Source organism: Gossypium hirsutum, chromosome A08 (assembly GCF_007990345.1).
Source record: "Gossypium hirsutum isolate 1008001.06 chromosome A08, Gossypium_hirsutum_v2.1, whole genome shotgun sequence".
Lineage (NCBI taxonomy): Eukaryota > Viridiplantae > Streptophyta > Magnoliopsida > Malvales > Malvaceae > Gossypium > Gossypium hirsutum.
In genome coordinates this window covers 97,605,611-97,749,789 of record NC_053431.1, presented here as the reverse complement: position 1 = coordinate 97,749,789, position 144,179 = coordinate 97,605,611, and the positions used below count along the sequence as shown (strand labels likewise).

The window sequence follows — 144,179 nt, the reverse complement described above, 5'->3', positions numbered from 1 at the left end:
CAGAGATCCACATCAGAAACAGGCTTGGTCATTCAATCTACAATTTCTCAGATGTCTGTTACCATAGTGTTTACATTCAGGTTTCTCAGATCGGACATTCCCAACACTTGCAACAGAAGTAGGAGCTCTGAAATTCGAATGTGGTCTAGCTCGATCTCAAATTGAATGTGCTACATTAGCCATTGAACGGCTATGATCATCTCGAAATTTCTTTAACACAGACTGAAATGATCTACTCAAAGATCCCTTTCTAACATTTCTAGCTTCAGAATTAGCTTTTCTTTTCTCTTTACTTAATTCTTCAGCTTTACAAGCTCGCTCAACGAGCAGTACCATTTCTTTAATTTCAAAAATCCTAACTAACAGATGGGTATCTTTGTTTAGTCCATCTTCAAACCTTTTGCACATCATTGCTTCATTTGATACACATTCCCGAGCATACTGGCTCAATCTTACAAATTCACGTTCATATTTAGTAATAGACATACTGCCTTGTTTAAGCTCGAGAAACTCTTTACGTTTCTAATCGATGAATCTCTAACTAATATATTTCTTCCGAAATTTAGATTGGAAGAAATCCCAAGTAACCCATTCACTCAGAACCACAGATATTAAATTTTTTCCACCAATGGTACGTCGTATCTCTCAGAAGTGAAATGGCACATTTTACACATTCCTCAAGATTCAGAGACATTTCATCAAACACTCGTATTGTATTCTCTAACTAGAATTTAGCTCTTTCAGCATCATCATTCTTTGTAGCTCGGAACTCTTTAGCCTCATACTTTCTAATCTTATCAATTGGTGGTCTACTTATCTGTACCGGATTCACTGGTGGCATAACAAGAATTTGAGGAGACTTAACCGGGGGTGGAGGTTATTGTACAGCAGGATTTGTTCTAATATATTGAGTGAACCAATCATTCATCATATGATAGAATGCTTGTTTAGCCTCATCATCACTACTACTCGTAGCTAGTCAAGAATCAGCTTGCACCGTCCCTTGCGCAGGAGCAGGTGCATTACTTTCAACATAGTCAGCTACAGCTCTATTGGGATCCATTTTCTATATAAAAGCACATTTCAATGTCAGGATTCATCACACTATCGCAGTTTCAGATATATGGCATATATAGCTAGACTCACATACACTATGGAAATCCTAGAACCGACTAAACCATAGCACTAATACCAATAAAATGTAACACCCCTATCTCGTAACCATCACCAGAATAGGTAAGGGGCATTACCAGACAGACAGAACATTACAGATCAATACATAATCACAGATATCACATGATATTAATGCATAAGCAAAACAACAATTTATCTCTTATAAAGGTCTCCAAGACCTAAGACATACTTTTAAAAGAGGTTGGAACTAAACTGAACACATTCAAAAATTTTCAGAACGTAGAAAAAGTTTTCCAATTCTGTTGAGGTCACACGCCCATGTGACCAGACCGTGCCAAAACAGAGTATATATACTAACTTTTACGCACGGTCAACAACCACGGCCATGGCATATGGCCATGTGATGCTTAGCTAGCTACTAACTTAAGCCCACGGCTATATGACACGCCCATGTGTCTTACCCTGTGATCTTAAGAGGTTACTGCTTTGCATACACTGCCACAAGGCACGCCCGTGTTCCCTAACCGTGTGGCACCATGCAGGCTTTGTTTAGCCAACTTCCCACCCCTTTTTGGGTCATTTCTACAAGCAATAATAAACAACATTTACACTAAAATTTTTAGCCAATTTTATGCTCAAAACATGCTTCATTGTAACTAATCATCATCATTCAATAACCTATTCAAATCCATACCAAAACACATTAAAAATCTTATTCCAACAACATGCCAAAATGCTCATTTCATAACTCACTTATGACACCTTCTAACTCATGCTTAAACTTATCATTTCCTCAATTTGGCATATTTCAAAATGACCACCACATACAAGGCCATATAACCATTACAAGCATACACAACTTGGCATCACAAACCATTTACTAAAACTAAGCACAAACATACCATTTGCTAGCCAACTCTCATGGCATAACATATATACATATCAAAGCTTAAATACATAGACATTCTAGCCTATACATGCCATACTTAAAAATATTTACACTTTGAAAAGTACCAAAATAAGTTCGATAGTATGGTGACAATCCTCGACTATCCCCGAGCCTTCAGTAGCTACGATAACTGTAAAATAGATAGAAATCACGCAGAGTATGCTACAAAGAGTTTAGTAAGCCAAATACAATTGGTTTAACTATTAACGCATATAAAGTACAAATCAACAACAAGAATTCATAGCCATTTCACAGAACAATTCATGAGCATAACCATGCTCATTTGCTTGTATACATGCCATGTTTCATTTCCATGATTTCATACATACTTCGCAATCATTATTTCACAGAAACAGAATCTTTCATATTCAGAAATTTAGTACAATACAAACGTACCTGTATAAATTATACATTTCATATATTCATTCCCACATCTCGTACTCTATTATCAGACGGTTCAGAAACGATACAGATACTCATAAATGAGTACAATGCCGATGTCCCAGACGTGGTCTTACATGTAATTCAGTATCGATGCCTCTATCCCAGACAGGCTCTTAAATGAAATCAGATACGATGCCTATGTCCCAGACATGTTCTTACACGTAAATCTCAAATCGAGGCCTATGTCCCAGACATGGTCTTACACGATATCTCAGATCAATGTCAACGTTCCTTTAGAACATACAGAACTTTTCAGATACTAGCATATTATTGGAATTTACTCAAAATTTATTCATCAAGCTCTCAAGGCCGTCCAATACAGATTATAGTTTGTATGCATAGAATTTAGTCAATTTAACACGTAATTGTAATTTGACTTACCTCGTACAAATTTTGGACGGAAACGAGTTGACTATTCGACTATTTTAGACTTCCCTCGATCTAAGTCTGATTTTCTTTATTCTTGATCTAATACAATTCAAATAATCCATGAACACATATTTAGGGCACTTTGTATTTTTAGCCCTTACATTATCACACTTTGAAAATTTAGTCCATTTTTCACAAAATCACAAATATGCAAAATTCACCAAGACTATAGCTTGGCCGAATATACATAGCTTCCATACAAGCCCAAATAACATATTTAATTTACAATTTAGTCCTTCAAAACCTCATTTTCACAAATTAGCCCAAATAGCTCTATTCCATCAAAAATTCAAGAACAAAGCATGTTACTCTCACATATATCTTTCATAATCCATATAAAAACATTACAAAGCTCATATAATCATCAATGGCCCATTTCATAATCTTCAACAAAAACAGAAATTCAGAAATGGGTTTTGAAGAACACAAAGCAATGATCACAGAAACGTAGAAATTATAAAAAAAAATGAGCAAAACACATACCCGAATCAAGCTTCCAAAGTGCTGAAATTTTAAAAACTCAAAACCCCTATTTCTTTTTTAAGTTTCAGCTGAACAAGAAGATAATAAGGCCACCTTTTGTTTTGTTTTTATTTATTTAAGCTTTAATTTACAAATTATAAAAATAACCTTTATTATAAAATATTAAATTCACCTAACACATGTCCAATATTGTCCACTTACTTTATCAATGGTATAATTACCATGCAAGGAACCTTATTTTAAAAGCCAAGGCCAAATAACCACATTAACAATTAGCATGCAACTTTTGCATTTTAGCAATTAAGTCTTTTTTGTAAAATCGAGCACAAAAACAGACAAATTAAATCACAAAAACTTCGCAGATAAAAGTTCTCATATCACAGACACAGAAAATAATATTAAAATATTTTTTTGACTCGGATATGTGGTCCCAAAACCATTATTTCGACTAGGGTCAAAACTGGACTGTTACACATATCATGGAATACCAACTTCCCAGACGTGGTCTTACATGTAATCACATATCAATGCCATTATCCCAAACAGGGTCTTACTCGCACACATATATCAAAATCACATATCGATGCCAGCGTATTAAATGTGATCTTACTCGCACACATATATCGGAATCACATATTGATGCTAATGTATTAAACGTGGTATTACTCCCATACATATATCAATGCCATGGCCTTACTTGCACATCACATATTGGAATCCTATGTCATGACATATATATCCTATCTATTCCTAAGGCTCATACGGGGCTTTTGGATGTCGTAACTCGTAACCAGTACTCCCGAACATTTATCAATTCGGCACATTCCCAAAAAAATTATAACAATTCAATTCAACATTTATAATATACAAATATTGAAATTTACAACATCTACTTTCCTATAAACTTGCCTCGAACAACAGTAATCGGAACGGAACGACCATTTGACAACTTTATTTTTCCTTCGATCCAAATCTGATTTCTTTAGTTCTTGATATAAACATATTCAAATTCAAATCATTCAAACATAATTCTATTAAATTTAGTCCAAAAACACATAAATGGGAAAATTACTATTTTACCCCTAACATTTTACACTTTTTTACAATTTAGTCCAAATTGCACAAACACAAAACATGCAAAATTTGAGTACACCATGCTTAGGCCAAATCTTCCTTATGTTCATACAAATCCATACATTTCATTTGTTTCACATTTTAGTCCCTCAAATTATCATTTTTCAATTTAGTCCTAATTACTCAAACTCATCAAAAATTCCAACACAAAACATTAGTCCAAAACATATCTTCCATAATTCATCAACTAACATCACAAATTGAAATAACTCAAAATATTCATCAAAATCAAAAATTCAAGCATGGGCTTTGTACATTACACTGCAACGATCTCAAAAACGTAAAAATTATCAAAAACTGAGCTAGTTACATACCTTGATTAAGCTATCAAATTGCCGAACCCTTAAACTCTTTATTTCTTTTCTTTCTTGCAACATTCGGCCAAAAGAATGAACAAATGCATGGATGTTTTAATTATGTTTTATTATATCATATATATTGTTTAATACATTACATAACTAACCTTCGTTATAAAATATGAAATCATTATATATTATGTCTAAAACCGTCCATCAATTGATATGGTCTAATTGCAACATATATACCTCATGCAATAAAGACATCATCAATTCGACCCCTTTTACAATTAGCCATCAAATTTTCATTTTACGCGGCTAAGCCATTTTTATTAAATCGACACTCAAACGGCAAAATTAAAACATGAAAATTTCACAGATATAAATTCACACATAATAAACACAAAAAATAATTTTAAAATATTTTTTTGACTTGAATTCATGGTCTCGAAACCACCATTTCAATTAGGGTCTAAATCGGGCTATTACAAACAACTAATATACATTCATGGTAAAACCATAGACTTTTAATTTTTTTGTAAATTAATCCCTGGGCTAGCTAGATTAAGCTACAACGACTCCAAAAACCTAGAAATCATAAAAAATCGAGCAAAAATACACTTACATGCACTAGGGAGTGTTGGTCGAATGCTTGGATGCTTAAAATTGGTGATTTCCTTAGGTTAAAATTCGGCTAAAGGAAGAAACAAGGATGATAACCTTATTTTTTTATCATTTATACTAAATTTATTAAATTACTAATATAACATTTACTAAATACACTAATAGTGTCCATAATTGTCCACTACTTAAATTAATGGTTTAATTACCATTTAAGGCCACTAATGTTTTAATTTCATAGCAGATTGACACCATCTTCTAATAGAACACAAGTTTTGCACTTTATGCGATTTAGTCTTTTTTTATCAAATTAAGCATGCAAACGATAAAATTTCTTCACGAAACTTTTATACGACACTACTCACATGTTGTAAAAATTAGAATAATATTAAAATAAATTCTTCAACATCGGATTTGTGGTCCCGAAACCACTATTTTGATTTCACTAAAAAATGGCTGTTACAATTACCTTTATACAAATTTATCAATCAATGGCACTTCACCGTTTCCGTACACATAATAGGATATCAATATATATTAATGCTATCAATGTGCCATCACAAGTATTGTCACCTACAATTAATCACTTTCATATCAATTTAATTTCAATATTTAAAATACAATAATAACATATAAAATTTCACATGTATTTGTACCATTTACTAGCAACAATAGCTTATTTTCAAGAAACGTACAATTTACAATTTACACATTTTTAACAATTAATTTAACCATAATATAAGTAAATATTTACTTTCATCCAAAATGGGAAATAATAATTTCTATCCATATACGAACTTACCTCTACAAATACAGTTGTAATAAAGAAGTCGAGGACTAATCCAACCACAACTTTTCCTTGATTTTGATCTATTTGGCTTGTTTTGTAATCTAAATAATTATTTTTCACTCAATTAAACCATTCAATAATTTAAAATAATCAATTTAACTTATAACACTTATTATTGGGAAATTTACAAAATTACCCCTAATATTTTAACTTTTATGCAATTTAGTCCCTAAATCCAATACTCCATATTTAACAAAATTTTATAACTTATCAAGCCAACCAAATTTTTACCCTTTCACATACAACCCATGTTTATTCTAAATTCTCAAGTATTCCCTATCAATTCTAATATTTAATCGATTTAATCCTTTAACTAAAAACTAAAAAAATCACTTAATAAGTTAATTCTAATAAAAAACTAAAACTTCCATTTCATCATTTAACTTCCAAAATAACAAGGATTCATCAATAGAAACATCTAAAACCTTTGGAAAATTCAAAAATGAAGCTACGGGTTAGTTGGACCTAGTTGCAATGATCTCAAAAACATAAAAATTACAAAAAATAAGCTCAAATTGAACTTACATGCAAAGGGAACTTTGATCGAACCCTACAAGCTTCTTCCATGGTGATTTCCTTTTTCAATTTTCAGTGGTGACCCCATTTGGAGGATTATACTATGTTTTATTTATTATCTTTAGCTTATCTTTATTAATTTACAACTTTAACCTTATTAAAATTTTATAATTTAACAAATTAAAAGACCGTTAATTGTCCATTTACAATTAATATGGTGCAATTAGCATATAAGTCCTCCTTCATTTAATGATTAAACCATTTAATCATTGTAATTCAATAGTGACTAAATTTAAGACATTATACAATTTGGTCCTTTTTAATTAATTAACTATTTAAACATTAAAATTTCTTAACGAAACTTTAATACAACCTTAGTAACACTCTATAAATTTTTAATAAAATATTTACGGTTCGGTTTACAAAAAGAAGTTCCCGATACCTTATTTTGTAAAATCATTTGACTTTAGGGCTATACCACTTAAACCTAATTATTCGTTCAATTAGCATAAATTGTCATTTTAAAATTTATTTTAATACTATATTTGACTCGTAAATATTAAATAACAATATTTACAAACTTAATCATTGGATTTGTGGCACCGAAACTACTTTTTTTGACACCACTGAAAAACGAGCTGTTATAACTCTCCCCCTCTTACGAAAATTTCGTCCTCAAAATTTCTCACTTGATAAAAGCTATTCAATTCAAGTTTTCCTTTCTTATTTTCAAGGGTTGTCCATAAACGAAATCCATCATTATCTGTTTCAAATAAAAACTCATACCAGATCATAATATTGCATCGATACTTGATTCTCTATCTTGATGTATAGACATAACAGATATCTTAGAATAACTTCGAAATTTCATGTTCAAATCATGAGTAGAAGTAACTTTGTCTCAAGCTATTATACATTTTCATTGTTGTGACAGCCCTAAAGTGACCCTAGTCGGAAAGCGGTCTCGGGACCGCTAGACCGAGTCACCAAATTATTTGAATGTGATAATTATTGCCTAAAATATGTGAATATAAATGTGTGAAAGTTTTAAGCTTCGATTTAGTTAATTGCATGTGAATTTAGTTGATAGGATTTATGTGAGAAAATTTAGAAATGTGCTAGGCAAATGCAAGTGGCCTAATAGTGCATGTAATCAAAGGGGTGGACTTGCATGTCAATTTCCCCCCATTTAAGTACTAGTGGCCGGCCATGACAAGGGATGATGGGCAAAACATGTCATGAAACATGTTGTGTTAATGGAAAAATAAAATAAGAAGCATGGGCAATAAACTAATAAGAAATTGAAGGAAGAAAACAAAGAAAAAAAATGTGTTCATCATTCTCATGCATGACCGAAAAAAAAAAGAAGGGAAAGGCTTCATACTTTAGTTCTTCTTAGCCGTGTAGAAGGGGGAAAAGGGAAAAGAAAAAAAAGAACAAAAAGTTTTTCTCATTTTGTTCTTCTTGGCAGATTGTGAAGAGGAAGTAGGGAGGGAGGCATTCGGTCATCCTAGGCTAATAGCAAGGTAAGAAGTTTATATTAGTTCATGAAATTTTGGTTAATCTTGAGTAGGATATCAAACTACTTTTGTAACCCATGTAGAAATTTTGATTTGTGTTATGGACTAGGGCTTTCGGCTATGGTATTTGACAATGGTGAATTTTGTTGTTCCATGTTAAATTTAGATGAGCAAAGATAGATGAGTGTTTGAACTATACAAATAATCATATGTGAGCAATGGGTGCTAAAGGGAAAGAAATCGGCTACCTTATTATGTACCAAGGCCGAATGTGTACTTGGTAAAGAAGGGGTTGTTATTGAACATTAGGTGATGTCCCTAGTGAATGGATGAATTGATAACCATTGTGTATGAAGATTTGCTTTACTATGTTTTTGTTAGCAAGATGAGAAACGAGTTAAGAAGGTCTTGGTGTAATTGCCGAATGCATGTTTAAGGAATTGGTTAAGTACATTGTTATTAAATGCTTGTTGTTAAGGAGTTTTAAGTTGGTTATAAATTGGGTTTAGCGTTCGAGGAACATTGGTTTGGACACCTAGTGCCCAATGTGTTCAAACGCAACTTACCAAGTGCATAAATATGATAATGCTATGATGGTAGACTTAATTGGAATTCGGCATTGTAAGTGATGCTTTGGGCTCTTATGTTGGTTAGGGACAAAATGTATGTTATGAGGAACTAAATGATGTATATGAATTCAAAAATGCAAGGTATTAAGCTAGTCCTATTATTCAGTGGTGCATGACTAGAGCACATGTATAATGCTTGAATAACTAGTCAATAAAATTATTCGCACCTAATTGTATAATATAAATGTATTTAATCGAATAGTTAAATTGATAAATTATTAAATAAGCTTTATCTGTTTGAATTAAGCTCAAGAGCTTAGAGGACCAAAGTTGGATAAGGGGAAGGAAAAAGTGATCGAATAGCCGTCGAAACCGTTCGACAACATCCGAGGTAAGTCTTCGAGTAATGACCCTACTTGAATTATATTGAAATGATTAGTCATACTATGACGGATAGCCGAATGTGCATAGAGACTATGTTATAAAGCCAATTGAAATCATGCTCTTTGTGTGTGACTATTGAGCCGAAATTGGAAAGGTTTAATAAGTGTTATTTGTTTGAGCCTTAGTAACAAAAATGAAATATGGATGTGTCATGATTATTGGTATATGTGTGCATGAGCATTTGAATGATATCCGGGCTAAGTCCCGAAGGCATTTATGCTAGTGATTTTATCCGGGCTAAGTCCCGAAGGCATTTGTGCGAGTTGATATATCCGGGCTAAGACCCGAAGGCATTTGTACGAGTTGCTATACCCGGGTTAAGACCCAAAGGCAATTGTGCTTGTGGTTATATCCGGCTAAATTCTGAAGAAACTTGGGTTTGAAGGTGAGCGTTTTGTGCTGTAATAAATTCAATTAATACGCTCGAAAAACCCAAACGATAAGGTATGTTTGCATGTGCATCGGAAAAGTCGATTCGTTTTAAATAGTATTCATTCAATCGACTAACGAACTTTCGGCTTTTAGATAGGTTGATACCTTGTGTGTGTATATGTTGATGAAGTGTGAAGTAAGTATGATTACGAGAATGTGTATTAATAAAGTAATTCATTTAGCTATGTGAATGTAATACTTTAGTCAAAGCCGATTTCATTACTTGAAACTTACTAAGCTTTAAAATGCTTACCCCGTTGCTTTGGCTCTCTGTTTTATAGATTTTGTTCGTTAGCTATCGGATTCGGGATCATCGAAGTCGAAGTCATCCACACTATCAAAGCCCTTTTGGTACTCTTTTAGTTGAACTCTGGATATGGCATGTATAGGACTACCCTTTGTTGTTTTTTTCAAGTACTTTTTGTGATGTATGTGTGTACAGCCATGCGAAAATGGCTCGTAGAAGTGGAGTATGGCATTAGACCATTTGTGTTTATGTATATATATATGGTTTCATGATGTGACTATGGACTGGAATGGAAGTGTTGGGCAAATGATCAGCCATTGGATGGCTAAATATGATCATATGTGGACCTATGTATGACAAAACTCTAGTTGGTCCATGGTAACCACGAAATAGGTAAAGTTTACCTTGAAAACAGATGCTGACAGCAGCAGTGGTGTGGATTTGAAAAATCACTCAAATTTGTAAGAATGGAATTAAATAGTGAATAAATTATGTAATCTAACCTTGATGAATCTATTTTCATATGAAAGTAACGAAACGATCATATGAAGAGTATATTAAGAGATATTAAAGTTCTCGAGAAACAGGGCCAGAACGGTTTCTGGATCTCCTGTTTCAACTTTGAAAATTTACATTAAATTATCCAGAGACAATTAGAAGTCATTCCTTATATGTATAGATTCCCCTTTGAGTCTAGTTTCATTAGAAACAAACGGCATGAGTATTGAAGCTCTGTACAGGGAGATATCCAAGTCGTAATACGTGAAGGTCAGAGTAGTCGAACCCAGAATCAGGGGAGACTTTAACTAATAAACTGTACCAATTGGCCCAACCAAAAATTCTAGAAATAAATCCACAGATGGATATATGAGTGTAATTTCAGGAAAAATTTACGGAATCAGTTTTTGAGTTTTGGAACTCGAGATATGATTTTTAAGGAAACAGTGACGCGGTTAGCCAGCCTGTCTGGAATTTTTTTTTAAATGGACTGTGAAAACAAAGTAATTAAGTCTGTTAGCACCTCGCGTTCGACTCCGGCAACGGTCTCGGGTACGGGGTGTTACAATTGCTGTCTAATGTAATTCAAATAGACAATACAAAGAACCTCATATAAGATATCCTATGGAATCACAGAATTGTTCAATGCATTAATTCAAATATTTTTTTCCACATTTCAATAATTCTTTAAGGAAATAACGTTTTAACCCTCGACTTCATAATACTCAAACCATCATAATTCAAAATCGTCTGAAGGAAATGTTACCATGAACAATAAATTCTTCTCTAGTTGAAGCTGAAGTAGATATCTAACTTGACTGAACAAATTTAATTCTTTCCTGATGTAGCTTCACCATTAGTAGTACAACTACCAAGAAATTTCTAATAAATCACCTGTTGAAACATAACCAAAAATTCCCAGATCGTCAAGTTCCAGATACATTAGATAATTCATAGTGTTTAGCTAAAACTCATAATTTTCACAACATACTCTAACTGATGTTTCCGACACATCTACATCTGTAACTTTCAATTGATAAATATTCCAGTTGCTCTAACCCAACTAATTTGTTATCGCTCTATCTGGCTAGCATACCAGGGTTCTACATATTATTCATGAAAAGCTTCAAAAAATAACATTTAAATACAAGTATGATAGTTGCTATTATCAAAATGAATTTAACTCATAATAACATTTTCCTAACTATCTCTGATCTGGTTGATATATCCCCGTATCATATCTTCTAGAATCTAAATTTCTCGTTCTAACTATCCATCTATTTGCCCATGACTTCGTGGAACTCATTCTCAAATATGGAGATAAACTTAAATACATACAACTCAACTAATATTTCAAGTGAATAATTCGTTCTGACTAAAACAAATGAGTCGATTTTATCAACCTGATAGTAACAATTCAAATTAATTCTTTCTTCTTGTCGTCAAGACAATCTAAACGTATAGTCTATCATAATTCCCTCAGAATGCCAATCAAATATCATAACAAACTGAATTAACTCGTACAAATTATGACATCTAGTTTTAACTTGTTGACACAATTCAAGATCATCGAAATAATGAGAATTAATGTTCAATGCTAAACTTGACCTTCCACCATCTACACATTTACCACTATTTATCCCTTCTTGAGAGCTAAAAGTTGAATATATAATAAGACTTTCTCATCATTAACATCAAAGCATTGAACCATACTAGAGCCACAACCATCAGATGAATTAGAAGTATTATTTTGCTCCTTCCATGAATACCTTCTCTTAGATGAACAACATTGCTCTAATAAGATAGACGCTACAACCATATAGTTGAAATTGTAACACCCCTTACCCATATCCGATGCCGGGACAGGGTTCGAGGCATTACCGGAATTAAACATGAACATTTATACAAACCGAGCCATAAAATTTGGACCAAATCAAATTCATCCAATCACATGCATACCATCCCTTATACGAGCCCAAAACATACGTTGAGAATGGTTCGGGACTAAACCGAAAACATTTGGAACTTTTACTACAATTAGAAAATTTTCATACTTTGGAGAGTCACACGCCCATGTGGATAGGCCGTGTGGTCATACACATGCCCGTATGGCTTGGGACACGCCTGTGTCCTCAGCCCATGTAACTCTCTATTTATGACGTTATGCACAATTTGGGGTCACACGGCCGAGTCACACGCTCGTGTCTCGGGGCCGTGTCCTTCACACGGCTGTGTCTCTGCCCGTGTGGCCAAGAAAATGTCAATTTACCAAGCCATTTGCCACCCTCATTTGCACACTCACATACACATTTTCAATGGCACTTAACATGGCAAAATTAAGCTACCAACACAACGATAATGAAGGCTTAAACATATCAAAACAATTATTTATTGTTCATAACAAAACTATCCACTTGAATCAGAGTCACTAAATTATTTATATCTTGAGCTACAGAACTATAAATTAAGATCCGTTTTATTTTTTCAAAACTAGACTCAAATATATTTCTACCATAATTTTTTTAGAATTTATGGTTTAGCTAATAAGTACAGTTAATTCTTCAAAATCGTAAGTGTTCTGCTATTTGACAGTGTTGACCTTTCTTCACTAAAATTAATTATCTCTTAGTACGGGATTTGGATGATGTTATCGTTTGTTTCTCTTGAAATTAGACTCATTGAGAACTCAAACATGTAAATTTAAACCCCCAAGTATTTTTATACAATTTTTAATTATTTTCCAAATTCAGAATAGGGGAACCCGAAATCGTTCTGACCTTGTCTCACAAAAATTCAAATATCTCATAAAATAAAATTGTTTTGCTTACACCATTTCTTCTATGTAAAACTAGACTCAATAAGATTTAATTTAATATTTTGTTCAAACTCTAATTCAATTTCCACAATTTTTGGTGATTTTTCAAAGTTAAACTACTACTGCTGTCCAAAACTATTTTAATGTTAATTTTACTCTTTCATGATTCCTTTGTACTAACTTTCATTAACATACCAATGTAAACCACATCACACAATGACATTGGCATAGGCATATGAGTAATTAATATGTTTGCAACCTATTAGCCAATATAAGCAAATTTATATGACTACATACCAAATTAAATCCTTATTCATTACAAGCCAATAAATTTGGCCATATTATAATGACACATACACAAAATGACTAAGTCCCTATACATGCCATAGACTCAAAGGTTTGCGTTCATTTACCCAACATGATAGCTTGATAGTGTGATAGAATCTCTGATGATCTCTAACCCAAGCTAGCTGAATAAACCTATGAGAGGTGGGAAAAAAAAGGGGGTAAGCTATATAGCTTAGTAAGTCCATATGAAAATAATAAGCGAATCATTTACATGAATTTACCAATTTCATCAATATGTTCTCGTGGTTACACATTAATCAATTGTAATACTCATCTTTTAATCTATAAACATAAATTTATCCTGTCTTGACATTAGTCAAGCAAACATAAACTCTCATAATATAAAATTTCAACATTTGACAAATCATTCCAGCATTCATAATAAAAGTGCATATTAATTATGTATATTCATATTTCCCAATTCATATAGTTTAACATCTTTCAATGGTCCAAAACTCTTAGCTATCCATTCTTTCATATCCATTTTTATTAGGCTTTTATGTTAGTCTTTCTCTCTTTTCATTATTCATTGAATCACAACATTAAAAGAACAAGCATATCGTGTCTCAATTCAATTTGGCCTAAAAGCCTTACACGTGATTCTCAATCGAATTCACCATATATTCTTATGTCATAAATATAAACATATAATCACAAGGTCATCATAGAAAATCATTCTCATAGACATAACTCATTCATTTGCATTCTTACCACATACCAAGCTTAATGCTCATGAGTTTTGAGTACGTACCTATACTATCTCATAACATAACCATATACTTATTCTTCTCTTTGACTTACCCCTTGGGTTTTCCGTCAAGTTACTCGATAATTTACCCATTGAACACTTCGAATACCATCGGATACATCGGAACCTCGCACCTAAGTGCCCTATATGTATTCAACGCTACCTCATATCACATATCACATGTTTCTCGCTTTCGAGCTACTCACAGGTCTGCTCACACAAGCTGTCGGTCAGGATGTAGCTACACGGGCTGCTCACACAAGCTGTCAGGCATCTGCAACACATGCCGGACTACCCAGCCATTAGTAGAACATACAAGACCAGCACCCGAACCGCCATAACATGTGCCACATATATCATAAACTCAGACCACAACTCATGAGCTCAGATCACATAGTTCCTAATGACATGTCACTTGTATCCTAAACTATTCCTAAGGTTCAAACAAGATTTCCTTAATTACACGTCTTCGTTGAACTTGTCCAGAGGACCAATCATATAACTCATGATAATGATTAATCACATAATTCTTCATAATGATAATAATAAAGATAATCACATTTAAACATGAAATTACAACTCATCACAATGTCATCAAGTATCATAGACATTTTTAATCATGTCATTGCATAGTGTATCATAAAATCTCATGGTCATTTTCATAATACCGTACTCTATAGCATTCGCATTTCATTTTAATAATAAGGCATTTATCACAATTATATCAATTAAACATTTGTACATGTACAATTAAATGCTTATTAAACATACGAACTTACCTTGATACCAAGAATGGTGAAAAAGACCTAATCTCAAATATGCATTTTCCCTTGTTCTAGGTCCAAACCTCATTTTCCTTGATCTAAAATATCACATTTAGCTTATTTATTAGTCACATTATTCATTGTGACCCAAAAATAATATTATGGCAAAATTACAATTTTGCCCTTAAACTTTATCATATTTACACTTTTTCCTCTAGGCTCGTAAAATGAAATTTATTCTATTTCTTTGTACTTTAAGCCTAGCCGAGCCATTTTCATAACTATAGTAGTCCACAATTTCCATTAGAACACACTTTTACTACATATTTTATAACTTTTACAATTTAGTCCTTTTAACTAAATTGAGTGCCCAAACGTCGAAATTTTTGAAAGAAATTTTCATGAAATCATTCCGTGAAATTGTAGACCATAAAAATATAATAAAAAAAATTTTTCCTCGTTGGATTTGTGGTCCCAAAACCACTGTTCTGACTGGGCCCAAAATCGGACTATTACAGAAACAATGCCTCAGATACCAATAATGCATTTCAAAGCAAATTAGAAAAAGAAACCCAATATAGTTCCAGCAACAAAAAGTGCAGCAAATCGACCTCTAAAAGGTTGAGATCTGTATCAACATGCTTCCATGATCCAAATAAGAACTATAACTATATCAATTGTAATAACTCCAAGCCAATGTCTATCCCTTTGCAGATGGATTATATATGATAAAGTAGATAATAAGAATGATAAGAAAGCCAAGATAAAGAAGTCTAAGATATAAAGCAATATTAAACTTTTGAGAATATAACTCATTTCTATTCTATCAAAATATGCAAATTTTGAGCCTTCCGGACACACTCGTCTACCTCCAAGCCATTTCTATTGTAGGCCATGTGGCATAGTAAGAATGTATTGATTGCTTAAAGAAATTGATGTTACCCCAAAGGAAAAATCTAGAGAGAGAATATCACTTAGATGCACTAGAACCAACTGTGACAAAAACAACATAAATTCCATATGCATACAGCAGAACAACAACTAGTAGAAGCAGAAAAATAACAACACATGAGTTTTTCCATTGAGTCCTCTACCAAAATATAATTGAGTAAAATGCCAATAATAATGTAATGCCGACCATTATTCAGCTAGATTAACAATACCTCTGTCTAACATTATGATTAGTCAACATCCTAACTGTAACCACCCTTACCCGTATTCAACTCCAGAATAGGGTTACAGAGCATTACCAAACTTTTCACACATTTAAACATACATTTCACATACAATTAATCAAATCATATATGTTTCATTCACAACCAATCATTTTGTCCCTAATACAAGCCTACGAGGCCCTAAACATGCATTGGAAGTTGTTCGGGACAAAACTACTAACTTGGGAAACTTTTTGAACACTTAGAAAATTTTCTCAAAAATAGGGGACATAAGACCGTATGGCCCGGCCGTGTCTCTCACACGGCCGAAGACACGCCTGTGTCACAAGTCGTGTGGACATTTGAAATGAAAATACATGATCGTGTCCCAGCCCGTGCCTGACCCCATGTAACTCTTTGAATTGGGCCACACGGCCAACACACACACCCGTGTGGCTAGCCCGTGTGCCCTAAAATTAGCCATACTCGCCCGTATGTAAGGCCTTGCCAAACTTGTAGGGTATACTGACTTATGCCACACGACCAAGTCACACACTTGTATGTGAGGCCGTGTGAAGCATACTGACTTGGTTTCTAAATCAACACCAGAGGACACATGGCCAAGTACATGACCGTGTATCACACACGGCTGAGACACACGCCCGTGTCTATACCTGTGTGAACAAAAATAGGCTTTTTACTAAGCCAATTTGCCACCCAAAATTCCATGTACCTAAAGTACATCATTTTACACCAACACATAGCACAAATAGACATTTAAACCAGCCAATTCAATCATAATTCGTGTATAATATATACCACCTTTCTCAGTGCACACAAATCATAAAATAAACCATACAATTTATACCCAAAATCACATATACAATTCAAATAATTATATATTTCCAAACATGCATCATTATGCTCAACTTCACAAGCATATATTTTCTCTAATTTCTACCATTTGACAACCACAATATCTATTATCAATAAGCATCACAAAACCAACCTCAAATTCATAACATAAGCCATACACTTACATTTATATACATAATCAAACCAACAAAATTAAACCAATTCTCATGACTATATATACAAACCACAACATAAGCATTTACAAGCCAACTTAAATGGCAGAACACATTACAAAATATACCAAAATGATCGAAGTCCCTATACATGTCATATTATAACAGCCTATTTTTGAGTTAAATCAAAATAGTGGTTTCAAGGCCACAAATATAAAGTTAAAATATTTATTTTATTATTTTATTTAATTTTACAGCATGATAGAATTATTGTGTGAAAGTTTCATAAAGAAATTTTACCATTTAAATGCTCAATTTGAGAAAAAAGACTAAATCGCGTAAAATGAAAAAGTTTCATTCTACTTGTTAAGAGTGTTTAATTGCTATGATTTAATAAATTAAAATTCCTTATGATGTTAGACCATTGGTAGTGTTAATGGACATTAATACACATGCATTATAAATTTCTATGTTGATTCATTAAGGGTAAATAAGTAAATTGATAAATAAAGTTAATTAAAATATAACAAAACATGAAATTGTTGTCCATCTTTCTCTTGGATCCAAAAATACAAAGAATAAGAAGTCTTAGATGTGGTTTTAGGGTTCGACACTTGCAAGGTTAAATTGGTAAGTGTTTTGAGCCCGATTTTTTATGATTTCTATGTTTTTAAGATCGTTGCTTCGTATTCTAGCTAGCCCGTACCCTAGATTTTGAAATTGTTAAAGATTTAACATGTTTCCATTATTGAATGTTTGAGTAATTTGATGATTGATGATAGATATGGAAGGTTTAATGTTAGATTTATAGTTTTTGTAAAGTGATTTTTGACAAAAATGTCAAAAAGGGGTTAAATTGAGAAAGTGTGAAATGTTGTGGTTAAAAGTGTGAATAAATGAAAATTATGGGCTGCTAGGGGAATTATAGTAATTCGGCTAGCATGGGTTAGTTTTGAATTTCATTAATTTGTGATTTTGTAAAATAAGGACTAAATTGTGAAAAATGTGAAATTTGTGGGGAAAAAGTGTAAATGTGTTTTAAAGTGTATTTTGGACTAAATTGAATGAATAAATGATTGAATAAGTTGATTTTGAATATAACTAGATCAAGAAAAGTGAAATATAAACTTGGATAGGGGGAAAGATAAAGTTATTGACTAATTGATTCGATTCACTGTTTTAGCATCTGTTGTAAGTTCGTATGTATTAAGCATTGTAACAATTATGCTTTTAATGCTTTAATATTGTATAATTTGTATATACGAGACTACAGTTATGTTCGATGACAAATCGACTATATATGGCACTTAGTGTGCAATTCGACATAGCTTCAGCTATATATGGGATTAGTGTGCGATTTGAGATGGCTTCAGCTATGTACGACACCTAGTGTGCAAGATATCGAGTCTGGAACTTATTGTGCGAGATATCGAGTATGGCACTTAGTGTGCGAGGTATTGAGTAATCAACGACATTTCGTGTATGTATGAAATTGTTATGGATTGGTACAGGTATGTACATGTATATTATGAGCTTAAAATCACAGAAGTTACAAAGTTTGTATATAAGCTTATGAATAAGCAGTTGAAAGGTTTGTTAGTAATCTTAAAGTACATGATAATATGTTTAGATTGATGAATATTGTATTTGTGATTAGTTAAGTTTATATCATACAAGCTTACTAAGCTATGAAGCTTACTTTGTGTTATTTTTCTATGTTTTATAGTGAATCAAGGCTAGCTCGAATCCAGGAGTCGTCGAGAACATCATCGCACTATTAAACATCTAAGTTGGTACTTTTAGATTACACATTTTTGGCATATGGCATGTATAGGCTAGATGTGGTATTTTGGTTGTGATTATAGCCATGAGATTTGGCTTGTAAATTGTATATGTTTTGGTTTGAATATATAACCATGAGTGATGGTTTATTTTGGTATGTTTGGTATGAATGTGGTTATGGTTTTATAGTTGCTCAAATAGTTAATTGATTTGTGGAGTATGAATGCTTGAGAAATGTCTTGATGAGGTATGATTTTAGGTGTTGTGTTGGTTATTTATAAGGAAGTTATGTGTGTGTGAATTATGGTAAATGAACTATATAGATTGATGTTGTTTTGGCATGTATTTGGTTAAGTAAATTGTAGTGATTTGAGATTTGGAATAGATGAAATTATTATGGCATGAATTGTACATTGGTTGATGATTTTGACCACCTAATTGTATGATGGAATGGTACCATTTTGGTTGTTTAGGTGAGCATGAATAAGACTGACAAATTGGCCTTGCAAATGGCCTATTTTTGTCCACATGGGCATGTGTGTCAACCATGTGTAACGCACGGTCATATTACATGGTCGTGTGTCCCCTAGTGATGAAATTGAATTGAAGTCAGTATGCTCTACATGGTCTCACACACGGGCGTGTGACTGGTCGTGTGGTACAAGTTAGTATACTCCCTAATTAGCATATGGGCATGTGACTTGGCTGTGTTGCATAAGTCAGTATACCCTACAGTTTTAGCACGGCCTGACACACGGGTGTGTGTGGCCACTTCAAAGGGCACACGGGCTAGACCCACGGGCGTGTGGTTGGCCATGTGACCCAAGTCAGTATGAATGCCCTGTTTCGACACAGCCTGAGATACGGGCGTGTCTGAAGCCGTGTGAGGCACACAGCCGATTCACACGAGCATGTGACCCCTGTATGATTGAAATTTTTCTAGGTTTCTAAAATTTTAATATGTTATTGGTTTAGTCCCAAACCACTTCTAAAACATGTTTAAGGCCTCGTAGGCCCTTATAAGGGACAATGTGATTGTGTTGAATGATTTATGAGAATGAATGATTTATGCTCGATAATGTATGTTATATATAGTAAATTGATCGATAATTCCTCATAACCCTACTCTAGTGACGGATACGGGTTAGGGGTGTTCCATTTTATTGGTATCAGAGCTACGGTTCAGTCGATTCTAGGACTAACGTAGCGTATGTGAGTCTACATATACATGCCATATATATATAATGAGATAGTATGATGACTTCTGACGTTTTAAACTATGTTTTCGTATAGTAATGGATCCCAATCGAGCTATAGCCGATGAGGTTGAGAGTAATGAGCCTGCTCCCGTATAAGGACAGTGCCATCAGATTCTAGACCCGTGACGGATAGCCAGAGAGGACAGGTTAGAGAAGCCTTATTCCAAATGATGACGAATGGTTCACTCAATACATTCGTACAAACCCGGCTGCTCAACAACCTCCACCCCCACCTATTCCTCAACAAATCCTTGTTATTCCTCAAGTAATAAATTTGATACAGATGAATAAGCCTCCAGTTGACAAGATCCGTAAACACAGGACTGAAGAGTTCAAAGCTAATGCAGATGATGACGCTGAAAGAGTTGGGTTCTAGCTCAAAAATATGATTCGAGTATTCGAAAAATTGTCTTGTACTGCTAATGAATGTATTAAATGTGCTGTATCTTTCCTGAGAGACACCGCATACTAATGGTGGAACACGTTGATATCCATGGCTTTGAAAGAATGCGTTACTTGGGAGTTCATTTAATCTGAATTTCGAAAGAAAAACATCAGTCAAAGATTTCTCGATCAAAAGCATAAAGTGTTCCTATAATTAAAACAAGGCCGAATGACTATAACTGAGTACGAGAGAGAATTTGTACGGTTGAGCAAGTATGCTCGGGAGTATGTTTCTACCAAAGAAATTATGTGTGAGCAGTTTGTCGATGGGTTGAACGAAGATATTAAACCTCTTGCTGGGATATTAGATTTGAAAGACTTTATTGTGTTGTTGATCAGGCTTGTAAAGCCGAAGACTTTAGCAAAGAAAAGAAGAAAACTGATTCAAAGGCTAAAGATTCGAGAAGCCGTATCAATCTTCATCAAAGAAACCCAGAGATTATTTTAACTGACAAATCACTTCAATGGGATATTCCAATAGTGATCGTGGAAAGTAATACACCAGCCCTAAAGCTCAAGCTACATCGGTATCAAGTGTTGCTAATGTGAATGATGTTAAACCCGAGTGTCAATAGTGTGGAAGACGACATTTTGGAGATTGTTGGATGAAGAATAATAATAGAGCTTGTTACAGTTGTGGTTCGTGAGATCATTTTATCTGAGATTGTCCTGAGTTAAATGAAAAAGATAAGTCTCAGCATGCATGATCGAACAGTACGACAGCAAGAGGCAGATCGCCAAGAAATACAGGAAATGTATCTAGTGGTAGAGGTGAGATGAGACATTCTACTATGAAATCTGAAACACGAGTACCTGCCCGAGCTTATGCTATTCGTGCACAGGAGGAGGCATCATCTCTAGATGTTATCACTAGTACTTTCACTCTCTATGATACTAATGTGATTGCATTAATAGATCCGGGATCAACTCATTCTTATATATGTATGAATTAAGTATCTAGTAAGACATTTCCTGTAAAGTCTTCTAAATTGGTGATTAGACTATCGAACCCCTTAGGCAAGTGTGTTTTGGTTGACAAAGTCTGCAAGAATTATCCATTAATGAATCGGGATTTTTGTTTTCTACCTAATCTGATGTTGTTGCCATTTGATTAATTTGAAGTTATTTGGGTATAGCTTGGCTAACGATACATGAAGCAGTTGTGAATTATAGATGAAAGTTTATCGAATTGAAATGTCAAAACGGTGAAATTCTTTGGATTAAGTCTGATAATTCAAGTGAGTTACCTACTGTGATGCATATCTTGCATACGTACTGGATACAAAAGTGTCTGAAACACAGATTGAATTAGTACCAATTGTGTGCAAATATCCATATGCATTTCCCAAAGAATTATCAGGTTTTCCACCTATAAGAGAGGTTGACTTTGGTATTGAATTAGTACTGGGAACAACGCCAATATCAATAGCTCCAGACAGAATGGCTCCGACAGAGTTAAAATAATTGAAAGCTCAGTTGCAAGCGTTGACAGATAGAGGTTTTGTTAGACCGAGTTTCTCTCCCTAGGGTGTACCAGTGTAATTATCGGAATGAGATATTGATGAAAGAATTATTAAATTGAGAAAGTGAATGAAATACCCTATTAACTAGTCGGGCTGAGTCGGATATAATTGGCATGCCATAGGATCTGGAAGTGTACGGGATTTGCCGGCTTTATCGATCAGGCACTTTATGTGTCGTATTTTAGGCACCTCGTGTGTCGTATCAGGCACCTCATGTGTCGTTTTAGGCACTTTATGTGTCGTATACTGATCAGGTACTATGTACCATTTCAGGCACAATGTGCCGTACTGGTGTGTTTGGGTTGGAATCCATGTATCCATCAAAGTCCGGGTTTGTTAATAGGGGTAAATAAGTGAAAAGATAAATCGAGTGAATTTGATTGATTGAACTATTGGATTGAAATGAGAAATTGAATTGAGAATTGAAATTGAGATATGAGATTGAAAACATGAACCAAAAGGTTCATGAAATGAGTGAAGTTCAAATGGATGATAATTGACTGTTATTGAAATGAATTAGAATGGGATATGATTGATAAGTATATAGTTGAATATAGTTTAATGATATTGAATTGTGAGTAAATTAAGGAAAGCTATACCGAATAGTAAGTTAAAGAACGGAGTAAATAGTAATGGATTTATTTAAGAATTGAACAATTATGTTATTGTGTTTATTATATGAACTGTATAAAATTTATATTGTAAGTAGTTGAAATTTATCTATGAATAAATAATTGAATAATTGTAATTATTATTATGATATTAAGTATTTGTTATATTATTAATTGTTCGGATTATAGAAATACCACTGAGTATACCATACTCAGCGTACGGTTTGTTTCCTTGCGCAGGTTAAGTAAAGATAGTACGTTGAATCAGCATCCCAAGACGATCCCGAATTCATTAAGGTAAAGTATGTTGAGTATTGATAATGGCATGTACCTAGGACGTTTTATGAAAGTCATTTAGGTTATAGAAGTATTGATGAAATGAGTAAATTATGGCTGGCAACGGTATGTAGTATGAATTTTGAAATTTACTAAGAATTCTAGTGATTCTAAATTAGTCCCGAATTGAATTTACTGTTTATATTGGACCGTGAGGGCCCATTAAAGGGACGATATCTTAAAACTAGGATGTGTGTGAATATTTATTTTAATTAATGACCGGAATTGGACTGTATTGACTGGTAATGTCTCGTAACCCTGTTCTGGTGACGGTGTAGGGTTAGGGGACGTTACAGGGGCTGTGTCATTGCTACGAGACGAGGCATACCGGTGGTGGATCACCGTGAGGGAGAGTACCCCAATTGAACGAGTAACCTGGGAATTGTTCAAGACTGCTTTTAAGGGGAGGTATGTTGGAGCTAGTTTTGTGGATGCCCGTCGAAAGGAATTTTTGAATCTGACTCAGGGTAATAAGACTACTGCAGAGTATGAGGCGGAATTCCTGAAGCTGAGTTGATACGCCAGTGGGATAGTTGCGACTGAATATGAGCGCAGTGTTTGATTTGAGGATGGCCTCCGCGATGAGCTTAGGATACTGATAGCTCCACCGAGGGAGCGTGATTTCACTGCGTTGTTGGAAGAGGCTAAGATAGCCGAGGAAGTAAAGAGAACTGAACGGCAGAATCGTGAGAAGGATCGACCCAGACTTAGGAGGGATTCTGGACCCTCGAGTGCTGCAAGTAGGTATGTTAAAAGAGTTAGAATGGAGGGACCGGTTGGAGCAGTTCCAGTGAATACTTTTAGACCGCAAGCTTGCAAGGACTGTGCTAGGGTGCATATGGGGGAGTGTTGGAAGCGTACTGGAGCATCTTTTCGATGTGGGTCAAAGGAGCATAAGTTCAGAGAATGTCCTCGGAGAGCAGCTCAGGAACTAGCTGTGAAACAAAGGGATGTTCAACCACAGCGAGGAGGACCACCACCACAGAGAGGTCATGCGCAAGGTAGAGGTGGCAATGGAAATGGACGAGGACGTGGGGCACCTGGCAGGGGTGATGGGCATGCTGAAGCTTGACAGCTGGCGTTCGTTTATGCTGCACGGCGCCATGAGGAGGGTGACGCTCCTGATGTTATAATCGGTACGTTCTTCATTCATAGCACGCCTTACACTGCTTTGATTTATGTGGGTTCCACTCACTCGTATATTGCTTGTGATGTATCTAGGGCTTTGGGAGTGCTTCCCGAGGAGACGGTAAGTGGGGTATCGGTGATAAGCCTTTTAGGACACTCGGTTAAGGTAGATAAACTCTTTAGGGCGGTGCCTTTAGAGACACAAGATAAGATATTTGTAGGAGATTTGATGGAGCTGCCATTTGGGGATTTTGATCTTATCTTGGGAATGGACTGGCTAGCTAAGCATAGGGCGACGTTGGATTGTGCTGCTAAGAGAATGGTACTAAGAACTGCCAAAGATGATGAGATAATGGTCATAGGGGAACGAAGGAATTATTTGTCCAATGTTGTTTCGGCTTTAAGAGTCGAGAAGTTGATTCGGAAAGGTTGTGAGGCGTACTTGGCATTTGTAAGTCAAGTTGAACCCTAGGGGATAACTGTGGAGTCGGTTAGGACCATTAAAGAGTTTCAAGATGTATTTTTGGAGGAACTCTCTGGATTACCTCCGAACAGAGAAGTCGAGTTTGGAATCGACTTGTTACCTGGAACGGCTCCTGTGTCCATTGCGCCTTATAGGATAGCACCAAAGAAGTTGGTAGAATTGAAAGCTCAGATTCAGGAACTGTTGGATTGAGGGTTTATAAGACCAAGTGTTTCCCAGTGGGTTGCACCAGTGTTGTTCGTAAAGAAGAAAGATGGGACCATGCAAATGTGTATTGACTATCGACAGTTGAATAAACTGACATTCAAGAAAAAGTATCCTCTGCCAAGAATCGACGATTTGTTTGACCAATTAAGAGGAGCCTCGGTATTTTCTAAAATCGACCTTCGATCAGGATATCATCAGTTGAGAGTCAAAGAAGTGGATATTCATAAGACGGCATTTAGGACTTGATATGGTCATTACGAGTTTCTGGTTATGCCCTTTGGTTTGACTAATGCACCGGCAGCATTCATGGATTTAATGAATCGGGTGTTTCAGCTGTACTTGGATCGGTTTGTGGTCATATTTATTGATGATATCTTAGTGTATTCGGAAACGGAAGAGAAGCATGATGAGCATCTTCATGTTGTGCTTCAAGTGCTAAGGGAAAAGTAACTTTATGCAAAGTTTAGTAAGTGCGAGTTTTGGCTGAAGGAAGTCACTTTCTTGGGGCATGTTGTGTCTGCTGAGGGAATCAAGGTGGACTCTCGAAAGATTGAGGCAATTTTGGAATGGAAGCCACCGAGGTCGGTAACAGAAATACGAAGTTTTCTGGGGTTGGTAGGTTATTATCAGAGATTTGTGGAAGGATTTTCTGTGTTGGCAGCACCATTAACGAAACTTGTAAGGAAGGGATCACCTTTTTTTTGGTCGATTAAGCACCAAGAAGCTTTTGAGAAACTGAAGAAGGTTTTAACAGAAGCGCCAGTGTTGATTCAGCCAGAGTCTGGTAAGGATTTCACTGTGTACGGTGATGCGTCACATGTAGGTTTGGGCTGCGTGTTGATGCAAGAGGGTAAAGTGGTCGCTTATGCTTCCCGACAGCTTAAGCCTCACGAGGTAAACTACCCTACGCATGACTTAGAGTTGGCAGCAGTGATTTTTGCATTTAAAATATGGAGGCACTACTTGTATGGGGAGAAATGCATTATTTATACGAATCACAAGAGTATTAAGTACTTGTTAACTCAAAATGAGCTGAATCTTAGACAGCGAAGGTGGATAGATTTGTTAAAGGACTATGATTGTTCGATTAAGTACCATCCAGGTAAGGCAAATGTCGTGGCTGATGCGTTAAGTCGAAGGACTGTGGCGGAATTGAAGGCAATGTTTGCTCGTTTAAGTTTGTATGACGATGGAAGCTTACTAGCAGAGTACCAAGTGAGACCGACTTGGGTGGAGCAGATTAAGAAGCAACAGTTGAAGGATGAGTCATTGGTTTCTCGGTTTCAGCAAGTTGAGAAGGAGGAGAATCTAGATTTTGGGTTGAATAGTGATGGGGTTCTTTGTTTTCGAGGAAGAATTTGTGTGCTGAAGGACTCTGATTTGAGGTTGATGATTTTAAGGGAGGCACATAGTGGACCATGTCCTATGCATCCAGAAGGGAGTAAGTTGTATCGAGACTTGCGGGAGCTATATTGGTGGCCTGGACTTAAGCGAGAAGTGACCGAATTTGTGGGGAAATGTTTGACATGTCAACAAGTAAAGGCCGAGCATCAACTGCCTTCAGGATTGTTACAGTAAGTAAAGATACCACTTTGGAAGTGGGAAAGGGTAACTATGGATTTTGTAAGTGGGTTTCCATTTACACCTTCCAAGAAGGATTCAGTTTGGGTAATTGTGGATAGGCTCATGAAATCTTCCCATTTCATACCTGTCTGAACCGACTACTCACTTCAGAAGCTGGCCAAGTTGTATGTGGCTGAGATAGTGCGGTTGCATGGGGTGCCAGTATTGATAATTTCTGACCGAGACCCAAGGTTTACATCTCAGTTTTGGCAAAAATTGCATGAGGCATTGGGAACGCGATTGGATTTCAGTACGGCCTTTCACCCTCAGAAGGATGGGCAGACAGAGAGAGTCATTCAGATTTTAGAAGACATGTTGAGAGGTTGTGTTATTGAATTTAGGGGCAGTTGGGAGGACTATTTGCCATTGGCGGAGTTCGCGTATAACAACAGTTACCAAGCAAGTATTCAGATGGCTCCTTATGAGGCACTATATGGGCGACGATGTCGTTCTCCTACGTGTTAGGCAGAGTTGGGGGAAAGGCAAGTACTTGGTCCAGAGTTGGTCGCAGATACTGAAGACAAAATTAAGGTGATCAGGAATCGGTTGAAGGAGGCAGCGGATCGACAAAAGTCTTATGCCAATCTGAAGCGTAAGGATATTGAATATGTTGTGGGGGATATGGTCTTTTTGAAGGTATCGCCTTGGAAGAAGATATTGAGATTTGGTAAGAAGGGCAAGTTGAGTCCACGGTTTATTGGGCCTTATCGAATTATTAAGCGGATAGGGCCGGTGGCTTATCAGCTAGAGTTACCTCCAAAGCTGGATCGTATTCACGATGTTTTTCATGTGTCCATGCTAAGGCGATATCGTTCTGACCCAACTCATATCGTGCCAGTTGCAGAAATCCAAGTACAGTCAGATTTGACCTTCTAAGAAGAACCTGTGCAAATACTTGATCACGATGTCAAGGTGCTAAGAAGGAAGTCAGTTCCATTAGTGAAGGTACTTTGGAAAAACCATGGCAAAGAAGAAGCTACTTGGGAAACCGAGGAAGCAATGCGTCAGCAATACCCTCAACTGTTTGGATCAGGTAAAATTTCGAGGCCGAAATTTCTTTAAGGAGTGTAGAGTTGTAACATCCTGATTTTCGAGTTTTTCGTGATTTTCGAGATTTCGGTAAAGTTTTTAAAATTTGGCATTTGGTTGTGAAATTCATAATTAGAGGGTGTAAAGGGCTTATGGAAGGCCCATGTGTTGGCCAAAACCCCGTAGAATTTTTTGAATTTTGGACTTAATAAGTTAGGGGCGTTGGATAGGTGGTCTTATTAAAAATTGTGGGTAAAATGTTTCTGTAACACCCCGTACCCGAGACCGTTGCCGGAGTCGAACACGAGGTGCTAACAGACTTAATTCATTTATTTGCACAGTCCATTTTAAAATTTCCAGACAAGCTGGCTAACTGCGTCACTGTCACCTTAAAAATCATATCTCGAGTTCCAAAACTTGAAAACTGGTTCCGTAAATTTTTCCTGAAACTAGACTCATATTTCCATCTAAATATTTTTTTCTAGAATTTTTTCTCAAGCCAATTAGTACATTTTATTAGTTAAAGTCTCCCCTGTTTTAGGGTTCGACTACTCTGACCTTCATGTATTACGACTTAGATATCTCCCTGTACAGGGCTTCAATACTTATGCCGTTTATTTCTAAAGAAACTAGACTCGAAAAAATATCTGTACATATAGGGAATGACTTCTAATTATCTCTGTTTGATTGATAGTTAATTTTCAAAGTTGGAACAGGGGATCCAGAAATTGCTCTGGCCCTATTTCACGAAAACTTAAACATCTCATAAAATACGGCTCATATGATTGTTTCGTTACTTTCATATGAAAATAGATTCATCAAGGTTCGATTACATAATTTATTCACTATTTAATTTCATTCCTACTATTTATAGTGATTTTTCAAATCCACACCACTGCTGCTGTCAGCATCTATTTTTAAGGTAAACTTTACCTATTTCATGGTTTTCCATGAATCAACTAGAATTTGTCATACATAGCACCAAAATGATCATGATTAACCATTCCAATGGCTAATCGTTACCAAACATTTCCATACCTCTCAATGAACAACATACAAAACGATTATAATGCTATGCTCAAAGTATATATAAGCCATTTTCGCATGGCTATCCAAATATATACATTACCAAAAAGTACATGACTAACAACAAAGGGCAGTCCTATACATGCCATTTTCAAAGTTCAACTAAAAGAGTACAAAAAGGGCTTTGATAGTGTGGATGACTTCGACTGTGACACTCCCGAGTCCGATAGCTGACGAACAAAATCTATAAAACAGAAAAATCAAAGCAACGGAATAAGCATTTAATGCTTAGTAAGTTTGAGTAATGAAATTATGCACATCTGAAGTATAGCATTCATATGACTAAACGAATAATTTCATATACACATATTCTCAAAATCATACTTACTTCACATTTCCAACCCTTATATTCATATATATGGGATCAACTTAACTAAAGGCCAGAAGCTTGTTAATCGATTGAGCGAATACTATTTAAAGGGAATCATCTATTCCAATGCATATACGAACCATACCTCATCGTTTGGATTTTACGAGCGTATTATTTGAAATTATTACAGCGAGATCGCTCATTCTCAAACCAAGTACCTTCGGGATTTAGTCAGATATCGCAACTCGCACAAATGCCTTCGGGACTTAACCCGGATATAGTAACTCGTACACATGCCTTCGGGTCTTAGCCCGGAAATAGTCACTAGCGCAAATGCCTTCAGGACTTAGCCCGGGTATAGCAACTACTCGCACAAATGCCTTCGGGACTTAGCCCGGATATAGTAACTTGCACAAATGCCTTTGGGACTTAGCCCGGATATCATCCGAATAATCATGTACATATGTCCACAAATCATAACACATTTTTATTTCGTTTTCATTACTAGACTCAGACACAAGGTTAACATCCCTAAAAAAAAACTTACAAAATGACACCAATTTAGCACTTGCCGAATGGATATTTATCTATTGACTCATGAAATTAAACCATGGGTTAAATAAGCTATGTACTTATCAATTTAATCTCACAGTCAATTAAAAAGAAAAATCACAATGCATACCTTAAACTAGGATAGCCATGGCCGAATACCTTGGTTTTTCCTCTTCAAAATTCCCTTTCCCCATTTCGACAATCAAGAAGAAAGATGAGCATGTATACTTTTTTTATTGTTTTACTAATCACTTTATTTTAAAATAAAAATAAAGCCATCCCTTATTATAATTCTAAAACAAAACATATATCTTACATCAAACATCATTTATGACCGGCCACTAAGGAAAATTTGGTGCATTTGACATGCAAATCCCTCATGTCATCACTTCATGCATTATTTAGTACTTTAAAATTTACCTATCACACTTTCAATTTTTTATCACATGAGTCCTATCTTAAAAATTTCACATACAAATAACCAAATCAAAGCATGAAACTTTCACACATGATTTACACATATAATAAACACAGAATTTAATAGTTAATTATTTTTATGACTCGGTTTTGTGGTCCCGAAACCACTTTCCGACTAGGGTCAATTTAGGGCTGTCACAGTTTCACAAAAGAGCCTCTGGTAAAGTGGCTAAGTAACGCCACTAGGGAGCTCAAAAGGTGGCATTTAAGAGGTTGGGGGAAGACCTGGGTTCGATTCCCTGTGATGGCAAAGGTGATGTTAATTTTTATGCTTTGAGCAAGCAGGAGTTGTAGCCGAATGGAACTCTGTGGGAGAGAGTTTGAATCAGTCAAACGCATGGATTAAAGAGGGATAAGGGGAGGGATTTTAGGGATTTGAGAGGGAGATAGAGTTAGCCGATTTGAGGGGATTAGAGAGGGGATTTTGGCAGAGGGGTATTAGATTAGAATTTTCGGCATTAGGGACTAGGTTGTGCCGTTTTCTTCTTTTGGTTTAGTCTTTTTCTCTTTTTTTCTTTTCCAGCCGAATCTATCACCTTTCCCTTCATATTTTCTCCCTTTTCTTTCTCAAAAACTAGCCCACTACTCCTCTCCATTCATCTATTGTTTCTTTCCCTTACCTCCACTTTTGCCGAAAAACTGCAAAAGCCGAAACCTGTGAAGCTAGGTGGTGTCGAAATCTTGTTGACCAGCAACTCTCTATTTTCCTTCACTTTTTGGTGGCCAATCCCTTTATTTTCTAAGCTTTACACGGATTCAAGAAGAGAGACTGTGGTAAGTGTTCGTACTCTAAAGTGATTTTAATAGTAACCGTTGACAAAAGTCGAAACCCCTATAGTTTAGGGAGGTGGCCGAATGTGGGTATAGGCCTTATTGGGTTTCTTCTTTTAATCTTTTGTGGTTTGTATAGTGGAGGAGCAGCAAGGCGTAGGGTCGACTTGGATTAGCTTGGATCATCGGAGTGACTAAATCTAGTCATCAATTTCGGCAAAGGTATGGGTTCCATGGCCATTATGGATGGTGGTCGACTGTGTAAAGTAATGATAATAGGTAGTCTTCGATTTGGTCTAATTATTAACGTGTTCTAATCTATAAGCGGTTGATTATAGGAGAAATCGCGTAGGAGATCTCGTCAAGGAATATCACAAATCAGGTGTGTAACGAACCCTCTTTCGTAGCTTAAATCGATAAATGCCGAAAAGCCGAGCCGTAATTCTGGAATTTCGAGGACTTGTGAGCAAGCGAACGCTCATTGGTTAGTTAGATTCGCTAAGTTGATGATCGGGAATGTTGGAAAAGGTAAGAGCATGTTTTTGGCATCACGGTAAGTTGGGCCTCGAGGGGCTGAAATCGAGCCCAATGGGCTACTGGGTCCGTTTGGGTAGATTTGGTAGAAAATGGAATTTTTTCAGATCGTGCGTCAGTACAGCTAAGTCCGTTATAGAAATGGGCTAAATGGGCCTAGATGACTAAATCGGCTACGTGGGGCCCATTAGGGGTTTTTGGCCCAATAACTCAGTTTCGCTAAGAATGGGCCAGAATCGCTGTTTAAGCGCATGAATTGCTAGTAATTGATAATGAACATGGAAAACCCTAATATTTGGTAAAATGATGATATTACCCTTATAATATGGAAATGATTGTTTTGCTCCTAGGTAAAATGACCATTATACCCCTAGGGTTTAATTATGAATTTGATACATGGGATTCTGATATACATGATATGTATGATATGCACATGATGTATTCATAATGCATTGGGATGGGTTTATATGGATGGAGGAAGTGCAAAAAGGGCTTTTGCCCCAATTCACCGAAAAGGGCTTTTGCCCCAGTTTATCAAAAGGGCTTTGCCCCAGTTATTAAAACAGGCTAGGCCTCCAGTTATATGATAAAGTAGCTATGCTGCCAATGGAGAGTTTGGTTGGGTGGGTTGAGTTATTCCCCACATGGAGAGCTTGGTTGGTACGGGTGGAGAGTAGCGGATGGTGGGTTGAGTAGTCTCCGCAAATGGGCTTGCATTCTTTCATTGACATTGCATGTGATATTGAAAGCGGCCTATGGGCCATACCATTTACAGTGAAGGCTTCGGCCCAGTAATATGAAATATGAAAAGGCTTCGACCCAGTATATGCTGAGATTGAATTTGGGCTTAGGCCCAGCAGGCTGAAATTGTTTTGGGCTCTGAAAGAGGCTTGTTGCACACTGAGTTTCCAAACTCACCCCCTTTCCTTAACCTTGCAGGTGGGCCTTGATATGGGGACTTGGAGCCGGAGGGGATTTAGAGTGGCCACGGTGATCGCTTTTGGGCTTTTAAAATAAATGACTGGTTTCTTTAGGTTACTTTATTTATTATTTATTTTTGGATTGTAATAAGGCCATTTTAACTTTATTTTTCTAGGTTTATTTTATTTATTTTTCTTTTTATAACTTTAAACTGGTTGATAATAATTCAAATGGGCTAGACTTAGGACGTTTTTTTAAAACAATACTTGTTTTCAAAATAACACGACGTCACGATTAATCGATTTATGAAAGAAATTTCAACTCGTTGTAACCAAGTGTGGCAATGGTTGTGGGCATGTCTAGGATTGGATCCAATCGAAGAGCTTGGTACTTAAGCAGCCTTCATGGCTCACCTCCTCTATTACAGATCCCAGCTTCCATTCACTTTGTTAGCTCAACAAAAGTCGATTTATAAAACACTAAAATGAAACATGGATTTTTAACTTCAATATGGCACGTCAGATTCGGCCATAACGTCTGGGGCGGGTTTGGGGTGTTACAAAATTTGAGTGGTCAGAAAAGTGTTAGCAGAGCTTTGAGCAGTTGAAAGCATTATTGACAAAGGCACCAGTGTTAGTTCAGCCTGAGTCAGGTAAAAAATTTGTAGTTTTTAGCGTTGCATCATTAAATGGCTTGGGTTCTATACATGCCATATATATAAAATGAGATAATGTGATGACTCCTGATGTTTTAAACTATGTTTTCGTATAGTAATGGATCCCAATCGAGCTATAGCTGATGAGGCTGAGAGTAATGAGCCTGCTCCTGCATAAGGGACAGCGCCATCAGATTCTAGACCCGTGATGGATAACCAGAGAGGACAAGTTAGAGAAGCCTTCTTCCAAATGATGAACGAATGGTTCACTCAATACATTCGTACAAACCCGACTACTCAACAACCTCCACCCCACCTATTCCTCAATAAATCCCTGTTATTCCTCAAGTTATAAATTTGATGCAGATGAATAAGCCTCCACTTGACAAGATCCGCAAACACAGGACTGAAGAGTTCAATGCTAATGCAGATGATGATGCCGAGAGAGTTGGGTTCTGGCTTGAAAATATGATTCGAGTATTCAATAAATTCTCTTGTACTACTAATGGATGTATTAAATGTGTTGTATCTTTGTTGAGAGACACCACGTACCAATGGTGGAACACGTTGATATCCATGGTTCCGAAAGAATGGGTTACTTGGGAGTTCTTTCAATCCGAATTTCGAAAGAAAAACATCAGTCAAAGATTTCTCGATCAAAAGCATAAAGTGTTCCTAGAATTAAAACAAGGCCGAATGACTATAACTGAGTACGAGAGAGAATTTGTACGGTTGAGCAAGTATGCTCGTGAGTATGTTTCTACCAAATAAATTATGTGAAGCGGTTTGTCGATGGGTTGAACGAAGATATTAAACTTCTGGCCGGGATATTAGATTTAAAAGAATTTATTGTGTTAGTTGATCAGGCTTGTAAAGCCGAAGACTTTAGCCATATTCTTACAGTCTAAATACAGTCTAAAAATTCGATTCATAAAATCCATAAAGACTGTAGGAGCATTAGTCAATCCGAAAGGCATAACAAGAAATTCATAATGTTCGTACCTCGTTCTGAACGTAGTTTTCAGCACATCTGAATCTTTCACTTGCAATTGGTAATAGCCAGACCTCAAATCGATTTTCGAAAGCATTAGTTTCCCTTTTAACTGATCAAACAAGTCATCTAGTCTCAGCAAAGGATACTTGTTGTTTATTGTAACTTTGTTGAGTTGTTGATAATCAATACATATTCTCATTGATCCGTCTTTCTTCTTTACAAATAACACTGACGCACCCTAGAGCAAAAAATCTAGGTCGTGCAAAACCTCTATCTGTTAACTCTTGCAACTAAGATTTCAACTCTTTCAATTCTGTCAAAGCCATTCTGTACAGAGCTATAGATATTGGTGAAGTTCTCGGTACTATCTCTATAGCAAATTCAACCTCTCTAATCAATGGTAATCTCAGTAACTCTTCTAGAAACACATCTAGAAACTCACAGACTATCAATACTGATTCAATTTTCAATTCAGACACTTTTGTATCTAGCACATACACAAGGTAAGCTTTGCAACCTTTCCTCACACATTTCTAAGCTGACATCAATGAAATCACAATTGGAAACCCACTCGACTCATTAGATTCAATTCAAAGGATCACTATTCTAATTTTTGAATTCAATAGTTTTCTATCTAAAATTCACAACGACGTCATGTAGTGTCAACCAATCCATACCCAGAATTACATCAAATTCATCAAATGGTGGTAGCATCAAATCAGCCAGAAAATAGCAACCCCGGGCCATTAAAGGACAGTTCTTGCAAACTTTATCAATGAGTACATACTTGCCTAAGGGGTTCGATCCTTTAGTCAGAAGCTCAGTAGACTCAATAGGAAAATTCTTACTAAACACTAAATTGATACAGATATACGAATGGGTCGATCCAGGATCAATTAATGCAATCACACTAGTGTCGTAAAGAGAAAATGTACCAGTGATAACATCGGGTGACGACGCCTTTTCGCGAGCGCGAATGGCATAAGCTTTAGCAGGTGCTTTCGCTTCAGATCTCGTAGTCGAACCCTTTGTCGAGCCTCTACTACTAGTCACATTTCCAGCATTTCTTGGTGGCCTCCCCTAGTCGTTGCGTTACTCGGTCTTACATTCTGGAACTCATCTTTCTCAGCTAATTCGAGGCAATCCAGTATAAAATCATCTTGTGAACCACATTTGAAACAAGCATGGTTATTCATTCTACATTCACCAGGATGTCTTCTTCCACATCGTTGACATTCAGGTCTATAGTTTCTCACACTGCCAATAGCCGATACCGATGTAGCTTAAGCTTTAGGACTTGAGTGTTGTTTTCCACGATTTTTGTTTGAATACCCGATTGAAGCATTTGGATGAGTGAACGAATCTCTGGATTTCTTTGACAAAGATTTACATGGCTTATTCATCAGTCTTTTTCTTGAGTCTCTAGCCTCTGAATCTACTTTTCTCTTTTCTTTTCTAAGCTCCTCGGCTTTGCAAGCTCTATCAACCAAGACAAGAAATTCTTTCAATTCTAGAATTCCAACCAGAAGTTTAATATCCTCATTCAACTCATCAACGAACCGTTTGCACATGATTTCTTCAGTAGAAACATACTCCCAAGCATACTTACTCAATCTTACGAATTCTCTTTCATACTCAGTCACAGTTATTCGGCCCTGTTTCAATTTTAAAAACTCTTTATGCTTTTGATCAAGAAACCGCTAACTTATATATTTCTTCCAGAACTAAGTCTGAAAGAATTCCCAGGTCACTCTTTCTCTCGGTACCACTGATACCAAAGTATTCCACCATTGATACGCTGTGTCCCTCAATAACGATATGGCACATTTTAAACACTAGGCTAGTGTACATGACAGTTCATCAAATACCTGAATAGTATTTTTAAGCCAAAATTCAGCTCACTCGGGATCATCATCAATGGTATCTCTTAATTCTTTAGCCCCATCTTTTCGGATTATATCTACTGGCAGCTTATTTAATCTTAGAAGTTCCACAATTTGAGGAGCTATAGGAACTAGTTGGGGATTAGGTGGGGGTGGAGGTTGTTGAGTAGCTGAATTTGTTCTAAAAAAATCTGTGAACCACCCATTCATCATTTGGATAATGGATTCTTTAGACTCTCCTCCACGACTATTTGATACATTTCTAAATTTAGACAACACTGTCCCTTGAGTGGGAGCTGGTGCATTACTCTCGACATCGTCAGCTACAGCTCGATCGAGATCCATATACTATATGAAAACACATTTTAAATTGTCAGGAGTAATCACACTATCACAGGTTATATATGGCATGTATAGCTAGACTCTCACACACACTACGTTAGTCCTAATATTGACTAAACCGTAGGTCCGATACCAATAAATGTAACACCCCTCACCCGTATTCAATTCCAGAAGAGGATTACGGAGCATTACCAAACTTATCACACATTTAAACATACATTTCACATACAATTAATCAAATCATATACGTTTCATTCACAACCAATCATTTTGTCCCTAATATGAGCCTACGAGGCCTTAGACATGCATTGGAAGTGGTTCAGGACTAAACCAGTAACTTGGGAAACTTTTTGAACATTAGAAAGTTTTCTTAAAAATAGGCGACACACGCACGTATGCCCTGTCCGTGTCTCTCACAAGGCTAAAGACACACCCGTGTCGCAGGCCGTGTGGACATTCGAAATGGAAGCACATGGCCATGCCCCAGCCCGTGTCTGACCCCGTGTAACTCTTTGACTTGGGTCACACGGCCAACACACACACCCGTGTGGCTAGCCCGTGTGCCCTAAAATTGGCCATACACGTCCATGTACCAAGACTTGCCAAACCTGTACGGTATAATGACTTATGCCACACGACCAAGTTACATGCCCATGTGTGAGGCCGTGTGAAGCATACTGACTTGGTTTCTAAATCAACACTAGAGGACACACAGTCGTGTACATAATCGTGTATCACACACGGCTGAGACACACGCCGTGTCTCTTACTGTGTGAACAAAAATAGGCTACTTACCAAGCCAATATGCCACCCAAAATTCCATGTACCTACACCACATCATTTGACACCAACACATAGCACAAATAGACATTTAAACCAACCAATTCAATCATAATTCATGTATAATATGTACCACATTTCTCAATACACACAAATCATAAAATAAACCATACCATTTATACCCAAAATCACATATATAATCCAACTAATTATACATTTCCAAACATGCATCATTATGCTCAACTTCACAAGCATATATTTTCTCTAATTTCTACCATTTGACAACCACAATATCTACAATCAATAAGCATCACAAAACCTACCTCAAATTCATAACATAAGTCATATACTTATATTTATATACATAATCAAACCAACCAAATTAACCAATTTTCATGGCTATATATGTAAACCACAACATAAGCACTTACAAACCAACTTAAATGGCACAACACATTACAAAATATACCAAGATGACCAAAGTCCCTATACATGCCATATACTCAAAACATAAGCTCAAAAATTACCAAAGTGATAGTAGGATAGTGTGACGTAATCTCTGACGATCCCCGAATCTGAGCTAGCTTTGAAGTCACTATAAAACATGGAGAAATAAACAAAGTAAGCTTCATAGCTTAGTAAGCTCCTATGCAATAACTCAATCTTAACATGAATATACAAATCATCAATTTGAACATATCAACATGTAATTCATTTAACTAACAAACCTTTCACATTTTCAATCATAATCTTATATATGAACTTCACTACTTCTTCGATTTAAGCTTATACGGTTCATGTGCATACCTGTACCATCTTGTATCAATCTCATGCACATCCACGTCTTTCATTTACCTGTTGAACCATTTGGAATACTATTAGATACATGGTAAACTCACACCTGAAGTGACACATATATAGTTGAAGCTATCTCAATCTCATATCACATATACTGCTCACACTAGAGCTATCAACGGGCCTGTTCACACAAGTTGTCAGTCGAGATGTAGCTACACGATGCTGCTCACACAAGCTATCAAGTAACCGCAACACATGCCGGTATACTCAACCACCAGTAGGACGTACAGGACCAGCATCTGGATCACATAATCACAATAATCCCGTAATGACATGTCACTAGTATCCAGGTCTATTCCTAAGGTTCAACTAGGATTTTTAACATCGAATCGTCGTTGAATCATTGTCAAACATGTCCTTAGTCTCATAGTAATAGTTTATTCAATATCAAAGCATTTAAAATATATTTACACTGAAACTTATTACATACAAACTTACCTCGGATGTAAAAACGGCTAAATTGGTCAATTAATCGAGAACTTTGCTTTTCCCCCGTTCTAGATCCGAGTTTCTTTTTTCTTGAGCTATATAATATCAAATTTAGCTTATTTAGTCATCACTCTATTCAATGTAATCCAAAATTCACATTAAGGCACTTTTACATAGTTGCCCCTAATGTTTCACATTTTTACAATTTAGTCCTTATTCCATTAAAACACAAATTCATGCAATTTAACCACAACCCATGCTAGATGAATCACTATTATGTCTCTAGCAGCCCGTATTTTTCATTTATTTCACATTTTAATGACAAAATTTTTATATTTCTCAATTAAATCCCTAATTTGCATTTTCACTAAAAATCACTTAACAAAACTTATATAACTATCATCAAACATTCATAATCTATCATTAAACATCAAAATACTCATGTATTCATCAATGAAACCATCTAAAATATTTAACAGTTTTGCAAAATAGTACCTGGGCTAGCTAGACCTAACTGCAACGATCTCAAAAATGTAGAAATCATTAAAAACGGGATGAAAAATATTTACATGCAAGCTAGATAAGATGACCGAATGTATAAGCTTCTTCCATGGCTTTATGTTATGAAATTTTCAGTGGCAAATGATGTTACAAAGATGATAAGAAATTTTGTTTTATTTAATTATTCTTTATTAACTAATTTACTATTTTAAACTTGATTATTAACCATTTAAAACACATAATAATAAGTCCAAATATGTCCATTCACCAATATAATGGTCTCATTACTACATAAGGACCGTTATTTTAGAGTTCTATAGCTATTAGACACCTTTAGCTAATAGAACATCACTTTTGCACTTTACGCGATTTAGTCCTTTTTCTCAATTTAACTAATCAAAGGATAAAATTTCTTAACGAAAATATCACACAAACATATTAACATACAGTACACATTAAAATAATAATAAAATAATTATTTTGACCTTAGATTTATGGTTCTGAAACCATTATTTTGAGTTGACTAAAAACGAGCTATTACACCCACACAATAAGAACCACATCTGGAGATAATACAACCACATATGTCATTAAAGATAAAAGAGCACATAGAATACTTAGAGGAGATCATTGTAAGATACTCAGCCATCATGTAACACCCCTTACCCGTATTCAACGACAGAATAGGGTTACGGAGCATTAATGGACTTATAAAACAATTAAACCACTACTTAGCATACATTTTCACAATTCATGCATTCATCATTCAATCTCAATCAATTTATTCCTAATACGAGCCTACGAAGCCCTAAAGATACATTGAAAGTGGTTCGAAACCAAACCGATAACTTTGAAACATTTGGAACACTTATAAAAAACTTTTCATGCCAGGGGATACACGCCCATGTGGCCAGGCCGTGTGTCTCACACGACCACAGACACACCCGTATTACAGGCAGTGTGGACAATCAAAATGGGAGCACATGGCCTTGTTCCAGCCAGTGTCCAACCCCATGTAACTCTCTTGGGTCACACATCCAACACACACGCCTGTGTGGCTAGCCTATGTGCCATAAAATTGGCCATACATGCCCGTGTGCCAGGTCGTGCGCTAGGCCATGCCACACCTGTAGGGTATATTGACTTATGCCACACGACCAAGTCACACACTTATGTGTGATGCCGTGTGGAGCATACTGACTTGGTTTCAATTTAACACCAGTGGGACACGCGGCCCTGTACTTGACCGTGTGTCACACATGGCTGAGACACATCTTCGTGTCTCTGGCTGTTTGGACAAAAATAGGCTATTTATCAAGCCATTTTGCCACCCAAATTTAGGCACAACGTTACAACTTGTAACGCCCCAATTTTTGGGCCTAAAAGTATTGGGCCTTGAATTTGGGTTAGGGTTGAAGACAGCCCGAATAATTTGGATGTTATCATTATTATTTTTATTATAATTATTTCGTATGTTTAGTGTAGTAATTAAATAAATTACGAAGGGTTTATGGTGTGGGAAAAAGGTCCAGGGTTCGGCCCATAGCTTTAGCAAAATTCTTAAATTTTGCCTCTTAAGGGAATCTAGGCAGTAGGTCTTAATAATAATTTGGGTTTGAGTATGTTGGTGGGGCTTTAAAAGGCCCAAGAGTAAATTTAATTCGAGGTAATTCCTGAATTTTAATTTTGGAGATAGAGGGTTCTGGCGATATGGGCTTTTAAAATTGAGGTGGTAAAATAGGACACAAAAAGATTTGTGGTAAAGTGGCATATGGAGCCACCTAGGTGTTTTGGGAGTGACGTGTGGATGACTAGGGGGAGCCAGAGTTCAAGTAACAAGGTAAGCGTGTTGTTACTTTTATTTTTGTGTGCATATGTCGAGCATGTGATAGAGCTTAAGTGGAAATTCGGCTAGGGCTTTAGGAAGGTTGGGCCGTGGGTCTAAATGGCCATTAGGGCAAGCTTTATTTTCTTTTTGTTTGGCCAAATTAGGGTTAGCCACCTAGAGCCTTCACTTTAATTCTATTCTCTTCTCAGTGTCACAAAAAGCCGAAATACGCAAAGTTAGATCTCTTGAGTGCCGAATTCTTCCTTCTCTTCTCCTCTCTTCTTCTATTTTCTTTTTCTCCTTCTTTTCTTCTCTGGCCGAAACATTCCTACCATTCTACTCATCTCCTCTTTCATTCCCATTCTTTTCAAAACCTCTATAGCTGATTGCCATAAAAGTCAAAATCCTGAAAGTTGTTTCTTGTGCCGATTTCTTCTAGTCAAAATCCTCCTATTTTCTTCATCTCTTTTGGCCAATTTTCACATCCTCTAAACCTCAACCCCTGTCAGCAATACCACTGCAAAAACCACCATACCAAATCATCTTCCTCTTCACAGTTCCAAAAGCCGAAAACGCCATAGTTTTTAGGGACATATAGCTGAATCTATAGATCTCTAAGATTCAATTTCTGCTAGTGTTTAAGGACTAGATTTGCATCAGATCTGAGTAGAAACTAAAGTGGAATCGTTTTGGTTGAAAGAACTTGAGGTTGGTACTCAAATCTATTCTTTATTTTGGGTTTTAGAAAAGCTGAAATCCCTAAAAGCATAGGGAGGCTGTCGATTGGAGCTTAAGGCTCTAAAGGTTGTAACAATTGATTTGTTTTGGTGTTAGTGTGATCCAGAGGCTGCTGATTGAAGGCTTGGACAAGTGGAACAACTAGATCTAGATCTAGTCTCTAGTTTTGGCAAAGGTAGGACCTCAAGGGCCATAGGTATTGATGGCCGATTATGGTAAGTAAGTTTATGATGGTTGCCATTGTATTTTGGATCTGATATGTCTAGTAACGATTATACGATATCGTGGGAGATTTCGATAGTAGTTTTCACAAATCAGGTGTGTAAACGACACCCACTCATAGACTAGATCGGCAAAAGTCAAAATGCCGAAATGCCCAAAAACTGACATTTTGTGAACTTGCGAGCGTGCGAGCGCTCGTGAGATGGTTTGGTTGTTAATTTTGGTAATCACAAGTGGTATGATTGTAGAGTGCACAATTTCGTGAACTTCGGTATATTTGGGCTTAATGGGCCGAAATTGGGTTAATGGGCCAATGAGCCCAATTCGGTAAAAACGCTCGATAAGTGTTTCTGTTAATGTGTTAATGGCTATAATATGAGTGTAAACCCTAAAATAGTTAAATTTACTAAAATACCCCTAAGTATGAAAATTACCATTATACCCCTAAGGTTAATTTTGACTAAAATGCATGATATTCTGATTCTGTTTGTTGTATGCCATGACATGTATATCTGTTGCATGGGATATAGGTTATATTGATGGAGGAGCATTCAGTGGCTCTGCCACAAATATCTGATCTGGTGGCTCTACCACAAATATCTATATCTGGTGGCTCTGCAACAATATCTGTATCAGTGACTCTGTCACAATATCTGTTTTGGCAGCCATGCTGCAAATTTTGTGACGTGTAGCAGATGGGTGGGTCGAGTAGTCTCCTCACATGGTGTAAGGTTGGCACGGGGATGTATACGGATGGATATGGGTTGGGTTTTCTGCATACAAGATATATCTGTTTTGTTTCTATTAAGGCCCTATGGGGTTCATTCTAAATTTTATATAGGGCTAAGGCCCAACTTAATCTGTTTCTGTGGTTTGAACTAATCTGGACTATGGTTGGGTTATTTTACACACTGAATTTTCCAAACTCACCCTTAATTTTATCTGTGCAGGTAACTCCCAACCATAGTGGACTTGGAGCTGAGAGGGAGTCGAAGTTGCCACATGTTTTGCAAGCTCAATTTTTTTCTTATGACTGGATTAGTTTCATTTACTTTAATTGCTTTGGGTTTTAAGTTGTAATAAGGTCCCTTTAATTATTTTTACTTGCTTTAGTATGATTATTAGCGTAGGCATGATATGGAATTAAATGTTTGAAATTGAATAGCTCTAGGGCGCGTTTTTAAAAGAGATTACCTGATTTCAAAATATCGTGAAACAAGACAAAGCTTCCGAAATGAAAACGTTTTCAAAAATTAATAAGTGTTTTCAATGGCTTAAAATGAAATAGTTTTTCCTGAACAATCAGTCAGTTAAAGTGTGTCAATGGTTGTGTGCATGTCTAGGAGTGGATCCATTGAGAGCTTGGTATTTAAGCAGTTAATAGACTCACCTTCTCTTTTTTTCGGCATCCTACCTGGTGTACAACTTTCATTCACTTTAATCCATAATGAAAATACACTTTAAATCACTAAGAAAGATTTTAGATAAGACATGACCTATACAATAACGCTTCAATGTGACACACTGAATTCGGCCGTAACGTCTGGGCTGGGTTTGGGGGTGTTACATTAAGTGGTATCAGAGCCAAGTTGCAACAACTCGGCTGTGGAATGGGTTTTAAAAAAAAGTTTTAGATTTTCTTCCTACAAATAAATGATTTCAAGGGTAGCATATCCGGTTTCTAAAATTTGACTCTGAGTAGGTGGCGCACCGAATCTCCGGCCCAAGTCTGTAAGTATTTCTGTTACTCATACTACTCTGTATTAAGATATTACTGTAGATAGAACTGAGACCATATCATTATAGCTAGGGCAATACTAAAAACTCTAGAATATAGAAACTATAGCTAGACTATGATTCTGTGAAAAATAGAAACTTTAAAACACTACCTCTACATAAAACATATGAATAAGTACTAAAATTTGTGAATCGAGATCTTGGTAGTTATTGTTATACATGCTGATAATGTAGAGTGTTGATATGGATTCTGAGGGTAAGCGGAGTCTGCCAACTTCGGGTAGCGGTAACTTGGAACTTGGGACTGAGGCACTGGCCGAGTTAGTAAGGAAAGTGGTAGAAGAAGTATTGGAGACCAAGGTTAAGGAAATTAGGGAAATGCTTCAAGCAGGGTGCTTAGAGTGTAAGGAGGAAGGATTCTAGTTCTCAGAAGACCGAGCCTCGTTCTGTGAAACATGTTAAGACACAACCAAACTTTCCAACCTGCAAGAACTGCAACGGGTGTCATCCGGGTGAATGCCATAGGAAAAAAGGAGCATGCTTTAGATGTGGGTCCAAGGAGCATCGAGCTCAGGATTGCCAAGCTAATTTTATTTAAGTGTGTGTTACGAGCTGTATGCGTACTTGATAGATGTTTCTTTACTTCGGTAATTAGACGTTCTGGGTCGTACTAAGAATTTTTTTTAATTAGAGTGCGCAGTAGAAGCATAGTGGTTTGACCTAAGTAATACGGTTAGTTAATAGTTTGAAATTTTGAGGCCAAATTTTTTTTAAGGGGAGTAGAGTTGTAACGCCCTGACTTTTGGGCCTAAAAATATTGGGCCTTGAGTCTGGGTTCGGGTTGAAGACGGCCCGAATAATTTGGATGTTATCATTATTATTATTATTATTATTTGTTTGTTTAGTGTAGTAATTAAATAAATTACAAAGGGTTTATGGTGTGGGAAAAAGGTCCAGGGCTCGGCCCATAGCTTTAGAAAAATTCTTAAATTTTGCCTCTTAAGGGAATCTGGGCAGTAGGCCTTATTAATAATTTGGGTTTGAGTATGTTGGTGGGCCTTTAAAAGGCCCAAGAGTAAATTTAATTCGAGGCAATTCCTGAATTTTAATTTTGGAGATAGAGGGTTCTGGCGATATGGGCTTTTAAAATTGAGGTGGTAAAATAGGACAAAAAAAGATCTGTGGTAAAGTGGCATGTGGCGCCACCTAGGTGTTTGGGGAGTGACGTCTGGATGATTAAGGGGAGCCAGAGTTCAAGTCACAAGGTAAGCATGTTGTTACTTTTATTTTTGTGTGCATATGCCGGGCATGTGATAGAGCTTAAGTGGAAATTCGGCTAGGGCTTTAGGAAGGTTGGGCCGTGGGTCTGAATGGCCATTAAGGCAAGCTTTATTTTCTTTTTGTTTTTCCAAATTAGGGTTAGCCACCTAGAGCCTTCACTTTCATTCTATTCTCTTCTCAGTGTCGCAAAAAGCCGAAAAACGCAAAGTTAGATCTCCTGAGTGCTGAATTCTTCCTTCTCTTCTCCTCTCTTCTTCTATTTTCTTTTTCTCCTTCTTTTCTTCTCTGGCCAAAACATTCCTACCACTCTACCCATCTCCTCTTTCATTCCCATTCTTTTCTAAACCACTGTAGCCGATTGCCATAAAAGCTGAAATCCTGAGAGTTGTTTCTTGTGCCGATTTCTTCTATTCAAAATCATCCTATTTTCTTCATCTCTTTTGGCCGATTTTCACATCCTCTAAACCTCAACCCCTGTTGGCAATACCACTACAAAAACCACCATACCAAATTATCTTCCTCTTCACAATTCCAAAAGCCGATTATCTTTAGATCTCTAAGATTTGATTTCTTCTAGTGTTTAAGGGCTAGATCTGCATCAGATCTGAGTAGAAACTGAAGTGGAATAATTTTGGTTGAAAGAACCTAAGGTAGGTACTCAAATCTATACTTTATTTCGGGTTTTAGAAAATCCGAAATCCCTAAAGGCATAGGAAGGCTATCGATTGGAGCTTAAGGCTCTAAGGGTTGTAACAATTGATTTGTTTTGGTGTTAGTGTGATCCAGAGGCTGCTAATCGAAGCCTTGGACAAGTAGAAGGGCTAGATCTAGATCTAGTCTCTAGTTTTGGCAAAGGTAGGATCTTAAGGGCCATAGGTATTGATGGCCGATTATGGTAAGTAAGTTTATGATGATTGCCATTGTATTTTGGATCTGATATGTCTAGTGACAATTGTAGGATATCGTGGGAGATTTCGGTAGCAGTTTTCACAAATCAAGTGTGTAAACGACACCCACTCATAGACTAGATCGGCAAAAGCCGAAAAGCTGAAAAGCCAAAAAGCCGGCATTTTGTGAACTTGCGAGCGTGCGAACGCTCGTGAGATGGTTTGGTTGTTAATTTTGGTAATCACAAGTGGTATGATTGCAGAGTACGCAATTTTGTGCACTTCGGTATATTTGGGCTTAATGGGTCGAAATCAAGTTAATGGGCTAACGGGCCCAATTCGGTAAAAATGCTCGGTAAGTGTTTCTGTTAATGTGTTAATGGCTGTAATATGAGTGTAAACCCTAAAATAGTTAAATTTACTAAAATACCCCTAAGTATAAAAATTACCATTATACCCCTAGGTGCAAAATTACCATTATACCTCTAAGGTTAATTTTGACTGAAATGCATGATATTCTGATTCTGTTTGTTGTATGCCATGACATGTATATCTGTTGCATGGGATATGGGTTATATTGATGGAGGAAGCGTTCTGGTGGCTCTGCCACAAATATCTGATCTGGTGGCTCTACCACAAATATCTATATCTGGTGGCTGTGTCACAATATCTGTATCTGGTGACTCTGTCACAATATCTATTCTGGCAGCCATACTGCAAATTTTGTGACGTGTAGCGGATGGGTGGGTCGAGTAGTCTCTCCACATGGTGTAAGGTTGGCACGGGGATGTATACGGATGGATATGGGTTGGGTTTTCTATATACAAGATATATCTGTTCTGTTTCTATTATGGGCCTATGGGCTTCGTTCTGAATTCTACATAGGGCTAAGGCCCAACTTAATCTGTTTCAGTGGTTTGAACTAATCTGGACTATGGTTGGGTTATTTTACACACTAAGTTTTCCAAAATCACCCCTTAATTTTATCCGTGCAGGTAACCCCCAACCATAGTGGACTTGGAGCTGAGAGGGATTCGGAGTGGCCACATGTTTTGCAAGCTCAATTTTCTTCTTATGACTGGATTAGTTTCATTTACTTTAATTGCTTTGGGTTTTAAGTTGTAATAAGGCCGCTTAATTATTTTTACTTGCTTTAGTATGATTATTAGCTTAGGCATGATATGGAATTAAATTTTTGAAATTGAATAGCTCTAGGGCGTGTTTTTAAAATAGATTACCTGATTTCAAAATATCGTGAAACAAGACAAAGCTTCCGAAATGAAAACGTTTTCAAAAATTAATAAGTGTTTTCAATGGCTTAAAATGAAATGGTTTTTCCTGAACAATCAGTCAGTTAAAGTGTGGCAATGGTTGTGTACATGTTTAGGAGTGGATCTATGGATCTATGGAGAGCATGGTTTTTCCTGAACAACCTGGTGCACAGCTTCCATTCACTTTAATCCATAACCAAAATTGTAACACTCAGAATTTGGGCCTAGAAGTTTTGGGCCTTGAGCATGGGAGCGGTTGAACGTAGCTTATAATATTTTTTTATGTGTGTAAATTTTGTTAATGAAGGCTTGTTTTAGTGGTTAAGTGTACTGAGAAGTGCTGGAGAAGTCCTGGGTTCAAATCTGGACTCTAGCAAAAATTTTGGTTTAAGGTGCATCAAACCCTAGGTGTAGTAGGTAGGCCTTAAGAATATTGGTGGGGAAATTGTGCCACAAAAAGCCTTGTGGTCTAGTGGCAAAGTAGCGCCACATAAGAGGCAGGAAGGTGGCGTTATAGAGTTGGCAAGGAGGTCCAGGGTTCGAAACTCATGGCAATCAAAGAGCATTTATTTTGCTATGTTGGGACGGCAAGAGTTGGTGTTGGTTTTAAACTCTGGTGATGGAGGGATCCCACATCGAGAAGCTAACATGAGAGTGGATACGAAGCTGACTTTAAATAGAGAAAACCATGAGCAGAGTAGGTATACCCTTCTTGGCTGATCCCTTTCGCTTTGTGACGTGTTCGTTTGGGTTGGGCGTCAACTAAGAGTGTTTAGAGCGCAAATTAACTCCAGTCTCCTATCAGGTGTGTATTTCTCACTACTCTAGCTGTAGGATGGCTACTTCGGGCCACGATGGGCCGAAAGGGGCCATGTGGGCCCAATGGGCCTACGAGCCCAATTGGATAAGTTGTTTGATTGCGTAGTAAATATTGGACTAGGCTAGGTGAATCTCATATCTGTGGCTAGATTTGGGCTAAAAGGGTCACACGAGCGTGTGGGCCCATTTAGGCCGAGAAGGGCTTTAGGCCCATTCGTATTGTTATCCCTGTTTAGAATACTTTGGTTTACAAAAATATCAAAATACCCCTAGTTTGTAAAATTACCAAAATACCCTTGGTTTACAAAATTACCAAAATACCCCTAATTTGTAAAATTACCAAAATACCTTTGGTTTGTAAAATTACCAAAATACTCCTGATTTGTTAAATTACCGAAATACCCTCAGTTTGAAAAATTATTGAAATACCCTCGATTTGTAAAATTACTGAAATACCCTCGACTTGTGAAAATTGCCAAAGTACCCCCGATTTATAGAATTACCATTTTACCATCGATTTACAAAATTATTGAAATGCCCCTGTAGGGTAGAATTATCGAAATACCCCTATAGGGTAGAATTACCGAAATACCCCTGTAGTGTAGAATTACTGAAATACCCTTATAGGGTAGAATTACTGAAATACCCCTGTAAGGTAGAATTATTGAAATACCCCTGTAGGGTAGAATTACCGAAATACCCTTGTAGGGTAGAAATACTAAAATACCCCTATAGGGTAGAAATACTGAGATACCCTTGTGGGGTAAAATTACCATTTTGCCCCTAAGGTATTAAATGACTATTTTGCCCCTCGTGCGTAAATGACTAACTTGAGTGATGATTGGGTTAGTTGACGTGGATTTATGTTAGTTATCGTTAGTTTGTAAGTCTAATGTGTTAGTGATCGATTGTAGGATTATCGCGTGGGAGATATCGTCATCAATCGTCAGCAACCAGGTGTGTAAACGACACCCTCCCTTAGACTGAATCGGTAAAATTCGAAATACCGAAACGTTGGTATTTTGTGAACTCACGAGCGTGCGAGCGCTCGTGAGACAGTTGTTAATGAATATGGTGCATTTGGATGATTAGAGTGCAGAGTGTGCATTTTCGTGCACAACAGTATTTTTGGGCTCAATGGGCCGAAAACGGGCCAATGGGCCAACGGACCCACTTTGGTAAAAAGAGGAGGTAAGTACTTCTGATTACTTGGTAAACGTTAGAATGAGCATGAAACCTTAGCAATAGGTAATAATTACTGAAATACCCTTATGCATGCAAAATTACGATTTTACCCCTAGGGTTGTTTTTTTTTCTGAAAAGCATGATGTTCTGTTTCTGTATACGTATGCCATGACATATTATTTCTGTTGCATGGGACATGGGTTTATATTGATGGAGGAAGCGTTCTGGCAGCCTCGCTGCAATCTGGTGGCTTCGCCACACACACACACACACACACACACATATATATATATATTTGTTCTGGTGGCCTAGCCACAATATCTGTATCTGGTGACTTCGTCACAATATCTGGTAGCCTCACTGCAATTTCTGTGGTGTGTAGCGGTTGGGTGGGTCGAGTAGTCTCCCCACATGGTGTAAGGATGGTACGGGGATGTTATGGATGGATCTGGGTTGGGATTTCTGCATTCATGATATATTTTTTCTGTATCTGCTATGGACCTATGGGTTTCATTCTAATTTATGTACTAGGCCAAGGCCCAGATAAGTCTGACTCTGAGGTTTGATCTGTTTTGGGCTATGGTTGGGTTATGTTACACACTGAGTTTACCGAACTCACCCTTTATTTTCATCTCTGTAGGAAATCCCAAACCATAGTGGGCTTGGAGCTGTGATGGATTCGGAGTGGCCGCATCATCTGCAAAGTTGGTTTTTCTAAGTTAGTTTATTTTTATTATTTTATATTCTGATTTAATTTTGGGTTTTAAGTTGTAATAAGGCCGCTATTTAAATTTCTTTTTCCGCTATGGTTTTATTTTTTGATTATATTTATACTATGTCAAAACTGCTAGTGTTAGGCTGCGCGGTTTTTCAAAATTAATGAACGTTTTCCAAGACTCAACAAGCATAACAAATGGATAACCTAAAGATTGATAAACCAGCTTTTCATTCAACCACTATTTTTGCAAAGACCACCCCAATCACTTAAACCAACGAATGCATACTAAGTCGTAAGTCCATGTGACACGTCAGATCTGGCAATAACGTCTAGGCCAGGTTTGGGGTGTTACAAAAATACACTTTAAATCACTAAGAAAGATTTTAGATAAGACATGACCTATACAATAACGCTTCAATGTGACACACCGGATTCGACCGTAACTCTGGGTCGGGTTTGGAAGGTGTTACACAACTCATATGGCACAAAACATAGCATCAAAAAGCATATAATTTGATTTCAAATCAAACATGATTTATACCATTTCCAACACAAATCAATACAAAACATAAATACCACATTATGCCATTTAAATTCATACCAATTCTTATCTTCTCAAATCATCAAAATGACCATTAACAAATATGCATTATTTGGCCTAATTTCACAAGCATACCAGTAACTATCAATCATCCATTTGACACTCATAACACATATTACCATCAATCATCACATAACAATTAACCAACTCAATTCACAAGACATCATCATATATATATATACTTGATTCAAACATACCAAATATACCAAAATAAGCCATCACTCATAGCTATATATACATACCGAAATATAAACATTTACAATGCCAATTTATATGGCCAAAATCATTATCAAGTCATAACCAAAATGACCAAAGTCCCTATACATGCCATATACTAAAAAATACCAAAGTTCTTAGGTACCAAGAGATAGGTAGATAATGTGAAGCGATCTCTAAAAATCCCCGAATCCGAGCTAGCTTTGATAACATTATAAAACATAGGAAAAATAAACAAAGTAAGCTATAAAGATTAGTAAGCTCGTATGAAATAAACTCAATGCAGTCACATAAATATAATTCAATAATTTGAATATACCAACATGTAGCTTACATTAATTAACAAACCTTTCAAATACTCAATTATGAGAGTATACACTTCATTCACAAGCTCCCTCGATTTGAAACTTATATAATTCATGTACGTACCTGTATCATCTAACATCAATCTCAAACTCATCCACATCTATCATTTACCAGTTGAACCATTCGGAATAGAAGTCAGATATTTGTATACTAAGCACCTATACCATGGCCCGAAGCCAAATCAAGGTAGCTTATATCCGAAATACTGATATCATGGCTCGAAGCCAAATCAAGGTAGCTTATATCCGAAGTAATGATATCATGGCCCGAAGCCAAATTAGCAACTCGAAGCCAAATCGGTATAACTCACACCCGAAATGCTAATATCATGGCCCGAAGCCAACACATGTATCCCCTAATGACATGTCACTAGTATCCTAAACTATTCCTATGGTTCAACCGGGATTTCGAATGCTGAATTTCTATCGAGTTAATGCTGAACCTATCTGAAGTCTTGTATTCACAACTTATATAGTATCAAAACATTTAAAATACATTTATAATGAAATTTATCACATACGAACTTACCTCGGGTTTGAAAACGATGAAATTGATCGGTTAATCAATTACTTTGTCTTTTCCCTGATCTAATTCCAAATTCTACTTTTCTTGATCTATATAATATCAAATTTAGCTCATTTAATTATCCCTCTATTCAATTTACTCCAAAACACACTTCAAGGTACATTTACACATACGCCTCTAATATTTTACGTTTTTCACAATTTAGTTCTTATTTCATAAAATCACAAATTAATGAAATTCAAAATAAACCCATTCTAGCCAATTACTATTATGCCCCTAGTAGCCCATATTTTTTAACTTTTCACACATTTAACCACACATTTTCACAAACAAATCCTTATTTTGCATTTTTACTCAAAATCACTTTACAAAATATGTAAATATAGCAACAAGATTTCATATTTTATCATAAAACATCAAAGAACACATATTTTCATCAATGGAAACTTTCAAAATCTTTAAAAATTTTGCAAAATAGTCCCTAGGCTAGCTAGAACTAGTTGCAACGATCACGAAAACATAAAATCATTAAAAACGGGGCAAAAACGAACTTACTATTGCACAAATGAGCTTGACTGAATGAATGGAATAAAAATGGCTTCCTCTAGCCCTAATTTTTGGTGGTGATCACTTAATGAAGATGATGATATTATGTTATTATATTTTTAACTTATTAATTAACCAAATTACTAAATTATCCTTAGTTATAATTCACGAAAACCATATAATGCATGCCCATCTTTTTCCACTCACAACTAAAATGGACTAATTACAATATAAGGACATTAACTTTAAGGTTCTATAGCTATTAGACACCTTTAGCTATTAGAACGCAAGTTTTACGCTTTACGCGATTTGATCCTTTTTATCAAATTGACCATTCAAATAATAAATTTTCTGAACGAAATTTTCACACAATCACTCAATCATGCTGTAAACATTAAAATAATAATAAAATAAATATTCCAACCTTAGATTTGTGGTTCTAAAACCACTATTTTGATTTGACTAAAAAAATAGGTTGTTACAACTCTCCCCCTTTAGGGATTTTCGTCCCTGAAAATCTTACCAGTAAATAGGTTAGGGTACTGTTTTCTTATAGCTTCCTCAGGTTCCTACGTAGCCTCTTTGACCTCGTGACGTTGCCACAAGACTTTCACCAAAACTATGCATTTATTTCTCAACTCTTTAATCTCTCGAGCTAGAATTCTAACAGTTCTTCATTATACATCATATCAAGTTGAATTTCAATATCTGACAGAGAAATCACATGTGATGGATCGAATCTATACCGACGTAACATCAACACATGAAACATGTCGTGAATCTTTTCTAGTCCTGACAGTAAAGCTAGCTGATATGCTCCTAGTCCCATTCTTTCAATGATATCATACGGCCCGATGAATTGTGGACTCAATTTTCCTTTACGACCGAAACGAAGTATTTTCTACCACAGAGATACTTTCAAGAACACTTTTTCACTGATCTGAAATTTAATATCTTTTCGTTTCAAATCCGCAGATGATCTCTGATGATCTGAAGCTGCTTTTAGACAATCGCGAATTACTTTCACTTTCTCTTCGATTTCTCTAACCAAATCAACCCCGTGAATCTATTTCTCACTAAGCTTGATCCAATACAATTGAGTTCAAAATTTACGGCCATACAAAGGTTCATACAATGCCATCTTTATACTCGAAAAAAACTATTGTTATATGCAAATTTAACCAACGGAAAATATTTCTCCCAATTGCCTGCAAACTCTAAAACACAACATCGAAGCATATCTTTGAGAATCTGAATTACTCTCTCAGACTGACCGTCAGTTTGCGAATGAAATGTTGTATTAAAATTAAACCTCGTACCTAGAGCTTCTTGTAATTTCTTCCAAAACCACGACGTAGACCTTGGATCTCTATCCAAAATAATCGAAATTGGCACCTCGTGCAATCTAACAATCTCAAAAATGTACAACTTAGCCAATTTATCAAGCAAATAGTCAGAACGTATCGGGATGAAATGTGTTGATTTTGTTAATCAATCAACGACAACCCAAATAGCATCTTTGTTTTTTGGAGACAAAGGCAATCTCAATACAAAATCCATCTTAACTCTGTTCCATTTCCACACTGGTATCGTCACAGGCTGCAGCAAACCCGAAGGTACTTGGTGCTCGGCTTTCACTTGCTGACAATTCAAACACCTCGATACAAATTCAGATATGTCTCACTTATTACCTGACCACCAATATTACCGTTTCAAATCATTATACATCTTAGTACTTCCAGGATGAACTGATAAACAGCCACTATGTGCCTTGTGCAAAATTTTTTGAATGTACTCAGAATTCTTTGGTACATAGATTCTGTTTCGGAACATTAAACAATCATCGGCTCCGATCTAAAAGTCTAAATCACTATTCAATTCACATTACACTCTTTTAGTTTGTAACTCAGTATTACACTTTTGAGCTTCACAAATTTGCTGAAGAAAACCCAATTTAGCTTTCAACTTTGCTATTATCAAACCATCATCAGACAAGCTTAGCTGAGTATTCATCGCTCTCAAAGTAAACAGAGATTTTCTACTTAAAGCATCTACAACTACATTTTTTTTCCCTGGATGATAATCAATTACTAACTCGTAATCTTTCAATAGCTCAAGCCATCTCCGTTGTCACAAATTTAAATTTTTCTGAGTCATTAAATATTTTAAACTTTTGTGATCAGTGAAGATATAACACTTCTCACCATATAAATTATGTAGCCAAATTTTCAAAGCGAAAACAATAGCTTCCAACTCTAAATCATGCATCGGATAAATCTTTTCATGCAGTTTCAATTGTCGGGAGTTATAAGCTATCATTTTTTCCTCTTGCATCAACACGTAACCTAAACCATTCAATGACGCGTCACTATAAATTACAAATTCTTTACCCGACTCAGGTTAAACCAAAACTGGTGTTTCGGTTAGCAAGGCTTTCAATTGATCAAAACTCTATTGATACTTTTTGGACCACTCAAACTTCATATCTTTCTGTAACAATCTTGTCATCAGTGTAGCAATCATCGAGAACCCTTTTACAAAATGCTGATAGTAGCCAGCTGATCCCATGATTTCGTGATAGGTTTTAAATATTTATAATTACTTATTCTTGAACTAACTATTATCACGATGTAGGCAAGTGTACCTATCGAACAATAGTATAGTTTTAGCAAGACTGGATTGTCGAACCCAAAGGAACTAAAAGTGTGACAGCCCAAAACTGACCCTAGTCGGGAAGTGGTTTCGGGACTGCTAAACCGAGTCTTATAAATAATTAAAAGTTATATTCTGTGTTTATGATGTGAGTAAATGCATGTGTGAAAGTTTCATGCATTAATTTGATCATCTTTATGTGAATTTATTAATATGGACTTATATGAAACTTTGTTGGAAAGTGAGAGGTTAATTTTACAATGGTCTAATAGTACATGCATTGAAAGGAGTGGTTTTGCATGTCAATTTACCCATGATAAACATGGTGGCCGGCCAAGGAAAGAATATGCTCCACTAATTCAAAAATTAAAATAATTTTGTATTAACAAATGATTTAATAATTGAATTAAAGGAAATAATATAATGAGAAGTGGAGGAGAAACCAAAGTGTTTCATCTTTACTTCTCCATTGCCGAAACTAGAAGAAAGAAAGAAGAAAAAACTCTTGTTGAATTTCGGCTAAGGTGTTTTGATACAAAAAGGTATGTTTTATGCCACTCTTGAAAATGTATGCATAATTTGGAGGATTGGTTTAAATTTTACGAATCTTGGATTGAAATTAGGTTATTTATGAGGGTTGAATTTCGGCCTAGGAGCTTAAAATTTTTAGTAGAAGTTTTGATGACATTAGATGGATAGTTAGGTTGAACGTGATATTCGGATGTGTTTCAAGGAATGACATTAGGGTAGCTAGAGTCTAAGAACTTTCGGTCAAGGACTATTGTGTGAGCAAATTCGGTATAAAGGCTTAAATGTTAATTGCATTGTATTTAATGTTTAAAGAATAGGTAGTAGCTAATTAAAGTTAAGAAGGCTAGAATTTCTTTTAAGGGAGTGTGACCTTAATTTGAACAAAATAGAATCGGCCTAAGCTTGACTAAATGGTTCGGTTATGGTTAGCTTAGAAGAAACCTATATGAAATTGTTGTATTAGGTCATAATCTACTTGGGACAGCAGTAGTAAGGTGGTTTTCGAAAATCGCCATAATTTGTAGGAGTTGAATTAGAAGCTGAGTGAATTATGTCATTAAAGCTTCAAGGGTCTATTTTCTTACAAAAGAAACTATAGAAACAAAAGAGTTACCGATCTAGAGATATTTGAAGTATTGTGGGGCTGAGTCAAAATGACTGCTGGATTCCCTGTTCTGTTTTTAGAAAATCATTATAAATTGTACAAAAATGATTATAAGATAAAATTTATATGCTTAGACTCCTTAATGAGTCTAGTTTCAAATGAGATTAAATTCAACACATTTGGAATTCTGTAAAGTGAGAAATTGGATTCGTAGTGAAGAGTGGTCAGAATAGTCAAACAGTGAAATAGGGGAAACTTTAAGAAAGATCTGGTATTGATTGGCCAAGCCTAAAATTCTGAAAATTTTATGGATGGAAGATATACGAGTCTATATTCAGGGAAAATTAACGGCAAGTGATTTGGAGTTTAGTAGCTCCAGTTATAAGTAATTTAGTAACTACTGCTCAGGAAAACAGCTCGTAGTGAATATGTGATTTTGTTGTAAGCATTAATGAAAGTTTGCCGATGAATTATTTATTGATTATTATAAAGCTACTATAATCTATGTGTGTGAAAGTCGGATCAATATATATATTATTCTGAAAATAATACTTGAATAGTCGATTAATGACTATTTTAAATTTTGTTGAACTTAAGCTCAAGAGCAAAGGGGAACTAGATCCGATAAAGGGAAGGAAAAAGTAATTGAATAGCCGTTGAAGTCGTTCGACGACATTTGAGGTAAGTCTTCGAGTAATGACCCTACTTGAATTATATTGACATGAATAGTCATACTATGACGGATAGTCGAATGTGCTTAGAGACTATCTTATAAAGCCAATTGAAATCATGCTCTTTGTGTGTGGCTACTGAGCCGAAAATTGAAAGGTTTAATAAATGTTTTGTGTTTGAGCCTTAGTAACGAAGAAATGATATGGATGTGTTATGATTATTGATATATGTGTGCATGAGCATTGGATTATATCCGGGCTAAGACCCGAAGGCAATTATGCGAGTTGATATATCCGGGCTATGACCCGAAGGCAATTATGCGAGATGATATATCCGGGCTAAGACCCGAAGGCAATTATGCGAGTTGATATATCCGGGCTATGACCCGAAGGCAATTATGCGAGATGATATATCCGGGCTAAGACCCGAAGGCAATTATGCGAGTTGATATGTCCGGGTTAAGACCCGAAGGCAAATGTGTTTGCGGCTGTATTCGGTTAAATACCGAAGAAACTTGGGTTTGAATGTGAGCGTTTTGTGCTGTAACTAATTTAATAAATATGCTTGACCAACCCGAATGATAAGGTATGTTTGCATGTGCATTGGAAAAGTCGATTCGTTTTAAATAGTATTCGTGCGATCGGCTAACGAATTTTCGGCTTTTAGAAAGGTTGATACCTTGTGTATATATGTTGATGAAGTGTGAAGTAAGTATGATTATGAGAATGTGTGTTAATAAAGTGATTTAGTTAGCTATGTGAATGTAATACAGTAGTCAAAGCCGATTTCATTACTTGAGACTTACTAAGCTTAAAATGCTTACCCGGTTGCTTTGGCTCTCTGTTTTATAGATTTTGTTCGTTAGCTATCGGAATCGGGATCAGCGAAGTCGAAGTCATCTACACTATCAAGCTCTTTTGGTACTCTTTAGTTGAACTCTGGATATGGCATGTATAGGACTACCCCTGTTGTTTAAGTTCTTTTGTGATGTATGTGTGTAAAGCCATGCGAAAATGGCTTGTAGAAGTGGAGTATGGCATTAGACCATTTGTGTTTATGTATGTATATATATATGGTTTCACGATGTGACTATGGTTTGAAATGGAAGTGTTGGGCTAATGATCAGCCATTGGAATGGCTAAATATGATCACATGTGGACCTATGTATGGCAAAACCCTAGTTGGTCCATGGTAACCACAAAATAGGTAAAGTTTACCTTGAAAACAGATTTTGACAGCAACAGTGGTGTAGTATTGAAAAATCACATAAATTCGTAGGAGTGGAATTAAATAGTGAATAAATTATGTAATCGAACCTTGATGAACCTACTTTCATATGGAAGTAACGAAACAATCATATGAACAGTACAGTAAGAGATATTCGGGTTCTTGTGGAACGGGGCCAGAACAGTTTCTGGATTCCCTGTTCCGCCTTTGGAAATTCACTATAAATTGACCAGAGATAATTAGGGGTCATACCATATATGCATGGATTCCTCTCTGAGTCTAGTTTCCATAGAAACAAACAGAATCAGTATTGGAGCCCTGTACAAGGAGATATCCAAGTCGTAATGCGCAAAGGTCAGGGTAGTCGATCCCTGTAACATGGGAGACTTTGACTAATAAACTGTACTAATTGGCCCGACCAAAAATTCTAGAAAAAAATACATAGGTGGGGAAATGAGTCTAGTTTCAGGGAAAAATCACAAAACTGATTTTCGAGTTGTAAAACTCAAGATGTGATTTTTGAAGCGACTAGTACTCAGACTGGGCAGTGTCTGGAAAATTTTTAAAAGTCTGTCAACGCCTCGTATTCGACTCCGGTAACGGTCTCGGGTTCGGGGCGTTACAATTTTATTGGTATCAGAGCTACGGTTTAGTCGATTCTAGGACTACCGTAATGTTTTGGGTCTAGCTATACATGCCATTTTATGTGATTACTTGATAGTGTGGTGATTTCTGACAATCGTAAATGTGTTTATTTATAGTAATGGATCCCGATCGTGACCGAGAGGTAGCTGATGATCTTGAGAGTGTAGCGCCTGCTCCCGCACAAGGGACAGTGCCGGCGGACTCTCAACCTAATGCTAGTAATCCGAATGATGAAGCTAGACAAGCATTCTATAGCGTGATGAATGATTGGTTTAACCAATACATTCGAACTAATATGGCTGTTCCACAACCTCCATTCCCGACAAATACTACCCCCGCACCTACAATACCACCGGTAACAGACCAAATAAGGTCAAATAAGCCCCCAGTTGACAGAATCCGAAAACATGGGGCTACTGAATTTAAGGCTATGGATAGCGATGATGCCGAGCAAGCTGAATTTTGGCTGGACAACACTATCCGGGTACTCGATGAGCTATCTTGTACACCCGATGAATGCCTAAAGTGTGCTATCTCCTTGCTACGTGATTCTGCCTACTATTGGTGGAGTACTCTGACTTCTATTGTGCCCCGAGAGCAAGTAACTTGGGAGTTTTTCCAAACTGAGTTTCGGAAAAAGTATATCAGTCAGAGATTTGTTGATCAAAAACGGAAGGAATTTCTTGAGCTTAAGCAAGGCTCCATGTCGGTTACTGATTACGAGCGAAAATTTGTTAGACTTAGCAAATACGCTCGGGAATGTGTTTCGTCCGAAGCTATTATGTGTAAACGCTTCGAAGATGGGCTGAATGAAGATATAAAAATGTTCGTTGGCATTCTTGAAATACGAGAGTTCGTAGTACTTGTCGAGCGAGCTTGTAAAGCCGAAGAGCTTAGAAAGGAAAAACAAAAAGTTGATGTGGGAACCGGGGAGTTTCGTAAAAGATCCTCGGGAAAGTTTCTTCAACAGGCATCGAAGAAATTTCGAGATGATGTGGGCCGGTCTAAAAGCACTTCGGGCCTTTTTAGACGAGATCGTGATCGACCCCCTGTGGGTACACGAGGCACTTCAGTCGCCAGTGTTGGGAATGAACGTCGAGGCCGAACGGAATGTCGACATTGCGGTAAATGGCATTTGGGGAGTTGTAGATTCCATGACCGCTCCTGTTACAAGTGCGGATCAGTGGACCACTTCATTAAAGATTGCCCGAGGCTGTCCGAACAGAATGTAAATCAGAGTGGGAAACCGGGTGCTACCACTGCTCGAGGTAGACCATCTAGAAATATGGGCAATGCTAGTGGTGGTCAGAGAGGATCTAGAGATGCTACGACCAGATCCGAGGCTCGTGCACCTGCTAGAGCATATGCTATACGTGCCCGCGAGGATGCTTCTTCGCCTGATGTTATTACCAGTACATTCACTCTCTTTGATACTAATGTAATTGCTTTGATTGACCCCGGTTCTACTCATTCTTACATATGTGAAACCTTAGCATCCAGTAAGACTTTACCTATTGAGTCTACTGAGTTCGTAATTCGGGTGTCAAATCCCTTGGGTCGTTATGTGCTTGTCGACAAAGTGTGTAAGAAATGTCCCCTAGAAATTCGAGGTTCTTGTTTTCCGGCGGACTTGATGCTTTTGCCGTTTGATGAATTTGATGTTATCCTTGGGTTGGATTGGTTGACCGCGCATGATGCGATTGTGAATTGCAAGAGCAAGACTATTGATTTGAGGTGCGCAAATAACGAAGTAGTCCGAATTGAGTCCGCGGACTTGGAGGGGATGCCAGCTGTAATATCAGCAATGTTGGCACAGAAATATGTAAGAAAAGGGTGCGAAGCATACCTTGCGTATGTACTTGGTGACAAAGAATTAGAAAAGAAACCCGAATCTGTGCCGGTGGTTTGTGAATACCCGGATGTTTTTCCGGAAGAATTACCGGGTTTACCACCTGTTCGGGAGGTAGAGTTTGGTATTGAGCTTGTACCTGGGACTACGCCGATCTCGATAGCTCCGTATCGTATGGCACCAACCGAGTTAAAAGAGTTGAAAGCTCAGCTGCAAGAATTGACGGATAGAGGTTTCGCTCGGCCAAGTTTCTCACCTTGGGGTGCACCAGTATTGTTCGTGAAAAAGAAGGACGGAACCATGAGGTTGTGCATTGACTATCGTCAACTGAATAAAGTGACGATAAAGAATAAATATCCATTACCGCGTATAGATGATTTGTTTGATCAACTAAAGGGGGCCTCAGTGTTCTCAAAAATAGATTTGAGATCGGGTTATTATCAGTTGCGGATTCGAGATTCAGACGTACCCAAAACTGCTTTCAGAACGAGGTACGGTCACTACGAATTCTTAGTGATGCCGTTTGGGCTCACTAATGCCCCGGCAGTATTTATGGATTTGATGAATCGGATCTTCAGACCATATTTGGATCGGTTCGTAGTTGTGTTCATTGATGACATCTTGGTCTATTCAAGAGATGAGACCGAACATGCTGAGCACCTGAGACTAGTGTTGCAAATTTTACGGGATAAGCAGTTATATGCTAAGTTCAGTAAGTGTGAGTTCTGGTTAAGAGAGGTTAGCTTCTTGGGTCATGTGGTATCCGCATCGGGTATTCGAGTTGACCCGAACAAAATTTCAGCCATACTTGATTGGAAACCTCTGAGAAATGTTACTGAAGTTCGGAGCTTTTTGGGGCTCGCCGGTTATTACCGACGATTTGTGAAGGGTTTCTCGATGATAGCCACACCAATGACGAAGCTACTTCAAAAGGATGTTAGGTTCGAGTGGACGGAGAAATGTCAGAAAAGTTTCGACCAACTGAAAACTCATTTGACTGAAGCTCCAATTTTGGTGCAACCCGAATCGGGTAAAGAGTTTGTCATTTATAGTGACGCATCCCTACTTGGGTTGGGTTGCGTATTGATGCAAGAAGGTCGAGTCGTGGCCTATGCGTCGAGACAATTGAAGCCACACGAGAGGAATTATCCGACCCATGATCTCGAACTAGCTGCCATCGTGTTTGCTTTAAAAATATGGCGACATTATCTGTTTGGTGAGAAGTGCCATGTATTTTCGGATCACAAAAGTCTCAAATATTTGATGACTCAACGAGACTTGAATCTGCGACAAAGACGTTGGCTTGAGTTGTTGAAAGATTACGAGCTTGTCATTGATTACCACCCGGGAAAGGCTAACGTGGTTGCGGACGCCTTAAGCCGGAAGTCATTGTTTGCTTTACGAGCGATGAACGTGCATTTGTCTGTTCTACCAGACAGTGTGTTAGTAGCTGAATTAAAAGCTAAACCATTATTGACTCACCAAATTCGTGAAGCTCAGAAAGTCGATGATGAATTGGTTACAAAACGGACTAAGTGTTTTCCGAACGAGGAATCGGAGTTTCAAATTGATAATGATGATTGTTTGAGGTTCAGAAATCGTTTGTGTGTTCCAAGGAATTCGGAACTCATATCGATGATTCTGAACGAAGCCCATTGTAGCCGAATGTCAATTCACCCGGGGAGTACGAAAATGTACAACGATTTGAAACGTCAATTTTGGTGGCATGGTATGAAACGGGACATCTCCGACTTTGTTTCGAGATGTTTAATATGTCAACAAGTGAAAGCGGAACATCAAGTGCCTTCAGGATTACTCCAGCCGATCATGATACCCGAGTGGAAATGGGATCGAGTCACAATGGACTTTGTGTCCGGACTGCCCTTGTCAGCAAGTAAGAAGGATGCGATATGGGTTATTGTTGATAGACTGACTAAGTCGGCTCATTTCATCCCCGTACGTACGGATTTTTTTCATTGGAGAAACTAGCTGAATTGTACGTTTATCAAATTGTGAGATTACACGGGGTACCTGTTTCTATCGTGTCGGATAGAGATCCGAGATTCACCTCACGATTTTGGAAGAAATTGCAAGAAGCTCTGGGTACCAAGCTGCATTTTAGCACTGCTTTTCACCCCCAAACCGATGGTCAATCCGAGCGGATAATTCAGATACTTGAGGATATGTTGAGATGTTGCATCCTCGAGTTCAGTAGTTCATGGGAACGGTATTTACCTTTGATTGAATTCGCTTACAACAATAGTTTTCAATCAAGTATTAAGATGGCACCTTACGAGGCTTTGTACAGTCGTAAATGCCGTACACCATTGTTTTGGACCGAGCTCGGTGAAAGTAAAATTTTCGGAGTTGATTTGATTAAAGATGCTGAACAGAAAGTAAAGGTAATCCGTGAAAGTCTGAAAGTAGCCACGGATCGTCAGAAGTCGTACGCAGATTTGAAACGAAAAGACATCGAGTATCAGGTGGGAGACAAAGTGTTCCTTAAGGTTTCACCTTGGAAAAAGGTACTCAGGTTCGGCCGTAAGGGCAAGTTGAGCCCAAGATTCATTGGGCCGTATGAAATATCCGAAAGAATTGGTTCAGTGGCATATAGATTGATTTTACCCCCTGAACTTGAAAGGATTCACAATGTTTTTCATGTTTCGATGCTTCGACGTTATAGATCCGATCCGTCACATGTGATTAATCCCTCGGAAGTTGAAATTCAATCTGACTTGAGTTATGAAGAAGAACCGATTCGTATCCTAGCTCGTGAAGTGAAAGAGTTGCGAAACAGAAGGGTTCCGTTAGTTAAGGTGTTATGGCTCAAACACGGGATCGAGGAAGCTACTTGGGAAACTGAGAGCTCGATGAAAGAACGATACCCAAACCTATTCACCGGTAAGATTTTCGGGGACGAAAATTTCTTAAGTGGGGGAGAGTTGTGACAGCCCAAAACTGACCCTAGTCGGGAAGTGGTTTCGGGACTGCTAAACCGAGTCTTATAAATAATTAAAAGTTATATTCTGTGTTTATGATGTGAGTAAATGCATGTGTGAAAGTTTCATGCATTAATTTGATCATCTTTATGTGAATTTATTAATATGGACTTATATGAAACTTTGTTGGAAAGTGAGAGGTTAATTTTACAATGGTCTAATAGTACATGCATTGAAAGGAGTGGTTTTGCATGTCAATTTACCCATGATAAACATGGTGGCCGGCCAAGGAAAGAATATGCTCCACTAATTCAAAAATTAAAATAATTTTGTATTAACAAATGATTTAATAATTGAATTAAAGGAAATAATATAATGAGAAGTGGGAGGAGAAACCAAAGTGTTTCATCTTTACTTCTCCATTGCCGAAACTAGAAGAAAGAAAGAAGAAAAAACTCTTGTTGAATTTCGGCTAAGGTGTTTTGATACAAAAAGGTATGTTTTATGCCACTCTTGAAAATGTATGCATAATTTGGAGGATTGGTTTAAATTTTACTTGAATCTTGGATTGAAATTAGGTTATTTATGAGGGTTGAATTTCGGCCTAGGAGCTTAAAATTTTTAGTAGAAGTTTTGATGACATTAGATGGATAGTTAGGTTGAACGTGATATTCGGATGTGTTTCAAGGAATGACATTAGGGTAGCTAGAGTCTAAGAACTTTCGGTCAAGGACTATTGTGTGAGCAAATTCGGTATAAAGGCTTAAATGTTAATTGCATTGTATTTAATGTTTAAAGAATAGGTAGTAGCTAATTAAAGTTAAGAAGGCTAGAATTTCTTTTAAGGGAGTGTGACCTTAATTTGAACAAAATAGAATCGGCCTAAGCTTGACTAAATGGTTCGGTTATGGTTAGCTTAGAAGAAACCTATATGAAATTGTTGTATTAGGTCATAATCTACTTGGGACAGCAGTAGTAAGGTGGTTTTCGAAAATCGCCATAATTTGTAGGAGTTGAATTAGAAGCTGAGTGAATTATGTCATTAAAGCTTCAAGGGTCTATTTTCTTACAAAAGAAACTATAGAAACAAAAGAGTTACCGATCTAGAGATATTTGAAGTATTGTGGGGCTGAGTCAAAATGACTGCTGGATTCCCTGTTCTGTTTTTAGAAAATCATTATAAATTGTACAAAAATGATTATAAGATAAAATTTATATGCTTAGACTCCTTAATGAGTCTAGTTTCAAATGAGATTAAATACAACACATTTGGAATTCTGTAAAGTGAGAAATTGGATTCGTAGTGAAGAGTGGTCAGAATAGTCAAACAGTGAAATAGGGGAAACTTTAAGAAAAATCTGGTATTGATTGGCCAAGCCTAAAATTCTGAAAATTTTATGGATGGAAGATATACGAGTCTATATTCAGGGAAAATTAACGGCAAGTGATTTGGAGTTTAGTAGCTCCAGTTATAAGTAATTTAGTAACTACTGCTCAGGAAAACAGCTCGTAGTGAATATGTGATTTTGTTGTAAGCATTAATGAAAGTTTGCCGATGAATTATTTATTGATTATTATAAAGCTACTATAATCTATGTGTGTGAAAGTCGGATCAATATATATATTATTCTGAAAATAATACTTGAATAGTCGATTAATGACTATTTTAAATTTTGTTGAACTTAAGCTCAAGAGCAAAGGGGAACTAGATCCGATAAAGGGAAGGAAAAAGTAATTGAATAGCCGTTGAAGTCGTTCGACGACATTTGAGGTAAGTCTTCGAGTAATGACCCTACTTGAATTATATTGACATGAATAGTCATACTATGACGGATAGTCGAATGTGCTTAGAGACTATCTTATAAAGCCAATTGAAATCATGCTCTTTGTGTGTGGCTACTGAGCCGAAAATTGAAAGGTTTAATAAATGTTTTGTGTTTGAGCCTTAGTAACGAAGAAATGATATGGATGTGTTATGATTATTGATATATGTGTGCATGAGCATTGGATTATATCCGGGCTAAGACCCGAAGGCAATTATGCGAGTTGATATATCCGGGCTATGACCCGAAGGCAATTATGCGAGATGATATATCCGGGCTAAGACCCGAAGGCAATTATGCGAGTTGATATATCCGGGCTATGACCCGAAGGCAATTATGCGAGATGATATATCCGGGCTAAGACCCGAAGGCAATTATGCGAGTTGATATGTCCGGGTTAAGACCCGAAGGCAAATGTGTTTGCGGCTGTATTCGGTTAAATACCGAAGAAACTTGGGTTTGAATGTGAGCGTTTTGTGCTGTAACTAATTTAATAAATATGCTTGACCAACCCGAATGATAAGGTATGTTTGCATGTGCATTGGAAAAGTCGATTCGTTTTAAATAGTATTCGTGCGATCGGCTAACGAATTTTCGGCTTTTAGAAAGGTTGATACCTTGTGTATATATGTTGATGAAGTGTGAAGTAAGTATGATTATGAGAATGTGTGTTAATAAAGTGATTTAGTTAGCTATGTGAATGTAATACAGTAGTCAAAGCCGATTTCATTACTTGAGACTTACTAAGCTTAAAATGCTTACCCGGTTGCTTTGGCTCTCTGTTTTATAGATTTTGTTCGTTAGCTATCGGAATCGGGATCAGCGAAGTCGAAGTCATCTACACTATCAAGCTCTTTTGGTACTCTTTAGTTGAACTCTGGATATGGCATGTATAGGACTACCCCCTGTTGTTTAAGTTCTTTTGTGATGTATGTGTGTAAAGCCATGCGAAAATGGCTTGTAGAAGTGGAGTATGGCATTAGACCATTTGTGTTTATGTATGTATATATATATGGTTTCACGATGTGACTATGGTTTGAAATGGAAGTGTTGGGCTAATGATCAGCCATTGGAATGGCTAAATATGATCACATGTGGACCTATGTATGGCAAAACCCTAGTTGGTCCATGGTAACCACAAAATAGGTAAGTTTACCTTGAAAACAGATTTTGACAGCAACAGTGGTGTAGTATTGAAAAATCACATAAATTCGTAGGAGTGGAATTAAATAGTGAATAAATTATGTAATCGAACCTTGATGAACCTACTTTCATATGGAAGTAACGAAAAAATCATATGAACAGTACAGTAAGAGATATTCGGGTTCTTGTGGAACGGGGCCAGAACAGTTTCTGGATTCCCTGTTCCGCCTTTGGAAATTCACTATAAATTGACCAGAGATAATTAGGGGTCATACCATATATGCATGGATTCCTCTCTGAGTCTAGTTTCCATAGAAACAAACGGCATCAGTATTGGAGCCCTGTACAAGGAGATATCCAAGTCGTAATGCGCAAAGGTCAGGGTAGTCGATCCCTGTAACATGGGAGACTTTGACTAATAAACTGTACTAATTGGCCCGACCAAAAATTCTAGAAAACAATACATAGGTGGGGAAATGAGTCTAGTTTCAGGGAAAAATCACAAAACTGATTTTCGAGTTGTAAAACTCAAGATGTGATTTTTGAAGCGACTAGTACTCAGACTGGGCAGTGTCTGGAAAATTTTTAAAAGTCTGTCAACGCCTCGTATTCGACTCCGGTAACGGTCTCGGGTTCGGGGCGTTACAAAAAGTACTAGTAATGACTGCCTTTTTATTATCTAGCCTAAGAATAATGGGGTGTTATTTTAATTAACTAATTATCTAAACTAAGAATGCACAAAAAAAAAGAATTAGGGAATTGCTTTTGGGAAAATCGATTGAATGAAGACAATACCTAAGGAAAAATCCACCTAGAGTTTACTTGTTATTCTGGCTCCGAATTGGACAATTTATTCATTCAACTTGTTCCGTAGAGATCCCTAAGTTATGTTATTATCCCTATTCAAGACTAAAAAAGTCTAATCCCTAGATTGAATAACCGAGACTTTTCTCTAATTAACACTCTAGGGTTGCATTAACTCGATCTATGGATCCCCTTATTAGGTTTCCACCTAATCCAGCAAAATCTTGTCACCTTATTTCTAGGCACGCAATCAACTCCACTTAATTATGAAAAATGTACTCTTAGACAGGGCCTATTCCTCCTCTGAATAAGAGCATGTCTTGAATCAGTATCCTGGGATATCAAAACAAGAATTAAAAACACATAATTAAGAACAAGTTAAATATTTATCATACGATTTAGAAAATAATAACAAGATTCGTCTTAGGTTTCATTCTCCTTGGGTATTTAGGGGTTTTAGTTCATAACTAAATAAGAAAACATCTCAGAAGAATAAAGAATACAAAACATAAAGAAAACCCAAAACTCCTGAAGGGAAATTGAGGAGAGATCTTCAGTCTTGATGATGAATCCGACTTCTGAGATGGATAATCGACTTCCTTGGAGTAATTCCTTACCCCCTATTCTCCGCCACCCTTTTCTTCTCTTCTAAGGTGTTTGCCTATGAGCCCTCAAAAGTGGCCTTTCTGAATTGGACTCAACTTGTGCTCAGTAGGGACACGCCCGTGTGACACGCTCGTGTGTGATTACTTCAGGCCGTGTTCGAGCCTGTAAAATTGACATGACCATGTGGTTTGCCCATGTGAATCATGCTTCGATTCTACCAATTTCACATGACCGTATGGGCTGCCCGTGTGAGGAAGTCCAGGCCATGTTGAGTTTGTACTTTGGCCCATTTTCTCTATTTTTGGTTCGTTTCTCGTTCCTTTCGCTCTCCTATATTCTCCTAAGTACAAACATGAAATTAAAGCATTAGGAGCATCAAATTCACAAATTCTAATGAGAAAGCATCCATAAAATGCATTAAACATGGGGTAAAAATATGTATAATTTACGGTTTATCAAATACCCCCACACTTAAGCATTTGCTTGTCCTCAAACAAAATTCTCAACTCATAATCAAAATAAATTCTCCTCAACTTATAATTTCTATTGATAATATCTCAAACTAATCCATAGGTAATCATACATTGAGAATTCAACTAAAAGAACATAAAAGTTTCAAACATTCCAAGTTGAGTATTTAGTCATGCAAACTTAGGTGCTTCCCTACGTCTAAGTAATTACCTTTGATTCAAAATATCACAGAGTTTCACATCCTCACTAAAGGTTCACTCAAATCACTCGAGGTGTTTAAAGACAATAAATGAAGCACTCAATAGTCAATAATGAAAATTCATTACCATAGGCTTGCATGAAAATCAAATCTCCACAACTATAATTTAAGATGATACATCAATCAAAAGGTATTTAGAGGGTTGTAGTGAGGCTTGGTTAGGGGGTGTGGTCACAAGCTGAAAGAAAGGGTTAGAATAGAGATTTAATTGAAAAATTACCTAACTAGAAAAAGAGTTAATCTTCACTTGCGTACAATAGAGCTTCTTCTCAAAATATGAAATTACAGATATGTAGACATAGTTTTTTTTAAGAACAAGTTACATAACATAGATTGACTATTAAGAACAAGACATAGCTAAACAATTTATTCAATTCAAATCTCGACAAAAATAGGGATTAGTTTAGGGGATTTCAACAATAATGGGTTAAGGGTTAATATTAAGGTTAATACAAGAAATGGTTTGTTAGGCTCAAGGGGGTTAACTAGGGGTTAATCATGGAGGCAGGCTTTTCATGGCATGAGTGGGTTAATCCTAAGTGCCTTAATCATTTTGATATATCAAATCAAATGGTGTGGTCTCGACATGCATAATCAAGCAAGTTCTAGAATAACAGTTCAATACTGACACACTCAAAGAAATAATAAAAGTGAGCATGAAAGAATTAAAAAATGCTCAAAAGGCTCAAAAATCTCACAAAAATTATGGCTTTTTGATGTTAAAAACTTGTGAATTCCAATTCAAAGTAATACCTAAAGTTTGGGGAAACAGCCTAAGATTTTAAATTCTTAAAAATCAACTTATCATGCTTGATTCTCCAATGTCTCAAAGTTTAAACAATCAATGCATAAATCCCTATGTTTTAATTCAAGATATATCAATCAAAATCATAAAACAATTAAAATTTATCCTAAATATGATACGAGAGCTTTTAAAGAGAACGAGGCAGTCATTCAGGGATTTTTTCTGATACTGAAATGAATGCCTCCCCCCACACTTAAGATGTACATTGCCCTCAATGTACAAAGATAGGTATTATAAAATAAAAATAAGATAATGAGAGAAGTGAAACTTCCTATATGATGAATTCCTCGAACTAGAGTTTTGGAGAATAATTGGTTCGAGAGTGAAGGAGGATACTCCGGTGGTCGTAGAGGTTCATTAGTCCATAAGTCCTGCGCCAAAAGAATATTATATCTAGTGGTAGCTATGGTTATGGTCGAGCAGGACATGGCAGTCGTGGAGAACCTTTCCTGGTGGAGTTTTAATTCCTATGTGCTGATGAGCTTAAGAGCTTTTATATAACTGTGATAAAATCAAGAACTTTTTAGGGGATATTAGGAAGAATAAGTACTCGAAAAGAAATAACCAAAATTAATAATTAAAAATAAAATTCTAAAATCTAACAAAAAATAAAAAGTAGTTTCAATAAAAATTAAAAACATAAAATAATAAATAAATATTTCTAAACATCTTCATCGCTGGATGGTTCGCGAGGTAGGACTGGGGATGAGATGTGGAGGTGCTGACAAATCGTTGAAAACACTGCTGCTCAAATCGGGTGAGGCATTCAGAGATGTTAGCATATGAAGCTGCCGCATGAACTGGACGAGAGGGTGGTGGTGGCTAAGTTGATGGGTCCTCGTGCTGTGGGGGGACATCATCAGGAATGTCCTCGTAAGCCTCCTCCTCGGTAGATTGGGCGAGACAATACTGAGGAGGATAGGTTCCTCGGCGCCTCTTGATCATCCTCTTGCTAAGCATGCTCGAGATGCCTTGTTGAGACATCTGACCGATGAGGGTGAGGGATGATTCTTGGGCCACGGTGTTGAGGAGCACGAAGTGTCGCACCAGCCTAGACACGTAGGGGCCAATGGAGATGACCCAATTTCGATGCCGCTTCATCTGGTGCTGAATCATAAGGGCCATGAAATAGGCAAGGTCGATGATGTGCCCTTGCGACATGCACCATAAGAAGTAGACGTCGTGGGTGTTGACGACTCCAGTGCTCTCTCGCCTCCCTATAATCGTGTGAGCTAAAATAGCGTGTAAGTACCTCAGGGATGGTGGGAGAACTGATGCCTTGGAGCGGCTAAGATTGTACGAGGCTATGCTAGGGGCCAAAGTGTGCCAGCACTTCGAGGGAGAGAAATGTATGTGGGGACTGGGAGCATGTAGTTTATTCTCCTCCCTGAACTCCTCCGTATATAGGCCTAGTGCAGCACCAAACTCTGGGACACTTAGCTGGCAGATTAATCGGCCTAGGCAAAACTGGACCGTGCCGGGATCATCGTACCTTGTCATTACGGTATGGAGATGGAACATTGAGTAGAGTTCCATCGTGAGCTCGAGGTATGTTGGCTCGATAATCCTGAAGAACAACTCCTACGGGTCGGTGGTTAAGAAAGCCTGAATCGCATCAGCCATCTGGACTTGTTCTACGGTAGCCCAGTCGATGTAGTGGCTCACTGCTAAAGGTCAGGCCCGAAGTATTTGGAAGAGCTCTTCTTGAGGCCCAAGTGGAAACTGTAGGAAAGGGTGACAAATTTCTACGGTTGGACCCGCGGAAGATGACGTTCCCTTCCTCTTCTTCGAGGCTGGTACGACGGTTTTCTTTCCTCTTGAAGATGACATTGAAGGCCTATAATATAAAGAATAATAATAATAGGTAAACATATTCGAAGGGGAAGTAAACTATTTCAGCCAAGACTACTAATATGAAGCAAACTCAACCACAATAATAATGAGAATGAGAATAGAAATGTAATGGGTATAAGGTTTTCCTAGTCTCAATTTAACATAAATTGTATGGTAACTAACCTAGGAATGCAATTTAAATGATAGACAATGGCATGATAATAGCATGAAAATAAGTATAGTAATGTCATGGATATGAGGTGTGTCTAACAATTTGATTTAATTCGAAATGTATAATAAAGAACCAAAAAATGCAAACTAAATGATAAAGTAATGAACAAAAATGAAAACTAGTTCAAAAGTAATGGAGATTATTGTAATAATAAGCATTAATAATGGGTAAAATAGAAGTGAAAGTAGTAAACAAACGCTAAAGGAAAGAGATTGAGCTTTAAAAACAAAGTTGGAGGCGGCACACGGGCATGGCAGGGGGCCATGTGGAGTTGCAGCGGCTAGGGTTAAGGTTTTTGAATGGCGAAGAAAGTGAATAGTGTAGGGTATTTAAATATTTTAGGGCACACGGCCATGGCACACGCCCATGTTCCCCAATTTTAGCCCGTGTAATTCGCGAATTTCAAATTTGGGCACGTCTGAGATTTAGTACACGACCGCGTTCCTTGGGCGTGTGGGTTTACATGGTCGTGTCGCACGGCCGTGTCTAGCTTCGTTCGCTTCTCTTACGCCTGTGTGTGCAATCCCTACGCCCGTGTTATTTTAACAGGTTCGAGCACGGGTGTTAGAGCCGGGCGTGTCGCACGCCCGTGCTAGTTTCTCAGTTTCAACCACGGGTCTTCCACAAGGGCGTGTCGCACGTCTGTGTTGTTTTGGCAGGCTCAACCACGGCCATGTTGCATGGCCGTGGCATTTTATCGTAGCCCGTGTTGTGAAAATCTTTTGCCCTGTTTTCACACTGCCTTAAGCACGCCCGTGTGCTTGGCCGTGTCTCTGTGGAAACACCTGTATCCAAGATCTCTATTAGTAGGTTAGGAGTTAAATACCAAAATTTAAATAATTAATAATGTTAGTGCTCGGGTTGCCTCCCGAGAAGTGCTTATTATAGTCTAAGCTCGACTTACCTCTTCAGTGAATGGTCATGGTGGTTTGAGGAGTTCATACTCCTCATTCCTTCTATCAATCTCATCAAAATAAGGTTTCAATCAAGTGTTATTTAACTTAAAAGTGCCGAACTTGGGATAACTCACCTCCACCGTACCAAATGGAAAAATACTAAGTACCGTAAGAGGGATTTCCTCATTCGGTGTGGTAGTAACAATGTGGGGATCTGCGGGATCTAATAAAACCTTATCACCAACCTTACGTAAATTTAGGGAGGTATTGAACTCATTCTAGCATAATTTTGGTTTATCATGTGTTCTCGGTTTATGTGCTCGCCATTCGTCTAGCTTCTCTATCCGTAGCCTTCGTTCTTCAAGAATATGTCCTCTATCATTTCTGGAACATGGCTCGTGAACTTCTTTGAAGCTCAATTTCTGCAAAGTCATATTGTCAATTTTAGTAGATTAGTGTGGACCATTACCTTCAATGTTCGATGTGATGTCACAATTACTAGCTTAAAGGGTGATCGTTTCATCTCCCACAAGAAGTGTAAGCTCACCTGTGCCAACATCAATAATTTTTTTAGCAGTTGCTAAAAAGGGCGTCCCTAAAATCAAAAGGGTGTTATTATCCTCCTCTATGACTAGAACAACAAAATCAACGGGAAATATAAACTTATCTACTTTCACTAGTACATCTTCAATAATACCCCTAGGAAATCTTATAGTTTTTTCTGCCAATTGAATGCTCATCCTAGTTTGTTTAGGTTTCCCAAGACCTAGTTGCTTAAACATTTTGTAAGGCATGACGTTAATACTAGCCCCTAAATCAGCTAATGCATGACTTATATTTAAACTACCAATTAAGTAAGGAATTGTAAAACTCCCTAGATCTTTCAATTTGTGGGGTAGCTTATTCTGTAGAATAGCTGGGCAGAATGCGTTTAGCTCCACATGCGACACTTCGTCCAACTTTCGCTTATTTACTAAAAGCTATTTTAAAAATTTTATTGTATTTGGCATCTGCGATAGAGCTTCGATAAACAGAAAGTTAATATGTTATTTTTTCAAAAGTTTGAGGAATTTACCGAATTGATCGTCTAAGCGGTCTTTCCTTGTTGTGTTAGGGTATGTAATAGGAGGTTTATAGTCTTCATTCACCATTTTGTTATGACTTATCTCACTTTTACCTTTTCTCACCACAGTTTCTTGCATCAATTTTGGCTAAGGCGCAATGAATCCTTCCTTATCTTGAGTACTAATTGCGTTGAGGTGTTCCCTTGGATTAGGTTCAGTATTACTTGGTAAGATACCTTGTGGTCATTCGGAGATTAGTTTGGATAGCTGGCCTATCTGAGTTTTGAGCCCTTGGATCAATGCTTGTTGATTTTCAAGTGCTATTTCGGTATTTTGGAAACGAGTTTCTGATATCGAGATGAATTTAGAGAGTATCTCTTCAAGGTTCGGTTTCTTCTCTTGTTGATAAGGTGGCTATTGAAAACTCTGAGGATTTTGTGGCTTTTGATTCCCTTGACCACCCTAGGAGAAATTTGGGTGGTTCCTCCAACCTACATTATAAGTATTACTGTATGGGTTATTTTGAGATCTAAAGTTATTATTACCCATATAGTTGACTTGTTCCTCTTCAGTTGCAGGATTGAAGGATTGATATTCTATATGCATACCTCCTCCACTTGAGTCACACCTCATTACTTGATGTACCTGCGTAGAACCAAGTAAACCATCAATCCTTTTATTGAGAAGCTTTACCTGATTTGACAGCATAGTAACTGAGTCGACGTTATAAACGTCGGCTGTTTTTGTTGTCTTGGCCCTCATGACTTGCCACTGATAGTTATTCAGTGATATTTCTTCAATGAATTCATAAGCCTCTTCAAGTGTTTTGTTGTTGATGGTTCCTCCAGCAGCTGCGTCAATCATCTGTCTTGTCGAAGGATTCACACCATTGTAAAACGTTTGAACTTGCAGCCATAGAGGTAACCCATGGTAAGGGCACCTTCGCAATAGATCCTTGTATCTCTCCCATGCATCGTAAAGTGTTTCTAAGTCCATCTGCACAAAAGAAGAGATATCATTACATAACTTAACCATTTTAGTCGACGAAAAATATTTTAGTAGAATTTTTCGGTCATTTGTTCTCATGTAGTGATGGACCCCTGTGGTAACGAGTTCAACCACTATTTAGCTTTGTTTCTCAGTGAAAAAGGGAATAACCGAAGGTGAATGGCATCATCAGAAATGCCATTAATTTTGAAAGTATCACAAAACTCCAGAAAATTCGCTAAGTGAGTGTTGGGATCCTCATCCTGCAAACCATCAAACTGAACAAACTGTTGTATCATCTGAATTGTGTTAGGTTTCAGTTCGAAATTATTCGTAGCGATAGTAGGTCTAACTATACTTGACTCAGTTCCTGTTAATGAAGGTTTAGCATAGTCATACATAGTACGTGGAGCAGGATTTTGATTAGTCACAATTGTAGGAGGCAGCTGATTGCCTTGGTTTTCAGCCATCTCTTTGGTTGGGGGTTGAGTATAGTCTTCTTGCTCGTTCTCTGTGTATCTTAAGTTTTGCCTTATTTCTCTTTGGTTTTTACGAATTGTACGACCAATTTCTTCGTCAAAAAGTAATGGTCCCGACGGGTTTCTTCTAGTCATAAACTATAAAAAAATGTCAAGAGAAAGAAAAAGTAAATTAATTAGTAATAATAATAAAACAATTAAATTAAATTGCAAGAAAAATAAATGGCTAAAGTAATAAAAATTTAGTGTTCCTAATATTTTAGTTCCCCAGCAACGGCGCCAAAAACTTGATTGCGTGATTTCGTGATAGGTTTTAAATATTTATAATTACTCGTTCTTGAACTAACTATTATCACGATGTAGGGAAGTGTACCTATCGAACAGTAGTATAGTTTTAATTAACTAATTATCTAAACTAAGAGCGCATAAAGAAAAGAATTGGGGAATTGCTTTTGCAAAAATCGATTGAATGAAGACAATACCTAAGGAAAAATCCACCTAGACTTTACTTGTTATTCTAGCTCCGAATCGGACAATTTATTCATTCAACTTGTTTCGTAGAGACCCTAAGTTATGTTATTATCCCTATTGAAGACTAATAAAGTCTAATCCCTAGATTGAATAATAGAGACTTTTCTCTAATTAACACTCTAGGGTTGCATTAACTCGATCTATGGATCCCCTTATTAGGTTTCACCCTAATCCGGCAAAATCTTGTCACCCTATTTCTAGGCGCGCAATCAACTCCGCTTAATTATGACAAATGTACTCTTAGACAGGGTTTATTCCTCCTCTGAATAAGAGCGTGTCTTGAATCAGTATCCTGGGATATCAAAACAAGAATTAAGAACACATAATTCAGAACAAGTTAAATATTTATCATACGATTTAGAAAATAATAACAAGATTCGTCTTAGGTTTCATTCCCCTTAGGTATTTAGGGGTTTTAGTTCATAACTAAATAAGAAAACATCTCATAAGAATAAAGAATACAAAATATAAAGGAAACCCAAAACTCCTAAAGGGAAATTGAGGAGAGATCTTCAGTCTTGATGATGAATCCGACTTCTGAGATGGATCAATCGGCTTCCTTGGAGTAATTCCTTACCCCCTATTCTCTGTCCCCCTTTTCTCCTCTTCTAGGGTGTATTTATAGGCTTTGGAATGCCTATGAGCCCTCAAAAGTGGCCTTTTCCAAATTGGACTCAACTTGGGCTCGGCAGGGACATGCTCGTGTGCGATTACTTCAGGCCATGTTCGAGCCTTCCAAATTAACACGACCGTGTGGTTTGCCCATGTGAATCGTGTTTCGATTCTACCAATTTGACACGACCGTGTGGGCTACCTGTGTGGGCTGCCCGTGTGAGGAAGTCTAGGCTGTATTGAGTTCGTACTTTGGCCCATTTTCTCTATTTTTGGCCCGTTTCTCATTCCTTTCGCTCTCCTATGCTCTCCTAAGTATAAAATATGAAATTAAAGCATTAGGAGCATCGAATTCACCAATTCTAATAAGAAATCATCCATAAAATGCATTAAACATGGGGAAAAAATATGTATAATTTACGGTTTATCACCAGCTAACCCCAGAAAGCTTCTGACTTTAGATACATTTCATGGTGGTTTCCAATCAACAACTGCACAAATCTTGCTTGGGTCAACTTGTATACCTTCAGCTGAAACAATGTGCCCCAAAAATTTGACTTCTTTGAGCCAAAACTCACATTTACTGAATTTAGCATACAGTTGTTTATCTCTCAAAGTTTGCAATACAATCCTCAAATGTTCGGCATACTCAGACTTATCTCGAGAATATCATCAATGAACACAATAACAAATTTGTCTAAATATGGTCTAAAGATCTGATTCATCAAACCATAAAAATGGCAGGAGCATTAGTAAACCAAAAGGTATAACAAGGAATTCATAATGTTCATACCTTGTTATAAATGTAGTTTTCGGCATATCTGAGTTTTTAACTCGCAACTAATAATAATCAGATCTCAAATCAATCTTAAAAAACACTATTGCTCTTTTCAACTGATCAAACAAATTGTCTATTCTCGGAAATGGATACTTGTTCTTTATCGTTACCTTGTTGAGCTGTCGATAGTCAAACAAAACTGGCGCACCCCAGGGCGAAAAACTTGGTCGTGCAAAACCTCTATCTGTAAACTCTTGCAACTGAGATTTCAACTCTTTTAATTTTGTTGGAGCCATTTTGTAAGGAGCTATAGATATTGGCAATGTTCCTGGTACCAGTTCAATAGCAAACTCAACCTCTCTAATCGGTGGTAATCCAAGAAACTCTTCTGGAAATACATCCAAATACTCGTAAATTACTGGCGTTGATTCAATCTTCGATTCAGACACTTTTTTATCTAGTATATAAGCAAGATAAGCTTTACTACCTTTTCTCACATATCTCTGAGCTGACATAGATGAAATCACAGCAGGCAATCCACTCGACTCATCTGATTCAATTCAAAGAATTTCACTGTTCTGACATTTCAATTCAATGATTTTTCATCTACAATTCATAATGGCATCATGCAGAGTCAACCAATCCATTCCTAGAATCACATCGAACTCATCAAACGGTAACAGCATCAAGTCAGCCAGAAAATAGTAACCTCGAGTCATTAAAGGACAGTTCTTGTACACTTTATCAATTAGAACATACTTGCCTAAGGGGTTCGATAATTTAATCACAAATTCAGTAGACTCAACAGGAAAACTCTTACTAAACACTACATTCATACAGATATACGAATAAGTTGATCCAGAATCAATCAATGCAATCACATTAGTGTCGTAAAGAGAGAATGTACCGATAATAACATCAGGGGACAATGCCTCTTTGCAAGCACGAATAGCGTAGGCTCTAGCAGGTGCTCTGGCCTTGGATCTCACAACTGAGTCCTTTGTCACTCTTTTTACACTAGACACATTTCCAACTTTCCTCAGCGGTCTCCCTCTCGCAGTCGTGTTGCTTTGCATTCTGAAATTTATCTTTCTTGGAAAACTCTAGGCAATTTCTAATAAAGTGATCCGGCGAACCACATTTGAAACAAGTTTTATTACTCTTATTCCAACACTCTCTAGAATGTTGTATCCCACACTGTTGACACTCGGGTTTATTATTTCTCACACTGCTAACGTTCGAGAAAGAAGTTGCTTGAGTTTTAGAACTCACATGTTGATTTCCACGATCTCTATTCTGGTATCCCACTGATGCATTCAATCGACTATACAAATCTCAAGATTTCTTTGATGAAGAATGATAAGATTTATTCAACGGACTTTTCCTCAAATCTCTAGCCTCTGAATCAGTTTTCCTATTTTCTCGACTAAAGTCTTCAGCTTTACAAGCCCGGTCAACTAATATAACAAATTCTTTCAAATCTAAAATCCCGACTAGAAGTTTAATGTCTTCATTCAGCCCATCAACAAACTGTTTGCGCATAATCTCTTCGATAGAAATAGACTCTCGAGCATATTTACTCAACCGCACAAATTCTCTCTCGTACTCAGTTACGGTCGTACGGCCCTGTTTCAATTCTAAAAACTATTTGTGCTTTTGATCCAAAAATAGTTGACTTATGTGTTTCTTCAAGAATTCAGTCTGAACGAACTCCCATGTAACACCCCTTACCTGTATTCAACTCTGAAATAGGCTACGAGCCTTTACCGGAACATACACGTGCAATCGTACAAAATTGAGACATAATTTTTACGTCCAAACTAAAGTTTTCAATTTTCATCTCTAAGTTCCTGATATGGATCTATGAGACCCAAACAGTACTATGGAAATGGTCTTGGACTAAACCGAGATATTTTGAAAACATTAGAAAAAAAATTCAAAATAGAGGCATACGCCCATGTCCAAGGCCGTGTCCTTCACACAACCATTCACATGCCACATTTTCCATACTTAGTCATTACACACTCATTCAACAAACTCACGCCTCTCACAAAATGCATCATCATAACATATAACTTAACTAATATTAGCCAACATCAATGGCCGTATACAAAATGAGTTATCAAATATAAAAGGCCAACATTTTAGGCCAAATCAATTATGACATATAACAAAATAACCAAGTCCTCTATACATGCCATAATTCAAAATATGAATTTCAAGATACCAAAAGAATGATGATAGTGTGGATGGATCTCCGACAATCTCCATACCCCGAGCTAGCTTGGTGACACTATAAAATAAGGGAAAGAGGGGGCAGTAAGCATATAGCTTAGTAAGTAGGTATGTAAATAATAAACAAATTATTAACGTGCTTTTATAAATCCTCAAAATATGCTTTCAAAAAAATACAATCATAACTACTCATAGATCCACTATTTACTCAAGCTCAAAACAAGCTATCTATTTGAGTCACAGTCACTAAATTATTTATATCTAGAGCTATGGAACTCAAAATTAAGATGCTTTAATTTTTCCAGAAACTAGACTTGCATATATTCTTACCATAAAATTTTCAAAATTTTTGGTTTAGCCAATAAGTACAATTTATTTTTTAAATTCACCCATCTTTCACTGTCTGACAGTTTCGCCCCACTTCACTAAAAATTAATTATCTCCTCATACGGGATTCAGATGTTGTTCCCATTTCATTATTTTAAAAATAGACTCATTGAGGATCTTAAGCATATAAATTATAACCCATAATTATTTTTTACAATTTTTACTGATTTTCCCAAATTAGAACAGGTGATTCTTAAATCATTCTTATTCAGTCTCACAAAAATTCAAATATCTCATAATATGAAATTCTTTTGCTTACACCGTTTCCTTTTTCTGAAAATAGACTTAATAAATTTAATTTCATCTTATTCAACCTCTAATTCGATTTCCACCATTTTTGGTGATTTTTGAAAGTGACATAACTGCTGCTATCCAAAACTATTTTATTATTAAATTTCACTCTTTCATGTTTTCTTTGTAGTAACTTTCATTGTAACACTTACTCCATATCAATCTTACCAAAGTTTGATCACATATCGAGCACATTGCTCATAAGTTTACACACATGTACCTGGACTTATGCATCACATAGTCATATCCAAATACACCTAGTCATTTCCCATTGAACACATCGGAATAATAATGGATACCCGGTGGCCTGCACAGAGTACCACACTTGTGACCAAAGCTATCTTTCTTCACAAAGTGGCCTTCACATAGTACCACACTTGAGTCACTAGTGACATGTCACTTATTTCCTATTCTGTTCCTAATGTTCAACCGGGAAATTTCTCACTTTTTGATACTTGTCAATTTCATTCAATATCCAGCCACATTTCATAAAACATAATAAAATGTGATAACGTAAGTAAAAACGATGCATTATTTACATACAAACTTACCTCGGTGCAAAATATGGTGAATTTGCCATTTAGTCCACTACCATTTCTTTTTCCCGATAAAGGTCAATTCCTTATTTTTCTTGATCTATAATAACTCATTTAATACTCACATTATTCAATTTAGTCCAAAAATCATACTATGGAAAAATTACATTTTTACCCCTAAAGTTTTACATCTTTATAATTTCACCCCTAGGCTCGTAAGATGAAAAGCACTTATTTTTCTCAAATCCATGCCTAGCCAATTCATATTCCCTCTTGTAGCAACTTACATTTTTCACTAAATCACATTTCTACACATAATTTTACAACTTCTACAAATAGGTCATTTTATGCAATTTTATCAAAAATCACTTAGTAAAAGTTGTTTATTACACCCCCAAACTTTCATATTCTTCCATAAAACATAAAACCACATGCATGTCATCCATGGGAAAATTTTTAAATAGAAATCCTAGCTCAAAATAATGGTGAAAATATCTAAACTGTGCTATGAGGATCTCAAAAATGTAAAGAACATTAAAAATGGGGCTAAAACGGACCTACAATCAAGCTTGGAAGCTTGAAAAACCTTAGCTATGTCTTTCTCATGTGAAATCCAGTGAAGGGGTTGGAGAGGGACAAAAACTGGCTTTTAATTTTGTTTTTAATTCATTTTAATTGCCAAAATAACCAAATTACCCTTAATGGAAAACTTTAGAAATATACCCAAACCATGTCCATTTTTGTCCACCAACTTAACCAATGGTCTAATTACCATTCAAAGACCTCCAATTTAAAATTTCATAACAATTGGACACCTTTAACATGTAGAACTCAACTTTTGCACTTTTTTACAATTTAGTACTTTTAACTAAATTGAGTGCCCAAATGTCAAAATTTTCAAATTAAATTTTCAAGAAATCATTCTGTGAAATTGTAGACTATAAAATTATAATAAAGTTTAACTTTACTATTATAACATCCCGAATTAGGGCCTAGTCAGAATAGTTATTTTGGGACCATAAATCTGAAATTAAAATAATTATTTTATGATCATTATGAGGTCTAGGATATAAGAATAAGTATGTGTTAATGTTTCATGAAGAAATTCCATGTACAGGGTGTCCAATTGGAAATTAGGGACCAATTTGAATGAATTGCAAAACTTGGGTTCTCGAAGCAATTTGTGTGAAATTGCTTTGGAAAATTAATTAGAGTTCCTTAAAGAGTAATTTACCCAATTTCTAAGTTTTTGGACAAAAATGGGCATGCATGAAAAATTTTGGAAGTTTAATAAGTAAGGGCATTTTGGTCATTTGGTAATAAACTAAATAAAAAGGAAAAAATCAAGCTAAAATCAGCTCATTTTCTTCAAGCTAAAATCAGCTCATTTTCTTCTCCATGCTGGTAAAATTCTAAGGGTCTCCATAGCTATGTTTTTCCAACATTTCAAGCTTGATAGTAAGTCAATCCAATCCTCGTTTTTAATGTTCTTCGCATTTTTAAGATCCTCGTAACATGCTCTCTCTATTTTACCCATATTTCAAGCTAAGGTTCATGTTTAGAAAATTATCCACGCATGAGATGTTTGTGTTTTAATGATTTATGAAGGAATATGGGAGTTTAAAGGATGGTAAACAACTTTTACTAAGTGGTTTTTCATGGAAATAGCATTGTGGTTTTACTAAATTGTAAAAGTTGTGAAAATAGGTAGAAAAATATAGAAAGAAGGAAAAACATGGGCTGCTATAAGTGTGAATAACATTCGTCTAGGTTTGGGTAGCCAAGGAATTACATGCATTTCATTATACGAGCCTTAGGACTAAATTGAAAATATTTGAAAGGTTAAAGGTAAAATGGTGATTTTGCCCGAGGTGAGTTTTAATCCTAAAATGAAAAATGTGATGTATTAATAGTCTAATTTTATTGATATAGACACTGAGGAACCAATTCCGGAGGTCGACCGTGGAAAACAAAAGGTTTCAAAATAACCGAGACACGAATCCGAAACGACTAGTAGGTACGCTCGTATAACCCTTGAGTGTATGAAAATTTAGATATTCATTGCATGATAATCCATGAAATGTGCTAGTGTAAATGAAATGATGATAAATGTCCCGATTGAAATAAAAAGGGAAATCCGATGGTTAAATTATGGCTTACATAACTTGAGATCTCCTGTATGTGTTGCAGAGAAGGATTTAGCCCAGACGAGTAATCTGCTGATCTCAATATAGAAAGGATCTAGCTCGGATGGGTGTTCCTTGTGTGATCAAGCCTCCTGAAGAATATGGGTGCATTAAGGATTTAGCTTGGACAAGTAATCCGATTGAGGACTGAATTTAGCTGGACTCGCAATTCAGATCCGAGTTCATGAGAGCAATTGTCGTTAAAAGGGATTTAGCCTGGACTGGTAATCCCGACATTGCTCTACGAGTTATTACTATGAGGGATTTAGCCTAGATTGGTAATCTCGCTCTAAGATGTAAGGTTAGCGGGAGTGCGTACTTGAGATGATCACTTGTATGACTTGAAGGTAATTCGGCTACCCATCGAGATTTCCAAGAAATTCAACGGGATTAACATAAGAAATAGAGATGGAAATTGATAAACCGTAAATTATACATATTTTTACCCCATGTTTAATGCATTTTATGGATGATTTCTCATTAGAATTTGTGAATTCGATGCTCCTAATGCTTTAATTTCATGTTTTATAGTTAGGAGAGCATAGGAGAGCGAAAGGAACGAGAAATGGGCCAAAAATGGAGAAAATGGGCCAAAGTATGAAATCAACATGGCCTGGACCTCCTCACATGGGTAGACCATACAGCCGTGTCAATTTGGCAGGCTCGAACATGGCCTGAAGTAATTGCACACGGGCGTGTCCCTGCCGAGCCCAAGTTGAGTCCAATTTGGAAAAGGCCAATTTTTAGAGTTTTTAGGCATTCCAAAGCCTATAAATACACCCTAGAGGAGGAGAAAAAGGGAGACGGAGAAGGAGGTAAGGAATTACCCCAAGGAAGCTCTCCTCAATTTCCCTTCAGGAGTTTTGGGTTTTCTTTATGTTTTGTATTCTTTATTCTTCGGAGATGTTTTCTTATTTAGTTATGAAGTAAACCCCTAAATACCTAAGGGGAATGAAACCTAAGATGAATCTTGTTATTATTTTCTAAATCGTATGATAAATATTTAACTTGTTCTTAATTATGTGTTCTTAATTCTTATTTTGATATCCCAGGATACTGATTCAAGACACGCTCTTATTCAGAGGAGGAATAGACCCTGTCTAAGAGTACATTTGTCATAATTAAGCGGAGTTGATTGCGCGCCTAAAAAAAGGTGACAAGATTTTGCCGAAATAGGGTGAAACCTAATAAGAGGATCCATAGATCGAGTTAATACAACCCTAGAGTGTTAATTAGAGAAAAGTCTCGGTTATTTAATCTAGGGATTAGATGTTATTATTCTTGAATAGGGATAATAACATAACTTAGGGATCTCTATGGAACAAGTGGATTGAATAAATTGTCCGATTCAGAGCCAGAATAACAAGTAAAGTCTAGGTGGATTTTTCCTTAGGTATTGCCTCAAGTCAATTGATTTTCCCAAAAGCAATTCCCCAATTCTTTTCTCTGTGCGTCCTTAGTTTAAATAATTAGTTAATTTAAACAAACCCTTTTATTCTTAGGCTAGATAATAAAAAGATAGTTAACACTAGTACTTTTGGTTCCCTTGGGTACGATATCCTGGTTTTGCCATTTCTATACTATTGTTCGATAGGTGCGCTTGCCTTTTCGTCGTGATAATAGTTATTCTAGGTTTGATCTTTATTATAAATATTTATTACTTGTTATGAATCACGCAATCAGAAATATTGAGTTGACAAGCTCATCTAAGAGTAGTGAGATGATGCATTGTTAGGAGACTAACTTGATGATTGAGTGCATGTGATAGGGAAACTATTTCATGTTTGTTGGAATCATTGCCTAACATGGTTGTATGCTAATTATCCAGTAAGTTTACTTTCCAGTTATCCAGACTTACTAAGCATATAAATGCTTACCCGTTTCTTCTTTTTTCCCTGTCTTATAGAGCTCGTGCACTCATGAAGATTGGAAGAAGGTTGGAGAATTAACACACTATCGACTTGTTCCGCTTTGGTATATAGATATTTTTATTTTGTTTAATGGCATGTATAGGGTTTTTGGTTATTTTGTTATATGTGTCATTTGGCTAGCCAATGTAAGGGCTTAAATGGTATACTTATTCTTTTGTATATGGCCATGAGATATGGCTCATATTGATGTAGGTTGTAAACCTACTAATGATGCATGTTTATGTTTAAATGTTTCATGAGTTATGATAATGAGGTTTCCCATGACTGGATGCATGAAATGAGACCTAATAACTTGAGAGTGGGTATAGCATATAATTGTATATGGTTATAATATGGCCTACGTGTAAAGTGTAAAATATGCTCTGTTAATCCCTAATACAAAAAGGATAATTTAGCATGTACTAAACCGATGAGATGAGGTTATCACTCAAGGAGTTGTGCCAAGATTGTTTAAGAGTATAATTAGGCCATGATAAATACCATTGAAGTCTATAACTGTGTATGGTTGTTAGAGGGTGACCAAAGGCTTGGAAAATAGCCCTAAAAAGGTCCACAGGGATAGATACAGGGGCATGTGTCTAGGCTGTGTGTGACACGCGATCAGCCGCCATGGGCGTGTTGCCTGGCCGTGTGTCCCCTACAGCTAAAATTTTAGGTCAGTTTGTATGGTAGTAAACTCATGGGCAGAGAAACGGCCGTGTGTCTCAACCGTGTGTAGGACACGGCCTAGCACACGGGCGTGTGCCCTAAAATGAATGATGTTGTCATAAATAGAATGTCTGAGTTTTTAGACACGGGTGTGTCTAGATCGTGTGAGGGGCACAGGCCAGGGACACGGGCATGTGCTTGCCCGTGTGAAAACCTCTGTAGGTTCGAAATGGAAAATAAATCCAATAATTTAACATGGGTGAGGGGCATGGGCGTGTCCCCAAGAACACGGGCGTGTGCTTTGCCTTCACATGGGCATGTGATGCATAACCTTAAGAATTTTATTAGAATTTTTTATGGTCCTCGGTTTTGTCCCGGACCGCTAATAACATATGATTTGGGCCCCGTAGGTCCATAATAGGGACAATATGATTTTTTTAATTGGTTTTAAATTGGAAACGAAATTTTGTAACCCGTTTTTCTAGAATGATCTTTTTTGCGAGCGGTAATGCCTAGTACCTAATCCAGGTCTCAGGTGCGGGTAAAGGGTGTTACAACTACGTTGGATTTGTGGTCCCGAAACCACTTTCTGACTAGACCCAAAATCAGGCTGTTACAACTCTCCCCCCTTTAGGATTTTCGTCCTCAAAAATCTTACTGGTAAAGAGGTTTGGGTACTGTATTTTCATGGCTTCCTCCGGTTCCCATGTAGCCGTATCTACTCTATGTATTTGACACAACATTTTCACCAAGGCTATACTTTTATTTCTCAAATGTTTAACTTTTCGAGCCAAAATCTTTATCGGTTCCTCATCATAGGTCATATCCGGCCGAATCTCAATCTCTTTCAGAGAAATCACATGTGAAGGATCGAAACACTATCGTCGTAACATCAATACATGAAACACATTATGAATTCTTTCTAACTCTACTGGTAAAGCTAACTGATATGTCACTGGTCCAATTCTTTCAATAACCTCACTCGATCTCTTTTCTTTTCAAATCTGCGTATGACTTTTGTCGATCTGAAACAGCTTTTAGACAATCACGGATTACTTTCACTTTCTCCTCAATTTCTCTAACCAGATCAACCTCGTGAATCTGTTTCCTACTAAGCTCGGTCCAATACAAAGGAGTTTGACATTTGCGACCATACAATGCTTCGTACGGTGCCATCTGTATAGTTGATTGAAAACTGTTGTTGTAGGCAAACTCAACCAAAGGTACATATTTCTCCCAACTACCTTCGAATTCTAAAACACAACATCGGAGCATGTCTTCAAGAACTTGAATTACTCTTTCAGGTTGACCGTCGGTTTGCAGATGAAATGCGGTACTAAAATTCAATTTTGTACCTAAAGCTTCTTGCAACTTTTTCCAAAACCACAAAGTGAACCTCGGATCTCTATCCGAAATAATTGATATAGGCACTCCATGCAATCTCACAATTTCAGCAATATACAACTCAACCAACTTATCAAGTGAGTAGTCTATACGTACCGGTATAACGTGAGCCGATTTTGTCAATCTATCAACCACAACCCAAACGGCATCTTTCTTTTTCGGAGTTAAAGGCAAACCTGTCACAAAATCTATCGTGATTCCGTCCCATTTCCACTCGAGAACCATCACTAACTGAAGTAAACACGAAGGTACCTGATGCTCGGCTTTCACTTGTTGGCAAATCAAACACTTTGATACAAATTCAGAAATATCTCTTTTCATACCCGACCACTAATACAATTTCTTCAAATCATTATACATTTTCGTACTACCTGGATGAACTGATAAACAACCATTGTGCGCCTCATGTAAAATTTTTTGAATCAACTCATCATCTTTCGGTACACATACCCTATCACAAAACATTAAGCAGTCATATGATCCGATTCGAAAACCTAAATCACAACCCGATTCACACTGAGCTCTCTTGGCTTGTAATTCAATTTCATTCTTCTAAGCTTCACAAATTTGCTGAAGAAATAACGGTCTAGCCCTCAACTCGGCCAAAATCAAACCATCATCAGACAAAGCTAAACTCGTACTCATAGCTCTCAAAGCAAACAAGGATTATCTGCTCAAGGCATCAGCGACTACATTCACTTTTCCTGGGTGGAATTCAATCACTAGCTCATAATGTTTTATTAATTCGAGCCATCTCCGTTGTTGCAAATTCAAATCCTTTTGATTCATCAGATACTTCATACTCTTGTGATCAGTAAAGGTTCGACATTTCTCACCTTACAAATAATGATGCCAAATTTTCAAAGCAAAGATAATGGTAGCTAATTCCAAGTCATGCGTCGGATAATTCTTCTCCTGCGGTTTCAACTGTCTCGAGGCATAGGCTACCACTTTGCCCTCTTGCTTCAACACACAACCAAGACCATTTAATGACGCATCACTATAAATCATGAACTCTTTCCCCGTCTTAGGTTGCACCAAAATTGACGCCTCGGTCAATAATGCTTTCAACTTCTCGAAACTTTACTGACATTTATCGGTCCATTCAAACTTAAAATTCTTTTGCAGTAACTTAGCCATAGGAGAGGAAATAATCGAGAATCCCCCGACAAAACATCTATAATACCCGGCTAGGCCCGAAAAGCTTTTAACCTCAAATACATTTTTTGGTGGTTTCCAATCAACAATTACCGAAATTTTGCTCGGATCAACCCAAATACCATCACCCAAAACTATGTGTCCCAAAAATCTGACTTCACGAAGCCAAAACTCACTTTTACTAAACTTAGCAAACAGTTTCTTTTCTTTCAAAATTTGCAACACAGTTCTTAAGTGTTTGGCATGCTCAAACTCATCTTGGGAGTAAATCAGGATGTCATCTATAAACACAACCACAAAGATATCCAAATATGGTCGAAAATTTTGGTTCATCAAGTCCATAAAAATAGTCGGAGCATCTGTTAAACTGAAAGGCGCACAAGAAATTCATAGTGTCCATACCTTGTTTTGAAAGCAGTTATTGGCACATCTGACTCTTTAACTCTCAACTGATAGTAATCGGATCTCAATTTGATCTTTGAAAACACTGTCGCCCCTTTCAACTAGTCGAACAAATCATCAATCCTCGGTAACGGATACTTGTTCTTTATAGTCACTTTTTTGAGCTGACGATAGTCAATACAAAGCCTCATAGATCCGTCTTTCTTCTTTACAAATAGTACGAGAGCACCCCAAGGAGAAAAAATTGGTCTCACAAATCCCTTATATGTCAATTTCTGCAACTGAGCTTTTAATTCTTTCAATTCAGTCAGAGCCATTCTGTACGGAGCAATCGAGATTTGTGCAGTCCCAGGTAATAAATCAATAGCAAATTCAATCTCTCTAATCGGAGGTAACCCAGGCAATTCTTCCAGAAACACATCTAAGAATTCACAAAATACCGGTACTGATTCAAGTTTTGACTCAGACATTTTAGTATTCAACATATACTCAAGATAAGCTTCACACCCTTTTCTCATGTACTTCTAAGCAGACATGTGAGAGATCACCATAGGTAATTTATTTGATTCATTTGTTTCAACCCAAAGAATCTCACCATTTTCACATTTCAACTCAAGGGTTTTTTTCTATAGTTTACCTTGACATCATGCAATGTCAGCCAATCCATACCCAGAATAACATCAAACTCATCAAATGGCAACAACATCAGATTAGCCGGAAAACAGTGACCTTGAATCATCAAAGGATAATTCTTGCAAACCTTATCACTTAACACATATTTTCCTAAAAGGTTTGAAACTTTAATCACAAATTTAGTAAGTTTAATAGGCAAACTCTTACTAGATACTAAATTCACACAAACATAGGAATGAGTAGACCCGGGATCAATCAATACAATAACACTAATATCATAGAGAGTGTGTGTACCAGTAATCAGATCGGGAGATGACGCATCCTCACGAGCACGTATGGCATAAGCTCTAGCTGGTGCTCTAGCTTTTGGCCTCACAGCTAAATCTTTCACTACACTTTTACTGCTAGCTCCACTTCTGGCATTTCTCAGTGGTCTACCTCTGCTGGCAGTATTACGTGGTCTAGCAGTTTGAAAATTTTCTTCTTCAACCTTCTCAGGGCAATCTTTAATGTAGTGCTCTTGAGAACCACACTTGAAACAAGCTCGGCTAATTAACCAACACTCATCAAAATGTCACCTACCACAATGCTGACACTTGGGTTTATTAGACCTCACATTACCCACACTTTCCATTGAAGTAACTTGAGCTTTAGTACCCGAATATGGTCTCCAACGGTCTCGATGAGAATACCCAGTCGAAACAGTCAATCGAGGATTCATCTCTTTGGACTTCTTTGACTGAGATTGGAACGACTTACTCGTTGGCCTTTTTCGTGCATCTCAGGCCTCAATCACAGCTTTTCTCTATTCTTTGTTCAGTTCTTCGGCCTTGCAAGCTCGATCAACTAACACAACGAATTCTTTCAATTCTAAAATCCCAACTAACAATCTGATGTCCTGGTTTAACCCATCCTCAAATCTCTTACACATAATAGCCTCGGTAGACACACATTTCTGGGCATACTTGCTGAGTCCAGTTGTGACAGCCCAAAATTGACCCTAGTCGGGAAGTGGTTTCGGGACCACAAGACCGAGTCGTAAAAATAATTACTTGCTATATTCTATGCTTATTATGTGTGAACATGAGTATGTGGAAGTTTCACTCCCTAATTTTACCAATTGCATGAGAAATTATTAATTGGGATCAATTTGAGACGTTGTAAAAGTATGATAGTCTAATTCAAATGGTCTATTAGTGCATGTATCAAAAAAAAATGGTTTTGCATGTCAAATTGCCCAAAAGATGATGGGTGGCCGGCCAAGGAGTGATAATGCTCCACTCATTCTAATTTAAAATGTTTCTTTGGTGAACAAATGATGGGATTAATAATAGAAAAGGGAACAAAAAAAAATGGGTGTCATACTTGCCATCACCTAGCCGAAAAACCAAGAAAAAGAAGGGGAGAAAAGAACTAGGGAGGGATTCGGCCATTGCTTGCTTAGGGAGAGTGTTTGATGTTGTGGCATGAAAAATGAGGGAGTTTGAATGCTTAATAAGAAGGGAAGAAGGAGTGTTCATATTTTCTTTCTTTTGCAATTGTTCTAACTAGAGGAAGAAGAGGAAGCAAGAATCGGCCAAGGTGGTCCTTTAGACCAAGGTATGTTTAATGTTGTCTTAGAGATGCATGCATGCTTTAAATAGCCCATGTTCAAATCTTGAATCTTGTTGATAACATGAGCAATCGGTCATGAGAAAGTGTTCAAGGAATGGTTGTTGTTCATGTTATTTGGATGAGAAATGGTGAGTTTGGTTGTTTCATGTTAAAGTTAGGTGAATGATGATAGAGGAGTGTTTGAACTATAAAAAAAAAAGGGAGAATCGGCTACCTTGTTATGAGCTAGGGCCGAATGTGAGTTGGTTGTGTTTGAATATTACATGCTTGGTAGAATGGTGGATGAAGGTGCCGAATGTATGTTGGATTGATAGAGTCTCCAAATTGATTTTTATGTGTGTATGCATGACCGAATATACGTGGTCACATGAGTAAGGAAATGAGTTATTTGATATGTGGTAAAGGTTAAGTACTAAATCGAAGGTTGCTAAAATTGCCATTCCTTTGGCCGAATATATGCTTGACCAATGATGGAATTGTTAATGATTAGTTGGGTAGCAAAAGAGGCATTCGGCCATCTCTTGAGAGCGTGTGTGATGTTGGGTTTAAAATTAGCAAAGGTAACTTACCTAATGCATGTGCATGTGTGATTAGATTTTTGATGACATGGTAGTTGCATGAGGTTATTAGCCGAATATACTAACATACATATACATGTGAAATTGGATTGTAAATATTTAGTAAAGTGGTTAAACTAGTTAAATTATTGATTTAGCTCAAGGAGCTAAAGGAGGTGAATCGAGCAAAGGCAAAGAAAAGGTTATCGAGTAGCCGAGTTGGAACCATCTTACCCAACACGAGGTAAGTCATTAAGCATGTAGTGGGTAGTATTTCAAATGGTCATAATGTGTATGTATTGATGCTGATTGGAATGAATAAATATACATATATATATATGTGCATGTACGTATGTGATGATGAAATTGTTGAATGAAAGAAAAGAGGTAAGATGTACTGAGTTGTTGATCTCGGCACTAAACGTGCGGGATAACCATTTATGACCATGAGATTGGCGCTAAGTGCGCGGGATTAAATTGTACAGCACTAAGTGTGCGATTTGACTATGTTGCACTAAGTGTGCGAAATGAATATGATGCACTAAGTGTGCGAATTGACCATGCGGCACTAAGTGTGCGAGTTTGACTATGTAGCACTAAGTGTGCGATTTGATTATGTGGCACTAAGTGTGCGAGTTGATTTTATAGCACTGAGTGTGCGGGCTCGATATACATTCGTGAATCATTATGGACACTATGTGTGCGACACTATTGAGTCGATCGCGGACAGCGGATCGGGTAAGTGTCTTGAGTACATGGCTAATATGTGCTATGCTTATACTTGGTGTTGAGCTCGGTAAGTTGAACCTATGTGGCAACTATACTTGAAGTCATGTACATAAAAATTTATCGTATGATGGGTGAAAGGCCGTTTTGTTGTTTGATTGTAACGAAAATAAATTGATTTATGAAAATGCTTCAATGTCCTATTGATGAGCATATAGAATGTGAATGCATGAATTGATATGAAATTGAATTGGTGGGTTGGAGGAACTATGGTATGGTTCGGTATGGATGGAGTAAATTGTCTCGTTCCATTTTGTTTCCTCTTGTGATAATGTTGTTGATAGATGGTAGTGCATTGCTTATGACTTACTGAGTTATAAACTCACTCGATGTTTCCTTGTCACCCATTATAGGTTGCTTGGACTCATCTATTATTACGGGGTCGGGCCGTCATCGAAGTCATCACACCGGATAGCAAGTTTTGGTACTTTCTTCTTAGTGTGTTTAGAAGATCATTTTGGCATGTATAAGCTAGTACGTTGTGTTTGAATTATGGCATGTAAACTTTAAGCCATGCGAAAATGGCACGAATGTTCGATTGAATTGGATCAAGGGTAGGCATGAAATGGACCTAGTTACTTTCGTAACAGATGCTGGCAGCAGCAGTGTCATGAGATTGAAAAATCACTAAAAATAGTAGGAGTGGAATTAATTGATGAATAAATTATGTAATCAAAGCTCGATGAGTCTGCTTTCATGAGGAAGTAACGAAAAGATCATATGGGCAGTATATTAAGAGATAATCAGATTTTAGTGGGACAGGGCCAGAACGGTTTCTGGATTCCCTGCTCCGACTTTGGAAATTCATTATAAATTAACCAGAGATAATTAGGGGTCGTACCATATATGTACAGATTCCTCTCTGAGTCTAGTTTTCATAGAAACAAACGGCAACAGTATTGAAGCCCCGTGCAGAGAGATATCCAAGTCGTAATGGGCAAAGGTCAGTGTAGTCGACCCCTGCAACTTGGGGGACTTTGACTAATAAACTGTACTAATTGGCCCAACCAAAAATTCTAGAAAAAAATACATAGATGGGCACATGAGTCTAGTTTCTGGGAAAAATTACGAAACTGATTTTCGAGTTACGAAACTCAAGATATGATTTTTAAAACGACTAGTACGCAGATTGGGCAGTGTCTGGAAAATAAATTTTGTAAGAGGTTAAAGCCAGTTAACACCTCGTGTTCGACCCCGATGTCGGTTTCGGGTTCGGGGTGTTACACCAATAAATTCATGTTAATATTCTACCACATACATTTTACCTTGCTTCAGCTCGAGAAACTCTTTTTGTTTCTGATCAATGAACCATTGGCTTATATATTTCTTTCTGAATTCCACTTGGAAAAAACCCCATGTAACCCTTTCTTTCGAAACCACAGATACCAATACCTTCCACCAGTGATATGCTAAGTCCCTCAATAAAGATATAGCACACTTTTAACATTCTTCGGGAGTACAAGAAAGTTCATCAAATACCCGAATAGAATTCTCAAGCCAAAACTCTACTTTCTTGAGATCATCATCTATATTAGCCCTGAACTCTTCAGCCCCTTACTTTCAGATCTTATCAAGCGAAGGCTTATTCAATCTTACCAAATCAGCACCTTGAGGAGCTACGGGGACCGACCGGGGAATAGGAGGGGGTGGAGGTTGAGCATTTTTATTTGCTCGAACAAATTTTGTACACCAATTACTCAACATATGGAGAAAGGCTTCTCGAGCCACATCTCCCATCTCCCATCTCAACTGGTACGGTCCCTTGCGCGGGAGCCAGCGTATTACTCTCTACGTCATCAGCTACTGCTTGGTCAGGATCCATTTACTATATAATAACACAATTTAAATTGTCAGGAGTCATCACACTATCACAGTATATTTATGACATGTATAGATACACTTTCACACACATTATGTTAGTTTGAGAATAGACTAAATCATAGCTCTGATACCACTAAAATGTAACACCCCTTACCTATGTTCATCTCCAGAACAGGGTATGAGGCATTATCGAAACATACACATGCAATCGTACAAAATCGAGGCATAATTTTTACATCCAAATTAAATTTTTTAATTTTCATCTCTAAGTTCCTGATATTGATCTACGATGCCCAAAATATACTATGGAAACAGTCTAGGACTAAATCGAGATCTTTAGAAAACAGTGGAAATTTTTTTGAAAATAGGGGCATACGCCCGTGTCCAAGGCCATGTCCTTCACACAGCCATTCACATGCCATATTTTCCATACTTAGTCATTACACACTCATTTAACCAACTCATGCCTCTCACAAAATGCATCATCATAACATATAACTTAACTAATATTAGCCAACATCAATGGCCTTATACAAAACGAGTTATCAAATATTGAAGGCCAACATTTTAGGCCAAATCAATTATGACATATAACAAAATAACCAAGTCCTCTATACATGCCATAATTTGAAATATGAATTTCAAGATACCAAAAGAATGATGATAGTGTGGATGGATCTTCAACGATCTTCATACCCCAAGCTAGCTTGGTGACACTATAAAACAAGGGAAAAGAGAGGGGAATAAGCATATAGCTTCGTAAGTAGGTATGTAAATAATAAAAAAATTATTAACATGCTTTTATAAATCTTTAAAATATGTTTTCAAAATAATACAATCTTAACTACACATAGATCCACTATTTACTCAAGTTTAAAATAAGTTGTCTATTCGAGTCACAGTCAGTAAATTATCTATAGCTATGGAACTCCAAATTAAGATCCGCTAATTTTTCCAAAAACTAGACTCACATATATTCTTACCATAAAATTTTTAGAATTTTTGGTTTAGCCAATAAGTACAGTTTATTCTTTAGATTCACCCCTCTTTTGTTGTCTGACAGTTCCGACCGCTCTTCACTAAAAATTAATTATCTTATTATACGGGACTCGGATGATGCTCTCATTTGTTTCTTTTAAAAATAGACTCACTAAGTATTTTTAGAATATAAATTATAACCCATAATTATTTTTTTTAAACTTTTAATGATTTTCCAAAATCAGAATAGGGGATTCTGAAATCATTCTAACTCTGTCTCACATAAATTCAAATATCTCATAATATGAAATTCTTTTGCTTACACTATTTACTTTATATGAAAATAAACTCAATAAAATTTAATTTCATATCTTATTCAACCTCTAATATGATTTCCACCATTTTTGGTGATTTTTCAAAGTCACACAACTACTGCTGTCCAAAACTGTTGTATTACTAAATTTCACTCTTTCATGTTTTCTTTGTAGTAACTTTCATTGTAACACTTACTCCATATCAATCTTACAAAAGTTAGATCACATATTGAGCACATTGCTCATAAGTTTACACACACGCACCTGCACTTATTCAGCACATAGTCATATTCAATTACACCTAGTCATTTCTCGTTGAACACATCGGAATAATAACGGATACCCGGTGGCCTGCACATAGTACCACCCTTGTAGTCAAAGCTACCTTCTTCACAAAGTGGCCTTCACATAGTACCACACTTGTGACCAAAGCTATATTTCTTCACAAAGTGCCCTTCACATAGTACCACACTTGTAACATCCCGATTTTGGGCTTAGTCAGAACAGTAGTTTTGGGACCAAAAATTTGATGAGGAAAATTTCATTTTTATTATATTTTTATGGTCTGCAATTCAACAGAATGATTTTGTGAAAATTTCATTCAAAAATTTCAACGTTTGGGCACTCAATTTAGTAAAAAGGACTAAATTGTAAAAAGTGCAAAAGTTGAGTTTTACATGTTAGAGGTGTCTAATTGATATGAAATTTTAAATGAGAGGTCCTTAAATGATAATTAAATCATTGCATAACTTTTTCGACAAAAATGGCCTTGGTTGGGTAAAATTTGAAAGAATAGTAAAAAGGGCATTTTGGACATTTAGGGGTAAAATAAATTAAAAGACAAATTTTAAACCCCAAATGTGTCCCTTTCTTCTTGCTACAGAAAAATGTACCAAGAGCAACCATGGTTAGGGTTTGGCCAAGCTTCCAAGCTTAATAGTAAGTGATTTCGAGCTCCGTTTTTAATGTTCTATGTATTTTTGAAATCTCGGTAACATGATCTGCTCATTTCTACCATTATTTTGAGCTAGGATTTATGTTTAAAAATTTACCCATGAATGATATGTATGTATTTTTATGTTTAATGGTAGAATATGAAGCTTGAACTTGTGTTAAACAACTTTTGCTAAGCGATTTTATGTGAAAACGAGTAAAACGATAGAATCGGTAAAAATACTTATTGTTCATAAGTACATGTTAGAGTGAGAATTTGATGTTTCTATACAAGGGAAAATTTATCTGCATATCATAAAACATAAGAAAATAGGAAGAAGTTTAATTTTCGAACCTTGGGACAAAAGTGCAAATATGCAAAAGTTTAGGGGTCAAAATGAAAATTTGTAAAAATATGATTTTTAGACCCATATGAATAGTGTGACTAATTAGTAGGCTAAATGTGATATTATAGATTAAGGAAATCGATATTTGGGCTTAAATCGGGAAAATATAAGGTTATGGACTGGAATGGTAAATTGCCATTTCTGGATTCGAGGTAAGTTCGCGTGATTTAATAAGTCTATTATTCATGTTATTATTGATATACATGAAATATAATTTGTTATAATTGTATGGAATTTGATGTTAATAGAAATTTGATGGAATATGATATTTAAAAGAAATGGGTGATTACCGAGAATATGAGATGTTGCATATGATTGTCCTATTTGCATGAGTGGTTGTGCTAAAAGATAGCACAGGTACATACTCAAAACTTGTAACAGCCCAAAATTGACCCTAGTCGGGAAGTGGTTTCGGGACCGCTAAACCGAGTCACCGAAAGGTTTGAATGTGATGTTTATTGTCTAGAATATGTAATCAGGAATGTGTGAAAATTTCAAGCTTCGATTTAGTCGATTGCATGTGAATTTAGTCAATAGGACTTATATGAGAAAATTTTAAAATGTGATAGGTCAATGCATGAGGACCTATTAGTGCATGTGGAAGAAAAAGGGGATTTGCATGTCAAATTCCCCCTCCCTAATATGTAGTGGCCGGCCATGCTATGGGTGGAAACATGTTGGGAACATGTTGGCCTAGTGAGGTATGTAGGATAAAATATAATAAGAAGTATGGGGAATAAAGAAATGGAAAAAGGAAAGGATGTGTGGTAATTGTTTCTTTCCTCCCTTTTGCCGTGAAAGTAAGAAGGAAAAACAAAAAAAAAAGTGTCCATCTTTCTTCATTTCTCCTTGGCCGAAAATGCTAAGAAGAAGGGGGAAGGGGAAGTAAGACATTCGGCCACTCCTTCTAGTCTTGAATAAGGTATGTAATGCATGGTAGCTTTTGGAAATTGTTGAATGTATTAAGCTAGTTACTAAGTCCCTTACCTAGCCATGGTTCAAATTTTGTTAATTGATGGAGATGATATTCGGCCATGAATGTTACATTCTTGGTTGGTATTTTGATGTCTTTGGTGATGAGGTATGAAGATGGTTGATTTTGAGTGTTTAATAAAAAGGATGCATGAATTATTGTTCAATAATGGTCGAATGTAGCATGATTAAAGATGTGAATAAATTGAAGTTAAGGAGGTTGTCAATGAAAAATATGAGTTGGATGAGGCTTAAAGAATAAAAATCTAGGTGATTAGAGGTCAAGGACATTCGGCCATGGATGGTTGTATTTCTTTGATGTCGTTTTTGATGCTTTAGGGTATTGAGGGTTGATTATAGATGAGGTGAGTTTCTTGATTTAAAATTTGATGGATGTTAAGCTAGTTAGACAACCAAAGGTTCGATATTTTTGTTAGGTGGTTATATGTGCATTTCGGCCATGGTTTTTGTTTGAATTTGAGATTTTGCAATGTGATTTTCCTAAATTGTCTATGAATTTTTGGTTGTTGATTTCATGGTAATGGTATATTGAATCCATGAAAATTTAGTAAGGTTGCATTCGGCAACTTGCTTGAAATTAAAAATTGATGTCTAAGCTTAGGTGATTTCGATGATGATATATGTGTATATACATAAGTATATTTAGTTGATTCGGCTTTGGTAGTTGCATGAGGTTATTAGCCGAATATACTAACATACATATACATGTGAAATTGGATTGTAAATATTTAGCAAGGTGGTTAAACTAGTTAAATTATTGATTTAGCTCAAGGAGCTAAAGGAGGTGAATCGGGCAAAGGCAAAGAAAAGGTTATCGAGTAGCCGAGTTGGAACCGTCTTACCCAACACGAGGTAAGTCATTAAGCATGTAGTTGGTATTATTTCAAATGGTCATAATGTGTATGTATTGATGCTGAATGGAATGAATAAATATACATATATATATGCATGTACGTATGTGATGATGAAATTGTTGAATGAAAGAAAAGAGGTAAGATGTACTGAGTTGTCGATCTCGGCACTAAACGTGCGGGATAACCATTTATGACCATGAGATTGGCGCTAAGTGCGCGGGATTAAATTGTACAGCACTAAGTGTGCGATTCGACTATGTTGCACTAAGTGTGCGAAATGAATATGATGCACTAAGTGTGCGAATTGACCATGCGGCACTAAGTGTGCGAGTCTGACTATGTAGCACTAAGTGTGCGATTTGATTACGTAGCACTAAGTGTGCGAGTTGATTATATAGCACTGAGTGTGCGGGCTCAATATACATTCGTGAATCATTATGGACACTATGTGTGCGACACTATTGAGTCGATCGCGGACAGCGGATCGGGTAAGTGTCTTGAGTACATGGCTAATATGTGCTATGCTTATACTTGGTGTTGAGCTCGGTAAGTTGAACCTATGTGACAACTATACTTGAAGTCACGTACATAAAATTTATCGTAGGATGGGTGAAAGGCCGTTTAGTCGTTTGATTGTAACGAAAATAAATTGATTTATGAAAATGCTTCAATGTCCTATTGATGAGTATATGGAATGTGAATGCATGAATTGATATGAAATTGAATCGATAGGTTGGAGGAACTATGGTATGGTTCGGAATGGATGGAGTAATTAGCCTCGTTCCATTTTGTTTTCTCTTGTGATAATGTTATTGATGGACGGTAGTGCATTGCTTATGACTTACTGAGTTATAAACTCACTCGGTGTTTCCTTGTCACCCATTATAGGTTGCTTGGACTCATCTATTTTTGCGGGGTCAGGCCGTCATCGAAGTCATCACATCGGATAGCAAGTTTTGGTACTTTCTTCTTAGTTGGCTTAGAAGAACATTTTGGCATGTATAAGCTAGTACGTTGTGTTTGAATATTGGCATGTAAACTTTAAGCCATGCGAAAATGGCACGAATGTTCGATTGAGTTGGATCAAGGGTAGGCATGAAATGGACCTAGTTACTTTCGTAACAGACGCTGGCAGCAGCAGTGTCATGAGATTGAAAAATCACTAAAAATAGTAGGAGTGGAATTAATTGATGAATAAATTATGTAATCGAAGCTCGATGAGTCTTCTTTCATGAGGAAGTAACGAAAAGATCATATGGGCAGTATATTAAGAGATAATCAGATTTTTGTGGGACAGGGCCAGAACGGTTTCTGGATTCCCTGCTCCGACTTTGGAAATTCATTATAAATTAACCAGAGATAATTAGGGGTCGTACCATATACGTACAGATTCCTCTCTGAGTCTAGTTTTCATAGAGACAAACGGCATCAGTATTGAAGCCCCGTGCAGGGAGATATCCAATTCGTAATGGGCAAAGGGCAGTGTAGTCGACCCCTGCAACATGGGAGACTTCGACTAATAAACTGTACCAATTGGCCCGACCAAAAATTCTAGAAGAAAAAATACATAGATGGGCACATGAGTCTAGTTTCTGGGAAAAATCACGAAACTGATTTTCGAGTTACGAAACTCAAAATATGATTTTTAAAACGACTGGTACACAGATTGGGCTGTGTCTGGAAAATAAATTTTATAAGGGGTTAAAGCCAGTTAACACCTCGTGTTCGACTCCGGTGTCGGTTTCGGGTTCGGGGTGTTACAAAACTCATGAGTACATGTTTGACATGTGAAATGAAATGGACTTGTGAAGAGAGTGCAAATGAAATAAGTTTTAGTATTGTTCAATTAATGGACACAAACGATGATTTGTGGTTGATGAATTGAGATTAAATGAGGAAATCTCGGTTGAACCTTCAGAAAGAAAAACGTGGTGCTAAGTGGATATACCACAGTTATACATGTAATGTAGTGCTAAGTGGATATACCACAATTACACATATTGATACATGTAACGTGGTGGTAAGTGGATATGTCACGGTTACATATATTGATTCATTAACGTGGTGCTAAGTGGATATACCATGGTTACATATATTGATTCATTAACGTGGTGCTAAGTGGATATACCACGGTTAAACATGTCACGTGGTGCTAAGTGGATATGCCACGGTTATACATGTTAATTTGAAAAGTGGCGCTAAGTGCGTATGCCACAATTACATGTTAGCCCAATAGTGTGGAGCTATGTGCTAAAACCACCAGATATTGTTACTTTCTAAAGTGTTCACTGGGACAAACAAGTTTGCTAAATAAAATTTAACGTGAAAAAAAAATATGGGATAATACCGGAATATGAATACATGAGTTTTGAATTATGAGTTAGATATGTGATTGAATTTTTGATAAGATGAATATGGATAAGTATTATCTTGAAAGTTGATAGTAAGAAATTTTAGTGAAGGAATGAAATTTGGGATAAATAGTCTAAAACAACAGCAGGGGAGTGACTTTGAAAAATCACCAAAAATAGTAAAAGTTGAACTAGAAGTGGAATGAGATATGGAATTAAAGCTTATTGAATCTATTTTCATATAAAAGAAATAGAGAAAACAAAGGAATTCGGTATTCTGAGATATTTATATTTTTGTAAGACTGGTCAGACTGATTTCGTGATCCCCTGTTCTGAATTGTTAAAATCATTAAAAATTGTACAAAAATAGTTAAGGAACATAATTTATATGGTTGGATTTAGAGGTGTGCATGGGTCGGGCCGAAAAATGGAAGGATTTGTCTAAAAATATAGGCCCGAAAAATAGGCTTGGACAAAAAACGAGGTCCATTTAAAAAACGAGGAAGGCAGTAGCAGCAACTAAACGAAAATAACAAAGAGTAAAGTTACTTTAAAAATTAAAAATAAAAAATAATTAAAAATAATTTAATATTAAAATCGGGCTGAGCCTCGGGCATGATTTTTTTTTGCCCGGGCCCAGCCCAATTTTAATATTAAATTATTTTTAATTATTTTTTTATTTTTAATTTTTAAAATAACTTTACTCTTTGTTATTTTCGTTTAGTTGTTGCTACTACCTTCCTCCTCTTATTTCCATTTCCAAAACCCAGATCCCTAGCTCACCACCACCTCCACCGTCCAATTGTCCGTCGGCCACCTCCAACTAGCCTCAAGCTCAACTCAATAGCTTCTTCATTTTTGCTTCTTCATTTGTTGTCTTCTTCACAATAAGCTTCTTCATTTTATCGAATCTTACAAATCATCTATCCTTCCCAACGGTTGACAGTTAGGAACATTCCATGTACTTATGTCTTCAGCTCCATATCTTACCCAGAAAATCGATAGTTTATTCCCTCTTTACATTAATGTATCCAAAGTTTTATTTTTAATACATCACATGAATCCTACAATTTTTAGCACGATAAAAGAATATAAAAAAAGGGAAATATGGGTTGTTAGATTGATAAAAGAGCCTGAAAAAAGAGCCTTTTGTAACACCCCTCGCCCGTATCCCTCGCCGGAACAGGGTTCGAAGTGTTACCCAACTTAAACTCAGTCAATCACACAAAAACCGTGCCGAAAAATTTCAATCAATTTAAAACTTTTCTTTTCACATGTAATCTGTCCATATATGGGCTTACGACGCCCAAAACATCACTAGCCAACATAGGCCTATTTACATGGCCAAAACACTTTATCAATACAAGCCACCACCTTTGGCTAAATTATAATATCATACACTCAACATTAAAACCCAATACATGCCATAGACTCGAAATACTAGGATTTACTTACACCAATAGCGTGAGCTCGACAGTGTGATAATATCTCTGGCGAACTCTAACCCAAGCAAGTAACTGGAGCCAACAATCTATAAAACAGAGAACATAACAAACGGAGTAAGCTTTCATAAGCTTAGTAAGTTTTAAGCTGTGCAAACAATTAAATGCAATTATACTTCAATTATTCAATTTCTCAAAAGGCCATTTTCTAGGTATATTACCATTTGGCCGAATATACACAAGCACATAATGCACATTCAACATTCTTATAACATTTAATCTGAATTCATATAACATAAATAAATCAAATACTTTCACACCTTGACCGAATGTATCATGGTCATAGATATAGTAATAACATTTATTCACATATGTATTACATTATACACTCGTGATTCCATTCAAATCGAACTCACATATGAGTACATAGTGCGTACCTGGCCCACTTAACGTATTGAATGTATTCATTTGTCAAACTAATACGAGGTGCCTTAACCTTAGACTTTTATTCATTCACTGGTATTTTTCCTGCTAGGCTCGAGGCCCGATATCATTTCACCGGCATTATAGCCTGCTAGGCTCGAAAAGCCCGAATAATGTCTCACCGACATAATAGTCTGTTAGGCTCAAAGGCCCGAATATAATACCAGCACTAGGCCTGCGGGATTTAACCCGGATATAATACCAGCACGAAGCCTGCGGGATTTAACCCAGATATATTACCAGCACGAAGCCTGTGGGATTTAACCTGGATATAATACGCGCACGAAGCCTGCGGGATTTAACCCGGATATCATATTTCGATAAACAATTCACCTGTTCTTTCCCACTTTCATAACTTATACTTCAATCATGTATAATTGAAACACATATCTATGGACAAAGATTTTCATCCTTTCAACCACATAGGGTTTAATTTCACATTGGAACACATATCTTAGTATATCAGTTAATAGTACAAATTCGACTAGATATGCTAGTCACATACGGCTCATAACTTAAATTTAATGTTCATTCAACACAAAGAACATATGTATATTTTCACTAAACCATCATCTCAATACAATACATCTTGCTCACTGTTTCGCACGCAACCATTCAAATTAGCAATTATAAGATGGTTCCGCACATAGCCCATCCTTATCGATAATTTACGATGGTTTTACCCTTACTCACCTATATGACATAGGCATTTTCACCTATGCTTCTCAATTCACATTCATAATTCAATTCTAATCGATTTAACATGCATAAGTACATATCGCATACCTGACCAACTTAATGTATTGAACGAAATCGATTATCAATTTAACACAAGGTCTCATAGTTGAACATAAACATGAAACCATTTATTATATGTTCGATTCACATCAATCATCAAATTCATTTAATTCACATGTACTTAATTAGATTGTTCGTACCTGAATAGTTTACTTTACGGAATGAATCCACATATCGTAATATCTCTACCAGCACATATACAGCATAGTTTATTCATTGTAACACTCATTTAATGCATCAAATTTCCAAATCCAATTCAACTTAAGCATAATAGCCATAATCGGCTTATAGCCTTAAATCATTACATATTCGGCACATTAACTAAATAAAATTTACATTCTCTTTGCCATATTAATTTAACTCTTAGGCATATAAAAAGGAATCAAGCTTAAACACTTAAGAACTTACCTCGAATGTTGCCGAATGATTACAACAGCTATTCAATTACTTTCTCTTTTCCCTTATCCGAATTTGCCCCTCTATGCTCTTGAGCTTAAATTCAACAATTTTAAACTTAGTCATTATTCGACTATTCAAGCATCACCTTCAAAATATATTATATATATAATCGACTTCCACACCTACAGATCATAGTAAGTTTATAAGAAATCAATAAGCAACTCATTAACAAATTTTTGTCAATGTTTACCACATAATCAAAATTTAACTGTAAGCTGTCTTCCTGAGAAGTAGTCACTAAATCATTTATAAATGGAGTTACGAAACCCCAAATGAATTGCCATTAATTTTTCCTAAAAATAGACTCATATATCTTCCATCTATAAAATTTTCAGAATTTTTGATTCGGCCAATCAATACCATATTTTTCTTAAAGTTTTCCTTGTTTCACTGTTTGACTAATCTGACCACTCTTCACTACGAATCGAATTTGTCATTGTACAGAATTCAAAATATGTTCTCGTTTATTTAATTTGAAACTAGACTCATTAAGGAGTCTAAGCATATAAAATTCATCTTATAACCATTTTTTTACAATCTATAATGATTTTATAAAAACAGAACAGAGGACCTAGAAGTCATTCTGACCCTGTCCCACATCACTTCAAATATCTCATTATCGACAATTCTTTTGCTTACACAGTTTCTTTATAAGAAACTAGTCTCATTAAGATTTAATTACAAAATTTATTATGCTTCTAACTCATCTCCCAAAATTTATGGTGATTTTCCAAAATCACGTTATTGCTGCTGTCCCGAGCAGATTTATTACCAAATCACTCTTTCACACATACCTTGCATGCATGTTATTTAAACATGCATATCGCAAATCAATCATCACATACCTATGATTTCACTTAAGCATAATCTCTATTTCATCATTTTAAAGCACAAACATTACTCAATATTATTCAAGTTCATATTCGTCCATAATACACACAACATGTTAGCCGATTTTCCCCCTTAGCATCTAAGGCACATGCATGCTCATTTGCTTGGCTCAACTTCACCTATCTTCCATTTTTCATCAAAAGAACATGAAACAACAACCATTTCTCTCATTTCAATTCATGACCGAGTGCTCACAACACAACGAAAAAATCAAAATATGCTTCATGAGTTAAGGTAGAATCAAGAAGAACTCATGAACATCAAGATAGAAGCAAACTACCATGAACTTACCTTGCACCTTCTCCCCCCTAGTGACCGAATTTGTCAAGAGCTTTCTCCTCTCTTGCTCTCCTATTTTCAGCTATGATGAACAAAGATGAACAAAACTTTGTCCTTCACTTCCTTTTGTTATTTTATTACTCTTTATTTATGACATAAAATGACACATATCAATTAGTACCATAACTTCATGTCTTAATTTATTATTATCAAGTGCACATGTTGTCTACCACAAACATGATGGTCGGCCACTACACACAAAATGGGAGGTTTGACATGCAAATCCTCCTATTTTGCTCTACAAATTATTTGGCCACTACAAATTAGCCTATAGCATTTTCAGAAATTTTCACATAAGTCCTATTTCATAATTTCACTCACAATTGACAAAACCAAAGCATGAAAATTTCCCACATGCACTTTCACATGAAACAAACACAAAATATAACATCTAATTATTTTTGTGACTCGGTTTTGTGATCCCAAAACCACTTTCCGACTAGGGCCAAATTAGGGCTGTCACACCTTTCATTTTTACACATCATTGGACTAGAAGCTGCCAAAGGTTTTGAAGACATGGTGAGAGAGATGGAAAGTGGAGTTAATTAATACTTGCAGTTTTGTGGAGTCCAATTCTTTCAGCTTTCCATTTTCCTTTTCCTTTTTTCTTTTTTAATTTTTGATGGAATTGTGGAAGTGATATTTGGAAAACATTACATAGACAGACAGCTAATTTGGGTTGTCAAAACATGCATCACCAATTGAATTTAGCCCAACAGGTTTTACATTTTAAATATTACCCCTTATATTAATGAAGAAGATATCCCTTCAATGGAATTTCATTAAAAAAAAAAGGAACAAGTTCATGTTACAAATGCATTTGTGATGGTGATAGTACCAGGGATAAAGGATAGACATATTTCCATTTTTAATTTCTTTGTTTTATCTCGATCGTCCGCACTTGTTATTACATCCTCAAAGGGCTTAAGCTATATTTCCTGTAGACAATGGTAAAATTAGATTCGTTTTTACCAATATTACCCCGAATATATGGATTTTTTTAAAGTTAGAGACAGTTTCAGTAAATATATTGATTGGGCTAGTGTCCTCAATTTGATTTTTTTTTAGCTTTGGATTGAGATTAGCTAGATGTGTTTCTTATTTTTTATTGGATGATCCGTGTTTCATACAGTATGAAAATTATTTTGATTTAGTTGATTTTAGGGTCTCTTTTTTGTGTTTTATAATTTCTTGATCTGTTGTTTGGTTGGACTGAACTGATTGGTTGGGGTTTCAATGACTGTTTAATTATTACCAAACTATAGTTGATTTTGTTAGGCTTGTGGTAGATATTTAAATAAGATGAAACCATTTGGTCTCAATTATAAATTGTATCATAATTATTAGATATTTTTAGTATGAAAATTAATAATCTTTTGGTTTATTTGGATTTCAGGACTTGAGTTTTTATGACTATGGCTAGTTCGAACAGTCCTATACATGTGGACGACAGGTTTAATGAGTATGAAAGTGCCGCCAAACGTCAAAAGTCTACCACTTCAAAGGTGTGGGATGAAATGACAAAGCTTGAATGCGAGAACAAAAATGAATTGAAGGCACAATGTAATCACTGTAAGACTATCTTCTCTACTAAGTCTTCTCGTGGAACCTCTCATTTAAGATGTCATCTAAATAGCTGTCTGAAAAAAGTTAATAAGGACATCAGTCAATACGCCATAGCCACTCAACCATCATTAGGAGGTTTTCCATTTATAAAAAACTACAAGTTTGATGTTAATGAGTATCGTAAAGCTATTTCTACTTTTCTTGTATGTCGCAAGCATTCATTTAGGGTAGTTGATGAACCAGGATTTAGATACATGATGAGTATTGCTAGTCCTAATTTTAAGAATATAAGTAGATATACAACTGCTAGGGATGTTCTAATGTATTATGTAAAAGAGAGAGATCGTGTTAAAGAAGAGTTGGCTAAAGCACCTGGTTTAATTTGTCTAACCTCTGATAATTGGAACTCGGAGCATACTAATGATGAATATATTTGCATTACTGCTCATTGGGTTGATGAAAATTGGAAGCTACAAAAGAGAATCATAAGGTTTAGAGCTTTATTTCCTCCGTATGATGGTTTGAACATAGCGGATGAACTTGTTTTATGTTTATCTCAATAGGGTATAGACAATAAAATTTTTAGCATCACTTTGGATAATGCTTCTTATAATGATGTTATGGTTTCTTGTCTTAAAAATCATTTTCGTGCAAACTGAGCTATTTTGTGTGATGGTGCTTTTTTTCAAGTTAGATGTTGTGCACATATATTGAATCTTATAGTTAAAGCTGGTTTAGAACTTGCTGATGATGTTGTTGGTAAGATTCGAAAAGGAATTAAGTACATAAAAAAGTCGGGAACTCGTAGGAAAAGATTTTATGGTGTGGCCGACAAAAGTTTTCATTTGAATGTGACCAAAAAGTTGCGTCAAGATGTCTGTGTGAGATGGAATTCTACTTATTTGATGCTTGAATCTTCTCTTTACTATAAAGATGTGCTAGATTATTGGGGCCAACGGGATAAAGATTATCAAATATTTGCACTTTCTAATGAGGAGTGGAGAAACGTTGCTATTCTTTACAAATTTTTGAAAGTCTTTTATGATGTGACTTGTGTTTTTTCTGGTTCTAATTATGCAACAGCTAATCTTTATTTTAGAGGGGTTTGGAAGGTTCACAAGGTCTTGCTTGATACAGTTAAAGGTCCTTATTCGTTTTTAACTCCAATGGTTAAGCAAATGCAAGAGAAATTTAATAAATATTGGGCTGAGTATTCGTTGATATTGTCATGTGCTGCAATTTTAGATCCTCGTTACAAGTTGAATTATGTGCAGTATTGCTTTACTACAATATATGGTATTCATGCTTCAGATTTTGTTGAAACCATTCTTAGCAATCTTAGACTCTTATTTGACGAGTATGTTAAGAAATCCAAATCCACGTCTTCCTCTTTGCCTGGGAGTTCTAATGTTTCAGATAAAAATCCTGTTGATTCTAGTTTGGATGAATACAATGTTAATAGTGTTGATTTTGGGGGATATTTTGATGAGAGTGATGATTATAAAAGGTATTTAAATGAATCTAGCACTAGAAGTGAAAAGTCACAGTTGGACATTTATTTGGAAGAACCGGAGTTTGAGTTGAATAGTCAAATAGATGTTTTGGATTATTGGAGCAAAAGTTCAGTTCGATATAATGAGCTTTCATTATTAGCTCTTGATCTTTTGGAAATTCTAATATCAACTATAGCTTCCGAATCGGCTTTTAGCATGGGTAAGAAAGTTATCACGCCTTTGAGGAGTTCACTTAAGCAAAAAACGGTTCAATCCGTTGTTTGCTTGGATGATTGGATGCGAGCTAAGGGATTTTCAACAGGTAATTATTATTCTCGTTTTGTTGTTGTAATTTTATATTATTTTTTTATCAATTTGATTATCTAATTATTTATTCTTATTTCATGTTAAAAATTGGTTCCAAGAATGATGAGGACGATAAGGACCATGTTTGTTCGATTGCTTTTTAGGTTACCTTCCTTTGTAATTGTTGACAATTTAATTTAGCTTAAAATTTATATTTTGTTATAAAATTAAATATGTTGATTGGCTAATCTAGAGATATTTTGGTTGTTTGATTATATTTTGCAAGTTTTTGGTGTGGTTGGTGATGCTGTTTTTTGTGCTATTTTGTTGCTGTTCGGTGTTGTTTTGATGTTGTTTTGCTGCTGTTTTGCCGCTATTTTAGTGTTGTTTTGCTGCTGCTTTTTGTTGTGTTTTATTGTTCTTTTGCAGCTATTTATTATGTTATCTATTGTCATTTTTAATATTATTTTGATATTGTAAAACTTTTGTTTTGTTATTAATTTGGTTATTATTTTAGTTCTAATTTGTTTCAATTTTAATATAACTACTTTTTATTATATTTTCAATTTATGTATTATTTTAAGAATTGTTTTAGTCTTATTTTTTATTTGTTATTTGTTTTAATATTTGTTTTTATGTTTTTAAATGTATTTGATTTATTATATTTTAAAGTTTTTTATTTAATAAAAAAAGCCAAAAAATTTTAATAAGGCCAGGCCGGGCCGGGCTCGGGCCTTCCAATTTTTTCTCTGGCCGGGCTTGGACAAATTTCCAGGCCTATATTTCGGGCCAAGCCAGGCTCGGGCCTAGAAAACGGGACTAAAATTTTTTGTGGGCCTGGCCCGAACCCGACCCGGCTCAGCCCATGCACACCTCTAGTTGGATTCCTTATTGAATTTATTTTCAGAATAAATAAACAACATTTGAATTTGGTAGCAAAATATAATTAAATTTTAGTAAAGAGTGGTCGAAGCTGTCAAACAGCAAAATAGGGGAGAATTTAAATAATAAATTGTACTTATTGGCTGGAAAAAAATTCTAAAAATTTTATGGTGGAAAGATATATGAGTCTAGTTTCTGGTAAAATTTACGGATCTTAATTTGGAGTTTCGTAGCTTAACCAGAACATGTGTAAATGTACAATTGGGATAGTTTTACTATGGAAAGCATGTTAGTAAATTGCTTATTATTTTCATGCGAGCTTACTAAGCGTAAAGCTTACCCCCTCCTTTCCATTTCTTTTAGTGTTGTCAGGTTAACTCGGGGTTGGAGATCGTCAAAGGTAGCATCACACTATCAAGCCAACACCTTGAAAGTATAAACACGTATGCTAGAATTATCAAGTGAGTGGCATGTATAAGGACCTAGTTTTATAGCATGTGTTATTATAATTTGGCTAAATTTATTGGTCTTTAGTGAGCCAACGATTCTAACTTATAAATCTAGCTATTCATGTTATATCTGATATTGGTGATGTGCATATGCTTGTTTGCCATGCATGGTTGGTAATATGTTATGTGTTGTTGTAAGAATGTCATGATTTTGTCTTGATTGTGAATATATAATTACTCAAATATGCCATGTCAATTGCTATGAAAATGTATAAGTGTATGTAGGTAATTAAGGGTGACAATTGGCTTGGAAAATAGCCTTGAAATTGACCACACGGCCCAATCCACACGGCCCAATCCACACGGGCGTGTGACTCTCTGAAGCAAGAAAATTAGTTAAGTTGCCCAAAGATTTTCAAAGTTCTTGCTTTAGTCTCGAACCACCCCAATATGTGTTATAGATTTTGAAGACCTATATAAGGGACGATATGCATGTGTTCGAGATGTTTTAATTTTTGGTGAATTTTGTGACCCGGTTTTGCATGTTGTGAATGTTTAAGTCCGATAACGCCTCGAACCCTGTCCTGGTGTTGGATACGGGTGAGGGGTGTTACATTTAGTGGTATCAGAGCTATGGTTTAGTCGGTTCTCGAACTAACCTAGCATGTGTAAAAGTTCAACTATACATGCCACCGATCCGTGATAGTGTAATGTCTCCCGACGCGTATGAGAGCCACTTTGTTTGGACAAAGGTACTCCCAAACCGAGCTACACCGACCATGTTGAATATGATGCTAAAATATTCGAGTAAAGTATAGTTATGACGAACTGAAACTTGGAAAGGCACGAATAAGGATTCATGAAATGTGTACATGGTGAAATGAGCTTATCTATGATTAATAGATAATTCCATGATGTCTATGATCGATTTATTTGAACAAATGCATGTGTTTGAGTAACTTATCAAAAATATTGATAAGATGGATATTCATGTATATTGGTTGGGATGATTATGATTGGTAAGCTCGTATAACTTGAGTAAATGTATTAAATTGCTTGGACTGAAATATATGATTGTAATGATATGTATATGATGATGTGTAAGATGAAATTTTAGACTGTGATATACTGATCCATGTTTGTTTGGCCCTTATATGATATTATGCGCTTGACTTGTCTGATTTAATGAATGGATCAGCAAGATTATCTAGGAAACATGGAAATACATGTATAAGTACACTTGTTTAAATGAGATAACTGGAAAGTGAGTGTAAAATCAATATGAATGTTAGTTACCCGAAATGAATGACATGATTGAAATATGATTTCTATGATGAAAACTGTGTTACATGTATATTAGAGTTGAGTCAGAGGCCCTACAACCCCCTCCCCCTTACCAAAGTGGTGTTTTATAATGGAAATTCCTGAGATTTATGTTGAATGAGTTTCCAGGTGAGAAACCAAAGAGTTCAATGATGGAATGGTTATAAGCATGATTAGAGATTGAGAATGGGTTGATAAGTACAGACATGAGATAGACAGATATTGGATTGACCAAAAGATTGTTTAATTTTCCCAACATCGCAGTTAGCGAAAAAGGTTAATTTTGGTAAAACGATCTATCCTGGTATGATGTCGAGAAATGTATTGATTGAAATTCCCTCATGAATTGGTTTTCTTAGTAAAGGGAATATTATGGAATTTGGGATAGCAGAAATAGTTAAAGGAATAATGTTCGAAATATGAAATGTCCAAGCATGGTAATTATAGTGAACAGTTTGTGATTGTCTCTATTGAGATATGGTATAAGACTATTTGACACCGGAAATATTATTGGGGCTATCTAATCCCTGATGAATTCTTATATTATGAAAATGTTCCTTGATCTTAACGTTAAACGAATGTGTTGTCAATCTGATTGGATTATAATTTGCATGGTTCTATTTTTCTCTAGTATTTTGTTATATTCCGCCTGTTGGGAATCGATGAGAAATTGTGTATGGTGCCATGATTCCATTTCTACCGATCATTGCTCTGATTGATTTTATATATTCGAGAAGCATATAGTTCTGGTCATATTTATTGTTAGTGGTTTGGAATGATGTTATTCTGGGTTTCTTTTCTTTGAAAAAAAAATATTGGGGTCTTTCATATTTTTATGAGTCTGGTTCTCGGTCTTCTGATGCAGTGTTGTAAATGGGATTTGCTTATCATGGATTTCTTTATCTTGGATTTCCTTATTCTAGGCTTCTCCGTTTCAGATTTCTCTATCTTGCGGTTTTTGGATATTTTATCTTGTAACTTGTTGATCATGACTTGCACTTAGAACATGACCTCCAACTTGTGATTGATGTATATAAAGAACAAGTATGGATATACCTCTCAATTGATCCTAGTAATGTGGTGAAATTTCAAGTCCCAATGTCTATGTTGAATTTCCTTTCTCAAGTAAGTTAATCAGAGTTAATGTATTTAGCTAAGGTATCAGTGTTACTTATGTTAATGCATTTGTTATGGTCTTCAATTGGCATGATGAGTAAATTTGGAATGATGCATGTTGAATCATTCTGTTGACTAGAAGAGAGAATTTCTTGAAATGTCAATTATGGATGAATAAGGTCGACTTGAATGTTCAATCTGTATGGAATATATGTCTAGAATTTAATGAGATGTACATGCTTGAGAAGAAGATTTTATTTCTTCACGGGTAAAAAGACGAATTGTCTAATTAAGAAGTGTATGTTTCCTAGAAGAATCGTATGCAATAAGAAGATCTGATATTGATAATGTGAAGATAACTTGGGTATTAAAAAAATGCTGAAACGATCATTGTTTATCTTTGAGTACAAATTCTTGAAATGTTGAAAGTTTAAAGATGTATAGCAAGAATCATCAAAATTATTTTTGCCGTTTAGGAATTAGAATGGAAATAGGAAAGGTTAATATGGATTTTCTTGTCTGGATCATTCTTGTCCTTGAAAGAGGAAAGTGATATGTAGCATTGTTAAACGTTATGAGATGTGTAAATTTTGCTGGTATACCCGAATGTCTACTCACCAGATTCATAGAATTTCGTGTCTTTATGAATTTTGGATATCATGGAATTTTAATCTCTACTAATCGGATTAAGATTCGAGTTTCATATCATGATTTCATTGGAAAGCCAGAAGAGGCTTGAAATAAAAAGTAGCTGAGGGTTGAATTGACAAATAATTGGACTGTGTGAAATTATAAAGAGTATGAGGTTGAGATGAACTGACTAGTTTTACTACTCGAATCTGAAAAGATTCGGGTGCGAATGTATAGGTAACATGATGGTATGGATCGGACTTTTGAGTACATGAGCTTTCTGGTAGAGATTAAGTTTTAGTAAAAGAATTGTATAGTGAATACCACTTATGATTTTTGTATGTAAAATTTAAAGAGATAGGTAGTAAAACTTTAGCCTGGGTGAAAGTTCTTTGACATCGATTATAGGATTGAGGAATCCAAATGAAAAACCAAAACCACTTTTCTGGTGAGATTTTCGGGGACAAAAATCCCTAAATGGGGGAGAAATGTAACATCCTGATTTTGGGCTTAGTCAGAACAATGGTTTCGGGACCACAAATTCGATGAGGAAAATTTCATTTTTATTATATTTTTAACGTTTACGATTTCAGGGAATGATTTCGTGAAAATTTTGTTAAAAAATTTCGACATTTGGGCACTCAATTTAGTAAAAAAGACTAAATTGTAAAAAATGCAAAAGTTGAGTTTTACATGTTAGAGGTGTCTAATTGTCATGAAATTTTAAATGGGAGGTCCTTAAATGATAATTAAACCATTGTATAACTTGTTGGACAAAAATGGCCTTGGTTGGGTAAATTTTGAAAGAATAGTAAAAAGGGCATTTTGGTCATTTAGGGGTAAAATGAATTAAAAGACAAATTTTAAACCCCGAATGTGTCCCTTTCTTCTTGCTACAGTAGAATGTGCCAAGAGCAGCCATGGTTAGGGTTTGGCCAAGCTTCCAAGTTTAATAGTAAGTGATTCTGAGCTCCGTTTTTAATGTTCTATGTATTTTTGAAATCCCGATAACATGATCTCTTCATTTCTACCCTTATTTTGAGCTAGGATTTATGTTTAAAAATTTAACCATGAATGATATGCATGTATTTTGATGTTTAATGGTAGAATATGAAGCTTGAAATTGTGTTAAACAACTTTTGCTAAACGATTTTACGTGAAAACGAGTAAAACGACATAATCAGTAAAAATACCTAATGTTCATAAGTACATGTTACAGTGAGAATTTGATGTTGCTATAGAAGGGAAAAATTATTAGAATATCATAAAACATAAGAAAATAGGAAGAATTTTAATTTCCGAACCTTGGGGCAAAAGTGAAAATATGCAAAAGTTTAGGGGTCTAAATGAAAATTTGTAAAAATATGATTTTTAGACCCATATGAATAGTGTGACTAATTAGTAGGCTAAATGTGATATTATAGATCAAGAAAATTGAGATTTGGGATTAAATTGGGAAAATACAAGGTTATGGACTAGAATGGTAAATTGCCATTTCTGGATCCGAGGTAAGTTCGCGTGATTTAATAAGCCTATTATTCATGTTATTATTGATATACATGAAATATAATTTGTTATAATTGTATTGAATTTGATGTTAATAGAAATTTGATGGATATGATATTTAAAAGAAATGGGTGATTACCGAGAATATGAGATCTTGCATATGATTATCCTGTTTGCATGAGTGGTTGTGCTAAGAGATAGCACAGGTGTGTACTCGAAACTCATGAGTACATGTTTGAAATGTGAAATGAAATGGAATTATGAAGAGCGTGGAAATGAAATAAGTTTTAGTATTGTTCAATTAATGGATACAAACGGTGATTTGTGGTTGATGAATTGAGATTAAATGAGGAAATCTCGGTTGAACCTTCGGAATGAAAAAGCGTGGTGCTAAGTGGATATACCATGGTTATACGTGTAACGTGGTGCAACGTGGATATACGACAATTACACATATTGGTACATGTAACGTGGTGCTAAGTGGATATATCACAGTTAAACATGTAATGTGGTGCTAAGTGTAACACCCCGTACCCGAGACCGTTGCCGGAGTCGGACACGAAGGGTTTGCAGACTAAAATCACTTGTTTGCACAGTCCATTTTAAATTTCCAAACGAGCAGGCTAACTGCGTCACTGTCACCTTAAAAATCATATCTCGAGTTCCAAAACTCGAAAACCAGTTCCGTAAATATTTCCTGAAACTAGACTCATATTTCCATCTACAAAGTTTTTTCTAGAATTTTTGGTCAAACCAATTAGTACAGTTTATTAGTTAAAGTCTCCCCTGTTTCAGGGTTCGACTACACTAACCTTTGCGCATTACGACTTGGATATCTCCCTGTACAGGGCTTCAATACTGATGCCGTTTGTTTCTATAGAAACTAGTCTCAAAAAGGAATCGATACATATATGGCATGACTTCTAATTATCTCTGGTTAATTTATAATGAATTTCCAAATTCGGAATAGGGAATCCAGAAACCGTTCTGGCCCTGTTTCGCAAAAACTTAAATATCTCATAATATACTGTTCATATGATCATTTCGTTACTTTTCTATGAAAATAGATTCATCAAGGTTCGATTACATAATTTATTCACTATTTAGTTCCATTCCTACTATTTTTAGTGATTTTTCACATTCACATCACTGCTACTATCAGCATCTATTTTTAAGGTAGATTTTACCTATTACATAGTTTCCATGATTCAACTAGCCCTTTAGCATATATAGCACAAAATATGATCATGATTAACCATTCCAATGGCTAATCGTTCCCAAACATTTCCATACCTCTTAACGAACATCATATAAGACGATTATAATACTAAGCTCAAAGTGTATATAAGCCATTTTCGCATGGCTATCCAAATTTATACAAAACCAAAGGGTCCATGACCAACAACAAAACGGGTAGTCCTATACATGCCATTTCAAAGTTCAACCAAAAGTGTACCAAAGAAGGCTTTGATAGTGTGGGCGACTTTGACTTCAATAATCCCGAGTCCGAATAGCTGACGAACCAAAATCTATAAAACAGAGAATCAAAGAAACGGAGTAAGCATTTAATTCTTAGTAAGTTTTGAGCCATGAAATTAGACACAACTAAAGTATAGCATTCATATGGCTAAACGGATAATTTCATATGCACAAATTCTCAATATCATACTTACTTCACATTACCAACCCTTATATTCATACACAAAAGATCAACTTAGCCAAAGGTCGGAAGCTCATTAATTGACTGAGCGAATAATATTTCAAGGGAATTTACTACTCCAATGCATATACGAAACGTACCTCATCGTTGGGAGTTACGAGCGTATCAATTTAAATTATTACAGCAAGATCGCTCATTCCCAAACCAAGTACCTTCGGAGTTTAGCCGGATATAGCTACTAGCTCAAATGCCTTCGGGACTTAGCCCGGTTATAGTAACTCGCACAAATGCCTTCGGGACTTAGCCCGGTGATAATAACTCGCACAAATGCCTTCGGGACTTAGCCCGGTTATAGTAACTCGCACAAATGCCTTCGGGACTTAGCCCGGATATAGTAACTCGCACAAATGCCTTCGAGACTTAGCCCGGATATAGTAACTCGCACAAATGCCTTCGGGACTTAGCCCGGGTATCAATCCGAATATCCATGCACATATCAATAAATCATGACACATCAATATTTCATTTTCATAACTAGAATTCAAACACAATTCAATTATTAAGCATTACATTTTCGGCTCGATAGCCGCATATGAACAGCATGATTCGGCTTGCTTCATGACATGATTTCTATGCACATACGGCTACCCATCATACGTATAGACTAATTAACTCACATATGATTCAAGTAGAATCATTATATCACCGTATATTGTTGTAATTATACGTCATGACTTAATCAAATCGTAAACTAAGTTTCATTACTCGAAAACTTACCTCGGATGTTGTCGAGCGATTTCGACGGCTATTCAATCACTTTTTCCTTCCCTTTATCGGATCTAGTTCCCCTTTGCTCTTGAGCTTAATTTAACAAATAAATTGATTTAATCATTTGAACATCAAAAAGAGAAACTCAAGGTACTTAACCCATATATACATTAGACATTAGAGTCACATATATATGAAATCATGAATCAACTCAACATATTAGCCAATATTCTCCTTTAGCCGATTTTCTAAGTCAAGATAAAGCCATCAATATGTTTACCTATAGCCGAACACACAACATCAATCTATGTATTCATTCTTGTGGCCGAATATGCATGCCTATGGTGAGGCCGATTGTATACTTAATACATTCTACAAATATGGTCACTTGTACTGGCTAATGACCATTTTGTTTCAAGTTCAAAGCTCGGCTAAAACACATATATACACTAGAAATCAAATACTAACATTTTGCACTTCACCTTACTACCATTTCACATCTACTTTCTACCATGGCCGAATGCATCAAGACACCATACCATTCAATTTTGGTCATGGGTTACACAAAGAACTTAATGTCTAACTCAAAAATGCCAAAAAGAAAATCCAAGAGTTATCAATCGCCATCACATGTATCATTACAAAGCTTCACACTTAGCATGCAAATGACATCAACACAAATCCACCTTAGCCGAAACTTAACTCATCTTCATGCCTCGTCACCACAACATCAAACATTAACCAAGAAGACAACACCCATGGCCGAATATCATCTCCATCTTATAGCAAAGATTTAAACCATGGGCTAGGTAGAACTCAAACTAACATCTAAAAACATGCATGAATCTCATGGACAACATCAAACATACCTTAGTCTAGCAAACCACCATAGCCGATTTTCTCCAAGCTCTTTCCCTTCCTTTCTTTCCTCTATTCGGCCAAAGATGTTCAAGAATGAACACCTTTTTTTTTGTTTTCTTTCTTCAATTCACGGCAATGGGGGGGAACATGGATGAGACAATTTTTTTTCATCACTTCTCCCTTTGCATTATTATTTTATTACCCATACTCCATATTTTATTTTTCCTAACATAAATCACTAACATAACATGTTTATGACATGTTTTTCCCATAACATTTTGTCCTCCTTCCTTGTCATGGCCGGCCACTACTAAATTAAGGGGGAAATCGACATGCAAGTCCACCCTTTTATTACATGCACTAATAGATCCTTATAGATTAACCTATCACATTTCAAAAGTGTCACACACAAGTCCTATTAGCTGAATTCACATGCAATCGACTAAATCAAAGCTTAAAACTTTCACACATTCATATTCACATATTTTAGACAATAAATATCATATTCAAATAATTTGGTGACTCGGTCTAGCAGTCTCGAAACCGCTTTCCGACTAGGGTCACTTTAGGGCTGTCACAACTCTCCCCCACTTAAGAAATTTTCGTCCCCGAAAATCTTACCGGTAAATAGGTTTGGGTATCGCTCTTTCATAGAGTTCTCGGGTTCCCAAGTAGCTTTTTCCATCCCGTGTTTGAGCCATAACACTTTTACTAACGGAACCCTTTTGTTTCGCAACTCTTTCACTTCACGAGCTAGGATACGAATCGGTTCTTCTTCATAACTCATATCGGATTGAATTTCAACCTCTGATGGATTAATTACGTGTGATGGATCAAATCTATAACGTCGAAGCATCGAAACATGAAAGACGTCGTGAATCTTTTCAAGTTCAGTGGACAAAATCAATCTATACGCAACTGGACCAATTCGTTCGGATACTTCATATGGCCCTATGAACCTCGGACTCAGTTTGCCCTTACGGCCAAATCTGAGTATCTTTTTCCAAGGTGAGACCTTAAGAAACACTTTGTCTCCCACCTGATACTCAATATCTCTTCGTTTTAAATCCGCATACTACTTTTGACGATCTGATGCTGCCTTCAGACTTTCACGAATTATTTTTACTTTCTGTTCAGCATCTTTAATCAAATCCACTCCGAAAATTTTACTTTCACCGAGCTCGGTCTAAAACAATGGCGTACGGCATTTACGCCTGTACAAAGCGTCGTAAGGTGCCATCTTAATACTTGATTGAAAACTATTGTTGTAAGCGAACTCAATCAAAGGTAGATACCGTTCCCATGAACCACTAAACTCAAGGATGCAGCATCTTAACATATCCTCGAGTATCTAAATTATCCGCTCGGATTGACCATCGGTTTGGGGATGAAAAGCGGTGCAAAAATGCAACTTGGTACCCAAAGCTTCTTGCAATTTCTTCCAAAATCGCGAGGTGAATCTCGGATCTCTATCCGACACAATAGAAATGGGTACCCCGTGTAATCTCACAATCTGAGAAACATATAATTCAGCTAGTTTATCCAGTGAATAATCTGTACGTACGGGAATAAAATGGGCCGACTTGGTCAGTCTATCAACAACAACCCAAATCGCATCTTTCTTACTTGTCGACAATGGCAACCCAGACACAAAATCCATCGTGACTCGATCCCATTTCCATTCAGGTATCATGATCGGCTGAAGTAAACCCGTAGGCACTTGATGTTCCACCTTCACTTGCTGACATATTAAACACTTCGAAACAAAATCAGAAATGTCTCGTTTCATACCATGCCACCAAAACTGACGTCTCAGATCGTTGTACATTTTCGTACTCCCCGGGTGAATTGACATTCGGCTACAATGAGCTTCGTTCAGAATCATCGAAATGAGTCCTGAATTTCTTGGAACACACAACCGACTTCTGAACCTCAAACAATCGTCATCATCAATTTGAAACTCTGATTCCATATTCAGAACACATTCAGCCCATTTTGCAGCCAATTCATCATCGACTTTCTGGGCTTCACGAATTTGATGAATCAATAATGATTTGGCCTTTAATTCTGCCACTAACACATTGTCGGATAGAACAGACAAGTGTACATTCATCGCTCGAAAAGCAAACAGTGATTTACGACTTAAGGCATCCGGAACCACATTAGCCTTTCCCGGGTGATAGTCAATAACAAGCTCATAATCTTTTAACAACTCCAGCCAACGTCTTTGTCGCAGATTCAAGTCTCTTTGAGTCATCAAATATTTGAGACTTTTGTGATCCGAATATACATGGCACTTCTCACCAAATAAGTAGTGTCGCCATATTTTCAAAGCGAATACGATGGCAGCTAGTTCTAGATCATGGATCGGATAATTTTTCTCATGTGGCTTTAATTGTCTCGACGCATAGGCCACAACTCGACCTTCTTACATCAATACGCAACCCAACCCAAGTAGGGATGCATCACTATAAATGACGAACTCCTTGCCTGATTCGGGTTGCACTAGTACTGGAGCTTCCGTCAAGTGAGTTTTCAATTGTTCGAAACTTTTCTGATACTTTTCTGTCCATTCAAACTTAACATCTTTCTGAAGTAGTTTCGTCATTGGTGTGGCTATCATCGAGAAACCTTTTACAAACCGTCGGTAGTAACCAGCAAGTCCCAAAAAGCTCCGAACCTCAGTAATATTTCTCGGAGGCTTCTAGTTAAGTATGGCTAAAATTTTGCTCGGGTCAACTCGAATAACCGATGCGGATACCACATGACCCAAGAAGCTAAACTCTCTTAACCAGAACTCACACTTACTGAACTTAGCATATAACTGCTTATCCCGTAAAATTTGCAACACTAATCCCAGGTGTTCAGCATGATCGGTTTCATTTCTCGAATAAACTAAAATATCATCGATAAACACGACTACAAACCGATCCAAATACGGTCTGAAGATCCGATTCATCAAATCCATAAATACCGCAGGGGCATTAGTGAGCCCAAACGGCATCACTAAGAACTCATAGTGACCGTATCTCGTTCTGAAAGCAGTTTTGGGTATATCCGAATCTCGAATTCGCAACTGGTAATAACCCGATCTCAAATCTATCTTTGAAAACACTGAGGCTCCCTTTAGTTGACCAAACAAATCGTCAATACGTGGCATCGGATATTTATTCTTTATTGTCACCTTATTCAGCTGACGATAGTCGATGCACAACCTCATGGTTCCGTCCTTTTTTTTCACAAACAATACTGGTGCACCCCAAGGTGAGAAACTTGGTCGAGCGAAACCTCTATCCGTCAACTCTTGCAACTGAGCTTTCAATTCCTTTAATTCTGTTGGTGCCATACGATACGGAGCTATCGAAATCGGTGTAGTCCCAGGTACAAGCTCAATACCAAACTCTACCACCCGAACGGGTGGTAAACCCGATAATTCTTCGAGAAAAACATCCGGGTATTCACAAACCACCGGCACAGATTCAAGTTTCCTTTCTGGCTCTTTATTATCAAGTACATACGCAAGGTATGCTTCACACCCCTTTCTTACATATTTCTGAGCCAACATCGATGATATTACAGCTGGCAACCTATTCAAGTCAGTAGACTCAACTCGGATTACCTCGTTATTTACACACCTTAAATCAATGGTTTTTCTTTTGCAATTTATAATTGCATCATGTACGGTCAACCAATCCATACCGAGGATAACATCAAATTCGTCAAACGGTAAAAGCATCAAATCGGCCGGAAAACAGGAACCTCGGATTACTAAGGGACATTTCTTGCACACTTTGTCGACAAGCACGTAATGACCCAAAGGATTTGACACCCGAATTACAAACTCAGTAGACTCAACAGGTAGAGTCTTACTGGATGCTAAGGTTTCACATATATAAGAATGAGTAGAACCAGGGTCAATCAAAGCAATCACATTAGTATCAAAGAGAGTAAAAGTACAGATAATAACATCTGGCGAGGAGCCATCCTCGCGCGCGCGTATAGCGTAAGCTCTAGCAGGAGCACGAGCCTCAGATCTGGTTGTAGCATCTCTAGATCCTCTCTGACCACCACTAGCATTGCCCGTATTTCTAGATGGTCTACCCCGAGCAGTAGTAGCACCAGGTTTCCCACTCTGATTTACGTTCTGTTCAGACAATCTCGGGCAATCTTTAATAAAGTGGTCAGCTGATCCGCACTTGTAACAGGAGCGGTCATGGAATCTACAACTCCCCGAATGCCATTTACCACAATATTGACACTCCGTTCTGTCTCGACGATCATTTCCAACACTGGCGACCGAAGTGACTCGTGCACTCACAGGGGGTCGATCGCGATCTCGTCTAGAAAAACCCGAAGTGTATCTAGACCGGCCTAAGTCATCTCTAAATTTCTTCGATGACTGTTGGAAGTGCTTCCCCGAAAACCTCTTACGAAACTCCTTTGCTCCCACCTCAGCTTTTCTTTCCTCCATACTGAGCTCCTCGGCTTTGCAAGCTTGCTCGACAAGTACCACAAATTCTCGGATTTCCAAAATGCCAACATACAGCTTTATATCATCATTCAGCCCATCCTCGAAACGTTTACACATCACAGCTTCTGAAGAAATACATTCTCGAGTGTACCGGCTAAGCCTTACAAACTTTCTTTCATAGTCGGTAACCGACATGGAACCTTGTTTAAGTTCAAGAAATTCCTTCCGTTTTTGATCCATGAATCTCTGACTGATATACTTTTTCCGAAACTCGGTTTGGAAAAACTCCCAAGTTACTTGCTCTCTGGGTACAACAGAAGTCATCGTATTCCACCAATAGTAGGCAGAATCACGTAGCAAGGAGATAGTACACTTTAGGCACTCATCGGGTGTGCAAGATAGCTCATCGAGTACCCGAATAGTGTTGTCCAACCAAAATTCAGCTTGCTCGGCATCATCACAGTCCGTAGCTTTAAATTTGGTAGCCCCGTGTTTTCAGATTCTGTCAACTGGGGGCTTATTTGACCTTATTTGGTCAGTTGCCGGAGGTATTGTAGGTGCGGGGGTGGTATTAGTCGGGAATGGAGGTTGTGGAACAGCCGTATTAGTTCGAATGTATTGGTTAAACCAATCATTCATCACGCTATAAAAAGCTTGCCTAGCCCCATCATTCGGATTGCTAGCAATAGGTTTAGAGTCCACCGGCGTTGTCCCTTGTGCGGGAGCAGGCGCTACACTATCAAGATCATCAGCTACCACTCGGTCAGGATCGGGATCCATTACTATAAATAAACACATTTGCAAATGTCAGAAATCACCACACTATCAAATAATCACAAAATGGCATGTATAGCTAGACCCAAACGTATTACGGTAGTCCTAGAATCGACTAAACCGTAGCTCTGATACCAATAAAATTGTAACGCCCCATACCCGAGACTGTTGCCGGAGTCGGACACGAGGGGTTTGCAGACTTAAATCACTTGTTTGCACAGTCCATTTTAAATTTCCAGACGAGCTGGCTAACTGCGTCACTGTCACCTTAAAAATCATATCTCGAGTTCCAAAACTCGAAAACCAGTTCCGTAAATATTTCCTGAAACTAGACTCATATTTCCATCTACAAATTTTTTTCTAGAATTTTTGGTCAAACCAATTAGTACAGTTTATTAGTTAAAGTCTCCCCTATTTCAGGGTTCGACTACACTAACCTTTTAGCATTACGACTTGGATATCTCCCTGTACAGGGCTTCAATACTGATTCCGTTTGTTTCTATAGAAACTAGTCTCGAAAATGAATCTATAAATATATGGCATAACTTCTAATTATCTCTGGTTAATTTATAATGAATTTCCAAAGTCGGAATAGGGAATCCAGAAACCGTTCTGGCTCTGTTTCGCGAAAACTTAAATATCTCATAATATATTGTTCATATGATCGTTTCGTTACTTTTATATGAAAATAGATTCATCAAGGTTCGATTACATAATTTATTCACTATTTAGTTCCATTCCTACTATTTTTAGTGATTTTTCACATTCACATTACTGCTACTATCAGCATCTATTTTTAAGGTAGACTTTACCTATTACATAGTTTGCATGATTCAACTAGCCCTTTAGCATATATAGCACAAAATATGATCATGATTAACCATTCCAATGGCTAATCGTTCCCAAACATTTCCATACCTCCTAACGAACATCATATAAGACGATTATAATACTAAGCTCAAAGTGTATATAAGCCATTTTCGCATGGCTATCCAAATTTATACAAAACCAAAGGGTCCATGACCAACAACAAAACGGGTAGTCCTATACATGCCATTTCAAAGTTCAACCAAAAGTGTACCAAAGAAGGCTTTGATAGTGTGGGCGACTTTGACTTCAATAATCCCGAGTCCGAATAGCTGACGAACCAAAATCTATAAAACAGAGAATCAAAGAAACGGAGTAAGCATTTAATGCTTAGTAAGTTTTGAGCCATGAAATTAGACACAACTAAAGTATAGCATTCATATGGCTAAACGGATAATTTCATACGCACAAATTCTCCATATCATACTTACTTCACATTACCAACCCTTATATTCATACACAAAAGATCAACTTAGCCAAAGGTCGGAAGCTCATTAATTGACTGAGCGAATAATATTTCAAGGGAATTTACTACTCCAATGCATATACGAAACGTACCTCATCGTTGGGATTTACGAGCGTATCAATTTAAATTATTACAGCAAGATCGCTTATTCCCAAACCAAGTACCTTCGGAGTTTAGCCGGATATAGCTACTAGCTCAAATGCCTTCGGGACTTAGCCCGGTTATAGTAACTCGCACAAATGCCTTCGGGACTTAACCCGGTGATAGTAACTCGCACAAATGCCTTTGGGACTTAGCCCGGTGATAGTAACTCGCACAAATGCCTTCGGGACTTAGCCCGGTTATAGTAACTCGCACAAATGCCTTCGGGACTTAGCCCGGATATAGTAACTCGCACAAATGCCTTCGAGACTTAGCCCGGATATAGTAACTCGCACAAATGCCTTCGGGACTTAGCCCGGGTATCAATCCGAATATCCATGCACATATCAATAAATCATGACACATCAATATTTCATTTTCATAACTAGAATTCAAACACAATTCAATTATTAAGCATTACATTTTCGGCTCGATAGCCGCATACGAACAGCATGATTCGGCTTGCTTCATGACATGATTTCTATGCACATACGGCTACCCATCATACGTATAGACTAATTAACTCACATATGATTCAAGTAGAATCATTATATCACCGTATATTGTTGTAATTATACGTCATGACTTAATCAAATCGTAAACTAAGTTTCATTACTCGAAAACTTACCTCGGATGTTGTCGAGCGATTTCGACAGCTATTCGATCACTTTTTCCTTCCCTTTATCGGATCTAGTTCCCCTTTGCTCTTGAGCTTAATTTAACAAATAAATTGATTTAATCATTTGAACATCAAAAGAGAAACTCAAGGTACTTAACCCATATATACATTAGACATTAGAGTCACATATATATGAAATCATGAATCAACTCAACATATTAGCCAATATTCTCCTTTAGCCGATTTTCTAAGTCAAGATAAAGCCATCAAGATGTTTACCTATAGCCGAACACACAACATCAATCTATGTATTCATTCATGTGGCCGAATATGCATGCCTATGGTGAGGCCGATTGTATACTTAATACATTCTACAAATATGGTCACTTGTATTGGCTAATCACCATTTTGTTTCAAGTTCAAAGCTCGGCTAGAACACATATATACACTAGAAATCAAATACTAACATTTTGCACTTCACCTTAATACCATTTCACATCTACTTTCTTCCATGGCCGAATGCATCAAGACACCATACCATTCAATTTTGGTCATGGGTTACACAAAGAACTTAATGTCTAACTCAAAAATGCCAAAAAGAAAATCCAAGAGTCATCAATCGCCATCACATGTATCATTACAAAGCTTCACACTTAGCATGCAAATGACATCAACACAAATCCACCTTAGCCGAAACTTAACTCATCTTCATGCCTCGTCACCACAACATCAAACATTAACCAAGAAGACAACACCCATGGTCGAATATCATCTCCATCTTATAGCAAAGATTTAAACCATGGGCTAGGTAGAACTCAAACTAACAACTAAAAACATGTATGAATCTCATGGACAACATCAAACATACCTTAGTCTAGCAAACCACCATAGCCGATTTTCTCCAAGCTCTTTCCCTTCCTTTCTTTCCTCTATTCGGCCAAAGATGTTCTAGAATGAACACTTTTTTTTTGTTTTCTTTCTTCAATTCAAGGCAATGGGGGGGGAAACATGGATGAGACAATTTTTTTTCATCACTTCTCCCTTTGCATTATTATTTTATTACCCATACTCCTTATTTTATTTTTCCTAACATAAATCACTAACATAACATGTTTATGACATGTTTTGCCCATAACATTTTGTCCTCCTTCCTTGCCATGGTCGGCCACTACTAAATTAAGGGGGAAATTGACATGCAAGTCCACCCTTTTATTACATGCACCAATAGATCCTTATAGATTAACCTATCACATTTCAAAAGTGTCACACACAAGTCCTATTAGCTGAATTCACATGCAATCGACTAAATCGAAACTTAAAACTTTCACACATTCATATTCACATATTTTAGACAATAAATATCATATTCAAATAATTTGGTGACTCAGTTTAGTGGTCCCGAAACCGCTTTCCGACTAGGGTCACTTTAGGGCTGTCACACTAAGTGGATATGCCACGGTTAAACATGTAACGTGGTGCTAAGTGGATATGCCACGGTTACATATATTGATTCATTAACATGGTGCTAAGTGGATATACCACGGTTAAACATGTAACGTGGTGCTAAGTGGATATGCCACGGTTATACATGTTAATTTGAAAAGTGGCGCTACGTGCGTATGCCACAATTACATGTTAGCCCAATATTGTGGAGCTATGTGCTAAAACCACCGGATATTGTTACTTTCCGAAGTGTTCACCGGGAGAAACAAGTTTGCTAAATGAAATTTAACATGACAAAAAAATGTGGGATAATACCGGAATATGCATATATGAGTTTTGAATTATGAGTTAGATATGTGATTGAATTTTTGATAAGATGAATATGGATAAGTATTATCTTGAAAGTTGATAATAAAAAATTTTAGTGAAGGAATGAAATTTGGGATAAACAGTCTAAAGCAGCAGCAGAGGAGTGATTTTGAAAAATCACCAAAAATAGTAGAAGTTGAACTAGAAGTGGAAAGAGATATGGAATTAAATTTTATTGAATCTATTTTCATATAAAAGAAAACAAACAAAGGAATTCTGTACTTTGAGATATTTATATTTTTGTAAGACTGGTTCAGACTGATTTCGTGATCCCCTATTCTGAATTTTAAAAATCATTAAAAATTGTAAAAAAAATAGTTAAGGAACATAATTTATATTGTTGGATTCCTTATTTAATTTATTTTCAGAATAAATAAACAAAAACCTCATTTGAATTTGGTAGCAAAATATAATTAAATTTTAGTGAAGAGTGGTCGAAGTTGTCAAACAGCAAAATAGGGAAGAATTTAAATAACAAACTGTACTTATTGGCTGGACCAAAAATTATTAAAAGTTTATGGTGGAAAGATATATGAGTCTAGTTTTTGGTAAAATTTATGGATCTTAATTTGGAGTTTCTTAGCTCTAGATATAAATGATTTAGTGATTGTGACTCAAGAAAACTGCTTAACCAGAACATGTGTAAATGTACAATTGGGATAGTTTTACTATGGAAAGCATGTTAGTAAATTGCTTATTATTTTCATGTGAGCTTACTAAGCGTAAAGCTTACCCCCTCCTTTCCATTTCTTTTAGTGTTGTCAGGTTAACTCGGGGTTATAGATCGTCGGAGGCAGCATCACACTATCAAGCCAACACCTTGACAGTATAAACGCATATGCTAGAATTATCAAGTGAGTGGCATGTATAGGGACCTAGTTTTATAACATGTGTTATTATAATTTGGCCAAATATATTGGTCTTTAGTGAGCTAATGATTCTAACTTATAAATCTAGCTATTCATGTTATGTTTGATATTGCTGTTGTGCATATGCTTGTTTGCCATGCATGGTTGGTAATATGTTATGTGTTGTTGTAAGAATGTCATGCTTGTGTCTTGATTGTGAATATATAATTACTCAAATATGCCATGTCAATTGCTATGAAAATTTATAAGTGTATGTAGGTAATTAAGGGTGACAATTGGCTTGGAAAATATCCTTGAAATTGACCACACGGCCTGTAAGACCCCTTACCCGTATCCAAGGCCGGAATAGGATACGAGGCATTACTAGACTTAGCCATACACATAGACGAAAATTGGGCCATAAAATTTCATTTAATTCAAAACTTTACGAACACATGCATAGACTCATATTTAAAGACATATAGTGTGGCATAAATGAGCACTTACACATCCATAATCATGCAATAACATGTCATTCAATTTAAACATATTTGCTTACCATCCTGTATATAATATACATTCTTACATTAACTAGAACTAGACATGCTAAATCTTATTCTCATTTTATACCATCATAATGTAGTTACCAATTTGTCCATTAAACATCCATATTCAAGGCAACATTACTCATTTCCATTTAATTCATTATCCATTGGCCTGCGTTTAACTTACCTGATGTATTACCAATCATGCATAACAAACAAAGTTAACTATCTCATCACATCAAAACATAGGACATGGCATGATTAATTAAACTTATAAACCATAATGGATAAGGACCACATCTCATGATCATATACGATAACTCAATGCAGACTAATACATATGGTCAAAGTCATAATAATAATACATATCACAAACCAACTTCCTAAACATGCCACTCACTTGATATTTCTAATATTGAATTAATTCTCCCAAAAAAGGATAGTTTGATAGTGTGATTTTGCCTCCAACGATCTCCAACCCTGAGCCGACCTGCCAATACTAAAGAAATTGAGAGGATGGGTAAGCTTTACGCTTATTAAGTCCATATGAAATTAATAAGCAATTACTAACATACTTTTCAAGATAAAACACTATAATTGTACAATTACACATGTTCAGGTTAAGCTGTTTTATCGAGTTACAGTTACTAAACCATTCATATCTGGAGATTAAAAACTCCAAATTTAGTTTTATTAATTTTCCTTGAGACTACACTCGTATACCTTTATCCCATAAAATTTCCAGAATTTTTGGTTTATCCAATTAGTACAGTTTATTCATTAAAGTTTCCCCTGTTTCACTGTCCAACAGTTCTGACCCCTCTTCACTAAAAATTATTTATCTCATATTTCAAGACTCAGATGATGTTCCCATCCATTCCTCCTGAAAGTAAACTCATTGATAATTCTATTCATATAAATTATAACTCATAATTATTTTTTTACAATTTTTAACGATTTTTCCAAGTCAGAACAGGGGATCTCGAATTCATTCTGACAATGTCTCAAAAAAATTAGAATGTCACATAATATAGAACTCTTTTGCTCCCATTGTTTCTTTTATATGAAAATAGACTCATTATTATTTAATTTCATAACTTTTTTGAAGTTTAATTCAACTTACACAATTTTTGGTGAATTTTCAAAGTCACACAACTGCTACTGTCTAACACTGTTTTACTACTAAAATTCACTCTTACATAATTTCACTTAATCCATTTTTTCTTATCGAAGTTCACTCAAATATCGAGCACATTGCTCATAATTTTCATAAACATATACCTGCAATTATTCATCATATAATCATGTTCTCATGTATTTTTACTTAATCGATTTTCCCTTTGAACTCTTCGAAATAATAATTGATACTCAGTTGCCTGCACATATTTTCACACTTGTAGACAAGGTTATTTAGTACGCATAGTAGCCTGCACTTAGTACTACACATGTGACCAATTATTCAGTACACGTAGTAGCCTGCACTTAGTACTACACACGTGACCTAACCATCTAATACACGTAGTAGCCTGCACTTAGTATTACACACGTGATCAAAGTTATCGGGTACGCATAGTAGCCTACACTTAGTACTACACATGTGACCAATTATCCGGTACACGTAGTAGCCTGCACTTAGTACAAAAATGTGACCTCACAATAGATCATTCGTATCGTTTCTATTCTGAATGCTCAACCGGGAAATTCCACACTTTCCAACATGTTACAAATTTATTCATAGTCCTTTTTCAATTTGTAATTTACAATAAATAATCATTCTATAGGCAGCCACATTTCATATGATAACAAAATATAATAAAATAAAAAGAATCGATAAATTATTTACGTACAAACTTGTCGAAATCTCATCAGGTACAACTGTGTAGCAATTCATACAACCCATGTAATAGTAATTTAACATTCAATTCATGTAACAATAATTTGCCATTCAATTTCACATGACACAACAAGCATCACATTTTCCATTAACTTCTCCTAAACATATTAAATCATACAATTTATTCCATAACAATAGAAAATTACAATTCAAGTATGGTATTGCATTATTATTAACACACGAACTTACCTCGTATACGAAAATGGCCATGTTTACCATTTTGTCCACTACTTGGTATTTTGCCGATTTTAGCCCGAATTTCAATTTTCCTTGCTCTATCATTAAAATATAGGCTAATTAGGACTTAAATTATTCAAATTGACCCAAAATCATATTTTGGTAAAATTACAATTTTGCCCCTAAATTTTGTCAAAATTACATTTTTGCCCCTAGGCTCGTAAATTAAACTTCATTCTATTTTCTTATGTTTTATGACATGCTGATCATTTTTCCCTTCTATAGCAACATCAAATTCACACTCTAACATGTACTTATGAACATTAGGTATTTTTACCGATTATGTCGTTTTACTCGTTTTCACGTAAAATTGTTTAGTAAAAGTTGTTTAACACAATTTTAAGCTCCATATTCTACCATAAAACATCAAAATAAACACATTTCACCTATGGTTATTTTTCCAAATATAAACCCTAGGTTAAATTATTGCTAGAATAAGCTTAACCAAGTTACCGGGATTTCAAAAATGTAAAAAACTTTAAAAACGGGGCTAAAGAGCACTTACAATCGAGCTTGGGAGTTTGAAAAAACCTTAACCATGGCTGCTGCTGGTAGAAATGGTTAATGAAGAAGACGATATCTAATTTGGATTATTTTCCTTTTTAATTCTTTTAATTATTAGTTTACCAAAATACCCCTATCTTAAAAATATTTTATTACACCCATTTCATGTCTATTTTTGTCCAAAAATTAACCAATGATCTAATTACCATTTAAGGACCCTGAATTTAAAATTTCATAGCAATTTCATAACCAATGGTCTAATACTCAACTTTTGCACTTTTTACGAGTTAGTCCTTTTGACTAAATTAAGTGCCTCAATGTCAAAATTTTTGAACAAAATTTTCACGAAATTATTCTGTGAAATCGTAGACCATAAAAACATAATAAAAATAAAATTTTCATCATCGGATTTGTGGTCCCGAAACCACTGTTCCAACTAGGCCCAAAATTAGGGTGTTACACGGCCCAATCCACACGGGCGTGTGACTCTCTGAAGCAAGAAAATTGGTTAAGTTACCCAAAGATTTTAAAAGTTCTTGTTTTGGTCCCGAACCACCCCAATGTATGTTATAGATTTCGAAGACCTATATAAGGGATGATATCCATGTGTTCGAGATGTTTTCATTTTTGGTGAAATTTTGCTTCCCGATTTTGTATGTTGTGAATGTTTAAGTCCGATAACACCTCGAACCCTGTCCCGACGTTGGATACGAGTGAGAGGTGTTACAACACTTGAGTCACTAGTGACATGTCACTCCTATTCTGTTCCTAATGTTCAACCGAAAATTTTCTCACTTTTTGATACTTGTCAATTTCATTCAATATTCAGCCATATTTCATAAAACATAATAAAATGTGATAACATAAGTAAAAACGATGCATTATTTACATACAAACTTACCTCGGTGAAAAATATGGCGAATTTGCAATTTAGTCCACAACCTTTTCTTTTCCCCGATCAAGGTCAACTCCTCATCTTTCTTGATCTATAATAACACATTTAACTCATTTAATACTCACATTATTCAATTTAGTCCAAAAATCACACTATGGAAAATTACATTTTTGCCCCTAAAGTTTCACATACTTACAATTTTACCCCTAGGCTCGTAAGATGAAAAGCACTTATTTTTCTCAAATCCTAAGCCTAGTTGATTCATATTTCCTCTTATAGCAGCTCAAAATTTTCACTAAATCACATTTTCTACACATATTTTACAACTTTTACAAATAGGTCCTTTTATGTAATTTCATAAAAAATCACTTAGTAAAAGTTGTTTATCACACCCCAAACTTTCATATTCTTCCATAAAACATCAAAACAAATGCATGTCATCCATGGGTAATTTTTTAAACACAAACTCTAGCTCAAAATAATGGTGGAAATACCTAAACTGAGCTACGAGGATCTCAAAACTGTAAAGAACATTAAAAACGGGTCTAAAACGGACTTACAATCGAGCTTGGAAGCTTGAAAAACCTTAGTTATGTCTTTCTCATGTGAAATTTGGCCAAGGGTTGAAGATGGACAAAAATTGGCTTTTAATTTTGTTTTTAATTCATTTTAATTACAAATGACCAAATTACCCTTAATGAAAAACTTTAGAAATATACCAAACCATGTTCATTTTTGTCCATCAACTTAACCAATGGTCTAATTACCATTTAAAGACCTCCAATTTAAAATTTCATAATAATTGTACACCTCTAGCTTGTAGAACTCAACTTTTGTACTTTTTTACAATTTAGTCTTTTTGACTAAATTGAGTGCCCAAACGTCGAAATTTTCAAAAGAAATTTTCATGAAATCGTTCCGTGAAATTGTAAACTATAAAAATATAATAAAAGTGAACTTTACTACGTCGGATTTGTGGTTCCGAAACCACTTTTCCAACTAGACCCAAAATCAGGTTGTTAAGTCCAGGTGACCCTCTCTCTCGGCACCACTGATACTAATGTGTTCCACCACTGGTATGTGGTGTCCCTCAGAAGTGATATAGCATATTTTAAACACTCTATTGGTGTGCAAGAAAGCTCATCAAATACTCTGATAGTGTTTTCAAGCCAAAACTCGGCTCTCTCAGGATCATTCAACATTAGCTCTAAACTCTTCAGCCCCGTGTTTTCGGATCTTATCAACTGGAGGCTTGTTCAGTCTTAAAAGTTTGACACCTTGAGGAGCTACAAGAACCGCTTGCAGATTAGAAGGTGATGGAGGTTGTTGAGCAGCTGGATTTGTCTGAATATACTGCGTGAACCATTCGTTCATCATTTGGAAGAAGGCTTCTTTAGCCTCTCCTCCCTGGCAACCCGATACGGGTCTAGACTCAGAATGCGCTTGTCCCTTGAGCGGGAGCTGGCGCATTACTTTCAACCTCATCAACTATAGCTCGATTGGGATCTATTTACTATATGAAAACACATTTTAAAATTTCAAGAGTCATCACACTATCACAATTTATATACGGCATGTATAGCTAGACTCTCACATATGCTACGTTAGTCCTAAAATCGACTAAACCGTAGCTTTGATACTAATAAATGTAACACCCCTCACCCATATTCAATGACGAAATAGGGTTATACAGCGTTAATAAACTTTTAAAACAATTAAACCACTACTTAGCATACATCTCCACAATTCATGCATTCATCATTCAATCTTAATCAATTTGTCCCTAATACGAGCCTACGAAGCCCTAAGCATACATTGAGAGTGGTTCGGGACCAAGCCGATAACTTTGAAAACATTTGGAACACTTATAAAAAAAAATTCAAACCAGGGGATACACGCCCGAGTGGCCAGGCCGCGTGTCTCACACGACCATAGACACGCCCGTGTCAAAGGCTGTGTGGACATTCGACATGGGAGCACATGGCCGTGTCCTAGCTCATGTCCAACCCCGTGTAACTTTCTGACTTGCGTCACACAGCCAACACACATACCCGTGTGGCTAGCCCCTGTGCCCTAAAATTGGCCATACACGCCTGTGTCCCAAGCCGTGTGCTAGGTCGTCCCAAACCTTTAGTGTATACTGACTTATGCCACATGGCCAAGTCACACGTCCGTGTGTGAGGCCATGTGGAGCATACTGATTTGGTTTCAATTTCAACAACAGGGGACACATAGCCATGTGCTTGACCGTGTATCACACATGGCTAAGACACACGTCCATGTCTCTACTCGTGTGGACAAAAATAGGCTATTTACCAAGCCATTTTGCCAGACAACTTTAGGCACACCTATTCAACTCATATGGCACAAAACATAGCATCAAAAAGCATATAATTCAATTTCAAATCAAACATGATTTTTACCATTTCCAACACAAATCAATATAAAACATAAATACCACATTATGCCATCTAAATTCATACCAATTCTTATCTTTTTAAACCATCAAAATGTCCTTTAACAAATATGCATTATTTGGCCTAATTTCACAAGCATACCAATAACCACAAATCATCCATTTGACACTCATAAAACATATTACCATCAATCATCACACAACCATTAACCAACTCAATTCACAAGACATAATCATATATATATACATGTTTCAAACATACCAAATATACCAAAATAAGCCATCACTTATAGCTATATATACATACCAAAATATAAACATTTACAATGCCAATTCATATTGCCAAAATAATTATCAAGTCATAACCAAAATGACCAAAGTCCCTATACATGCCATATACTAAAAAATACCAAATTTCTTAGGTACCAAGAGATAGGTAGATAGTGTGAAGTGTGAAGCGATCTTCGACAATCCCCAAATCCGAGCTATCTTTGATAACACTATAAAACACGAGAAAAATAAACAAAGTAAGCTATAAAGCTTAGTAAACTCATGTGAAATAAACTCAATGCAATCACATAAATATATTTCAATAATTTGAATATACCTATAACACCCCTAACCCGTATCCATCGCTGAACTAGGGTTAAAGGCGTTACGAGACAAAATGGAACATTTTACAAACAATTTATAAACATCATTCATAATCGTAGTCATACATCCCAGTAGAGTCCTTTATATAAGTCCTCGAGACCTAAAACATGCATTAGAAAGGGGTCGGGACTAAACCAAACATATACAAAATTTTTTGAAAACTTAAACATTTTTCAAAATTACAGAAGTCACACGCCCGTTTGAACAAGCCGTATGCCTCACACGGCATTAGACATGTCCCTATGTCTAGACCGCGTAAAAATAGGGCATAAATACTGACTTGTCCACATGGCCACATGACACGTCCGTGTGCCAGACCGTGTGAAAATTAGGAAGGCTACTTACTTGAGTCACATGGCCAGTCACACGCCCGTGTGTCTAGCTCGTGGTTGAGACTAACTTGGCCACACGGCCTAGCACACGCCCGTGTGTGCGACCGTGTGGTCTGCCTAGGCCTATTTTGAAATGGCCCTCAAGCAACACAGCTGAGACACACGCCCATATCTTTGACCGTGTGGGTAAAAGTAGGCCATTTACAAGGCCAAATTGCCACCCATTAAGGGTCCTCCCTACAAGAAACAAATAAGCTTCAAATGCATACCAAATGTTCAACCATTTCATAGGCCCATTTCGAAATGGCCCTCAAGCAACATAGCTGAGACACACGCCCATGTCTTTTCCCGTGTGGGTAAAAATAGGCCATTTACAAGGCCAAATTTCCACCCATTAAGGGTCCTCCCTACAGGCAACAAATAAGCTTCAAATGCGTACCAAATGTTCAACCATTTCACAACCAATACATACACCAATTACGCCATAACATTATCAACCAATTTCATGATTAAAAGCCATACCAAATTATGCCAAAACGTAAGACAAAATCATATCTAAACATTTATTTCATAACCTCATTTTACTTCATTCAACCACATGCTATAAACTTACCAATTTCTCAAATATGCACATTCCAAAACTTACCAAAATTGACCATTTCATTTGGTCATTCATAGACACATCACATAAGCATATTTTGCATCACATATCATATACCAAAATCAAACCATAAGTTCAACCATAATCTAGCCATATCACATGTGTAACACCCCTAACCCGTATCCTTTACTGGATTAGGGTTATGAGGCATTACTGTATAAAACACAGTTCAGCACACTCATTCCTCACCTTTCATACACCAAGAATTAATTACATTTAAAACTTATCAGCTTCAAATATTCACAATTCACTTATTATAAATTCGAATACATGGGTCATAATTTCAATTCAGAAATAATCAAACCTTACTGAAGATATATCGCAAATAAGCACATTTCAAAAATTCCAACTAATTCAGTACGAACATATATCAAAACCTGACTAATTATGTTCCATAATTACTAAATTTGAATCAAACTTGTATATATCAAAGACATGTTCACATATTTAACACTTCCAATATTCAGTTCCTTATATCCATCATATTAATGCCATTTTCATAATTAAAATCATATTCCATTATATATCATTGCACTTCATACTTCGAATATATGCCAATTTCTATCTCATTAATCGTATATCAAACATATCATTTGATAACTTCTGCACAAGTTCAAAATAAAACCAATTGAATCATATTACATGAATTATTATGCAATCACATATGGAACTTAAATACATTATGACATGGCCGAACATACTAATGATGCATATATATACAAGTGCACAATTCATCCTAAAAATAAAAGCAATACTTAGCACTTGAACACAAATAACACTCCAACATGTATCTAATTCATATCTATATTAATATACCTCAACTTCATATTTTTATCCTATTAACTAACCCAAAACATACTTCATAATTACCATCATTAACCATTTGACCCATACCAATACAATCAACCAAAACAATCATAAAACATATTCATCACTTACCACTTAGTAACCGAACCTGTTAAGTTAATATACCATCATCCACCACTCTAATTATACCACATTTCATATTTCCAAAATGAATTAACTATTAAAATGACTACCAAAACCAAACTCATTAAACATTTTAATTAAGAACATGTAAAACCAAACTTAAGCATAATAAGCAAGTCATTTTTGCATGGCTTTAAATACATACTCATTCAAAATAATTAATTCCAAGACTAGCCTATACATGCCACATAACCGAGTCTCAAAATATTATTTACTGAAATGATAATAGGATAGTGTGATGTAGTCTCCATCGACTTCCAACCCGAGCAAATCTCCAAAAATTTATAAACATAAGAAAAAGAAAACACAGAGTAAGCTTTTAAGCTTAGTAAGCTCGTATCTTAATAAACTTAACAAATACTTTCATTACAATACCGTAAACATAATACGCTATCTCACACAACCTTTCTAAATTTCATAACATGTTCTTATATCAAATTATCATCATTCAATATTATACTTACTCACTTAACCAACTTTAACTTTCACAAACTTATTCAATTAAATTTTCATACATCAACCCTTTCACACTTTCATATAGCCAAATGAACACATTATGGGAAATACCACATTTAATTATATATCTTTCTCATATGAATCTCGTATGATCATTTATAATCAAATTCACTTTTCATTCATATAGCATCTGACAAATTTCACATATGCAACTTTACAAATCACATCTTATTCATTCATTTATGTTTCATTGGCACATAATCATATTTCATTTCCACATACATCACAATACACTCTTTGCACATATACTTACCTTATTTTCAAATAGGTAATCAATTATCACGTACCTGATTGTTTTAGCTTGTTTAACATATTCAACTACCATATCAGCAATAAATCTTTTTGGCATAAACTTATAATAATTCACCGGCATAAAGACTACTAGGCCTAAGCCTGTATCTCACACCGGCATAAGGCCTACTAGACTCAAAGTCTGATTTTATACATCGACAATAAGCCTGCTAGGCATAAGCCTGATTTAATTCACCAACACAAGGCTTGCTAGGCTCAAAGCCCGAATATCACCATTATAAAGTCATCTCATAAACAATTCATATAATATAATATGTATACCTATTCACTTTGCTCGATTTAATCATTCAATCACAATTTATAATTGCCCCTTGAATCATTCGATATTTCGCACACTAAGTGCCATTCACAATATTTCGTACACTGAGAGCCATATTTTATTGCCCCCCACATTAAGCGCCACATTTAGTCGATATGTCATCAGACATTAAAAATATTCGCGTATATACAATTTATATGATATTAAAGCATTAGAAGCATAAATTTAACAATGCTTATTGCATACGAACTTACCTGGCTAAATTGTAGAGATACCAAAGTTCAGGGGCATTTTGGTAATTTTCACATTTTCCTCGATTTTACACCCGATCTTGATATAAATTAATAATTTCATTCAATATATTAATTTAGACAGTAAAACACTTCATTTCATACAATTTGGTCATTTTTGTCATTTTTATAAAATTGCCCCTAAAGTTTTACTTTTATTCATTTTATTACTATTTTTAACCAATTTACAATATTAACCTTTATACATTTTATTTATTACACCAAATGCCAAGCCATCATATCCCACTATCTCTTTAATGGGGTAATTACCAAATAAATACTTCCACTTTAAAGTTCTATAGTCATTTAATACCTTTAGCTTATAGAGCACAAGTTTTGCACTTTACGCGATTTAGTCCTTTTTGCTTAATTAACTATCGAAACGATAAAATTTTTTAACGAAACTTTAATACCATCTTATTGCCACTATGTAAATATTTATAAAAATATTTACAACTCGGTTTATAAAAACGAGGTCCCGATACCTCATTTTCTAAACCCACTTGACCTTAAGGTCATACCACTTGAACTTAATAAATCACTTATAAAACAAAAATCACAATATCAAAAACATTTTTAAAATCACAATTAACACGTAAATATTAAATATAATATTTAAAAACCTACTCGTCGGATTTGGTGGCCCCGAAACCACTGTTTCGATTAACCCTAAAAACGGGCTGTTACAACTTGGCATGATATACAAATTACAAAACATACCTCAAAGTACTTCTAGCCTATACATGCCATACTTTAATATATACATTTTAAGGTACCAAAAAGAAGTTTGATAGTGTAGTGATGATCCTCGATAATCCCCGAGCTCTCGATAGCTACGATATCTATAAAATAGTTGAGAAACACACAAAGTAAGCTTTCAAAAGCTTAGTAAGCCATATAGAAATAAACTTATCAATTAAAGCATATAAGCATCATCTAATTACATATACTCCATTTTCAAATACTATCACAAACCACATAATTCATATACATTTCTCATATACTCAATTCATTAGCACATATGGCATACTTTCTCATACTTATATCACATATCATCATTTGCTCATGTACTTACCTTTTATTTTCAAACATTGAATTACATTTCAAATATACCTGATTCGGATACACATTTCATATATTCATTCTTTTCTCGGAATGCCCGTTGAACCATTTGGAATCATAAGGATATGCGGATAGCTCAGAAAGCTCATACAATGCCAACGCCCCAGACGTGGTCTTACATGTAATCAAATATCGATGCCATTGTCCTAGACAAGGTCTTACACGAAATCAAATAAGATGTCGATGTCCCAGACATGGGCTTACATGTAAATCATAAGTCAATGCCAACTTCCCAGACGTGGTCTTACACGAAAACACATATCGTATTCTATGTCATGACATATGTATCCTAACTATTCCTAGGGTTTGTACAGGGCTTTTCGGACGTCGAAACTTTGTAGATACTTTTTCCAATGTCTCAAATTTCTCAACTCATATAGTTATTCATTATAATTCAATAGCATGTAATCGATAGTAATTCCATTCAAAACACATTTATTTGTACCTCATACAAATTCGGATAGACGGAATCGGCTACTCGACGACTTTCTACTTTCCCCGATCTAATTCCGTTTTCTTTAGTTCTTGATCTATATAAATTCAAATTTAACTCTTTTATTCATCAAATCATTCAAATCAATCCAAAAACATATATTTAGGGCATTTTACAAATTAGCCCTCACATTTTCACATTTTAACATTTTAGTCCCTAATTCATAAAATCACAAAATACACCAAATTTCTTTAGACACATGCTTAGCCGATTATTCCTAGTACTCATATAAGCCCACATATTTTTTTTATTTCACATTTTATTTCCTCAAAATTTCCTTTTTACAATTTAGCCCAAATTACTCAAATTCATCAAAAATTCAAAGACAAAATATAATAACCCAACATATATCTTTCATTTTCTATCATCAAGCTCCATAAAGCTCACATTATCAACAATGGCATAACTCAAATCATCAACAAAATTAGAAATTAGGGCATGGGATTGATAGATTACTAAGCAATAATCACAAAAACGTAGAAATTATCGAAAACGGAACAAAACTCATACCTCAATCAATGAAAAGCAAAGTCGAACCCTAGCTTATATTTCTTTCTTTTTCTTTTGATGATTTCGGCTATGGATGAACATATAATGGTTTATTTCATGCTTTTAGTTTATTTTAATTAACTTAATATACTAAATACCAATTTTGCCATTTTATTAAACCATTTAAAATTTCATTAACCATAGGCATTTATGTTCATCCATTAATATCATGGTCTATTTACATGATAAGGACATTACAATTAAAAAGACAAAGCAAATAGGCACTTTAGCAAATAGAACACATCTTTTATATTTACCCATTAAGTCCTTTTATCAAATTAAACACACAAACTATTAAATCTTCATACGAAACTTTCACACATGTCAATTCACATAATATAAACACAAAAAATAATATTAAAATATTTTAAACTCAAATTTGTGGTCCCAAAATCACTATTCTGACTAGGGTCTAAACTGGACTGTTACAATTCTCCCCCTTAGGGATTTTCGTCCCCGAAAATCTGACCATTAAACAGATTCAGATATTATTGTCTCATAGTATCTTCGAGCTCCCACGTAGCCTCTTCAACACCGTGTTGATGTCATTTACTAACGAAATTTTCTTGTTTCGCAGTTCTTTAACTTCGCGAGCCAAAATACGGATCGGCTCTTCATAGTAGGTCATATCAGGCTAAATTTCAATCTCAGACGGAGAAATTACATGTGGTGGATTAGATCTATATCGTCAAAGCATCAATACATGAAATACATTGTGAATCTTTTCTAACTCAAGTGGCAGGAACAAACGATAAGCAACTGGCCCGATACGCTCAATAATCTCAAACGGCCTGATGAACCTCAGACTCAATTTGCATTTTCTACCAAATCAGAGTACTTTCTTCCACGGAGATACTTTTAGAAACACTTTATCATCGATTTCAAATTCAATATCTTTTCATTTCAAATCTGCATAAAATTTCTAATGATTGGAAGCTACTTTCAAACTATCTTGGATCACTTTCACTTTTTGTTCAGTCTATTTTATCAAATCAACCCCGTGTATCTTATTTTCACTAAGTTCTGACCGAAACAAAGGTGTATGGCATTTTCTACAATATAAGGCTTCGTATGGTGCCATTTTAATACTCGATTGAAAACTGTTATTATAAGTGAATTTAATAAAAGGCAAATAATGTTCCTACGTACCTTCAAACTCAAGAATGCAACATCTCAACATATCCTCGAGTATCTGAATAATCCGCTCGGATTGACCATCCGCTTGCAGATGAAAACCAGTACTAAAATGCAATTTCGTACCTAAAGCATCTTGCAATTTCTTCCAAAATCACGATATGAATCTTAGATCTCTATCTGATACAATAGACAAAGGTACCCTGTGTAATCTCACAATATCAGAAATGTATAACTCAGCTAACTTATCAAGCGAATAATCGGATCGTACCGGAATAAAATAAGCTAATTTTTTCAATCTATCATCCACAACACAAATTGCATCTTTCTTTCGTGGAGATAGGGCAAACCTGAAACAAAATCCACTGTTACTTTATCGCATCGAGAATCATAATCGGTTGTAACAAACCAGATGGCACCTGATGTTCAGCTTTAATTTGCTGACAGATTAAACATTCAGAAACAAAGTCGGAGATGTCTCTTTTCATTCCAGACCACCAATAATGCTGTTTCAAATCATTATACATTTTAGTACTAACCAGATGAACAAATAAACGACAGTTGAGAACTTCATTCAAAATCATCTAAATCAACTCTAAATTTCTTGGAACACAAATCCAATCAAATCTCAAACAATCATCTTTATCAACTTTTAATTCTGAATCAGTATCTAAATCACACTGAGCTTGTTTTGCTATTATCTCAATATCAACTTTCTGAGCATCAATAATCTATTAAATGAATAACGGTATTGTTTTTAATTCAACTAATACCGAATCATCATTGGACACAACCAAATGAACATTCATTGTACGCAGAACAAACAGTGATTTTTGGCTCAAAGCATCGGTAACAATATTTGCTTTTCCCGGATGATAATCAATAACAAGCTCGTAGTCTTTTAATAGTTCTAACCATCTTCTTTATCGTAGGTTCAAATATTTCTGAGTTATCAGATATTTCAAACTCTTATGATCAGAATATACATGACATTTCTCACCAAACAGATAGTGGTGCCAAATTTTCAAAGCAAACACAATCGCAGCTAATTCCAAATCTTGCATCGAATAATTCTTTTTGTGCGGCTTCAACTGTCTCGAAGCATAAGCAATGACTTTGCCTTCCTGCATCAAAACACATCCCAGACCATTCAACAAAGCATCACTGTAGATCACAAATTCTTTACCCAATTCAGGTTGTACTAACACTGGAGCTTCAGTCAATAGGGCTTTCAATTGATCAAAGCTTTTCTGACACTTTTTGGACCATTCAAACTTCACATCTTTCTAAAGCAATTTCATTAACAGAGTTGCAATCATAGAAAACCCTTTTATGAACCGTCTTAATAACGAGCAAGTCCCAAAAAACTATAGATTTCGGATACATTTCTCGAAGGCTTCCAATCCAAAATAGCTAAAATTTTGCTCGGATCAACTAGGATACCTGATGCTGATACAATATGGCCCAGAAAATTGACTTCTTGTAACAAGAATTCATATTGACTAAACTTCACATATAATTGTTTATCTCGCAAAGTCTGTAGCACTATTCTCAGATGTCGGCATGCTCGAATTCATCACGCGAATAAATCAATATGTCATCAATGAATAGGACAGCAAATCGATCTAAATACGGTCTGAAAATTTTGTTCATCAAATCCATAAAGAAAGTAGGTGAATTAGTTAATCCGAAAGGCATAACTAAGAACTCATTGTGGTCGTACCTCGTTCTGAATGCAGTTTTCAGAATGTCTGAGTCTTTTACTCACAACTGGTAATAGCCTGATCTCAAATCTATCTTCAAAAACACGTTAGCTCATTTTAATTGATCAAACAAATCATCAATTTGAGGCAGAGGGTATTTATTCTTGATAGTCACTTTGTTCAACTGACGATAATCAATGCACATTCTCATTGTACCGTCTTTCTTTTTCACAAACAGAACTGGAGCACCCCAAAGTGAGAAACTCGGTTGTGCAAATCCTCTATCAGTTAACTCTTGCAGCTGAGACTTTAATTCTTTCAACTCAGTTGGAGCCACTCTATACAGAGCTATCTAAATCAGAGTAGTTTCATACACTAATTCAATTCCAAATTCAACTTCTCGAATCGGAGGTAATCCTAGAAGTTCTTCAAGAAACATATAGGAATTCACAGACAATAGGCACTAATTCAACATTCTTTTCTCACACTTTCAAATCAATCACATAGGTAAAATAAACTTTACAACCTTTTCTCAAAATATTCAGAGCTTTTATTGACGAAATCACAGCCAGTAACCCATTCAAATCATTAGATTCAATTCGGACTATTTTTTCATTCTTGCATCTCAAATCAATAGTTTTTCGTTTGCAATTCACAACAGCATCATGCAAAGTTAACCAATCCATACCCAGAATTATATCAAACTTATCAAAGGGTAATAACATCCGATCAGCAGGAAAACAAATGTCTCGAAACATTAACGAACAATTCTTGCAGACTTTATCAACAAAAACACATCTACCTAGGGGGTTCGATACGCTAATCACAAATTCAGTAGACTCTATAGGCAAAGTCTTACTAGATAATACTCATGCATATATATGAATGTGTTAATCCAAGATCTATTAAAGCAATCACAAAAGTATCATAAAGTGTGAAAGTAGTTGTAACATCTAGAGACGAAGCTTCCTTTCAAGTTCGAATGGCTTAGGATCTGGTAGGTGCTCTAGCCTCGGATCGAACAACAGTGTCTTTAGTCCCTCTTTGGCTACCACTCATATTGCCTGTATTTCTGAGAGGTCTGCCTTTAGCTGAAGTGTTACTCTGTCTCAGATTTTGCACAATTTCTTGCTTGACAGACTCGGGGCAATCACGGATGAAATGGTCTAATGATCCACATTTAAAACAAACCCGATCAAATGATCTACAATTGTTGGGATGTCTTTTACCACAATGTCCACACTTGGGTCGATTAGATCTGACATTTCCAACACTGGCAACAGATGTAGCTGGAGCTCTGAAGCTCGAATGTGATCTAGCATGATCTCTACCCGAATGTCCCACATAAGCCTTTGAACGGCTAAAATCGTCTTAGAACTTCTTTGACACAGACTGAAATGATTTACTTGCAGATCTCTTTCTCACGTCTCTAGCTTCAGAATCAGCTTTTCTTTTCTCTTTCCCGAGCTCTTTAGCTTTACATACTCATTCAACAAGCACACCAAATTCTTTTATTTCTAAAATCTCGTTTAACAATTTGATGTCTTCATTCAAGCCATCCTCGAATCTCTTACACATGATTGTTTTGGTTGAAACACATTCTCCTGCACACTGACTCAGTCTCACAAATTCTCGCTCGTATTCCGTAACGGACATTCAGCCGTGTTTAAGTTTAAGAAACTCTTTGCGTTTCTGATCGATAAATCTCTGACTGATGTATTTCTTTCGAAATTTAGCTTGGAAAAAATTCCAGGTGACTCGTTCCTTCGGAACCACAGATATTAAAGTCTTTCACCAATGATAAGTCGTTTCTCTTAGAAGCGAAATGGTACACTTTAGGCATTCATCGGGAGTCAATAATAATTCATCAAATACTCTTATAGTATTCTTTAGCCAGAACTCGATTCTCTCAGCATCATCGTTCATTGTAGCATGGAACTCTTCGGCTCCATATTTTCTA

The 144,179-nt window shown here is 36.2% G+C and overlaps 1 non-coding gene across 1 annotated transcript; it reads left to right on the top strand.

Moving 5' to 3' along the window:
* The first annotated feature begins 73,859 nt into the window (after positions 1–73,859).
* Positions 73,860–73,966, top strand: LOC121205422 (small nucleolar RNA R71). Its single transcript, XR_005900500.1, has one exon. It is a non-coding gene; the product is annotated as a small nucleolar RNA R71 (small nucleolar RNA).
* The last annotated feature ends 70,213 nt before the right edge of the window (positions 73,967–144,179 follow it).